At 47.4% G+C, this 144,179-nt stretch overlaps 1 protein-coding gene across 2 annotated transcripts; it reads left to right on the top strand.

Moving 5' to 3' along the window:
* Positions 1-26,574: 26,574 nt before the first annotated feature.
* On the top strand, positions 26,575-98,485 carry EMC2 (ER membrane protein complex subunit 2). 2 transcript variants are annotated; one of them, XM_088450792.1, is made up of 12 exons: positions 26,575-26,673; positions 32,276-32,323; positions 46,251-46,364; positions 54,542-54,606; positions 57,588-57,673; positions 67,291-67,348; positions 78,352-78,437; positions 78,610-78,669; positions 80,982-81,063; positions 89,261-89,371; positions 90,669-90,773; positions 98,153-98,485. In XM_088450792.1, the coding sequence occupies exons 2-12, from the start codon at positions 32,284-32,286 to the stop codon at positions 98,237-98,239; spliced, it is 894 nt and encodes a 297-aa protein (XP_088306918.1). In that variant the 5' UTR covers positions 26,575-26,673; positions 32,276-32,283; the 3' UTR covers positions 98,240-98,485. The 2 variants fall into 2 exon arrangements, with proteins under 2 accessions (XP_088306918.1, XP_088306917.1); XM_088450791.1 differs by having other exon boundaries at positions 26,584-26,705.
* Positions 98,486-144,179: the final 45,694 nt, after the last annotated feature.

Raw genomic sequence — 144,179 nt, 5'->3', positions numbered from 1 at the left:
GCTGGAGGACACTGGCGCTCGGGGAAGGGGCACCTCCAGCCCCCCCTAGTTGCGGTCCTGTTCAAGTATATACACAGTATATATACTCGTATTACACACATTCACACACACAATGTGTGTGTGTGTATATATATATATATATATATACACACACCCACACAGTGTATAAATATATACATACACAGTATTATACATATATATATATATACATACACAGTGTGTGTGTATATATATATATATATATATATATATATACATATAGTGTATATATTAGGGGTGAGCGGGTTCGGTTTTACTCGGTTTTACTCGGTTCTTATCGCCACTTTACCGCAAATTCGGCTCGATTTTATTCGCTATCCAAAACACGTGTTCGGTGATAGCCAATTAAAAGATCCGAGTAAAACCGAGTAAAACCGAACCCGCTCACCCCTAGTATATATACACACACACAATGTGTATATATATATATTATAAATTTGTGTAAGCATACTCAAAATATATATTTAACTCAGCCTGCCCTGCATTGTGTACAATTTGTGCTAATACAAAACAGCAGCCTGGCCAGCAGTACTTACAAGCACCTTACCTCAGGACTGCTCCTGCCAGGCCGCCTTCACAGAGCTGCAGTGCTGAACCTGCCTGTGCTAGAGGAGGAGGACAAAGTCGGGGCCGGCCGCCGGATTACTTCAGGGTGTGGTGGTGGCGGGCGCCGGGCGGCACTTATGTGACATCACACGGAGTGACGTCACATGATGCGAAGGGGGCCATGCCGCCGGGTCACTGGGTATTAGCAGCGCTGGGAGGGCTAGTGAAGCCCTCCATTCACCGCCATCATATTTATGCTTTTGAACCACTGGCGCCGCAGGGAAGGGGGGGGGTGCGCGGACGGGGGGCGCTACTATAGAAGGAAAAAAAATCCTGACTATAGCAGCACACACAGCTGCTTCTGTGGGCCTATTGTGATGGTGGGCCTGGAGCTGTAGCTCCAGCAGCCCCATTATTAATCCGGCCCTGATTGGTTGCTATGGGCAACATCTCTTCTAAAACTCACTTTTAAAAACTCTCACTTAAGTAAATTTTCCCCCAAGTCTCGATAATGTGTTCTTCTAAGTGAGGTGATCGCTATCTGCAGACCATGCATGTGCGGGCAGTCATTGCAGACCTTGTATACATTATGGACTGTAGCCTATAGGCCCCTCATCCACAACTCATTTATTATTTATGTATAACGTGAGTATATTCTGTTGACCTTTAATACTTCCCAGACAAGACATTATGGGCAGTATTTAATTTGGCTGTGAAAAGTCGTTATCGTCACTTTCGCCTATTATAATTATCCCTGTATTCAAATTCAAGGACTTTTCGCCGGTGCAAAAAGTTTCTGTTAAAAAACGGGGATAACTTTTCACCAAGTTTTACATGGCAAAAACAAGTGCAGAATTGGGGCTTAGGGGTGCAGGATTAAAAAAAAAATAGCCTGCACCCCTGGGAATGGCTCCTAAAATTAATGGGTGTCAAAAAAAGTAAAAAAAAATAAAAATCGGGACACCCTAAAAAATTTACTTGAATTTTGGGGTAAAAAAAATAAAATATGGGAGACAAAATCCTAAAGTAGCGAAATAGATTCCACAGGGGTCCCCATGTATGCGGCAGGTGTTTCCTTCATTGCGGGTGGTAGCAGCATTTTTGAAGAATTTTTTAAAACAACTTTAGGGACTTAAAAATATGCTTGCACCTATTTTCTTGGGGAAGCAATCGGGAAGCCGACTGCCTATATAACGGCAGCCGGCTTCCCGACTGGCTTATCCCGGCAAGGGTGAAATGCCGGGCGTCTAGATGTAGACGCCCGCATTTCCCCGACGCCGGCGCCCGGCATCACGAACGTAGTGATGGCGGGCGCCACGAGCGGACAGCCGCGGGGGGGAGGGTTAGGTTTAGGGCTCCCGGGGGGGACTTAGGGTTAGGCACCCCCCGTGAGGGTTAGGCTAGGGGGAGGGAGGGTTAGGCACCCCCGGGGGGGACTTAGGGTTAGGCACCCCCCGGGGGACTTAGGTTTAGGCAGCGGGGAAGGGGGTGGTTAGGTTTAGGCACTTAGAGGGGGGATTAGGGTTAGGCACTTGGGGGGGAAGTTAGGGTTAGGCACCCCTAAGGAGGGTTAGGGGGGTTAGGTTAGTGGATACCTATCCACGATCGGGATTTCCAGCGCTGTCGGGCTTCCACTGCGTCGCACTCTGCTCCTGCTGGGCTGCCGCTGACTTTATATCATACCCATTCCATTTTCTTGTACCCCAAATTTGATGGAAATACTTAAAAAAAAAAAAATCTAAGTGCTATTCTTCACCCCTTCTTCTTAAGCCACATTTATGCACCTGCCGCGACTATTACAAACCCCGACTTCCTTCAGCAGGCAAAAATTGGGGTACCCATAGTGATCCCCCATGTCTAGACATCTTTAGGGGGGTCCCAGAAACAATTCCCGAAAATTCCTGATTTTTTGCGATACTTACCTTTTCGTCGGCTCCCGTTTTCGCTGATTCCTAATTGAATACGGGGATAAAGCGGGCACGCGCCCGATACTTTATCCCCGTCAAACATCCGATGTGGAGCAAAAAGTCCAGCATGGACTTTTTGTTCCAAATTGAATACCCCCCTATATGTATTTACTAATTTCCTGAAAGACTTCACCAGGAATATGCTTCTCCAAAGCTTTTAGGTATGTTTTGCAGGACATTGTAGTGTTGGCTCTTCTAAATCAAATCATTTTCTGATTTACCATTGGAAGCACCTCTCCTACATAAAGACTTTAGAGTCAATCCTGCTGTTGGCGTTTTTCACCCCTCATCATTGGCTGTGAAACGTTATAGTGCGTTCCTGAGTGTGAGGCTGGAATGTGGAGCATTAGATGAGCATTGTGCACTAGCTCTCAGCCACTGCAGTTCTCTGTGGCTGTCTGCGCCGGCTTTGGGTAAAGAAACTGTGGCGAACCTCAAATAAAGAGAACTAATATTTACATCTGACAACATGTGCTTGGAATGAAAAGCGTGAGATATGATCTCTATAAATTGTTTCCAGTAAAAAGAAAAATAATGAGCATTTTAATGCACATTTCAGAAATCCAGAGCGAACTCTGGCAAGGTGGCCAAATAAATACAGCGTTTACATAAAAAATGTACGAACACTTACAGTAAATGGTAACATATACGCATCTGCCAATATTATTATACTTTGCACTTAAAAATTGTTTTAGGCTGTTCGCAAGGCAGCTCGGTTTAACAAGCGTGTTTAATACGTATGTACGTGACAATAAATCTAAGTTCTGCAGTTCCCAGTTTACTCATCCTCAGCTAATGACAGAAGGATATGAATGATGGATGTGCCCTGTAACAATATATTAGAGACCAAGGGGAAAAAGTGATGTTTGGTGAAAGCTGCAAAACCTTCTCTTTGATACAGAAGATGCACCAAGATCAGAGGTTTTGTAGATGTTCATAATTATTCCTATGATTCCCTGCTTTGAAACACATTGAACTGGTATTGTAGTCTAAATGGAACAATAAGAACATTTAGGCAGATCTTTCCAGGGTAATTGCACGTACGTTTGGCTTGTCCGTCTTTTTGATTTTTTGAGAGAACGAGAAAGAGAGAGACCCTTCCTTGTGAATGTAAGTGCTGTGCTAAATGCTGTTTTGTGAGTTGGACACTAGGGCCCTCATTCAGACCCACTTGCAAGCGGGCGCACGTACGTTAGGCGTACGTACAAAATTATTTAAATTCAATGGCTCGCTCGTATTTTCGTTCGCATCTAAAATTCCTCCCTAAACTCAGGCGACCCCTCCTCTAACTAACGAGCGTGCGAAATAGCGAGCGTACATCCCCGAAATGGCTTGAAGGGAACGCACGCACAAGTGAAACCGGAAGTGGCCTTGTCAGATGTCGATTACCTGCTCCTTTATTCTGCCTACCTCCCTCAATCGTATCATGCCAATCAATGTATCAATTAGCTAATTTTTTTTTTTTTTCAACACAATGCAAGAAACTTTACTCTTGTCCGTGTTTGTGTTTACCCGCAGAATACGTACGGATGGAACATTCGCTTTTATTGTTCAAAAAACATGTGAACCACAATTAAACAATTGTTCTATTGCTGTGGATCCCCGCATATTTTCCGGGGTTCATTTCTTTATTTAAATTTGCAAACGCATGTCACTGCATCAAGCCTATCATAACTCTCCAGAGATTTCTGGCCCTGTTGAACACATGACTCATACACTAACCAATAAAATTGCTCCTGTTAATTTCCAAAATACATTAGCCAATCAGAAATTTGGGCCACACTTTATCAAAAATGTTTTGTATGAAAAACTCCATTGCCATCATGAGAGCCTCCGCATACACCAGGCGCGAGCTGCTGGTGCTTACGGAGGTGATGGATAGGCGGATCACCAGCCAGCCTCCACCCATCACCAACCGGCAGAAGCGCTCCGCGTATGCGGAGGCACGGTCCCGCCTGCGCTCGATGGGTTCACGCCGCAACATCGGGCAGCTTGAGCGCAGGTGGTCAGACCTGCAACGGCGAACGCCCCGCTTGCTGGCATGCTTTCGCATGCAGATCCTTGAAAGTAAGTGTTATGTATTGTGGTTTTCATGTTTGTGTTTGTGGGGCAAACTGCGTGTGCATGTTTTCCTGTCTGTCCTATTAATTATTTGTCCTCATATCTGCGTGTGCATGTTTTCCTGTCTGTCCTATTAATTATTTGTCCTCATATCTGCGTGTGCATGTTTTCCCTCTATTTCTGTTTTTTTCATTCTACTCCTTTTTGCATGTTTTTTGTTGCTAGTTTTTTTTTTTTAATTTGGGCCCCGGATTTGCCCAGAAACTAACCTCAATTTGTTTGACATATTTTAGGAGGACAGCCAAGACTACGCCGTCACCGTCCGGCCAGACGGCGTTCCCGGCCACTATCCCCAACCCCCAGCCAACACTCCACCCCAAATATTTCCCCTATACCCCACTCCTCCCCAGCCTTCCCAGCCCCTCTCCCGGAACTGTCGGGCCTCCTTCCCCTCCGTCCCACTTCCCCCTCTCCTCCACCCACCCCTCTTCCAATTACCCCCTCCCCGGAGTCCATCATTACCCCTCCCCGTTCTTTGGGGAATGAAGGCTCCTCCGAGGAGGAACATGGATGGACTTCCGGAGCTCCCGTTTTGGCTCCCGGTATGTTTTTCTTTCTCATTTTTTTTTACCACAAACTGTTTGTATGTAATCATGTGTCGTGCCTTTATTCGTGCTTGTTTGGTTTACTTTTGGTGATTTAGCAGTTTGCCTTTACCTCTTCCTGCTGATTTCAACATACACATATCACACCTGTGTGAATTTGTACATAGGCCTTGTATTTTTGCCAGCACCCCCTTTTTGTTTTGGTTTTTTTTTTTTCGGTTTAGGAGTGATTTCGTTGTGTTTTTGTTTTTTTAATGTGGATTCCCTATTGTTTTATTAATCCACACACTTTTCTCACCCACAGAGGAACAGAGGCGTCGTCAAGAGGTGGAGGATTGTGTTGGCCAGATGCGGCAACATGTAATTGGCCTTCTTGTGGCCCTTGACCGGCTGTCTGGCATCCTTCGCCAGTAGTTTTTTTTTTTTTGATTCATTTTGTAAATAAATTTTGTAGTTCTAATATACGTTCTGGCTCATTCTTTTTTTACTAAAACACAAATAGTTTTCCCTGACATAAGTAGACTGTTCCTGCACGGATTTCCATTTTTTAAAAGTTAGATTGTATTTTGTATTTGTATGTTAAACAGCCACAAGAAACACATAACAGTAACAATGTCATTTCCCTTTTTGGGTGTAGTGTCAATTAGATATTTCGCCAGTTTACAGGTTCCTAGTTGGTGTGCAAGCTGCTTAGGCCAATCTTCAAAATCCAAAGGTTTGGACAGGCTTCCTTTTGGTGTGGGTTGGGAACCTGCAAACATATTTCAGTTTACATCAACTGGTGTCAGTACTGGATTACCCCTTAGTCAATTGTAAGGTGTGTTAACCTGGTTACACTTGCTGTCAACGTCCAAAAAAAGGAAGACCATTTCACTCTCCAAACATTTATTCACAACTTAAATGAGAAATCAAAGTGGTCAGTCCCAAAACCAAAAAACACTGATAATCTCAAATCCAACACATACAAATAAAATATTTAATTTAAAAAAACAATCAAGAACTGGTTGACGAAGGACCATGCCAACATGATTCCACAAACATGGCGTTGCGATATGGGTTCCAGAATATATGGCCAAAATCACCAGATCCAGGTTTGGTAAGGGTAGCAGGAAGTAGTGAGCGTTGGAGTGGCAAAGATTATGTGAACAAACAGAAGATGGTGAAAAAATAAAAATAAATTAGATGTTCGCAAACAAACACAAACACATTTGGTATAAACACTGTAGTTTGGGTCAAACTTACCTAAAAAATCTGGCCACCACATCATCGCGTATGGCCCCCCCACATACTGACCTCCGACCAACCTCGGGGGGGCCATCCTCAGGTAAGGCATCCTCTGGCTGCATTGGGACATCACTCCTTATGGCGATGTTGTGAAATATCCCACACAGGACCACAATTTTCGACACCATATCCGGCAAATACATGAGCTCGCCACCAGAGCGGTGGAGGCATCTGAATCGGCCTTTTAAAAGGCCGATACAGCGCTCCACCACTTGCCTGGTGGCTGTAAGTGCGGAATTATACTCACTTTGTGGGCCTGGTGTGGGAGCCAAATAAGGAGTGAGCAGCCAGGACATGCAAGGGTATCCACTGTCTCCTGTGAAAAATAAGAGACAACATCAGGAACACTGTGTATCAAGCTTAACATTGTTATGTACTAAAGGTCTCCACTTACCCAGAAGCCACGCATCACCAGCTTGTAGGTTGGTTAATTTCTGCCATATCCCTGATTGCCGGATGACGAAGGAGTCATGTGCACTTCCTGGTAACTTAGCATTCAGGGACAGGATCTGGAGGGAGGCATCACATACCACCATTACATTCAGGGAGTGATAGTGTTTCCTGTTTCTAAATATTGCCTCCAGCCGTGCTGGAGGCTGAAGTGGTATGTGAGTACCATCCACAACCCCTATGATGTGTGGGAAGCCAGCTATTTGGTAAAAATTGGCCTTGGCCACACTAAGGGCACCCATATCCAAAGGCATTTGAATAAAATGATGGAGGTGCTTGAAAAGTGCCTCCATCACTGCCCTCAGGATCCGGGAAAAGGAGGATTGGGAGATGCCCGCCACTATTCCAACCGTTGTTTAAAACGATCCTGAGGCACAGAAATGTAACACCGCCATAAATTGCGTCAGTGGTGGTATTGCTGTTGGACTGTCAATTTGCCGCTCAAGATCACTTTCTATTAATGAGAGAGTGTCTATGATGATTTTGGGAGGTAGACGGTAGCGTCTTAAAACCTCATCATCGGGCATTCCAAAAAGGGTGACACGTGTTCGAAATATCTGGGGCCTTGCATGCCTACGATGCCTACGCCTGGGATGAGATTGAGGTTGGTCGGCTTCCGGGAGCATGGCCAGAACAATCCTCCCCAGATCAACCTGAAATTCCAAAATTTTAAAGTAAGGCTTTTGACCCACCACAAAACTATATTAAAACAACTTAGCTTGATGATAGCATCCATTGCTGCTTACATGCCGGGGTATTGTCATGATACGTCCAAACTGAAAATAAACAACAAAATTACTTGACACATTTCACTCTGTGCATTTTTGTGGATACATTTTGTGCTAGACCAAAGTTCAAATATGCCAAACACCCAATTAGCCAAACCGCAAAGCGACATTTAACACAGTACATCAAAACGGGTCGAAATGTTGGCTTAAAAATGCGAAAGCTAAACCATCAAAAAGTTAGAATGATTATTAAGCTGTTTAAAATGCGCTAATTAGTTCGCTAATACAAGTCACAAGAGTAACTACTAAAAATGCGCTAATTAGTTCGCTAATACAAGTCACAAGAGTAACTACTAAAAATGCGCTAATTAGTTCGCTAATACAAGTCACAAGAGTAACTACTAAAAATGTGCTAATTAGTTCGCTAATACAAGTCACAAGAGTAACTACTAAAAATGCGCTAATTAGTTCGCTAATACAAGATAAAAAATGAACTTACCAAGAGCAAATATCTAAGATGCAAAATCAAAAGGTCTTTGGGGTCGAAAAAAAACTAAATCTAAAATAGAATAAATTAGGTATCCAAAAATTACAAAATATACGAAACACAATGAAACAACAATTGAACAAAAGTTAGACTTCACAAAACTTACCAAATCAACAAACGAGGTCCCAAAAATATAAACCAACAAAGATAACGGAAAAAAAAACGCAAATCTAACCAACAAACGATTCTCCAACCTCCAACTCCTTTCTACACAATCAATACACTCCAGCCAAGATAACCTCCAACAATCCAAAAACGCCACCTCGACTTGAGACACACCAAGCCATAAATAGTGTTTCGTTTCCCGCACAAATTAAGGAGGGATCATAGGGCCGCACAATCAATGATGCGGCCGCAAAATAAGGACGCATGTATAAATACGTCACGAAAACACATTCAAATTCTGGTGTATTTCTTGTTTGGACCGCAGACATGGCGACAGACCAGGGAAAAAATGCCCAAGAGTCAGGCGGTAAGTCTTTCATGCATTTTCTATCAACGATTAATTTGAACCATAAGATGAGGCAAGTTGTGATTTTGTGAATTCTGTAAATTTACACAAATAGGTGAGGAGGATGACATGGAAGAGGCTGCTGGGCCCAGTATTCCGGCCAAAGCGGCCAAAAAAAAAAGGCAGCCACATTTCACAAGAAAGGAGATGGAGGTTTTGATCCAGAAGTGTGTGGACATCCTGCCACAGGCAGACAGGAATATGAGTCTAAGCCAGAAGTGGAGAATGTGGGAAGAGGTAGCCGTTGCTGTCAATACGGTGGGTGATTATGTCCGTCTAGCCCGGGATGTCAAACGGCGGTAAGTAAACCCTTGCCCCCCCTAAAAACAAACCCCATTTTAAACCAAAGGATAATGGCTTCCATTTTTCCCCACAGATGGGGCGACTTCAAATATCGCCTAAAGCAAAAACTCGCGGACAGGGCTAGGCATGCAAGGGGGACAGGTGGGGGTCCCACCCCTGTGTCATTGGAGTTGACCGATTTAGAAGAGCTGGCACAGGGGTGTGTGCAGCCTGTGGAGGTGTTTGGCGTGTCCAACATGGATACGGACATGCCAGACTTTGCGGCTCCTCATGTTGGCCCAGGTAAGTATTGTGATGTCACCAACTCTGAAATGCTATTGTGCCAATATGTAGATTCTAATGTGACTCTTTTCTCATTTTTCAAACAGAGACACAGGCGGATGAGTCTGCTCCAGAGGGAAGCCTTGGTCGCAGAATTTCTGCTGGCTCTGCAGGGGAGGAACCAGTACATCCGGCTGAGGACCCTGCAGAAGCCAGTCCAGGGCGTGCCCCCTCGCAGGCAGTGGGCCTCCTCACAGAACTCAATTTCAAATCGGATTTCCATACGGAGATTCTGCAGAGGATGGACGCCAGTCTGCTACGGGTGGCTGAGGCCCTGGAGCAAAATGCTGCGGCCAACGTGACCATTGGTCAGGCCCTGGCGGAAAATACCAGGGCCAACATCCGCATCGCCGATGCCCTGGAGCAGCTCGTTCGCCAGCACATGGTGGAGCCGACCTCCCTTCCTGCCGGAACATCAGGATCCTCCACCTCTGGCACAACATCAGCCAATCCTCCAAATGTGCCTAGCCCTGTGCCTAGTCCAGAGGCCACAACATCTGCCTCTGGACAGGCCAGCCCGATGGCATCCCGGACCCGGTCTGGCGCCCACCCTCCCCCATCCAAACGGGCGAAAAAACGGTGACAGCAATGGCGACTTTTCCCACACTCCTTCTGTGCTTGGCTCATATTCCTTTCTGGTCAAAACTTCCCTCTCCTTTCTTGTGAAATGTTTTTAAGTTATTTTTGTACGTTTATGTTATCAGTTATTGATTATTTTTTTTTGATAAAAAGTATCTTTGGCAGAAAAACTAAAAAAAAATATTATGCCAATTGGTTTGTGTTTAAACAATAAATTTATGAAAAAAATCTGACATTGTATTGTGACATTATTGGACAAATGGGTTACATTTAATCCTGGCCCTAAAGGCAAAAAAGGACACCAAAAACCATTTCATTTGTCTAAAAAAAAGGCCTCTTGAAGGAACGTTTAAAAAAACACATAACGATGCAAATTGCACATTAAAAAAAAAAAGGGGGAGCTAATTAAAACATGATGACATTATTGTTACAATAGGCCATAAACAACAAATTGAGGCCAAAAAAACCCCCCAAAAATGTACGCCAATTGATTGTGTAATCCTGACATTAGCAGGTATGATTTCCACCTGCGTACGGTTTTGTGCTATCCCAATAAACTGCTTTCCAAACACATACCAAGCCGGTTTTCAATACAACACTAATTGCTTTTGTGACCACCCGCGATTAATCGCTGCAACATCGTGGAGTCCCGGGACGGAGGAGAAGGCCATCGCCAATGTGGTCGAGTAATCCAGACCCTAAACTGTGCGAGAATTTTGAAGGGAAAGAGGATGTTCCAGTGACGTATGTGACGGTCCGAACACATTTTACGCTCGCATCTGCTAATGTATGTACGCCCCAAAAACGCCTCGCCACGCCTGCGTTTTTCCATCTCCACCCGCGTCAACACCCAAAAACGCCCTGTTCTGTCAATAACATTTGACATGACACTTCCTGTACGCTATTTTAGGAACGGCAGATAAAAAGCTCGCAATCTGCCGTACGCACATGCGCAGTGTAACACCGACGCATGCGTGGTTAGTCAACATCGGAACGCAACGAGCGTACTGCTGTTTGCGAGTGGCTCTGAATGAGGGCCTAGGTCCTTTCACCTTGAGAGAGGGAATTGTATTTTAGTCAGAGCCTGACAGGCTAGTATTTATTTTTATGTTTTGTTTATTTCGTGCTCTGACATAAATATAGCTGTGGATAGGTCCTGGAGTGGTGTGCTACTAACGGCTGCTCCATGTAAGATACTGCTGTTTACCCAAGAAGTCTTATAATAAGAGCTATGGTAAGAACTTACCCTTGTTATCTCTATTTCTACGAAGTCCATAGGCTTCCACAGGATACCTTGGGGTATAGGCGATGGCGGTAGTCCTCAGGCACCACAGAGTTAAATTTTCAGCCTTCCAGGATGCACTGGGGTCCCTCTCCTACACCCCGCCCCCTAGCCAAGGCAATCAGTTTCGTAACAAGCCATAGGCCGGAGGAGAACAAAGAGAGAGAAGAAAGTCTGGAACACACAAGAATCACATTCTCAACAGAAGGAGACGGAAAAGCCGGTGACCAGATCAAAGCCCATATGCAGAGATAACAAGGGTAAGTTCTTACCATGGCCCTGATTCAGAGCCGGACGCTCTGACCAGAGCGCTCGCTCTGAATCAGGGCCCTCCTCCATTAAAATGGAGCGTCCTCCTGGACGCTCGTATAGCTGTGGGTTACCACCCACAGCATATACGAGCGTCCAACAAGATGGTCGCGATGGTCTTGACCATCGTGACCATCGGACTTGCGAGCGAAACCCTGTGGTCGGGTTTCTCAAGCACAAGCCCTGGAGTGATTTTGGCTCTATCAGAGCCAAAATCACTCCCACTGACATCACTAGTGATGTCAGTGGGGCCGGCTTGAGACGGTAGGCGTTCCCATGGGAACGCCTCCGTCTGGCAGGCACGCCCCCGGCACGCCCACCAAAGGGGGCGTGCTGTCAATCAACATCGACAGCACGCCCCCTTTGGTGCGAGATCCGGAGCGATGGAAAGTCCTTCGCTCGCCGGGTCTCGCGCATGCGCACGACAGAGCTCCCTCCGTCGTGCGCATGCGTAGTGGGGACCATCGACCCACTTGCGAGCGTACTGCTGCTCGCGAGTGGGTCTGAATGACCCCCCATATCTCTTATTTTCTACTTCAGGGACCATAGGGTATCCACAGGATACCTTGGGGATGTCCCAAAGCAGTATCCTTTAAGGGTGGGGACGCTCCTGTGCTGGAAGGAGAATCCACCGCCCGAAGGAAGCATCCTGAGAGGCGAAGTTATCAAATGCATAATACCTCACAAAGGTATGGACAGAAGACCATGTAGCTGCCTTGCAAAGCTGAACAGTAGAGGCACCACGGCAAGCTGCCCACGAAGGACCCACAGACCGAGTAGAGTGAGCTTTAAGAGAGCATGGTACAAGAAGGCCCTCATGAATGTAAGCCTCAAAAATCGCCATGCTAATCCATCCTGCCAAAGTTTGCTTAGTGGCAGGCCAACCCTTCCTATGGAAACCATAGAGGTCAAACAGAGTCCGATTTCCGAAAAGAGCTGGTACGGTCAACATAAATCCTTAGAGCCCGTACCATATCCAAGGAGGCCTGGGGAATTAAAGGCCGGCACTATGAATTCCTCACTGAAGTGGAAACTAGATACCACCTTATGTAGGAACCCAGGGCTAGTGCGAAGCACTGCCCTGTCCCTATGGAAAATCAGGAAGGGAGGGCGACATGAGAGAGCTCCCAAATCTGACACCCTTCTGGCCAAAGCAATGGCCAGAAGAAACACAGCCTTAGCTGTAAGCTGTAAGCCATTTTGAATCAACTGAGCCCAGTGACCTGTTCAAATGGTGGTCCTTGGAGAGCCCTCAGGACCACAGCCAAATCCCAAGGAGCCACTGGCGAAACAAAGGGAAGCTGAATATGAAGTATACCTTGCAAAAAGTTGCGGCCATCAGGAAGGTTAGCAATCCTACAGAAAGGGCTGAAACCTGCACCTTCAAGGAAGCAAGACGAGGACCGTGATCTAAGCCCGCCGGTAGGAAAGCCAAAACCCTGGATATCATAAAGACATGAGGATCATAGCCTCTAGGGCGACACCATCCAAATAAGGTATGCCACACTCGGTGGTAAATTCTTGCAGAAGCCGTCTTCCAAGCTCTGAGCATGGTGTTAACAACAGAGCTGGAAAAAACCCTGGACCTTAAGAGGGCAGTCTCAACAGCCATGCCGTCAAAGACAGATGACCCAGGTCGGGGTGATGGCAAGGACCTTGGTACAACAGGTCCAGATGTAGAGGCAACAGCATTGGATCGTCTACGGAGAGACTCCGAAGATCTGAGTACCAGTGACGTCTGGGCCATGCTGGAGCTATCAGCAGGAGCGTGCCGCCTTCTTGCTTGAATTTGTGAATCACTCGAGGAAGAAGGGAGAATGGAGGGAAGAGGTACGCAAACTGGTAGGTCCACTGGACCGACAGAGCGTCTACCAGAAGTGCCTCTGTCTCTTGTTCTTGACCCGTACACAGGAAGCTTGTTGTTGTGTCGGGAGGCCATGAGGTCTATCTCTGGAAGGCCCCACTTGTTCACCAGTAGCTGAAACACCTCCTGGTGAAGAGACCATTCTCCTGGATGCACGTCTTGACGGCTGAGAAAGTCTGCTTCCCAGTTGAGGACTCCTGGTATGAATACTGGTGAGATGGCAGGGAGATTGCCTTCCGCCCATGCTAGAATGCGGGACACCTGTCAGGGACGCCTGACTGCGGGTTCCTCCTTGGCGGTTTATGTAAGCCACCATGGTGGTGTTGTCCGACTGTACCTGCACGGGTTTTCCTTGGAGGACATGTCTTGCTTCTTGGAGAGCCTTGAATACTGCCTGAAGTTCCAAGATGTTTATTGGAAGCGCAGATTCTGCGGGCGTCCACCTTCCCTGGAAGAAGTGTGGACACGTCACTGCTCCCCAACCTCGTAGACTGGCGTCCGTCATCAGAATGACCCAGTCCGTAATCCAAAAGGGGCGCCCCCTGTTTAGGTGAGTAGTCTGCAGCCACCAGGCCAGAGACAGACGTACCTCTGGTGAAAGCACCATTGTCTGTGTCTTTATCCAGTGGGGCAACCCATTCCATCTGGAGAGGATCAACTTCTGCAGAGGTCTGGAGTGAAACTGGGCGTACTCCACCATGTCGAACATCACCACCATGGATCCCAGTAACTTCATCGCCAAGTGAATAGACACCCGGCGACTCTGCAGGCAACTGCATACTTTTGCCTGCAATGCAGAGATATTTTCCTCCGTCACAAAGATCCTCTGATGTTGGGAGTCCAACAGGGCTCCGAGATGGAGCATCCTCTGTGAGTGAACCAGAGAGGAATTCTTCCAGTTTATCAGCCAGCCGTGAGCCTGCAACACAGAGACTGTCAGTTGCAGATGGTGCTGAAGGATCTCTGGAGACCTTGCCAACAACAGAAGGTCATCCAGATAGGGCAACAAGCGGAGCCCCTGCATCTGCAGGTGGGCTGCCATAACTGCCATGACTTTGGTAAACACTCGAGGCACCGTGGCCAGACCAAAGGGCAGTGCCTGAAATTGGAAGTGTTGGTCGACTACTGCAAACCTGAGGAAACGTTGGTGTGCCGAGACAATGGGGATATGCAGGTAGGCATCCTGAATATCTAGCGACACCATAAAATCCCCAGGCTCCATCGCCAAAATGATGGAACGCAGGGCCTCCATCCTGAACCGAGGAACCCTCAAGAATTTTGTTGAGTGACTTGAGGTTGAGGATGGGTTTCTGTACCAGAAATAGACTGGAGTAATACCCCGACCCCCTCTGGGACAACGGAACCGGCACTATAACTCCAGCCTGGAGCATAGAGTGGATCACCTTCCGGAATTCCAGGGCCTTGTCTTAATCCGACTGAAGGCCTGTGGTGAAAAACCAGCTGGGAGGCCTCCCCCGGAAGGAGAGGTCATACCCCTGAGAGACCACTTCTCTTACCCAAGTGTCCACAGTTATGAGACACCAGCACTGGGTGAACTGAAGAAGCCGGCCTCCCACTTTGGGGTCGCCCAAGGGGAGACCCGTCCCATCAGGCTGAAGGCTTATCATCCGACTTGGGAGTAGGACGTCTTGTACTCCAAGCCTGCTTCTTTTGACGAAGTACCAGATACTGATGGGACTGTATCCGATGGCAGACACGCAGACTTAGCTGCTGCCAGAGTGGCCACAAATTTGTCCAGATCAGGGCCAAACAGGACCTGTCCATTAAAGGGCAAGCATCCCATTCCCTTTTTGGAATCTGCGTCCACTTTCCAAGAACGCAACCATAGGGTGCAGCGAGACGCCACTGCTGCTGAAGAGAGCCTGGAAGTGAGGAGCCCTGTATCCAAGGCTGCCTCTTTAATGTACGTGGCTGAGTCTCTGAGATTACCCACTAACTCCACCTGCTCAGGTGATAAGTCAGGTTCTAGAGACGTCTCCAAGCTACCAGCCCAGCGCACCATGGCTCTGGCCACGAAGCACACGGCCAAAGCCAGTCTGGACGGCCCCCGCAAAGGAATAAATTGATTTCAGGCATGTTTCAACCTTGCGATCCGTAGCATCCTTTAAGGAGGGCATGGGCAATGTAGCACTGCTCACTAGGTATTTGACATGAGAATCCACCTGTGGAGGGGTTCCCCATTTGAAAAAATAATTATCTGCAAAGGGGTGGCCAAGTGTTTTTGAGGTTGGTACTGCTTACCCGGGTTTTTCCACACCTCCTCTAAATGATCCACTAACTGACCAGATAGAGGAAATACAGAGGCATCACCTTTAATATCCTTAAAGAAGGCATATTTGGATTTGGCCACGGAGGTATCGTCATCCTCAATAACCAAGGCTGCACGGACTGCTCGTATAAGGCCTGGTATATATATTTTAGACTTAGACTCCGCCTCCTTAGTAAGGGGGGGATCCTAGTCTGAAAAGTCAAAAATCTCCCCGTCATCAGACGTCATGTCATCCTCATCATACTGAGCCGTCTGAGACACTAAAGGCCGCAATGATGACTCCCCCTGCAAAAAGTCCGTCAGGTGCTGTACCGTACTGGACAGTGAATTCACCCACGCAGGCTCCTGTGAGACCTGGGGGGGTGAAAGCGGAAGACACTGGGGTACCACCAGCATGGGTGATGACACTACCGCCTGCTGCGATAACCCCATTTGGGGAAACACAGGGGGCGTCACCAGCTAGCCAACAAGGGTTGTAAGTGCCTTAGCAAAACAAGCCTAGGGCAGTTCCTGCACAGGCGCAGTGACACAAATCGGGCGTGATAAAAGATAACATGCCCTACATAAATCCTCCGTGTTTCCATCACCCTCCGCTAATGGTACATTACATGTGGTACACTTTAGCTGGAGAGGAAAATCACGTTCACTCTCAGACAGAAGTGAAAGTACAGTGCTAGCATTAAGGACTTCATTCAGAGTCGATCGAAGCGGCCGCACGGTCGTACGGGAAAAGGGGCCGGATAGGCAAATGATTCCCTCGCAAGTTGCGTCCCTATGTTCGGATCGGTAGCTGGCCGACCAAGGGGAGGAAGCGGCCGGAATTAAAAAAAATACGCCCCCTTCTTGTACGCATTGCACGTCATCTCCGGGCATATAAGGATTAATCGAGACCATCGGAACTGGTCGTAGAGCTTAAGGTTGACCATACCCTCTCTTAAGCTCTACGATCATGTCAGTGTAAAAACCTCCCATGTCACATGTGCCATGACGCTACTTTGTTAATTATGCACTCCCATAAACTGTATGCACTCCCATAAAACGCCGTTCGCATAATTAGGCACGCCTGCGTTCAGATCTCCACTCCCCCGTTTTCAAGCACCTACCCCTGTTACCACCCACAAACGCCTCAATCTGTCACTCAAACTACCGACCTGGCTGTGTTCAAGGAGTGAGAAATATTTTATCGGAGCGGCTAGTTTGCGCACGCGCATTGCGAACTTTACGCATGCGCAGCATAGCGAACATCGGTGGCGTACGACCGTGCAGCCGCTTCGACCGACTCTGAATGAGGTCCTAAGTCACATACAATGCAAAAATATATCCCTGCACTATCAGCACTGTGATCAACTGCTCAGACACAGAGCCTGGTAGGAAACAGTGCTGCATACTTCGACCTTATTATGAGGAGAGGTATGCGGGGGGACCCGGACAACTAAGCCACCTGTATCAGCATCCAGCAGCATTTGTCACTTCCATAGAGAGGAGGCGGGCCCAGGGAGGAGCGCTGACACAGCCCGCCAAACCGCTGTGGAGAGGCACAGTGCAGCGGGGGAGGCACCGGCTGTGAACAGGGAAGGCGCGCTCCCCTGGCATGCATTTAACCCCAGGGACGCTGGAGCCTATCCGCTCTGCCGCAGCCTGCTGTCCCTGGGGCTTGTGGAAGTGCAGGTTAATACCTGGCTCCACTCGCAGCCAGTCCCCAGGGAGCCCCCTGCCTGGGGACTCAGGACTGTGTATTCCGGCGGGCACCCTCCACGGGACCCGCCGCTTACCTGTCCCCTTGGATCCGGCCACAGTCCGAGCGGCCCGGGGTCACCGCTAGCTATGACCCCAGACCACCACCAGCATCCCCGGATCGGTACCGGCGTTCTGGTCCGGCGGGGTGAAGGAGCGACAGCAAGGACGTCTGTACAGACTGTCCATGCTGTACTACTCTAGATGTGCAGCCACAGCTGCCCTGTAAAAAATCTTCAGGGGCTGTAAGAGTCCCACTCTGTAACAGGTGAACCGAAAGCCTGTAACATGACAGTTAGGAGCTGATTGGTTGGTACTTTATCGCCGTCCACTTTATCTCTCTCCAAGGCTTAGCACATAGGACCTCATTCAGAGTCGGTCGAAGCAGCCGCACGGTCGTACGGAAAAAGGGGCCGGATATTCAAATGATTCCCTCGCAAGTTGCGTCCCTAAGTTCGGATCGGTAGCTGGCTGACCAAGGGGAAGAAGCGTTCGGAAGACAAAAAAATACGCCCCCTTCTCGTACGCATTGCACGTCATCTCCGGGCATATAAGGATTAATCGAGACCATCAGGAACCATCGGAACTGGTCGTAGAGCTTAAGGTTGACCATACCCTCTCTTAAGCACTACGATCATGTCAGTGTAAAAACCACCCATGTCACATGTGCCATGACACTACTTTGTTAATTATGCACTCCCATAATCCGTATGCACTCCCATAAAACGCCGTTCGCATAATGAGGCACGCCTGCATTCGGATCTCCACTCCCCCGTTTTCAAGCACCTTCCCCTGTTACCACCCACAAACGCCTCAATATGTCACTCAAACTACTGACCTGGCTGTGTTCAAGGAGAGAGAAATTTCTGATCGTAGCGGCTAGTTTGCGCACGCGCATTGCGAACTTTACGCATACGGAGTATAGCGAACATCGGTGGCGTACGACCGTGCAGCCGCTTCGACCGACTCTGAATGAGGTCCTAAGTCACATACAATGCAAAAATATATCCCTGCACTATCAGCACTGTGATCAACTGCTCAGACACAGAGCCTGGTAGGAAACAGTGCTGCATACTTCGACCTTATCATGAGGAGAGGTATGCGGGGGGACCCGGACAACTAAGCCACCTGTATCAGCATCCAGCAGCATTTGTCACTTCCATAGAGAGGAGGCAGGCCCAGGGAGGAGCGCTGACACAGGCCGCCAAACCGCTGTGGAGAGGCACAGTGCAGCGGGGGAGGCACCGGCTGTGAACAGGGAAGGCGCGCTCCCCTGGCATGCATTTAACCCCAGGGACGCTGGAGCCTATCCGCTCTGCCGCAGCCTGCTGTCCCTGGGGCTTGTGGAAGTGCAGGTTAATACCTGGCTCCACTCGCAGCCAGTCCCCAGGGAGCCCCCTGCCTGGGGACTCAGGACTGTGTATTCCGGCGGGCACCCTCCACGGGACCCGCCGCTTACCTGTCCCCTTGGATCCGGCCACAGTCCGAGCGGCCCGGGGTCACCGCTAGCTATGACCCCAGACCACCACCAGCATCCCCGGATCGGTACCGGCGTTCTGGTCCGGCGGGGTGAAGGAGCGACAGCAAGGACGTCTGTACAGACTGTCCATGCTGTACTACTCTAGATGTGCAGCCACAGCTGCCCTGTAAAAAATCTTCAGGGGCTGTAAGAGTCCCACTCTGTAACAGGTGAACCGAAAGCCTGTAACATGACAGTTAGGAGCTGATTGGTTGGTACTTTATCGCCGTCCACTTTATCTCTCTCCAAGGCTTAGCACATAGGACCTCATTCAGAGTCGGTCGAAGCAGCCGCACGGTCGTACGGAAAAAGGGGCCGGATATTCAAATGATTCCCTCGCAAGTTGCGTCCCTAAGTTCGGATCGGTAGCTGGCTGACCAAGGGGAAGAAGCGTTCGGAAGACAAAAAAATACGCCCCCTTCTCGTACGCATTGCACGTCATCTCCGGGCATATAAGGATTAATCGAGACCATCAGGAACCATCGGAACTGGTCGTAGAGCTTAAGGTTGACCATACCCTCTCTTAAGCACTACGATCATGTTAGTGTAAAAACCACCCATGTCACATGTGCCATGACACTACTTTGTTAATTATGCACTCCCATAATCCGTATGCACTCCCATAAAACGCCGTTCGCATAATGAGGCACGCCTGCGTTCGGATCTCCACTCCCCCGTTTTCAAGCACCTTCCCCTGTTACCACCCACAAACGCCTCAATATGTCACTCAAACTACTGACCTGGCTGTGTTCAAGGAGAGAGAAATTTCTGATCGTAGCGGCTAGTTTGCGCACGCGCATTGCGAACTTTACGCATGCGGAGTATAGCGAACATCGGTGGCGTACGACTGTGCGGCCGCAACGACCGACTCTGAATGAAGTCCATAGACCCTTGCGCTCCTTTCTGTAAGGCATAAATGTGGTCCATCTACAGATCTCGTTCTACAGCTGTCACTTACGCACTGTGGCTGGGAACAAGATGGGGAGCAGGGTACCTTAACCACTTGCCTGGCACGGTCGTATCAGATACGACCACACCAGGCTGGGCTTTCCCTGACATGGTCGTATCTGATATGACCAGTCAGAAATGGCCACTAGGCGGCTATGGGAAGCTAATCTTCCCACTGCCGCCTATATCAGAGGGACCTTCTGGTCCCTCTACACCCGCGGCTCCCCCTCCTTTGTGTCCCGATCACTGCTGGCCACAGTGATCGGGCACTATCGCCTCCCGGCGTACTTCAATAGTGAAAGCAGCCAGGGCTCATGTAGCCCCGGCTGCTGCTGTGACCCGATCACTGTGGCCAGCAATGATCGGGCAGCCCGGCCGGCCCCACCCCCTTCAGTGAGAAGCAGCAGCGGCAGCACTGGTAGCCGCCGCTGTGCTATGTGTCTGGGCCGCCAGCGGGACATCCTCCCGCTGCGGCTCCGGCAGTCACTGGCCATGTTCTAGATATCCGGCCACTCCCTCCGGCATCAGCCGCCCCTCCTCTTCATTCCCCATAACACCCATTTTTATAAGGGGCCAGGCAATTTATATATATAAAAATGTATTATGTGTGTATATATATATATATGTATGTGTGTATATAGTATATATATATAATATATAATCCACACGGCAGCACCCCAGAATAAACAAATCACACACGGCTAATTAGGCGCATGTGTATGTGTGTATATATATATATATATATATATATATATATATGTGTTCGATATATATATATATATATATATATATATATACATATATTGATATGGGGTGGCAACCGACCATCGATGGTTTGCAAACCATCGATGGACTGACTGAAAACAAGTAGTTTGCCATTGCTGGTGGGCATCAATGTTGCACCATTGATGGCAACCCTCAATCGATGTTTAGGAAACATCGGCAGTTGTGGTCTACACAGATCTCCTCGACCAATCGCTAAACAATTGATGGCTTCTAACGATGGTTGAACTATCGATGGTACAGATGTCAATGCCCATCACTACAGTATAACATAAAAATCGCTATTTTTATGGTATACCGTGTTTTAAAAAATAAAATAGTGATGGATAAGTTTAAAATTATGTTCTTGACCTAATTCAATAATGAAAGAAACCGACAATTTTGGAGCGGTTTTTGGAAAAATAATTAGTCAGTTAAGTGGTTAATGGAGCTATATCACTGGGGAACAGTGGGCATGATTCAGACCCGGTCGCTCTGACAGAGCGCTCACTCTGAATCAGGGCCGTGTTTTGTTTTTTTTTAGAACGGCCTCCTGGCCGCTCGCATAGCTGTGGGAGAAGGAAGCTCCCCACTTGTCACTGCTGTTGCTTAAGGAACGCCTCCGTTTGTGAAACCACCCCCCCGCCCCGCCTACAAAACGGGGCGAGCTGTCGATCAACATCAACAGCCGGCACTTTTGTAGTGAGCTCCAGAGCGAGAGAGTTTCTCTCTCGCTCCGGGGCTTGCGCACGCACAGTGCAGCCGCTGCGCGTGCACAGGGGATAAACATCAACCCGGTTGCGAGCGCTCAGAGCTAAAGACCGGGTCTGAATGAGGACCTATGTCTCCCTCTTTTCGGCTGAAAGGAATACTCCTGCGGAACAGGAAAATCACACTTACATTATCACGTGGGTACTTTTATACACAGCCATGTTGCAGCCTCACACATTTTACCTCACATCCATGTTACTTGGCGCCTGATTCAGCAAGGAACGCAAGTGAGACAACGCACGCGCCCAGCCACTGAGAAAATATGGTAATCAATGCATCACAAGATGCAGGCGCCCAGCTATATATAATGCCGCCCTTTACTCACAACCGGAGTAGTCAGTAAGATAGCGAAAACATCGGTAACATCAAGAACCATCAAACACATTAGCATAATAGTGGTTGACCTAACCTCACTCAAGATTTTTGCAACTTCCTGCACGCAGGCTGCATAGGACCTTGCAACGGGTAATTTAAGCATGGCCCTGCAATGGCGTTCAAACGCACTGGCACGCCTGCGTTCAGCCAACCACCCCCCGTTACCACCCACAAACGGCACTTCCTGTCAATCGATATCGGAAGGGTCTGCGTACACACTGCGTGTAGTCTGCGTATCCTTATCCAATCGCACTGGCTAGTTTGCGCACGCACAGTGCGATGCATGCACATTGTGAAAATATCAGCCGTGTGCGTGCGTTCTCTCACTTGCATTCCTTGCTGAATCAAGACTGCAAGAGGAGCTGTTATCATCATCCCCACATCCAAGATAAACATTTTCATGCTTTGAACAGGGGATCACTGACCATAGTGATGAAAACCACACATCGATGTTAGACTAGATTTTAGGGCCTGCTATCAAGTAACTAAGGGCCTGATTCAGCAATGAATGCACGGATGCAGACGCACGCAATCGGCTGATTATTTCGCATTGCGCATGCGTTTGCATCGCAGTGCTCGAACCAACAATTGCAATGGGAACTGTGGGCCTGATTCAGAGCCGCTCGTACGCTCCGAGCAATGTTCGCACCACTGTGCATGCGTATGGGTTGTAATACGCATGCGCCAACCAGTCAGTGCAGTCGGAAATTGTGTGCTCGCAAAATAGTGAATGCCTGCTAATTTGAGTGACAGAATGAGGCGTTTGTGGGTGGTAACAGGGGAAGGTGCTTGAAAACGGGGAGTGGAGATCCGAACGCAGGCGTGCTAAACGGTCAAAACGGGCGTTTTAAGGGTGTGCATAATTAATACAGCAGCGTCATAGACCACGTCACTTGGTTGTCTTTTAGCCTGAACTGCTCGCATGATTGCGGTAGGAAAATCCTACCACAAGCACTGCGAGCAGTTCATACGCCTTTCAATGTACTCGATTAATCTAATAAATAGCAGAGATGACGTAGGATGCGAGCGGCCAGGGGGCGTTTTTAAAAAAATAGCGAGCGCATGTTTTGTTCGCTCGTTCAGACATAGAGGTGTCAACATACCGCAAAGAGCGAGCTCTCTATTTAAGCAAATAGCGTCCGGCTCTGAATCAGGCCCTGTATTTGCAGAGGCAACACAGACCCAGAGCGCAGTGATTGACAGGAAGTGCCATTTGTGGGTAGTGACGGAGGGGGGGGGTCGGGCAAATTCCGGCGTGTCTGTGCATTTGGATGGCATTTCAGGGGCATGCATAATTAAGCCCTTGCACCGGCGGATGCAGCCTGAGGTCTAGTTGCACACGGGAAGCCTCGCTATGTCTGCCGGAGGGTCAGGTCAACCACTATTGTGCGTATAGGTCCGATAGTTCTCGATGTTACCGATGTTTCCGCTGTCTTGCCAGGTATAGAGGACACATGTAGAGGGAAGTGGGTGGTATTATGTAGTGCTGGGCATCTGCTTATTCTGCTGCGATTGCCGTGCGTATGCATTCATTAGCATATTCTCGCAGCGGCCGATTGCGTGTGTCCCTTACTGAATCAGGCCCCAAGAGGCATCGTTTGAAAGCGTTCGGCGTATTGTTTAAGAAAAAGATACTTACCGCTGCCATAGAAGTGCCTGTGCCACTGCTTCATATATAAGGAAAGCTGGCCATACACTGCACAATCATACAGCCGACAGGGAAGACGACGGCAGCGACCGCCTGATAATTGGAGCGCCGCCATACACCACACGAAGTACAGAGGCGACCTCCATCCAAAGCTTGAAGTTGGCGGAACCGGACAATTTTTTGAAAACCAAAGCGAATGATCCAGCCGTGTTCCGGCTGAGGCTGTGACCATCAGAAAAACACATGGAAACCAGCCACTTGGTGCTCGTAGCCCTTTTACTGTTATTATTATGTCTGGTTATTTTGTAGTAGAAAATGAAGTATATACAGTAGGTACCCAGGGAGTAAGCCTTGTAGGAGGTGACCACTACCATCCTAAAATCCAATATTAGAAACATTAAAAAGAATCCATCCCAACTAGGGAAGCCAATTTCGGGATCGGAGGGATCCCGGGATTTAGTGTAAAAAAACTCCAGGGTTTAAATCGCAGGATTGGTGCTTCCTATCCCGGGATTTTCAGGATTAGGCTGTGGCATGTTTCTTCAGCGCTGGCAATGCTGAGCACTTGTTCCGTCGGCTCAGACGCTGCCCCCCGGGCCGCCTACAGCTCTGCTGTGTGGCTGCATGTGATGTCATAGGGGTCGCGCAGCGGCACACCAGCCCGTCCCTTATACAGCCGTACCTGCCCGCACTGTGGAGTCTGCTCTAAGCAGTCGGCTATTGCTAGGCAGAGGCTGACGGCTGACACTCTCACTCTGAGCGTGCTCCATTCTTGTTGATTAGTTCAATAACTTACTTTGTTATTGGAGGCTTGTCATTTATAAAGAAGGACTGCTTTCCCGATTCATCTCTATGTGTACATATACTCTACTAGGGGTTAAAGAGGGCTGGAACGGGGCGGAACTGCATTCTGTCACTTCTGTTTGGAGAGGGAACCAGTTCCACCTCCTCCAGCCCATCTCAGCCCCGTGCCACAGGGAGGCTCCATTTGCAGGGTGCCCGGCTCCTTCCCCACATCGACAGCGGCAACCGGAGGCTGGAGTTCACTCCCAAGCTCCGGATTCCGGCTCCCGCAGTGCGCACTATGGGAGAGACGTCATGACGTCTCTCCCATAGTTCCAAGGAGCAGCTCAGCAGCCTGTCGGATGGCAGCGGACGCAAGAGCGGGGCTTAAGGTAAGTATTGTTTTGGGTTTTTTTATGTTTGTGTGCGCTCCACTATTATTGGCGGCATTGCTGCAGGGGGCATTACTACAGGGGGCACTACTTCTAAAGGGGGCATTACTATTGGGGGCATTACCACTGGGGGGGACTACTACAGGTGGAAATACTATTGGTGGCACCACTGTGTGCACTGCATAAGGGCAGGCTTGCCTACCCTTCCGATTTGGTTGGGAGCCTCCCGAATATCGGGTGCGGCTCCCGTCCCCCCGGAAAGGCAGGCAAGACTCCCGGCGGCCGCCGACCCATCCGGCCCCCTCCGCAGTAATAACAGAAATATCCCCACAGCGGGGGGAGGCGGTGACTCGATTTGCATTGAATCGCGTCATCATAGCCCTGCCCTCTGCTTCACAATGTCGTTAATGTTGGCAATGTGAAATACGTTATCATCGCCCGCCCACGCCCCCTGCTGTATGCAGACATTCAGCTCCCCCCCAGAAGGAGGGAGCTGAATGTCGGCAAGTATGCATAAGGGGCACCACTACAGAGGGCATTGCATAAGGGGCATTACTGCTGTATGCATTATGTGTAAAGGGCACTACTGCTGTGGGCATTGTATAAGAAGCACTACTACTGTGGGCAGTATGTGTATAAGGGGCACTACTACTGTGGGCAGTATGTGTATAAGGGGCACTATGTGTATAAGGGGCGCTACTACTGTGGGCAGTATGTGTATAAGGGGCACTACTACTGTGGGCAGTATGTGTATAAGGGGCACTACTACTGTGGGCAGTATGTGTATAAGGGGCACTACTACTGTGGGCAGTATGTGTATTAGGGGCACTATGTGTATAAGGGGCGCTACTACTGTGGGCAGTATATGTATAAGGGGCACTACTACTGTGGGCAGTATGTGTATTAGGGGCACTATGTGTATAAGGGGCGCTACTACTGTGGGCAGTATATGTATAAGGGGCACTACTACTGTGGGCATTGTGTATAAGGGGCACTACTGTGTGTCATAACATGAATAAGGGACACTACTATGTGGTGAAATGTGAATCAGGGACACTATGTGCTGTTTAATGTGAATAAGATTGTGCTACTGTGTGGCGTAATTTGAGACCACAACCCTATTTTCAGCGCGTGCGCCACTGTCCCTGGAGCATCCTGAGGATGCTCCAGGGAGCTGTAAGGGAAGCAGTGTGACCGTCTGACGCGTCCTAAGGACGCTCCAGCCGGCCCTGGAGCATAGATTCTGGCTGCAGGGAGCCATTCTAGGCACCCTTCAAGCCACAAGAGGCTAGCAGAACAAATCTCCGAGGGCCAGTACAAATAATTCCGGGGGCCTTATACGGTCCCCGGGCCTGGTACTTTATCTCCGTTCACTTTATTACCGAAGCGGTTGTTGCTATATCCAAGTTGGAGAAAGGATCTCTGACATCACAACCACGTGACGGATACAGCAGGGCAAGACCGCTACCCGTGTTACTATCCAAGTGGGCAGGGAGGAATATAAACCTGTGGCGAGCAAAGCGTGCCCACCAAGGCTCAGAACCTTGCCCCTCATCCTTTTGTCTAGTGTCACCTGGTTGTGACGTCAGAGATCCTGTATAGACCTAACCATGAGGAAGCCTACCTACCTGGTTACCCCCAATGAGCCCCGCCCTCTCCCACGCCCCACCCTCTCCTTCCCATGCGCTTTACCGCACCTGCCTGTTCTGGCCCCTTCCCCGCTCACTCCGCTCTGCCCCGATCTCCTCTCTGGAGCTCCGCCCCGTTCTCCGCTCTGCCCCGATCTCCTCTCTGCCCCTCCCTCCTCTCTGGAGCTCCGCCCCGTTCTCCGCTCTGCCCCGATCTCCTCTCTGCCCCTCCCTCCTCTCTGGAGCTCCGCCCCGTTCTCCGCTCTGCCCCGATCTCCTCTCTGCCCCTCCCTCCTCTCTAGAACTCCGCCCAGTGTCTGGCAGCCGTGACGCAGAACGCAGACCGCTGCTGGGGGAAACGCCTCTGATGTCACTTCCTGGTTGCCAGCAGCTCTGATCACTGAGTGCCGGGCGGTCATCTGAGCAGGTAACAGCAGCGGCCGGGTGTCCCCCCTCCAGGTAACGGCTCCGTACAGGGTGCTCTGTGCCTGTACTGTGTGTGACCTGCTGTAACCATACACCTATATCATGTGCTATATATACACGGATCAGTCTGCCAGTGTCATGTGCTATATATACATACACATATATGTCCCTGTAGCTGTAATACACATATACCAGTGTCATGTGCTATATATACATACACATATATGTCCCTGCAGCTGTAATACACATACACCTATATCATGTGCTATATATACACACACATATATGTCCCTGCAGCTGTAATACACATACACCTATATCATGTGCTATATATACACGGATCAGTCTGCCAGTGTCATGTGCTATATATACATACACATATATGTCCCTGCAGCTGTGACACATATACCAGTGTCATGTGCTATATATACATACACATAAATGTCCCTGCAGCTGTAATACACATACACCTATATCATGTGCTATATATACATACACATATATGTCCCTGCAGCTGTAACACACATATACCAGTGTCATGTGCTATATATACATACACATGTATGTCCCTGCAGCTGTAATACATATACACCTATATCATGTGCTATATATACATACACATATATGTCCCTGTAGCTGTAATACACATATACCAGTGTCATGTGCTATATATACATACACATGTATGTCCCTGCAGCTGTAATACATATACACCTATATCATGTGCTATATATACACGGATCAATCTGCCAGTGTCATGTGCTATATATACATACACATAAATGTCCCTGCAGCTGTAATACACATACACCTATATCATGTGCTATATATACATACATGTCCCTGTAATACATATGTCGGTGTTATGTGCTATATATACATACATGTCCCTGTAATACATATGTCGGTGTTATGTGCTATATATACATACATGTCCCTGTAATACATATGTCGGTGTTATGTGCTATATATACACATATGTCCCTGTAATACATATGTCGGTGTTATGTGCTATATATACACATATGTCCCTGTAATACATATGTCGGTGTTATGTGCTATATATACATACATGTCCCTGTAATACATATGTCGGTGTTATGTGCTATATATACACATATGTCCCTGTAATACATATGTCGGTGTTATGTGCTATATATACACGTGTCCCTGTAATACACATGTCAGTGTTATGTGCTATATATACATACGTGTCCCTGTAATACGCATGTCCGTATTATTGTGAGTTCCCTGAATCATTGTAAAACGTTGGCTCTTATGGCTGTATGTGTGCGGCTTCCTCATCTGTCTGTCAGTCTTTGCTCTGTGATATAGACATCCGTGTGTAATACAGTGTATCTGTTATATTCCCCCATACTGTGTGTCCTGCTCCCTGTGCACCTGACCTGCTCGTGTAGTATTCTCTCTCATTTGTATGGCACTACATAGTGTCCCCAGCACCATACAGGGAACACACAGAGCAACAGTGACACTTTACATATCAGACGTACAGTCACGTAAGGTGACCTATTTTAGGAGTAATGCAGAGTATTAAACCAACATACTACATACATAAGACATGGCGGTGGGTAGAGCAACTAAGTATCTTGATTGGCAAGTGGAGGTGATTCCTAGGGTGGTGAAGGCAGTTCCCGCTCAATGGGGTTGATTAAATTCTGGTTGATGCATGTAATGTGCTGTTGAAATGCCAGCAATAGAGCACCATATAACCCCTATTTTGCATTGTGTGTTTTTATTTGCAGCCCTATCCCCTATGCTTGGATGTGTATTTCACAACAGCTGGGGGTGCCGCAAGATGAATACCCCTTGCTCGATATTGGGAGGTCCCTCTTGTCACGGGCCGCTCTGGAGGTCCTGGACTTAACCTGTCCAGACACTCTGGTGGGGTCCGTCTGGCGGGGTGTAGGCAGATTCCTGTGAGGCAGCGCTGGGTGCTGGATGTCTTTGGCATCTTGGAGCTGCTGCGGCTGAAAGTCTGTACTAGCGCTGGATGCCGCCATCTTGGATTTGGTCACATGTCATGAAAGAGCCAATCCAGTCTGAGTGCTTCACAATGGGCTCTGACAGCCAATTCAGCTCCTGCCTTGGGTACTTCAGGGCTTTCTCGGAGTTCTCAGGTTGCCAGTGCAACGTCTTACACAGCTAGTCTGTGTGCTAGTTCTCTGTGCTCCTTGTCTCATTTACCCCCAGTGTCCCAGTTGCAGCGCTCAGTTGGTGAATTTGTTTGCTGCCAGCTTCCAGTTCATAGTGCCACTGCCAGTGCTCTGCTCTTCTCAGTTCCGGTAATCTGCCGCTACCTACGCTACGTTACAGAGCCTCCTCCACCAGCATTCCCAGTCAGCACTGGTACCATGTTCCCATACCTCAGCGTCTCCAGAGCCACACTCTGCATAGATGGTGGGTTTAGTTCCCTTTTCCCTGTGATCCCCGTCCTCTGCATCATCCATCAAATGCAGAGACATTCATGAACAAGTAGCCCCTGTGTCTGTCCTTGTACCAATATCAGGAAACAGCTCACAAGGACTTACCTGCACCCAGTATGGGTCCATTTCCCACTTCGGATTTGACACCTCCCATACAGCCAAAACAGCTCTGACCCTTCTAGGCATGGACGTCACAAGACCTGTGAAGATGTCCTGTGGTATCTGGAACCAAGATGTTAGCAGCAGATGCTTGAAGTTCTGGAAGTTGTGATGTGGGGCCTTCATGGCTCAGGCTTGTTGCGCATTCCAAAGATGCTCGATTGGGTTTAGATCTGGGGAATTCAACACCATGAACTATTTGTCATGTTCCTCAATCCATTCCTGAACATTGTTTGCTGTGTGGTTGGTCACATTATCCTGCTGACAGAGGCCACTGTCATCAGGGAACAACGTTGCCATGAAGGGGTGTGCTTGATCTACAACAATGGATATGCAGGTGGTACGTGTCAAAGTAACATCCACATTGCCCAGAGAGTCACACTGCTTCCACCGGCTTGCCTTCTTTCCATAGTGCATCCTGGTACCATCTCTTCCCCCAGATAAACTACGCATCTCTTCCCCAGACGGTCCGTCCACATGGTGCTAAAGAAAACATGATTCATCAGACCAGGCCACCTTCTTCCATTGCTCCATGGCGTAGTTCTGATGCTCATATTGCAACTGTAGGTGCTTTCGGCAGTGGACAGAGGTCAGCATGGGCACTCTGTGGGATCGGACCAGACGGACTAGCCTTCCCTCCCCACACTCATCAATGAGCCTTGGGCACCCATGACCCAGTTGCCGGTTCGCAGGTTGTCCTTCCTTGGCCCATTTTTGGTAGGTACTAACCACTGCAAACCGGGAACACCCCACAAGACCTGCCACTTTGCAGATGCTCAGACCCAGTCGTCTAGCCATCAACGTTTAGCCCTTGTCAAAGTCGCTCAGACCCTTTTCACTTGCTGCCTAATATATGTGGCTAAGTGTATAGATATATTTATTTTTTTAATTACATTTATTCATCATTTGCTAAAAAAAAAAAAAAAAAAGTCTGACACTGTAAATAATCATATAGATGTTTTTTTTAAAAAGAATTGAAATAAAAAAATCTCCACCTGAGATGACCCTTGTATGCTGCCTTCTCAACCGCCCGGCCGTCACTCCGGCTGCTGGGAGGGAATGAGGTCACTGATGTGTTTGTGAGCAATTCCTTTCCTGTTAAATTCATGAAAGGAATTGCTCTGCAAAGAGTGCCCACTATGGCCCATATTCAATTTGGAGCGAAAAGCCGAGATCGTCGAAAAAGTTTCGTCGATGACGTCATTTCGCCATGCGGAAAAGTATCGCCGTTTTCAATTTCAAAGATTTTCCGCCTAGGCGGAAAGTCAATGCAATTAATAGGCGAAAAAGTTTCGCTTATGATAGTAGGCGGAAAAAAGTGCAGAATTGGGGTTTTGGGGTGCAACATTGCGGGAACCCCTGTGCAGCCTTAAGACAGTCCCCCCAAGGGTAAACTGTGTCAAATAAAAAAAAAAAAGACTTTACAAGACCCCAAAAAAGTACTTTCATTTTGGGGGCGTAAAAAATGAAAGTTGGGGGACACTTAAAAACTAGCAAAATAAACTCCAGGGGGGTCGCCAAGTATGCCCCAGGTGTTTTTTTGATTGCAGGTGTTTGTGGCAGGTGGATTTTTCACGTTTTTTTAAACTTCACTTTAGCAACTTTTAAATATGCTATCCCCCATTTTCAGGTACCCAAAATTTGCTGGGGCTAGTTATTTTCACAAAAAAACCTTCTAAATGCTATTCTTCACCACTTATGTAAAGATGCAAAACAGCACCTATTGAGACCATTTAAAAACCCCAAATACCTTCAGCAGGGCAAATCGAACCCCCTTGTCAGTGCATGTTTTGGTATACAATCGGGAAAACGGCTGCCTTAATACCGGCAGCCGGCTTCCTAGCTGTCATATCCCGGCGAGGGTGAAATGCCAGACGCCTGACATTTCCCTGGCGCCCGGCATCCCTTCGATCCGGCGCGGGGCAGGAGGGTTAGGTTTAGAGCTTCCGGGGGGGACTTAGGGTTAGGCACCCCCCCCCCCCCCGGAGGGTTAGGGTTAGGCTAGGGGGAGGGAGGGTTAGGCAACCCTGGGGGGGAACTTAGGGTTAGGCAGCGGGGAAGGGGGGAAGGTTAGGGTTAGGCACCCCTAAGGAGGGTTAGGTTATACTTACCTTAGCGACGATCGGGATTTCCAGCGCTGTCGGGCTTCCGCTGCCGGGCTCTGCTCATCTGTCGGCCAGGCGCTGCCGGGAATCGAACCACCGGCCATGCGGCCAGAGGTATTTCATACCGATTCCCATGTTTTGGGGGGTGTCAGACTGATTTCCCCAAATCTGATAGGACATTCCACCTGTTAAAGTTTCACCGGGACCCGTTTTCGTGTCCTTTCAAATTGAATACGGGGATACGTGGGGACGCGCACGATTCTTTTGCGCCTGCAAAACAGGCGATATAGGCGAAAAGTCCGGGAGGGGCAAAAGTATTGCGGGTGCGAGTGAAATTGAAAACGGGCCTATGTCTCCATAAGCAATGAATGCAATATATACAGGGCCGTAACTAGGGGTGTGCGAGCAGAGCCGTCGCTTAGGACTCAGTGCACTGAGGGCGGCACCGTTGCTGCCAGATGGCACAAGCATGTGGCTTGCAGTGTGCCTGGTACGGCGCCCTTAGCCTGTCATTAGGACCCTCTGGATAGTTCTCTACTTCCTACAGCTGTTGGCCCCGCTCCCTCGGCAGTAGCACAATAAATGTTTGGAAGGGGTGGGGGCAGATGGAGAAGGAGGGTAGTTGTCAGGAGGGCATGTTCTGGTCGCTGGGGTGCATTTGCTAATACTTAGTAACATGCCAGTCGCTGTGTTCCAACCTGGGTCAACATTACATAGCGGACACAGGATATTCTGAGTGCTTCTGTCTAATAAGTATTTCATGTTTCACTGTTACACCGAGAGAGAAACAGGAGGTACTGTACTGTATATATGAATAGTAATAATACACTGAATATAGAGAAACATTTGACCTGTGTTATACAATATGACTAAATATCTGTTTTCTGTCTTGAAGAAAAGAAAATGGCCAAGGTTTCCGACATGTACGATGTGACCTGGGAAGGTAAGTCACATTTACAATGTAATATACCCCAACTAGAACAAGACACTTGCTGTGTTAATACATATGATGTGATATATGGAACCTGCCGTATCCAGCAAATAGTTTCGTTTGTTTATATGATAAAAGGAAATAAAAAGGACAGATATAGAATAGCAATATAACCATTTACTGCATTCGTATCTGCTGGTGTATGGTGCCAATAGCAATCGCACTTTGTGACTAAAACACTTGCGCAGTTTGGGAAATAGAACATTAATAGTATAGTCTGAGAATAACTTTGTTACAGTTTAGTACCACACATACCATTACTGAGAATAATCAGCCACTGTATTAAACTGTGCCCCTCCGTCTTTGCCAGTAATGCATTAGGCATAATTTAAATAATTAAATTTTAGTTAAAAGTTTAAACTAATTAAAACTGCAGGGGTAGGCCACGAGCAGGATTCCAACTGCTATGGAACTACACATCCCAGCAAGTCCTGCCACAGTTTTGGTGTTAGGGTATGCTGGAACCGTGGCAGGGCATGGTGGGATGTCTAGCTCCACATCAGCTAGAATGGCGGACGTTGGCTACTCCTGGTGTCGTCAGAAGTTCCTACAACACCGTGCTGATGTCGTCGTCCAAAGCTAGTAGCTTAATGATGTCACAGGATGTTTATCAGGATCGCACTGAGTATGGTCCTGCCAGTACATGGGCTATTCACATTCTCATAGGTACGCACAAACATTTATAACCGATTAGTAGATGGCTAACTGCTCGCAATTGGTGCTGGATCACTTGAATTTTAATGGGTGCCTCGTGTAGACCAGGGAACCATGCAAAGAAGTAATGGTATCATGTGGCATGCCTATGTTCTGTGTGCGATTGCAAAATGCTACGTTACATTTAAATAGCTGCCGACACTGTAACGTATCATGTGGCATGTCTATGCTCTGTGTGCGACTGCAGAATGCTACGTTAATTTTTATAGCCGCCGACACTGTTACATATCATGTGGCATGCCTCTGTTCTGTGTGCGACTGCAAAATGCTACTTTACATTGTAATAGCTGCTGACACTGTAACGTATCATGTGGCATGCCTGTATTCTGTGTGCAACTGCAAAATGCTATGTTACATTGTAATAGCCGCTGACACTAACATATCATGTGGCATGCCTACGTTCTGTGTGCGACTGCAAAATGCTACGTTACATTGTAATAGCTGCTGACACTGTAACGTATCATGTGGCATGCCTATATTCTGTGTGCGGCTGCAAAATTATACGTTATATTGTAATAGCCGCTGACACTGTAACATATGTGGCATGCCTATATTCTGTGTGCGACTGCAAAATGCTACGTTACATTGTAATAGCTGCTGACACTGTAACGTATCATGTGGCATGCCTATATTCTGTGTGCGACTGCAAAATGCTACGTTACATTGTAATAGCCGCTGACACTGTAACGTATCATGTGGCATGCCTACGTTCTGTGTGCGACTGCCAAATGCTATGCTACATTGTAATAACCGCTGACACTGTAACGTGGCATGCAGATGCTCCCGCATGAAGAAGGAGGTGAACCAGGTGGGACTGAGTTACAGACCCTAATTTGCAGGAGGGGGAGGGATGGTCAGCTGTGTCATTTGCTACTGTAAGTAGAGAAGTACAAGTAGAAATAAGTGGTATTTGGTCTTGGCCATGATGAGATCATAGGTGACTTGGTTAGGGCCGATTTGATGGATTATAGAGAACCTTAGCTGTATTGGAGTGGGTGGGGAGGAAGGAATTGAGGCGGTTGTGCACCACCCACTCAGGGAGCTTGGCAGTGTAGGCGAGCGGTGTATTTGAGTGGTAATTAGAGGAGTTGAGGAAGGGTTTCTTAACAATGAGGGAGACCAGGACATAGACTTGGGGAGACCCAGGGTATAAGTGTATAAAGATTCTAGTATTAGAATTTTTACAGACTAGCAGCATCACAGGAGCGCATGAAGTGCGACTATCACCTGTAGGTTTCTATACATCTACATTCATCTCGTTATTGGGACCATTGTTCACAAGCATATGGCCAGTCTATTCACTAGGAGCTGGCGTCAACTCTGAGGCAAAAGATATTTATTGGATGAATATTGGTTCAGCACATAGTGGCGATATTCACCACTGCTGCGTGCTAGATCTACCTTATGGAACGGGCCTGCTTTTCCTGTGTAGGCCAGAGATCGCCAGCTAAATTCTTAGCAGGTGCGGTCGGTTAGGCATTGTTACCTTCTAGGTTCTTTTAACTTGCTTTTGTAGTTACATGTTTACATAATGGTAAGCAGTATATCGCCTAATTCCCAGCCTGCGCTGCCAGCTCCAGAACCGAGAACTGTAGCATATGAGAGGCTGGGCTTTGCCTAATCCCCTGCCTTATACTGGTTATACTATTGCGGCAAAGCATACGCAGTATAGACGTACCTGCCAACAGTCCGTCATTTCGGCAACATAAAGCAGCATAGCCAACTGGGAAAGGGGTGTGAATTGGAGCAGTGGATCATGGTATGTGCATAGCAGGGTGTGGCTAAGGTGGACCAGATATTACATTAAGCACAGCTTTGCACAATTATTTTTTAAACATAGAGGATGTTATTCAGAGTTGGATGCCTTTTGCAAACATAAAATGCACCTGGATAAAAAAAATATATATTTTTTCAATCTTGCTACCTATAAAGTCCATGTTTTAGAGGTCTGCCTATTCGTTCAGGCTAATCTCTTGAACCACTGGACGGATTTTGATGGGGGTTTAATTTTACTATACCGCATTGGTCAAGGAAGGTTTATGTGTATGAACCATTCATCTGTGACAAAAGGGAGCCGAGCAGTGATGATTTTAGTGAAGCAAAGTCACCAAGTTACTGTATAAGAGCTGGCCAGGGTGCTGAAACAGCAAGAGACAGTGAGAGCCAATCAGAAATATCAATGTGCCCTGTTGCTTAGCAGCAGCCTAGAGAGGGGAGGGAATTGGGGAATGAACAGGGACACGTCTGCGGTAGACAGAGAATGCCTCCAACAAACCCGTGAAGATGCCCTGCTGCAGACACAGTAGCCAGAGGAGGCATAGCTATCAGGAATGAGATGTTATGAGATGCAGGGGATGGGGTGACATGGCTCATGTTATGAGATGCAGGGGACTGGTGACATGGAGTAGGTTGTTATGAGATGCAGGGGGCTGTAGTGAGATGCATGGCGCTGTGGTGACATGGTGTAGATGAGATGCAGGGGGATGTGGTGACATGGTGTAGGTGAGATGCAGGGGGCTGTGGTGACATGGTGTAGGTTGTTATGAGATGCAGGGGACTGTGGTGACATGGTGTAGGTTGTTATGAGATGCAGGGGGCTGTGGTGACATGGTGTAGGTTGCTATGAGATGCAGGGAGCTGTGGTGACATGGTGTAGGTTGTTATGAGATGTAGGGGCCGTGGTGACATGACGTAGGCTTGTTATGAGATGTAGGGGCCGTGGTTACATGACGTAGGCTTGTTATGAGATGCAGGGGACTGTGGTGACATGGTGTAGGTTATTATGAGATGCAGGGGGTGTGGTGACATGGTGTAGGTTATGAGATGCAGGGGACTGTGGTGACATGGTGTAGGTTGTTATGAGATGCAGGGGACTGTGGTGACATGGTGTAGGTTGTTATGAGATGCAGGGGCTGTGGTGACATGGTGTAGGTTGCTATGAGATGCAGGGGGCTGTGGTGACATGGTGTAGGTGGTTATGAGATGCAGGGGCCGTGGTGACATGACGTAGGCTTGTTATGAAATGCAGGGGGGTGTGGTGACATGGTGTAGGTTGTTATGAGATGCAGGGGCTATGGTGACATGGTGTAGGTTGTTATGAGATGCGGGGGGTGTGTGGTGACATGGTGTAGGTTGTTATGAGATGCAGGGGGCTGTGGTGACATGGTGTAGATGAGATGCAGGGGGCTGTGGTGACATGGTGTAGATGAGATGCAGGGGGCTGTGGTGACATGGTGTAGGTGGTTATGAGATGCAGGGGGCTGAGGTGACATGGTGTAGGTTGTTATGAAGTACAGAGGACTGTGGTGACATGGTGTATGTTGCTATGAGATGCAGGGGGCTGTGGTGACATGGCGTAGGTTGTTATGAGATGTAGGGGCCGTGGTGACATGACGTAGGCTTGTTATGAGATGCAGGGGACTGTGGTGACATGGTGTAGGTTATTATGAGATGCAGGGGCTGTGGTGACATGGTGTAGGTTGCTATGAGATGCAGGGGGGTGTGGTGACATGGTGTAGGTTATGAGATGCAGGGGACTGTGGTGACATGGTGTAGGTTGTTATGAGATGCAGGGGACTGTGGTGACATGGTGTAGGTTGTTATGAGATGTAGGGGACTGGTGACATGGTGTAGGTGAGATGCAGGGGACTGTGGTGACATGGCGTAGGTTGCTATGAGATGCAGGGGGCTGTGGTGACATGGTGTAGGTGAGATGCAGGGGGCTGTGGTGACATGGTGTAGGTTGCTATGAGATGCAGGGGACTGTGGTGACATGGTGTATGTTGCTATGAGATGCAGGGGGCTGTGGTGACATGGCGTAGGTTGTTATGAGATGGAGGGGGATGTGGTGACATGGTGTAGGTTGCTATGAGATGCAGGGGGCTGTGGTGACATGGTGTAGGTGAGATGCAGGGGACTGTGGTGACATGGTGTAGGTGAGATGCAGGGGACTGTGGTGACATGGTGTAGGTTGTTATGAGATGCAGGGGGCTGTGGTGACATGGTATAGGTTGTTATGAGATGCAGGGGGATATGATGACATGGCGTAGGTTATGAGATGCAGGGGACTGTGGTGACATGGTGTAGGTTGTTATGAGATGCAGGGGACTGTGGTGACACGGTGTAGGTTGTTATGAGATGCAGGGAGATGTGGTGACATGGTGTAGGATGTTATGAGATGAATGGGGCTGTGGTGATATGGTGTAGGTTGTTATGAGATGCAGTGAACTGTGGTGACATGGCGTAGGTTATGAGATGCAGGGGACTGTGGTAACATGGTGTATGTTGCATGTTGCTATGAGATGCAGGGGACTGGTGACATGGTGTAAGTTGTTATGAGATGCAGGGGGCTGTGGTGACATGGTGTAGGATGTTATGAGATGCAGGGGGATGTTGTGACATGGTGTAGGTTGTTAAAAGATGCAGGGGGCTGTGGTGACATGGTGTAGGTTGCTATGAGATGCAGGGGGCTGTGGTGACATGGTGTAGGTGAGATGCAGGGGATTGTGGTGACATGGTGTAGGTTGTTATGAGATGCAGGGGGATGTGGTGACATGGTGTAGGTTGCTATGAGATGCAGGGGGCTGTGGTGACATGGTGTAGGTGAGATGCAGGGGGCTGTGGTGACATGGTGTAGGTTGTTATGAGATGCAGGGGGCTGTGGTGACATGGTGTAGATGAGATGCAGGGGGCTGTGGTGACATGGTGTAGATGAGATGCAGGGGGCTGTGGTGACATGGTGTAGATGAGATGCAGGGGGCTGTGGTGACATGGTGTAGGTTGCTATCAGATGCAGGTGGCTGTAGTGACATGGTGTAGGTGGTTATGAGATGCAGGGGGCTGTGGTGACATGGCGTAGGTTGTTATGAGATGCAGGGTGCTATGGTAACATGGCGTAGGTTGTTATGAGATGCAGGGAGATGTGGTGACATGGTGTAGGTTGTAATGAGATGCAGGGAGATGTGGTGACATGGTGTAGGATGTTATGAGATGCAGGGGGCTGTGGTGACATGGTGTAGGTTGCTATGAGATGCAGGGGGCTGTGGTGACATGGTGTAGATGAGATGCAGGGGACTGTGGTGACATGACGTAGGCTTGTTATTAGATGCTTGGGACTGTGGTGACATGGCGTAGGTTGTTATGAGATGCAGGGGACTGGTGACATGGTGTAGGTTGTTATGAAATGCAGGGGACTGGGGTGACATGGTGTAGGATGTTATGAGATGCAGGGGGCTGTGGTGACATGGTGTAGGTTGCTATGAGATGCAGAGGACTGTGGTGACATGGTGTATGTTGCTATGAGATGCATGGGGCTGTGGTGACATGGCGTAGGTTGTTATGAGATGCAGGGGGCTGTGGTGACATGGTATAGGATGTTATGAGATGCAGGGGGATGTGGTGACATGGTGTAGGTTGTTATGAGATGCAAGGGGCTGTGGTGACATAGTGTAGGCTGCTATGAGATGCAGGGGGCTGTGGTGACATGGTGTAGGTGAGATGCTGGGGACTGGTGACATGGTGTAGGTTGTTATGAGAAGCAGGGGCTGTGGTGACATGGTGTAGATGAGATGCATGGGGCTGTGGTGACATGGTGTAGGTTATGAGATGCGGGGCACTGCGGTGACATGGTGTAGGTTATGAGATGCAGGGGGCTGTGGTCACATGATGTAGGTTGCTATGAGATGCAGGGGACTGTGGTGACATGGCCTAGGTTATGAGATGCAGGGGGCTGTGGTGACATGGTGTAGGTTGTTATGAGATGCAGGGAGATGTGGTAACATGGTGTAGGATGTTATGAGATGAATGGGGATGTGGTAACATGTTGTATGTTGCTATGAGATGCAGGGGACTGTGGTGACATGGCGTAGGTTGTTATGAGATGCAGGGGAATGTGGTGACTTGGTGTAGGTTGTTATAAGATGCAGGGGGCTGTGGTGACATGGTTTAGGTGAGATGCAGGGGACTGTGGTGACATGGTGTAGGTTGTTATGAGATGTAGGGGGCTGTGGTGACATGGTGTAGATGAGATGCAGGGGGCTGTAGTGACATGGTGTAGGTGGTTATGAGATGCAGGGGGCTATAGTAACATGGCGTAGGTTGTTATGAGATGCAGGGAGATGTGGTGACATGGTGTAGGTTGTTATGAGATGCAGGGAGATGTGGTGACATGGTGTAGGTTGCTATGAGATGCAGGGGGCTGTGGTGACATGGTGTAGATGAGATGCAGGGGACTGGTGACATGGTGTAGATGAGATGCAGGGGACTGGTGACATGGTGTAAGTTGTTATGAATTGCATGGGTCTGGGGTGACATGGTGTAGGATGTTATGAGATGCAGGGGGCTGTGGTGACATGGTGTAGGTTGCTATGAGATGCAGGGGGATGTGGTGACATGGTGTAGGTTATGAGATGCAGGGGGCTGTGGTGATATGGTATAGATTGTTATGAGATGTAGGGGACTGTGGTGACATGGTGTAGGATGTTATGAGATGCAGGGGGATGTGGTGACATGGTGTAGGTGGTTATGAAATGCAGGGGGCTGTGGTGACATGGTGTAGGTTGTTATGAGATGCAGGGGACTGTGGTGACATGGCGTAGGTGAGATGCAGGGGACTGTGGTGACATGGTGTAGGTTGTTATGAGATGCAGGGGACTGTGGTGACATGGTGTAGGTTGTTATGAGATGCAGGGGCTGTGGTGACATGGTGTAGGTTGTTATGAGATGCAGGGGACTGTGGTGACATGGTGTTGGTTGTTATGAGATGCAGGGGGCTGTGGTGACATGGTGTAGGTTGTTATGAAGTACAGAGGACTGTGGTGACATGGTGTATGTTGCTATGAGATGCAGGGGGCTGTGGTGACATGGCGTAGGTTGTTATGAGATGCAGGGGGCTGTGGTGACATGGTACAGGATGTTATGAGATGCAGGGGGATGTGGTGACATGGCGTAGGTTGTTATGAGATGCAGGGGGCTGTGGTGACATGGTGTAGGTGAGATGCAGGGGACTGTGGTGACATGGTGTAGGTTGTTATGAGATGCGGGGGGTGTGTGGTGACATGGTGTAGGTTGTTATGAGATGCAGGGGGCTGTGGTGACATGGTGTAGATGGGCTGTGGTGACATAGTGTAGGTTGTTATGAGATGCAGGGAGATGTGGTGACATGTTGTAGGTTGTTATGAGATGCAGGGGGCTGTGGTGACGTGTAGGTTGTTATGAGATGCAGGGGGCTGTGGTGACATGGTGTAGGTTGTTATGAGATGCAGGGGACTGGTGACATGGTATAGGTTGCTATGATATGTAGGGGGATGTGGTGACATGGCGTAGGTTATGAGATGCAGGGGACTTTGGTGACATGGCGTATGTTATGAGATGCAGGGGGCTGTGGTGACATGGTGTAGGTTGTTATGAGATGCAGGGGACTGTGGTGACATGGCGTAGGTTATGAGATGCAGGGGGCTGTGGTGACTTGATGTAGGTTGCTATGAGATGCAGGGGACTGTGGTGACATGGCCTAGGTTATGAGATGCAGGGGACTGTGGTGACATGGTGTAGGTTGTTATGAGATGCAGGGAGATGTGGTGACATGGTGTAGGATGTTATGAGATGCAGGGGGCTGGGGTGACATGGTGTAGGTTGTCATGAGATGCAGGGGGCCATGATAACATGGTGTAGGATGTTATGAGATACAGGGGACTGTGGTGACATGGCGTAGGTTGTTATGAGATGCAGGGGGCTGTGGTGACATGGTGTAGGATGTTATGAGATGCAGGGGGCTGTGGTGACATGGTGTAGGATGTTATGAGATGCAGGGAGCTGTGGTGACATGGTGTAGGATGTTATGAGATGCAGGGGGATGTGGTGACATGGTGTAGGTTGTTATGAGATGCAGGAGACACTGGTGACATTGCGTAGATTATTATGAGATGCAGGGTACTTTGGTGAAATGCAGGGGACTGACTTTGGTGAGATGAAATTGCTCTCGTATGAAGCTAGCGTGGGTCACTGATGTGCAATAATAAGAAGAGTACCTTGCGTTTATGTACAACCATGAATGAGGTCCAAGGTGTATAGTGGCTTCCATATAGCACATAGTAAAAAAAAATATTTAATCACTAAGTAAAATTAATTGCCAAAAATGTTTGTCTTGACATTGAGCTAACAGAACACTGCTGCCTTTGTATGCCTTCTGACATCTGTTCGGGTATTGTTGAATGGCTCGGCGTCAAGATGCATTCTGGTAACAGGTGATCTGTATTAAGCTGTCACTCTAAACATCGCAACCAATAAAGTTTTATTCGCGGTAGAAGATCCCTCAGCCTTTAATTGCCTCTGAGAAGAGCAGAGAAAAAGGATCCTTCTTTTTCCACAAACGAGGTGGAATATTCATGACCAGATAAAGCAAGCTCTGAGCCAGGTTAAATAGCTGTCATGAAGCTGCAGTGTCCAAAAGGAAGTCTGGGAGCACTAAATATTCTACATGGAACATCATCTCTCTCCCCCCAGTCTTTCCTTCTGAAAGAAAATACGGCCTCAGAAAAGCTTTTTAATACAGTCATAAGTACTGTCTGCAGTTAGCGATGATATCCTTGCCCTCGGGTACCGTGTTATAGTTACAGTTATAGTGCCTCATGCAGTTGTGTCAGTCTTCATGCGAGAACTAACAGCGTCACGATAACACCATAATCCACTCCCCACACCTTACCCCTTAAATACACTGTGGCTTCGGTTACGCCAGCCAGCCCCTCTCTCTTTCCTCCACAAAATGTGCATCTTATTCACATAAACAAAACATCAAGGAGCGACAAAACTGCTCCGCTAGATCGCACCGATCATTTTGTTGTGCAACGTTTGTACATCTGTGTGCGAATGAGTCTGATTCTGTACACAAAGTGCTATGACGAGGCGACCGCAGCTTTTTCTCATGCCAGGTTCCGTTGGGCTGAATCTGCGATTTTGTACATGTTTAAAACAAATTCCTGTGCGGTCAAAGTCACAGCCCAGTGTCTCTAGTACAATGTGAGTGGTGTTTCGCTGCTTATGCAATGCGATTAAGGCGCAAAATTTAAAGTTAACCCTGACAATAGGACTTCAGGACTTAAAGGAGACTGTGTTTTGCTGAAAGCCTCCGTTCTAGAAGGCTATATTAATATAGCTCTAAGTAAATCCAGTGTATACAATAGCAAGCACACAGCCAGAGAAGAGGCTTACCTGGTACTTGTGTTTCTTGGGAGCAGGTATCAGTTCCGTACTGCAGGCTGTATTAGTACCCGGCGAGGCATCAGGCCCAATGTGCTTCCAGGTCCTCCTGCTTTTCCCTTGACTCATCCTTATTACGAGACCTTATTCCTCGAATGTCGGTCATGCTCTGTCCTGCTGCATCAGAGCGTAGCCTTCTCAATTCTTAAAGAAGCCAGACAATCGCATCTCCTACCTCTGCCTTACTCAGCACAAAAAAAACAAGGATTCGGAGGAGTCGCAATCTATACTTTGCAGAGGGTGTCAACATTTTCCCGTCTACTCAACTGACCAGGGTTTCACCTGTATGTCAGAGCTGCCATGGAGTCTGAAGAAGACATTTTTATTTAGCTGACTCTTAAGATCTGTACAGATGAGCTGACATATTGGCGGGAGACAAACCGTCTTTGATCACATCAGTAGAGATCAATGGGCCTGATTCAGCAAGGGCTGCAATTGCAAGGCCGAGCGCTGGTTGTTTATGACACCCCTTGCTGCAAGTGCGATCCCAGCACTGCGGAGGTCGCAGGCTGAGATCGCCATCGTTGCTCGATGGTCGCGATGGTGGACGGCGCATGGCCTCGTGCCAGCTGAGTAAGCCTCAGCTTACTCAGACTGGCCGGCTTGCGAGCCCATGACTCTGCGTTGATCAACGCAGATACTGGGCTGGCCCACTCCTGAAAAACGGGGCGGATTGTGATTGGACACCAGAAGGGAACGAGGGGAGCTGCAGGGTGCAGAGGCTGGAGAGTAGGGGGGGAAAAAAGATGAGTTCTAATGGCCCATTTGAAGGCTGAAAGGCTCGGTGAAATTCAATTGAGTTGTTTTGTCCATAGAAGATGATGTTTGTCCATGAAAGATGATGTTTTGCCTCTTTTTGAGACCCTATTTTTGGAGGGAAAAATCCGAACTCTGCATGCAAACTCTAACCTATCCGAGCCTGCACATCCCTACTAAGTGGGTTGTCAAAGCCTGCTGATCATCAGAGGCTTTGGATGATAATTGTAAATCAGCAATAGAAATTAATACTAAATCGAGCTGGTTATTGATTTATACCTGTTGCCGTTATAAAATTGTCAGTCAAAGGTGCCCGATGATAGCTGGCTTTGGAAACACGCTCCTTAGTAAGTCTAACACCATGACCACAAATGTTCTTGTCTTCTGTACAGCCTGCAGATTTTTTTTCCAGCCCAGCACAGATGTGTTATAAGACAGACACGCATAAAGTAAAGTACACTGCCTCATATAAAGTGTCAGAAGAACATATTTTTCTCCAGCTTGCTCCTTAGAGAAATAAAAAGATTTTTAAATGGCTTTCATTCTAACGGAATTACCAGAATTGCTAATTCCACATTTGGGTGTCAAATGCTAGAAGCGGTCGAGAGCGACCTTATAGCGTAGCCTCTTCCTGCGGTCGTTTATACTGGTGTGGGGAACGCAGAGGACGCCAAGTTATTGGTAGGTTGGGCGCGTTGGCTGTCTGCTATTTTTCTGCGTGTTTGGCCTTCGCTAGATTCCTGATGTATTCATTGCTTGCTGATATTCGTACAGTTTCCAGGGGTCTTCATGCCAGGAAGCACTTGCTCTCTGCCGTCTGTCGGAAATACTACCCAAGGCTGGTTTTGGTCTGATATACAAAAAAACAACAAAAAAAAATTCATGTAAAAAAAAAAAAAAGTGACAGCTTTATGAGAGATCTGAGATTGCTCCTGGCAAGCGGAGTCCTTGTCGGGTTTGTTAGTCTGATGTTATATTGTACAGCGCACATGGAAAATCGCTTTCTCTCTACTCTGTAATATTTTAGTACGGATGGGTTGGCTTCTTGCTAATTTGTCCCTTTTCATTGTGCCGGGTTCTCTGCTCAGAGTTCGGTGTATTAATTCGGGTTTTTAGGTATGTTATTTCTCTGCACATGGTTCTGCTGAATTAACGTGTGAAATGGAATCTGTGATTTGCAGAAGGTGAATGTTCATGTTGAGCCTCGATTCATAGACTCACACGGGGCTCATTAAATAATACCAGCATGCCTGGTTCACACATGAGATTGCCTGTATTGTAAAAAAAAATTGGACCTGAAAAACATCTATTGGTCATTGTTTGCTATCGAACGTAAAAAACACCCTCAATCTTCAATGCGCTTTTTAACCGCCTCCATTTAGCAGAACCATGTGCGTGCCGAGAGTCCCCACCGGAACTTTAACACTTCTTGTTCTGTCTTTGTCAATGGGGACAAGGGATGTTTAAATGGTACGTAGCCAGTTTCTACCAGGGGATTGTGATAGAAACAAGTGTAGCTTTGTGTCACCAGGGGACAGTGTTATTTTTGTGTTCATTTAAACTGCTCTCAGATGTCAACACCAGAACAAACATTTCAACGACGATGATAACGCGGTCTCTTGAATCACGGTTGGCATCGGCTCCCCCATGGGTCTGATAGTTGGTGCATGGGGATGTTTAGTTACAAGAAAAATGTACACTGTGTATTTTAACAGCCCCAAGTAACCATACAACCCCACTATCGGCAAGAACAGGGTTTATGCCCGACAGTGAAGGAAAAATGTCTTCATTCTTCATGAATGGTCCAGAAAAGTAGGATTTGGCTAAATGAGCTGGGTTGCCGCAGTTAAAGTGAATGACCATCATATAGTAGCGTTATTTATAGCACAGATTGTTGATCTGCCATCGAAGAACCTATTAACGTTCAGAAATCTAGATAGGAATATAAATAATTGCTTCCACTGACGATCGGTCATATACACAGATTACAGTCACCAGGTTTCCTCCTACTGTACGGGAACTTTTTCAATTTTTTTAAAAAAGCGCTGAATTTTTTTTCTAATTCACTGTTTTGTGCATCAAAAACCACAGATAAAACCGATCTATATTAGGCTCCAAAATGATATAAAACAGATGTTTATCCCTATTGCAGCTCCCAATTAGTATCCTGGAAATGCTAGCTAACAATCAAAGAAACTCAATATAAGCACAAATAAAGCACTTAGGGAGCACTAATAAGAATCATTGCATATGCATTTAATATAGTATAATTAGACGTACATATAAACACATAACTCTATAATAGAAAAGCCATTTAATCAGGCTAGATAATTAAAACAAATATATAAAATATATATACAGTAGAATATCTTAGTTGCAAGGTAATCTCCACTTTAGCTACTATGCTCGGATACGATCAAGATAATCCTCTTTATATTGAAATATAGATGAATCCCAGGGTTTAGGAACGAATACCAGTATATGCGTCCAAGTACTGGTGTTGAGCTCTGGGTACTTAATAGTAAAGGAGTCTCTTTAGATCGGCTGATAGAGAAAAATTATTTTCCGATAATGGAACAATGTAGCATATACTGGTATTAGTGCCTAAACCCTGGGATTCATCTACACTTCAATATAAAGAGGATTATCTTGATCGTATCCGAGCATAGTAGCTAAAGTGGAGATTACCTTGAAACTAAGATATTCTATATATATTTTATGTGTTTGTTTTAATTATCTAGCCTGATTAAATGGCTTTTCTATTATAGTGTTATATGTTTATATGTACGTCTAATTATACTATATTAAATGAATATGCAATGATTCTTATTAGCGCTCCCTAAGTGCTTTATTTGTGCTTATATTGAGTTTCTTTGTATGTTTTGTGCATGTTGTTTCCGATTGTGGAAGAATATTATTTACAAAATCCCAGCCATACTAGATAATACATCTCATAGCTGTACTAATGTGTGTTTTCTTTAAACTTCATTTATTTTCATTCATTTGGACCTCATTCAATTTTGTCATCAAATAATAACACATGTAATAAAACTTCGTACAACTGTAATGTGTATCGTTTCTGACAATAGGCTTCCAGGCCAAACGAAAGCGGCCCCTGTATAATGTGTATTTTTGGCGTTCCCTTTTTTTGCAGAAATGCGTGACAAAATGAAAACTTGGCGGGAGGAAAACTACAGGAACAGCGAGCAAATCATTGAAGTCGGCGAAGAGTTGCTAAATGAGCACTCATCCAAACTCGGGGACGATAGTAAGTTCCATGGTCATCAGCGCAGCAAGACGCCTGCTGGGGTTATGAACACACCTGTTCTGCCGTAATATCCCACAGGGCTCCCCTATGCTTTCAACCGGTGTCATGAGAAGTTTATATGGAACAGTGGATGTGAGCAGCCCAGGGCTTTACATGCAGTAATAAAAACTGTGTTTCTCATTACGGTCTAAGGCTGCGTATAATTCCAAATGTTTAAAAAAAAAAAAAAAGAATGACGATTCCAATTTTATTTATTTGTTTTTATATTATTATTTTATGTTATCATTTTTTATTTATGAAGTTCGACAAGGTTTCCGCGGCACCGTGCAGCAATAAGCAGCACACTTTACACAAATACATAGGATAACTATGGTGCAACTAAGACTCTCCGCCACGGGTAGTGATGCGTACTACCAAAATTGCGCGATCTGCATATAAAGACGCTGGCAGTGTACCAGGGAGGCTACGTTAGTACTTTTGTCACACAGGTATAGAGTGTGTATAAAGTCGCAGATTAAGCGTAACGATACCTTGCGAGAGGCATGGCGCGGCAGCTCGTATTGGAGCTCTGTCTTTTGCCTTTTGTACCCAGATTTACGACTTAGTGGCACACCAGAAGTATATGTAATGCCAGCCCCAGTAGACCATGTAACCTTGCATTGTACTTTTGTCGCATTAGTGGGGCAACTAAGATGAAGATTTAAGGGATAAGACGGTCGGCATGCTAAGTCGCAAAGTCCATGGTGCGCCAGGTGTGGCTGTTTGGCACGGACTATATAGTCAGAATGGGTGAACGGGTTGGGGGGGAGTAAGGGTAAGGATAGAGCACCTCACTGAAGCTTGCAGAAGCAAGCAATGATTGGGTACACGGGTGGGGGGCTAGCAAAATACAACTCAATGAGCCAGAACCATCCAAGTCGCCGGTGGGTTATTATCGGGAGACAGGTGAACATAGGCGCACTAGTTACAAGGATAGTGCTGGCAGGAGAGACCAATAAAAGGAGTCCCTGCTCATGAGGACTTAGGGCCTGATTCAGAGCTGCTCGTAAGCGGCCGCTCGTTTGTACCGACCGATGTTCGCACAACTGCGCATGCGTACGGATTTTAATACGCATGCGCGAACCAGTCAGTGCGGCCGAAAATCGTGTGCTCGCTAAATAGCGAATGCCTGCTATTTTGAGTGACAGAATGAGGCGTTTGTGGGTGGTAACAGGGGAAGGTGCTTGAAAACGGGGAGTGGAGATCCGAACGCAGGCGTGCCAAAAGGTCAAAACGGGCGTTTTAAGGGTGTGCATAATTAACAAAGCAGCGTCATTGCCCACGTCACTTGGTTGTTTTATAGTTAGAACTGCTCGCATGATTGTTGTAGGAAAAACCAACCACAAGAATAGCGAGCAGTTCATACGCCGTCCGATGTACTCGATTAATCTAATAAATAGCGGACAAGGCGAGCTCAGGGAGGACAAAACCTCCCGTGGAGCAGAAGGGCAAAAGCCCCCTCGCCCCCTCGCGAGCGGCCAGGGGGCGTTTTTTTCAAAATTACGTTCGCATGTTTCGTTCGCTCGTTCAGACATAGAGGCGTGAACAGACCGCAAAGAGCGAACGGTTAATTTAAATAGCCAGCCCCTTTTTCTGGACAAGTGAGCGCAAATAGCGTCCGGCTCTGAAACAGGCCCCTAGAGTCCAGTGGCCGGATTAAGATATCTACGAGAACGGCAAGCGGAAGTAAGCACCGAGCAACAACCCGCGATGCCGCTGGAAGTCGTTTCGGCAGTAGCTTGCGGCTAATTGAATCTATTCCTTAGCGTTCTATAAACTCTGAGACCTAAAGAGCAGTATTTTCTGAAAATCTGCCCATTCACCCCCTTTTTTAATAAAACCCTTTATTTATCAAGCACTCACCCAAGGTGTCGCCCTGTTGGGGAGAGTATTAATGAGAGAGGACGCATGCCTTAAGGAGTCTTCCTTTCACCCACTCACGTTTCCTAGTGTGCAGCTCACGGCTGTAAATTAATACCATGTCAAACTATTTGGGATTGCAAGCACTAGACGTCAAGAGCATGATTTATTTCAGTTGTGATTTATTTTCTTTGCTCTTTGAATATTTTTTAAACCAACAAAGCCCAGAAATGTGTTTTTGTTACAATGTTCCCGCGTGTAGAACATGTGCGGCAGAATGTATACTGTATATATCGCTCGCAGAATCGCCGTGGATTCTCCTCGTATAGACATTTCATGAATATCCCATATACATAGTGGAAATTACGGCTCTCGCTGTGACCGAGGCCCTGGAGGAGCTTTTTGGTGAACTTAATTGTAGTTTGTTTGCTGTGAGAAACCTGCTAAAGATCTCCTTGGCAGAGAAACCAACTTTGTATTGGCCGGCAGCGCTGTCATCACTCAGTGGGCCATCTAAGCAGGCGCTTGCAGCCCTTGTTATGTATCCTGTTCTCTCTCGCCCGGGTACCCCTTGCATTCTGCTGATAATTAGGTCCCCTGTGGGCCGCGGACCTTCCAAGAAAAACATTCCAGGAAACGGTCACCTAACATATAGGAAATCCGACCCACTCTGGCACAGTTCTATTATTTGGTACCTTTAAACAATATTAAACAGAGTTCCAATAGCAAAAGCTCATTTATCTTTCAAAGCTGAGAACTTTGGCAGCGCAAGTGCTCTTCTTAATTCTCCAGCAATTGCGAAGGAAAACACGTTGCGGTGTGTTATGTAGCTGAGGACACGGCCTGCAAATCTTGATTTATAGGTTACAAGGCTTGTCGCCGAGCGCAATTCCTGGATCTTATGTTGTTCTGGTTACTGCAGTACAAATCTATTTTACACACACACTACTGGAATGAAAATAGGGATTATGGTATAAGATGCTGTGATGATCTATCCAAGACCAGAGGGTACATTTAAAAAAAAAAAAAAAAATTACCTTTATTATTCTATTGCGCTTATATTTCTAATGAACTTTTTCAGGTGAGACGTGTACTTCTGTCAGCCGGGCTTTTGACCTAGTACCGTTGTCTGATTTTATAACCGTGTAATGTTAATGTGATGGTGTAGAGATAAAAATGGTGATGATTATTCAATGCTATGTATAAAAACAGAACAGAAATTAGGACAGGGTCAGACGGGGTCTCGGAGCAGAAGTTACCGAATTGCTCTGGTTTGACAGTGTAATGCTGGTCATGCACTAATGCGATTTCAGACCGATTGCCGTATTTTCGACGCGTCGTACGATGAATCGTGTGGAAATTGTGTGGTTTTTAAGGTAGGATACTACGATTCGATGCGCGCTTCCGCAGCTCTTAAAACCTATCGTTTGATCAGATGCGCAGCCCATATTATCTATCGTGATCGTATGCCGATCGTGTCGTGTATTTGCATACGCGATGCATCGTGCTTCCGAGCGGCGTCGTTTGTTAAAAACAAAAAAAGACTGATGCACGCACAAGTGGTGGAGATCCGTGATGCATGCATCTGTCTGTAATATAATCAGCACAGGTGCAGGGATGGTTCAGTGAGCACCATCCGAGCATCTGTGAAAAAGATAAAAAAAAAAAAAAAACAAGGCGTGCCCCCCGCCCCCACACAAAGAGCAACCAGCCTCTGGCTTTTATTGAGCCATTGCTGTTTGTGCAACATACTGGGGACAAACGACGTAAGGGTCCCCCGTATGTAAACACAACTAGCACCGGGCTAGTCAGAACCAGCCCTAGTAGCCAAAATACGGGGGGCAAACGACGTAGGGGTCCCCCGTATTCTGCGCAACCAGCACTGGGCTCTGATTCCGTTCTGGAAATACAGGGGAAAAAATTGTCTAGGGTCCCCCTGTATTATCCAGAACCAGCACCAGAGTTTTTCTAGCTGGGGGGGGGGGGCGGTGGCTGATGCTACAGCCCGGGGAGCCCTTTCATCAGGTCCCCATGCTGAAGCATCAACCCTGACTGCTAGTCAGTCCAGGCCGTGAATCCCAATAAAGGAGTCCCCCCTCCAGGGCATCTCAGGCTGATAGCCCGGGGCTATCCTCGGCACCGCTGGGGCTGTGGGTGCCAGATTGATAGTGTATAAGTGTAGTGTAAAAAAAGAAGTGAAACGTTTCAGAACACTGTACTTGGGTTCTTTCGTAAAGTGTTCTGAAACGTTGACTTCAGTTGCGGGGTCTAGTGTATTTTCTTAAGAAGCCAGAGTGCCGACTGTTTAGGAGTTCCTATATTGGATTTTCCGTACTTCCACAGGGCTGGTAATCGAGGAGGGCAGCGGTGCATCTTCAGCAAGGAGCATATGAGTGCCGGCTATTTTCTGTTTTTATATACATATATAGCGCCTTGCAAAAGTATTCACCCCCCCCCTTTGCATTTTTCATGTTTTGTTACCTCACAACCTGGAATTAAAATTGATTCTTTGAAGGTGTGCATCATTTCATTCACAGAACATGCCTACAACTGTGAAGTTGTTTTTTTATTTTTATATTGTGAATCAAACAACATTTAGGACAACATAACAGAAAACTTCAGCGTGCATAACTATTCACCCCCCTAAAGTTAGTACTTTGTCGAGCCACCTTTTGCGGCAATTACAGCTGCAAGTCACTTTGGATAAGTCTCTATGAGCTTGCCACATCTTGCCCCTGGGATTTTTGCCCATTCCTCAAGGCAAAACTTCTCCAGTTCCTTCATGTTGGATGGTTTCCGCTTGTGAACAGCAATCTTCAAGTCTGACCACAGATTCTCAATTGGATTGAGATCTGGGCTTTGACTAGGCAATTCCAACACATTTAAGTGTTTCCTCTTAAACCACTTGAGTGTTGTTTTAACAGTATGCTTCGGGTCATTGTCCTGCTGGAAGGTGAACCTCCGTCCCAGTCTCAAATCACAAGCAGACTGAAACAGGTTTTGCTCAAAAATATCCCTGTATTTAGCACCATCCATCTTTCCCTCGACTCGAATCAGTTTCCCAGTCCCTGCTGCTGAAAAACATCCCCACAGCATGATGCTGCCACCACCATGTTTCACTGTGGGAATGTTGCTCTTGGGGTGATGGGATGTGTTGGGTTTGCACCAGACATACCGTTTTCCTTGGTGGCCGAAAAGTAAAATTTTAGTCTCATCTGACCAGAGCACCTTCCTCCATACATTTGGGGAGTCGCCCACATGCCATTTGGCAAACTCAAATCGTGTTTTCTTATTTTTATCACTAAGTAATGGCTTTTTACTGGCCACTCTTCCATAAAGCCCAGCTCTATGGAGTGTACGGCTTATTGTGGTCACATGCACAGATACACCAGTCTCTGCTGTGGAACACTGCAGCTCCTCCAGGGTTACGTTTGGTCTCTGTGCTGCCTCTCTGATTAATGCCCTCCTTGCCCGTTCTGTGAGTTTTGGTGGGCGGCCCTCTCTTGGCAGGTTTGTTGTGGTACCATGTTCTTTCCATTTGATGATGATGGATTTGATGATGAAAGGAGGATTATCAAAGATTTGGATATTTTTTTTATAACCCAACCCAGAATTGTACTTCTCAACAACTTTGTCCCTGACTTGTTTGGAGAGTTCCTTGGTCTTCATGGTGTGATGCCTCTTGCTTAGTAGTGTTGCAGCCTCTGGGGCCTTTCAGAAAAGGTGTGTTTATACTGACAGATCATGTGACACTTACATTTCACACAGCCAAAGGGGGTGAACACTTAGGTTAGCGTTGTGAATTCAACGTAAAAGTTCCTTCGTCAGGAACAGCATTACTGTTCCCGATGAAAGAGCTACTAAAACGTTGAATTCACAATGCTATGTGTGGTTATTTATTTAACTGGAGTGCCTCCATTCTTTGTTACATTACTCACGGCTCGGCTGTGTGTAGGAAGGGCACCCAAGCAGTACACTTATTGGAGACTATATGAGTGCCGGATAATGGATTTTTATATATATAATCTACCTATTTGCATGTGTTTTTGTAGAGCAATTTAAAACGTTGGCACAAGTGGGACAATAAGGTCTGACCTGTGCCTACCATCCGGAAAGCATCTCAAGTGCTGCGTGTGGGCAACATTTGGGGCGATCAGTCTATAGGACATGAGTTGAACTCCTTTCTCCAACCTAGCACTACTTCAGTCCTGTTTACATTTTTGGATGTGACTTTGGCTCTTTGAAGTGGACAGGTGGCGTACACCAGCGCACTTCCCCAGTCTGCAATAGAATGTCGATATAATGCTGTAACACCCGACAGATCCATTGCCTTTGGTTCCGCTAAAAGTATATGTCCAGTTTGGTCACCCAACTGGGTGTTGCACAAGTCTTGATGGGAATAGGGTCAGCCCTGATTCGGTTCAGCACGACCAGCTTCTCCGTCTCCATTGCTGTAGCCTGAGTGCGTTTCCTCACAAACTCACCTCTTGGAGATCACCCTAGTTGTGCGTCTTGTAGGTTGGAATTCCAACCCCCTCCCCACCTCCCTCCATCTCTATACCCCAAAACTAAAACAACATTGTTAAAAGTATGAGTCGGTCGGGAACCAATATTATGAATTACAAACCTTGCTCGCTACATCTGTTGTCGCAAATGAAGGAGCGTGTGAGGGCTTGTGCTGGTTGCTGTAGACGTAAAACCTGATCACTGATCTTTCATCTAACAAGGAATGAAAACACCGCTCGTCTTTTTGAAGGCAGCTTGGATCTGAATCTCCTTCGGTTTTGTCGAACATTGTAGTCATTCCTGAGTGTGTACCTCGATGTGAACGATAGATAAGGAGCCTCTCGCTCGCCTCAACTGCATATTTTCCCTACTCACTCTAATACCATAGATCCCACTTTTATCCCGGACTTGATCTACTCTTTGCCTAGTCCTTATTGTTTCTTTGTGACTTTCCAACGTTTAGGTCCTTTTTTATTAATTTCTTTCCTTTTACCGTTACTTCTCAGTGCATTTACTTCATGTTCTTGCTATCTATCTTTTGTTCTCCTCCTGACGCTATGTATTTATTACCAGTTATTTTTATGGCGCACACATTTTCCGCAGCGCTTATTCTAATCGACATTTGTAGTCTATCTGCTATTTTATGTTTTTACAGAGTTTTTGAATTCTCAACGTATTGAATGTTAAAAAAAAAAAAGTATTCTAAAACACAGTTAAACTTCAGAATTTCGAAAAGGAAAACATTCCGGGTGTGAAAGACAGTAACTGGTGTCGGTCGGGCTGTTCTGACATTACTGGCAAATTCGCCAGTTAAAGTTTTCAGCAGAGCAAGTCTACAAGCTTGTCAGCCCCACTCAGAGCTGCACACCTCTCACATAATGGCAATAGGCAAGAGCCTGATAGGCTTATACAGGTTGAGTCTCCAATATACAAAATGCTTGGGACCAGGGGTATTTTGGATTTCGGAATATTCCGTATTTTGGAATAATTGCATACCATACTGAAATGTCTTAGGAATATGGCCCAAATCTAAACACAGAATGCATTTATGATTCATATATACCTTATACACACAGCCTGAAAGTCATTTTATACAGTTTTTTCAATAATTTTGTGGTTCAAACAAAGTTTGTGTACATATACATACATGAAATTAATTTGTTTCATATACATATTATACACAAAGCCTATAGGCCATTTTATACTGTTTTTTTTTTTTGTAATAATTTTGTGTCTTAAACAAAGTTTATGTATATTTGACCATCAAAAAGCAAAGGTGTAACTATCTCAGTCATGCTGAAAATATTCCGTATTTCGGAATACTTGGATATGGGAGACTCAACCTGTATATAGTTTGTTATACACTTTAAGATATGTGATTCACTTCCGCAAGGCACAGAGGATAATGCTGGTGAAATAAGTGACTGTACTTGCTCAGAGAACTGCAAGAAATCGTTTCTCTTTTTCTCGCAAAACGCAATTCGTTCTTCTAAGCAATTTATTTGTAATTACCAGATGTACTCAGTTGCCTTGTTGTAACCATAAATAAGGGGTATTTAACATGCAGCCCTCCAGCTGCTGTGGAACTACATAATCCAGCCACAGTTTTGCTTTTAGGGCATGCTGGGATGTGTAGTTCCACAGCAGCTTGAAGGACCGCAATGTCGAATACCCCTGCCATAAAGGTTTATTGGCACAAATGTATCAGGATTATTTATTTGGGTGCATTCATTCATTTTCTTGCATGCTTTTATGCTAATGTCTTTGTACAGTATGGATTATCTATGAGCAGGTGATGATTGCAGCTCTAGACTGTGGACGTGATGACATAGCGATAGTAAGTAACATTATTTATCAATTATTTTAATCCTTGTTACGTTTTGCTCTTCCCAGTTGTTGTTTTTTTTTTTTTCCCAGTGTAAATTTACTGAAAAATCCTAATATACGTGTTAATTGTCGCCATTATCGAACCGTTTTAAATAGACATAATGCACCACACCCCCTATTTTCTATGGAAGAGTTATCAGATATGTTGTCCGCACTAATATTTTATACCGAATTGCTTAATAAGAATTAACGCTGTACACTCTTTGTCTCATTATTGGTATTTTTGATATATAGTCAGTTTTTAAACTATTAAACCTGTCCATTGAGATTTTTCTTACCCCACTATAAAATAATATAAATGTTATACAGGTTGAGTCTCCCATATCCAAAATGCTTGGGACCAGGGGTATTTTGGATAACGGAATATTCCGTATTTTGGAATATTTGCATTTAATGATGAGATATATTGGGAATAGGACCCAAATATACACACAGAATGCATTTAAGTATTATATACACCTTATACACACAGCATGCAGGTCATTTTATACAATATTTTCAATCATTTTGTGGCTCAAACAAAGTTTGTGTACAGAAATGAAATTAATTTGTTTCATATACACCTTATACACACAGCCTGTAGGTCATTTTATACATTATATTTAATAATTTGTGCCTTAGACAAAGTTTGTGTACATTGAACCATCAAAAATCAAAAGTTTAATTATCTCAGTCATGCCAAAAAAATTCGGAATATTCCGTATTTCGGAATATTTGGATACGGGAGACTCAACCTGTAATTAATTTAGCCACATATAGGTGATTTCTTTTTTTTCCATGTCATGTGTTGTGTAGAGACACGAGAAACAGCCTAGACATACCAGTGACGCTCTTATCTGCCGTGGTACCATTTAAGGTACCTATGAATTGGGGTTAGGCAGTTTATGGCTCTCCAACCGCTACGACACTACAAGTCCCAGCTGACCCTGTCAGCCAGATTAGGACCGGCTGTTACCAGCACGCAGTTGGAGAGCTGCAGGACATCTATTTGTGTTCCTGTATAGTTCCACTTACGACCGTGTATTTATGGGGTGAGTGATTTTTTTTCTTTAATGCACAGAATGTTTACAATTGGACAGCAGCTGAGATTGTTACTGCGCTTCAGTCTCTCACTAAGACATTGCTCCAAATGCTCTCGGACATATTCTCTGGTACGCTAGCGTATGCTGCACAGTCCTTATATACGTGTGCGTCTGCTGCTGCCGCAATAAAAGCGGGGGATCCGGTCAAAATCCCTACAAGACAGTATTCCGGCGCTGGCTTCCCAGGGGGGAGGAGAGTGTCAGGTTTAGGGTGCGGTGTGTTTTAGGTTTGCACTAGGGGGGGGACGGTTAGGATACTGACCGATATCATAACCCTGTCAGGATGTCGGCGTATGTATTCTGACCGCTGTTATCCCGAGCACCGGCATCTCTTACCCAACTTAGGCCCGTATTCAATTTGAGCCGAGCCGCGATACTTTTTCGACCGACATCGCATGTTTTGAAAAGTATCGCGCGCGTGCCTGCGTCGCCGTATTCAATTTGAAAGTAGGCGTAAACGGGAACCGGCGAAACTTAAACAAGCGGAAAGTACTGTCAGATTTGGGGAAATCAGCCTGACACCCCCCCAAAAGATGCTCTGACATGGGGGTTCCCTATGGTACTTGGCTTGCTGAAGGTATTTGGTGTTTTTAAACGGGCTCAATAGCTGCTAAATAGCGTTTTTGTATAAGTGATGCAGAATAGTATTCAAGAGTATTTTTTGCAGAATATAACTTATCCCAGCAAATTTGGGGTACTTGAAAATGGGGGTCAGCATATTTTAAAGTTGCTAAAGTGAAGTTGAAAAAAATCGTGAAAAATCCACCTGCCGCAAGCCCCTGCAATGTAAAAAACACTTGGGGCATACTTGGGGACCCCCCAGAGTCAAGTTCGCTAGTTTTTATTTTTGTCCCCCAACATTTTTTCCAATCAGTGATTTTTTGGGGTGTCCTTAAGTGCGTTTTTTTTAAATTTTGACACAGTTTACCTTTGGGGGACTGTCTGAAGGTGGCGGGGGGCTTCCCGCAACGTTGCACCCCAAAATCCCAATTCTGCACTTTTTTCTGCCTCCCGTTCATAGGCGAAACTTTTTCGCCTATTACATTGCATCAAATTGAATACGGAGTAAAATCAAAACAGGTGAAAATGACGTCTTCGGCGAAAAGTTTTCGCCAAAAACACGCGAAAACTGCCTTTCGCTCCAAATTGAATACGGCCCTTAAAAGCAGAAGCGGCTTCCCAGTGGAAGCGATGTCTGCTAATCACAGTCTGGACTGGCCAGTTACTAGAGGAGAAAACACCTCGCCCTGGGGCTGCCTGTCTAACGTGATTACCAGAAAGTGCTTCCAAAGGGATGTCATTGCTAATTCACATAATGGGGGACTGAGGGCTCACAGGGGCTGGGCGGATTGTACTGGGGGGGTGGGGGGTCTATCAAAAACCAATATTTTGGAGGATATTCTGCAAATATTCCTCAATAAGTATGCCCCTAAATGTTAATTCCAAATGGTTAAATTCTATGTGGTCAATCCAATTAGGTGTGAAGAGGCAAATTGCCATTGGAACGGCATAGAAACGCCAGCAACAGCGCAACAAGTCACCCGCCTCGTGACCCAATCTCACCCCGCACTCGCACGTTTTTTTCTCTCATCCCTATAGTGTTACAAACAGAAATGTGCGTGTCTGGTGATACTGTAACTGGCATATAGCCGCACTTACTCGCGGGTGCGAAGAACGCGCACCTAATTGGATCGAGCCCTATGTATGGATCTGTATGGTGAAGATAAAACTGTACAATACATTCTTCATTATATGTTACAGCTTTTAGTTTCCGCCCTGTGAGGAGCAGCCCCGTGTGTTTGTAATGTTGGTCATTAATCTGTGCCCACTTCTCTTTTTTGTTTTGAAGTCTTGTCTACAAGAATTACGAAGGCAGTTTCCCGGCAGCCACAGGGTGAAGAAACTTACTGGCATGCGGTTCGAGGCTATGGAGAGGTAACCTAACCGATGACATGCATGTTGCAGATGTTGGTTAGCAAAATCTTAGTTTTTTTTCCTAATTAGATTTTTTTGGGGTCTCTTCTTCCATTGCTTGATTGGATGCTGCTGTAACCTGTTCTGCGATAGAGAGTTGCGCAAAAGCAGAGTAAACGCCGCAATATGTTTAAGATAAATAGTTAGCAATGTTGAACACTTGCTCCAGTCGCTAACGGCCAGATGCTTATTTTGTTATTTGCTTAGAGCAGACTCCGTTTATAGCCATAGATTGTGTGTGTGAATAATAACAGGGGTATTCAATATGGGTGCGATAACAACATCGTTTTTGCGTTAATATCGGAGGTATGACGTCATTATTGCAGGTTTGACTTTTACACCGTATTCAATTTCAAAGACTTATCGCAGTTTCGAAAAGTCTTTGATAAAAAAAACGGGGATAACTTTTCACCATTGAATAGGTGTGGAAAAAAAGTGCAGAATTGGGGTTTAGGGGTGCAGGCTTAGAAAAAAATAGCCTGCACCCCTGGGAATGACATTTAAAAAAGAACTGTGTCAAAAAAAAAGTAAAAAAAAAAAAAAAAAAAAATTGGAACACCCCAAAAAATTAATTTAAAAATTGGGGTAAAAAAAAAAAAAAGGGAAAAAATTGTTTAACAATAGGGAAATAGGTTCTGGGCTATTCTGCATGTATGCGGCAGGTGTATTCTAGAATAGAATTATAGCGGCAGGTGCACAAATGCAGAATTTAAAAAAAATTACTTTAGGGACTTAAAAATATGCTAGTACCCATTTTCATGTACCCCAAATTTGATGGGACCACTTAAAAAAAACTTAAAAAATAACCTAAGTGCTCTTCTGCATCACTTCTTCAATGTCGGGAAAAAAGCACCTGCTGCGGCTATTTAAATCCCCGACTTTCAATTAAAGGCTAAAACGGGGGTACCCATAGTGTTCCCCCATGTTTTTACAACTTTAGGGGGGTCTTACAATTATTTTAAGGAAAAATTCGTAACTTTACGCAAATCCAACTTCTGAGTTTCCCGTTTTCGTTAATTTTATATTGAATACGGGGATAAGCGGGAGCGCGCACCATACCTTAACGCAGAAAAAAACTCCGATATGAAACGTTAACTTCGACAGTGAAATTAACGTTTCATATGGAATACCCCTCTGTCTTTTGTGTCCTCGGAATATTACTCTTTAAAAGTAAAAAAATAATACATCTTCCGCACACCTTAGTAAATTTAACTGCAATTAGGATTTTAGTACTGTTTGATTTTTCAGCATTTCCATATTTTGTCACTGTCTGAAAATCAACTGCAAACAACTCTTAACAAAATAGAAATCACGATTTTTGTGGATTCATAGGAGAATTTATTCTGGAATCCTATCATTACCGGTTTTATTGCTGTTATCTGCCATTTTGTTGGAGCAGCACAGTAACACGGTGGTCAGCACTGCTGCCTCACAGCACTCATGAGTTCATTTCTCTGACCAGGGCACTATCTGTGTGAAGTTTCTATGTTCTCCACATGTTTACGTGTGTTTCCTCCGGTGTTTGCTTTGGGTTCTCCCAGACTCCACGTGGAGCTTTATAAAAAAAAAAAAAAAATGATTATAATCTAGATTGGATATATGTTCCAAAGGCTGTTAACCTGGAGCTCTTTAACTGTACAGGACATTCACTTTTAGACCTCTGAGACCGTCAGTCCCTTGGGAGAGAATAGGGATCCATTGCAAAGCGAGATCCACTACCCACCCAGCCCTCTTCCAGTGATACGGATAGCGGTGGCGAGCTGAGATTCTGGATCCTGGTCTCAGATGTAACAACATGAGGGGAACAAATTCACGTCCATTACGTTTTATCGCAGAACAAAAAGGGAATTATTTTTGAGCAGACAGACCCTAACCCTACTCTGCAGCTAAATGTGTTTCCGTATTCTGTTCACAAACGAATGATAGCTGCCATGTTTAACCTTGATTTCCCATTCCAAGTACAGGGATCCACAGATGTTTCTAGTGGACTTAGGGCCTGATTCAGAGCCGTTCGCACGATGTGTATGCAAATTGCGTAGGCTGTGCTATCACACAGCAATGCATTAGCACGCCCAGTATTTCTTAAAGAGCGATCACATAATGTATGCAGACACCCACCAGCCTGTCTTAAGACGCCGACTTGTGCACGTCATGTCCAGGAAGTGTATGCAACCATCGGTACATCGGATGCTATCGCAACGCTTGAGGATGACCATACCCTGCCGTAAGCACTACCGAACACTTCAGTGTAAAAACAAGCCAGGTGACGTGTACTATGATGCTGTCTTATAATTACACACACCTCTAACACGTCGTTGAGATGCTCGGGCACGCCTGCGTTTGCACCTCCACTCCCCCATTTATAATGGTCAGCCCCTGTTGCCACTTACAAACGGCTTCCCTGTCACTCACTCTGCTGGGCTGTCTATGCGCAGCGAGCGAATGCATTGTGAACTTCGCTAAGGTATGCGCATGCGCGCTGCGATGTATACGTACAATGCATACACACTGCACACCAGCAGCAAGAGTATGCATCTTAGCGAGCGGGTCTGAATGAGCTCCCTAATCCTCACTTACCATCCAGGTTAGTTTTTACCTATGCTTCATCTATGTCGCATACTGTACCCCATGCATACCATTGTACACGAGTTCCAAATGGCCACTAATGTGGCGGTTTCGACACAAACACTTGGCAGGGCGGCCCAGGCACTTGCAGTTCTACGGAAACAGCGAATGTTTTTATCAGGACGACAATCCCACCTGTCATGTTTCCAGGGCGACGCTGGACTGGTTTACAGACATTCAGTAACCCGGATGGACTGGCCAGCTCAGAGTCCAGATTGTAACCCCGCTGAGAACCTCTGGGAGGAATTAGAGTGACTGGTGCGTTCTAGGCTGACTCCTTCTTCACTGTCACATTCGGTCACTGTACATAAGGCGGAATGACAACACATAGCCCCTGCTGCAGTCCAGGAACTTGTGGACTGCTTGCCAAGAAGGGTGTCTGCAGTAATGACTGCGCGTGATGGACCTACAAAGTACTGACGTTAATAACATCTTGCTGATCTATTTGCTGTCAGTATCCAATCACTTTTGCTTATTTACTGTAGGAGTGACTGCGGCACTGAAGCAACTGTGCAAACTGACCAGATGGGCAGGTTATGAGGTTTCCTAAGTTGTTGGAAATTATTCATTAGAACCAATTATTTCTGCCTTCACATGGAGAACTGCTCTGCAACAGATCCTGTCCGTCCTAACATTTAATAAAGAATAACGGGGTATTTCTTCTTCAGGATCCATAGGGATCCACAGGGATACCATGGGGATAATGTGCTTGGAGTGATCCTGGCACCAAACAGTTAAGCTTTCAGCTCCACAGGATGCCTCTGGTCCTCCTCCACATATACCCCGCACCTGGCCACAGGCATTCTGTTGTTCGTTTGGTTCGGCAGGATTCAGGCGCACCTTTGTAGCAGTCCCAAGCTTTTGATTTTATTTTCTATGTCTTTGACTAAGCAGTGCTGAGCATCTGTATTAAGTCGCATGCACTGCGACTCCGTCTACTTCTGCCGGGCCGCAACACCATTAACATCTCTGGTGATTTTGGCGGGTCATGGCAGAGCTTGCTCGCTGCGATGCTGGGGCCCGGACTGCAACCGGATGCAAGGAGATGTCAGGTAAGGCGATTCCTTGATTACGAGGAATCGCGTGTGACACTACTTGCTTCCGGCGCTAGAGACTAACCGGAAGCCGCTGCAGTGAAGGCCCGCTGTGTCAGCTCCCTCACTAGACTACTGGGACCTTATCGTCTGACATCGGAGATTGGCAGCAGACGCTTATGCTGCCATGAGACTAGCGTACCCGGTCAGTTGATGCAGGTTAGGGGAGGCAGCTCCTCCCCCGACCCAGACAAAGATCCATCAAAGGTTTTCGCGCGTCTGGGTTGCTCCTCCTACCCTCCTTGTGTAAATGAGACGCTCACAGTCCACTATCGGTGCTCTGCTGAAGCGATTTAGTCTCAGGAGGTTTTAGGTCAGTCTCCCTGTATACCTCTCCCTCGGGTCAGGTATATGGTGCTCTATATCCTTCCAAACCTTGAGGGGGGAAGGCTGTGGGTAGGGTTATGCGTGGGCAGAAAGGATTAAGGTCAGGCTGCGGGAGGGAAGGGTTAGGCTGTGGGAGGGGAGTGTTAGGGTTAGGCAGCAGGAGGGAAAGGTTAGGCTGTGGGATGGGAATGTTAGGGTTAGGCAGCAGGAGGGAAGGGCTAGCATGTTGGAGGGGAGGGTTAGGGTGCAGGAGAGAAGGGCTAGGCTGTGGCAGGGGAGGGTTGGGGTGCAGGAGAGAAGGGCTAGGCTGTGGCAGGGGAGGGTTGGGGTGCAGGAGAGAAGGGCTAGGCTGTGGGAGTGGAAGGTTAGGGTTAGGCTGAAGGAAGGGAGTGTTATGGTTAGGCAGCAGGAAGGAAAGGCTAGGCCGTGGGAGGGGAGTGTTAGGCTGCAGGAGGGAAGTGCTAGGCTGTGGGAGGGGAGTGTTAGGCTGCAGGAGGGAAGGTCTAGGCTGTGGGAGGGGAGGGTTCGGGTGCAGGAGGGAAGTGCTAGGCTGTGGGAGGGGAGTGTTAGGCTGCAGGAGGGAAGGTCTAGGCTGTGGGAGGGGAGGGTTCGGGTGCAGGAGGGAAGGGCTGGGCTGTGGGAGGGGAGTATTAGGGTTATGCAGCAGGAAGGAAGGGCTAGGCTGTGGGAGGGGAGTGTTAGGGTGCAGGAGGGAAGGGCTAGGCTGTGGGAGGGGAGTGTTAGGGTTAGGCAGCAGGAGGGAAGGGCTAGGCTGTGGGAGGGGAGTGTTAGGGTGCAGGAGGGAAGGGCTAGGCTGTGGGAGGGGAGTGTTAGGGTTAGGCAGCAGGAGGGAAGGGCTAGGCCGTGGGAGGGGAGTGTTAGGCTGCAGGAGGGAAGTGCTAGGCTGTGGGAGGGGAGTGTTAGGCTGCAGGAGGGAAGGTCTAGGCTGTGGGAGGGGAGGGTTCGGGTGCAGGAGGGAAGTGCTAGGCTGTGGGAGGGGAGTGTTAGGCTGCAGGAGGGAAGGTCTAGGCTGTGGGAGGGGAGGGTTCGGGTGCAGGAGGGAAGGGCTGGGCTGTGGGAGGGGAGTATTAGGGTTATGCAGCACTAAGGAAGGGCTAGGCTGTGGGAGGGGAGTGTTAGGGTGCAGGAGGGAAGGGCTAGGCTGTGGGAGGGGAGTGTTAGGGTTAGGCAGCAGGAGGGAAAGGTTAGGCTGTGGGATGGGAATGTTAGGGTTAGGCAGCAGGAGGGAAGGGCTAGCATGTTGGAGGGGAGGGTTAGGGTGCAGGAGAGAAGGGCTAGGCTGTGGCAGGGGAGGGTTGGGGTGCAGGAGAGAAGGGCTAGGCTGTGGCAGGGGAGGGTTGGGGTGCAGGAGAGAAGGGCTAGGCTGTGGGAGTGGAAGGTTAGGGTTAGGCTGCAGGAAGGGAGTGTTATGGTTAGGCAGCAGGAAGGAAAGGCTAGGCCGTGGGAGGGGAGTGTTAGGCTGCAGGAGGGAAGTGCTAGGCTGTGGGAGGGGAGTGTTAGGCTGCAGGAGGGAAGGTCTAGGCTGTGGGAGGGGAGGGTTCGGGTGCAGGAGGGAAGTGCTAGGCTGTGGGAGGGGAGTGTTAGGCTGCAGGAGGGAAGGTCTAGGCTGTGGGAGGGGAGGGTTCGGGTGCAGGAGGGAAGGGCTGGGCTGTGGGAGGGGAGTATTAGGGTTATGCAGCAGGAAGGAAGGGCTAGGCTGTGGGAGGGGAGTGTTAGGGTGCAGGAGGGAAGGGCTAGGCTGTGGGAGGGGAGTGTTAGGGTTAGGCAGCAGGAGGGAAGGGCTAGGCTGTGGGAGGGGAGTGTTAGGGTGCAGGAGGGAAGGGCTAGGCTGTGGGAGGGGAGTGTTAGGGTTAGGCAGCAGGAGGGAAGGGCTAGGCCGTGGGAGGGGAGTGTTAGGCTGCAGGAGGGAAGTGCTAGGCTGTGGGAGGGGAGTGTTAGGCTGCAGGAGGGAAGGTCTAGGCTGTGGGAGGGGAGGGTTCGGGTGCAGGAGGGAAGTGCTAGGCTGTGGGAGGGGAGTGTTAGGCTGCAGGAGGGAAGGTCTAGGCTGTGGGAGGGGAGGGTTCGGGTGCAGGAGGGAAGGGCTGGGCTGTGGGAGGGGAGTATTAGGGTTATACAGCAGGAAGGAAGGGCTAGGCTGTGGGAGGGGAGTGTTAGGGTGCAGGAGGGAAGGGCTAGGCTGTGGGAGGGGAGTGTTAGGGTTAGGCAGCAGGAGGGAAGGGCTAGGCTGTGGGAGGGGAGTGTTAGGGTGCAGGAGGGAAGGGCTAGGCTGTGGGAGGGGAGTGTTAGGGTTAGGCAGCAGGAGGGAAGGGCTAGGCTGTGGGAGGGGAGTGCTAGGTAGCAAGATGGAAGTGCAAGGCTGTGGGAGGGGAGTGTTAGGGTTGGGCTGTGGGAGGGTTAGGGTTAGGCTGTGGGAGGGGAGGGTTAGGGTTAGCCTGTGGGAGGGGAGGGTTAGGGTTAGGCTGTGGGAGGGGAGGGTTAAAAAAATAGATGTATACAAAAATATAATTGGGTTAAAATTGTAGAAACCAGAGGAAAGGTCTAAAAGTTACATCCATGGCCACTCCATATTCTGCAGTACATACCTGTCCTCCCCATGAACACTACATTCCTGCCCTACTGCATTAACACCTCTACATCACTGCACTACCTCCCCACACTACATCACTGTACTAAATCATTGTACTATATCTCATAACTAAAGCAATGTACTACCTTCCTACAGTACATCACTGTACTAAATCATTGTACTATATCTCATAACTACAGCAATGTACTACCTTCCTACACTACATCACTTTACTACATCATTGTACTATATCCAATAACTACAGCACTGTACTATCTTCCTACTCTACAGAGCTGTACTACATCATTGTACTATATCCCCTGACTACAGCACTGTACTACCTCCCTACACTACAGCACTGTACTACCTCCCTACACTACAGCACTGTACTACCTCCCTACACTACAGCACTGTACTACCTCCCTACACTACAGCACTGTACTACCTCCCTACACTACAGCACTGTACTACCTCCCTACACTACAGCACTGTACTACCTCCCTACACTACAGCACTGTACTACCTCCCTACACTACAGCACTGTACTACCTCCCTACACTACAGCACTGTACTACCTCCCTACACTACAGCACTGTACTACCTCCCTACACTACAGCACTGTACTACCTCCCTACACTACAGCACTGTACTACCTCCCTACACTACAGCACTGTACTACCTCCCTACACTACAGCACTGTACTACCTCCCTACACTACAGCACTGTACTACCTCCCTACACTACAGCACTGTACTACCTCCCTACACTACAGCACTGTACTACCTCCCTACACTACAGCACTGTACTACCTCCCTACACTACAGCACTGTACTACCTCCCTACACTACAGCACTGTACTACCTCCCTACACTACAGCACTGTACTACCTCCCTACACTACAGCACTGTACTACCTCACTGTACTACCTTCCTACACTACAGCACTGTACTACCTCCCTACACTACAGCACTGTACTACCTCCCTACACTACAGCACTGTACTACCTCCCTACACTACAGCACTGTACTACCTCCCTACACTACAGCACTGTACTACCTCCCTACACTACAGCACTGTACTACATCACTGTACTACCTTCCTACACTACATCACTTTACTACATCATTGTACTATATCCCATAACTACATCATTGTACTATATCCCATAACTACAGCACTGTACTATATCCCATAACTACAGCACTGTACTATATCCCATAACTACAGCACTGTACTATATCCCATAACTACAGCACTGTACTATATCCCATAACTACAGCACTGTACTATATCCCATAACTACAGCACTGTACTATATCCCATAACTACAGCACTGTACTATATCCCATAACTACAGCACTGTACTATATCCCATAACTACAGCACTGTACTATATCCCTACACTACAGCACTGTACTATATCCCTACACTACAGCACTGTACTATATCCCTACACTACAGCACTGTACTATATCCCTACACTACAGCACTGTACTACATCCCTACACTACAGCACTGTACTATATCCCTACACTACAGCACTGTACTACCTCCCTACACTACATCACTGGTACTACATCATTGTACTATATCTCATAACTACAGCACTGTACTACATCATTGTACTGTATATCATAACTACATCACTGGTACTACATCATTGTACTATATCTCATAACTACAGCACTGTACTACATCATTGTACTATATCTCATAACTACAGCACTGTACTACATCATTGTACTATATCTCATAACTACAGCACTGTACTACATCATTGTACTATATCTCATAACTACAGCACTGTACTACATCATTGTACTATATCTCATAACTACAGCACTGTACTACCTCCCCACACTACAGAACTGTACTACATCATTGTACTATATCCCATAACTACAACACTGTACTACCTCCCCACACTACATCATTGAGGTCTGTGCCCACTGATGTTCGACTCTGCATAAGCGCTTTTTTAAAGACTTTTCTACAGGGTAGAGGTCGCTCCCCCTTTAAATCCCTTCCCCCTATCTATTCCACTACACCACACTAATCCCCACACAGTACACTTTTATCACTTTTAATCTTAATTTGAAAGGGTTGAGAACCCTGATGAGAATGGATAGCAGAGAGACATCCCCATCATACTTGATAAATAATAGTTATCCTTATAAGGCCCTTTGTATCATATTTAATAAGTTTCTATGGGGGCAATTCAAATGTTTTTTTGGCACCTAAACGCAACGGGCGGCAGACTGAGCGATTCAAGTGCCATGCATCATGTGCGCGCCCAAAATCTCAGGGTTTAACCGCGTATAGCAGCGAACACCATCTTAAATCCTGTTTTCGGTGGACAAACTACCGTTCGGGGCACCGAAACAGCCGATCACACATTTCTGCTCGCCACCCGGGAGGCAGCGAGCAGAAATGTGTGCTGCCGCGCAATACGTGCCCAAATGGAGTAACAATTGAATTGCTCCATCGGGCGCCCAAAAGAAATAGCTACGGCTAAAACAACTGAATCGCCCCCTATGACTTTCATGCGTCGCGCTTTACATATGCTTTGTACAACGGTAATTGACTAAAGCACCTGTCCAGGAAATCCTCTTTCTAAAACATACAAAATTGTTTTACTGAATGCGTACGAAAATTAATTTCAAATTTGAACCCTATTTTGAAACAGTTTTTTTTTTTTCCCTCTGTCCCTGTACCAAGGAACTTGCAAACCGTATAATTAGAAGCGTTGTATATTGTACCGTGTTCTGTGTGTCATAATGTCAGCATGAAAGGTTTATAAATCTCTCTTTCTGGCAAATTGAATCTTTTTTTTTTTTTTCTTTTTTTTTTTTACTTGTGCTGAATCGTCGGGTTTGTTTAGCTCTTATGTATATTTTCTGGAACTAATTTTCCATAAGTGGTTTTCACTTTCCTTTTTGGAACAGGTACGATGATGCTCTCCAGATATATGACAGGATATTACAAGAAGATCCAACTAACACAGTAAGTCAAATATTGTGACTGTAATAGGTAATTTGAGAGTAGCCCTCTGAGAGTTTACTCTTGGCTATCAAAATATTGCTTCAAATCATTCTCGCTCTCCCACAGGGAAATGTATTTCTTTTAATTATTATATAGAAGTCTATATAGTTTGTGTTTATTTTAGGATCTTGGACATATTACTTTGCTTTGCACTGTAAACGCAGCGGAAGAGTACAAAAAAAAACTAGTAATATTACAACTTTGTTTCCAGAAAGAGAGATTTCAGGGTTTCAAAGAGTTTTTTTTTTTTTATGTAAACTGCTGTTACTTGTGCTATTAATACACCGTTGTGCGCAATTGTTAGGGATACAAAGTGCACTTTTGTGTTGACTCTTTTTGAAAAATATCATTAGATTCAGGGTTGCATAAAATTGGATATAACAAAATAAATAAATCAAAAACTGATTTATTTGATTTAAAAAGGTTTTATTTTTACATTTTTTTTTTTAAATAAACGTTTAGGAATTTAAAATGTTTACTTAAAATTAATTTTCATAAAAAATCCTATTTAATTCCCAAAAAACTGATTTAAATCAAATCAGTTTTTGATTTTTATATATTTTTTTTAAATCCAATTTTATGCAACCCTGATAGATTATAAAGTATTTTCATTTCTTACTTTTATTCAAAGCCTTGAAGAAATGCACATGTACTCCTGTCTATTAGCTTTCACGTTTTGCTAAAATAGGTCCTAGATGCCTTTGTGCGATAGTCACACACTTCATTAATTTTCGGAATAATTGGACCTCTGGCTTGCACAGCTTTATTACTGTGTATGTTCCATCCAAGCACTGTGGCAACTGGTTATAACGGTTAGTTTATATTAAGAAACCATTAGCCGCAGTTGCACTAGCAGGCTCGTTGTTCGTAGTAATCAAAGCGAAGGGCTAATGATTTCCTCAAGTTAGGTCATTTCCCGATCATAGATGCAGAGATGGACAGAGACTGGAATTGGATCAACACCAAGTCACGTTATTCTCTTTTATGCATGCCATTATTTTATTATCTTCATTCAGTGGATGGGAAATCCGGAGACCACTGTAATTCCATGGGCGCCCCTGATAGTGACATTTATTGTAAATATTTTGCAGTTACGCTCTTTGCAGCTTAGATGCAATTTTGCAATTACAAATGTAAAATTATCCTGCCAGGGGTAATGCTAGTTTTATTATTTTGCCGTCATTACCTGTTTGAGGATCGATTTTTATTTTTTTTTTCCCTTCGTAAATAACACAAATGGAAAACAAAACCTGCATAAAAATTTGCAGCAGCTTGTACATGTCTCACCCGTGGAAAGTTGTAAATCCCTTTTTTTGGGTTTGAAAGTTTTTCTTGCGAAAGCTAAATAGAATCGTTTTGATAAATTGTCAGGTATTAGGATTGTTTACATATCCCCTACCTACTGAACATTGCCATATGTACATGCGGCTGCTGTTAGGGTAGGGGGGCCGTGTGTGTGGGGGGGGGGAGGGGGGGGCTACTCTTGATTCTAAGCACAGCCTTTGCCGAGTTTATTTTGGCAGTCAAAACAGACGATGACTTTTTCTTGTGTGTGCGCTGACACATGGAGTTGCTTAGATTATAGTATAAAGCAGGAATACAGGGACTTTTAAGCCCGCCAAACGGCCCCCTCTTGGCTTACTCGTTTTAACACTTCCTATTTTGAATGTAATTTTATCGGCTCCTTCGGGACAGGCTTCGCCTTTACGGTGTCGCTGCCCTGAACACACCCATACATAAAGCAGGTGATATCTCAGGCTGCTCCAGTATTTATGGAAGTCCTAGCATGCTGACACTTGTAGTGCAGAGTAACTAGAGATCCACCGATTTTAGTTTATATGTCCAATGAAGTTTTTATGTATTAGAGAAGTTTTTAAGTTTTATGCTGTAATGACGGAAGTTTTTTTTTTTTTTACCAATACTTGATTTTGATGTAAAAAGTTAGTTTAGTAATCATTGCTAAAACTTCCCATGCTGCATACACACGTAAAGATTTTCTGTCCAACCATCAAACTAGTTGATTGGTTGGAATGAAAATCTGGTAAGGTATGGGAGTAACTGATGATCAGCAATTTGCTCCCAAACGCCAGAAAATGGACAATAATTGTTGTTTGAACAAATTGTTTAGATCAAACATTTAGCAAACTTGTCTGACGACCATTTTTATCTGTTTTCTGGTATTTAGGAGCAAATTGCTGATCATCAGTTACTCCCATACCTTACCAGATTTTCACTCCAACCAATCAACTAGTTGGATGGTTGGACAGAAAATCTTTACGTGTGTACCCAGTTTTACAGTATTTAAAGTAAACTTTTGTCCCTTAGCACTTTTAAGCATGAAGGTAAATGTTCAGCCCTTCAGCTGCAGAAGACCATGCTGGAAACCTACCGCAGCACCAGCTGTAGAAAATACGGTCTCGTCTTACTGGGCCCTTCAGCAAAACAGGCTGGTAGTGAAGGCTCCTCAACCAACCCAGTAACTCACCCGAGATCCTGATACATTATTGTTAAAGTCTTTTAACCACACAGTGGATGAGAACCGTACAGCACAAAAAGCTCCAGACAGCTAATTTGTTGGCTTTTACACACCTTCCTGCAACTTTTACAAAAATACATGGCTTTAATAGTGTTCATTCTAGCACCCTGCACCTGTCACAGCCTGCGAAGTTCCTCTTTCCTGCCTGGGGTGTCGTTCTTCGCTCTGGTGCTTCTAGCACACTCTGGTCTGTGTCTCGGCAGTTTGTTGCATGAGCTGAGTGTGCTAGAAGCACCAGAGCGGAGAGCGACGCCCCAAGTCAGGAAAGAGGAACCGCACGGGGTAGTGACAGGTGCAGGGTGCCAGAATGAACATTAGCTTTAGCATTTTTTGTCATCCGTCAGTGACTTTTCATCTAGGTCTTTATATTGGATAGGGGCGGCGGGGGCTTGTTTATTTACTTGACCCTGTGTTGTAGCACAGTCCTGCTGTCTGGGTACAATTGTGCCCAATGTGGAAGCACACAGTAGAACGGTGATGTAGTCCAGAGTAGCAAACATAGGCCCAATGGTGGAGATGCTTGAATGAAAAGCACAGAATACAGCTAAAAGCATAGAGCAATGAATTTAGTAGAAGTTACATGAGGGCACATACAAGCCAGCTAATCAAGGTTGTCTGAAGGTTGAATTATTTACTTTACTTTTATTTCTTGAAGTATTTGCTTAAGTTACCGTTTCCCTAATGCGACAGACACAGTAAGAGCCATCTGCAGTTGTTTCATTTGTAAATGAGAACGGCTGGAACGTTACAACTGTGATTTGTTGTTGCGCTAGAGCTTGAGGGTTTCATTATGTTTTAGAGAGGTTGTTTATATGTAGATGGCACCGTTATTTCTTGATAGAAAATTTGACATTTTAGCGGACCATTGGCGTGATGCCACTCCTGTGATTTCTACGAGAGCTTCCAAGAGAAACCACCCTAGACTCCATTTATATGACCTCATCTATAAGGGGATTTGGTTAATGTACTTGTACGGAATTGACTGCCCTTTAAGTTAAAACAAAAACAATTTTAAAATCTTGGGTAGCACTTTATGGATTATATTAGCATAGGAAAATATTATCTCCCTTAAAATATTGGAACACATGCAGGGAGGATTAATAAACATTTATAGAAATAAAGAGGCACTTGGTGGGGATTAACGGACCTAAAGGCACGTTTGCTAAATGTTTAAGTACATAACGCGGAGTTTGGTGTGAGTTTGCAGAGAGAACGCTCGGGCTGGTGAGTGTTTGACACCAAACGGGTGATGGTGAGAAGGTCAACACTGGGACTGACACAAAGTTTTGTAGGTTGGAAGGAGGAATTATTGTATACATACAGAACTGTCAAAAATCATGGGATAGATGCCTAGTATGGTGTAGGACCCCCTCTAGCCCGGCAACTCAACGTGTCATTGATAGCTTTCCCCATCTAACCATTTTTTGTAGGTGCAGGATCTTGTTTGCAAATGGACCTCTCCTCCACCACCAATAAATTCTCGATATGGGTTTATGTTGGGCGAACCTGGAGGGTCACCATTCGTCTGAAATCTCCAGAATGCTCAACAAATCTGGACAACTCGGGATTGATGACACGGTGCGTTATTCTGCTGGAATATTCCATCGTATTCCATGAAGGGCTGCAAATGGTCATCAACCAATGCAGCATAGCGGTTATCGGTCAATGACTTGTTCAAGCAGAACAGTGGACCCGACCCATGCCATATGAACACACCCCACACCATTATGGAAAAACCACCAGCCAGCACATTGCCTTGTTAACAACTTGGGTCCATGGCATCATAGGGGTTGTGCCACACCTGAACCCTACCAAACAAGCAGAACCGTGACTCATCGGACCGCACTACATGTTGGCAGTCCTCTAGGATCCAATTAGCAACGTCACAAGCCCAGGTGAGGAACTGTGCCCGGTGTCGTAGTGTTACCAGGGGCATTCTGGTGGGTTTTCTGTTCCCATATCCCATGGAAGCTGAAGAACTCTGCACTGATCTGCTGAGTATGCGTCTACTACAGATGTATCCTTGTACATCTAGCCTCAATACGCCAGGCAGCAGATATACAAGTGTCACATATCAAATTAATCAGCACATTCTGCTGGTGCGTCCTAGTCGCATCGCATTGTGACTATTTTTGAAAGAAAATACGACCGAAGCTAGAAGAGTCTCACGGAACCTGGAGCACCGAGAGGGTTTTCTTTAGCGCGATTGCAGCATAGATGTGTAAGGGCAAATCTGTACCTCCTGCAATGAATGTGGATGTGATTGGAGCCAGTGTTGGTTTTGTCTGTTACCACGGACAATTCTGGCCAGACACTGGTGGTCACAATCATTAAGCACCCGTGGTTGGACACTGTACTGTACATGGTGGGTGGTAAAGACTTCCATGAGCGATTCCCGGTACACATGTGACACACGTAGATCATGGGTGGGCAATAAGCGTCACTCCAGCTGTTGATGAGCTACAAACCCCAGCTTGTCTTGCAACCGTTTTAACATGGCCGAATAGCAAAACTGTGGCAGGGCATGCTGGTATGTGTAGTTCTACAACAACTGGGGGGGGACACTTATTGCCCACCACTACCGTAGATCAAGGAACATTAAATGTCCGCGCACCTTTGGAAATGGAATGTCCCGTCTGTCAGGCACACACTATAATGCCCCACTCGAACTCGATAATTCACGTCGCCTTTCCATGAGCAGCCTAGCCGGTGTTCAAACTAACTCACGAGTTGTCAGATTACAACTGATGCGGGTCTGGGTATTTCCAAGATATCACAATACGGTAACGCTACCTACCATTACGGTCACCTACTGCTATCCCATGACTTTTGGCATTTCGGTGTATATACAAATGCGTCCTCCCTCGTTGTTGCTCAGGCCCCATTATACAGGAGCTTTAGTTCCTCAACAGGGATTGAACCCGAGGCTGAGGCCATGCTAAGCAGTCAACATACTGTACTAGTTTGCCACATAAGCCAACTACTGTATTCAGGCGCTGCCCACATCCCTTTCTGATGGGCCTGATTAATCTCACGGTTATTGCATAGGAGCTTGTGCATTGTGAGACGTTCGCGCTTTGAATACTTTTGCTAAATTATTGCAAGCAATAAGATATTGTACAGTTTGCTGTAAGCATTTGACTAGCGTTAATCTCATAATGAGAACTTTTCATTCTATTATAGACTGTGCGCGCGACATATTCGCTGTCTGTCTTGCGACTTTTACGCAGGATAACTTTCCTGTGCACTGGTGTGTGCAGTACTTTACATCTGCAAATTTACAGCGTACAGCGTCTTCTTCCACGAGCAGCGGATCTGTTGGCACTATACAGTACAGTAGGTAAGGGGTCAGTCTGTCAGTGCTTTATACTGCAGTGATTTCATGCATGCGCAATGACCATTAGCAAAAGCGACATCTGGTGGACAGAAACCAGTATTACACACTCTGGCGTCTTAGGACCTGATTCAGCGTTGGGAATAGAGTAAGATATAGCAAGTAACTGAGCATCTTGGTGAAACCATCATGCACTTCAGCTGGGGCAGATATAAAATTGCAGAGAGATTTAAATTGTGAGTGAGGTGTCCAAACTGACATCTAAATTGCAGTGTAAGAATAAAGCTGTGCAGTATTTGTGGGCTACATGCAAAAGCAGCCAGTATTTACCCTACATGCAATTTTTTTTTTTTATGTATTTGCACATGGTTTGTCAAGGTGCACAGTTACTTGCTTTATCTTACTCTATTCCCAAAGCTGAATCAGCCCGAAAAGGGAGTTTGCACCCAGCGACGGGACCAAGCGTCATCCCGTACACACTGCACAATGTGTGTACCCAGTGACGGGTCCAAGCGTCATCCTGTACACACTGCACGATGTATGTACCCAGTGACGGGACCAAGCGTCATCCCGTACACACTGCATGATGTGTGTACCCAGTGACGGGTCCAAGCGTCATCCTGTACACACTGCACAATGTGTGTACCCAGCGACGGGACCAAGTGTCATCCCGTACACACTGCACGATGTATGTACCCAGCGACGGGACCAAGCGTCATCCCGTACACACTGCACGATGCTTGGTCCCGTCGTTGGGTACACACGTCATCCCCGTACACACTGCACAATGTGTGTGCCCAGCGACGGGACCAAGCGTCATCCCCGTACACACTGCACGATGCTGTGTGCGATGGCACTTGGTTGCTTTGCATTGTTGCTTATCTGGGTGTTATGGTCGTGAATGTAGCATTGTATATTATCCATGTCCTGAAATGTATTGTACTGTAAGTCACTGTAAATCAATCTATTTGTTTATGTACTTTGTAAGGCGCTGCGGAACACTTGTGGCGCCATATAAACGATAATAATAATAATAAACCATGTGGCATGCGTACCTCTCTGAATCAGGCCCTTTATCAGACGCAAGTTGGATCCTCTCAGAGCGAGATAACTATCCAGTGAAGTTCCTGGAAGGAAGGTAATACAATGTCACTAATACAAGTACCGTGCTGGGAGATCGTTATTAGTTAGTGGTCTGTAAGGCGAGTATAATAGGTAGTTCATAATAGAATGTAACATAAGGGTCACACAGAAACCAAGTTAACGCTCTCTCCCGATGTTCTCCGCATACGGATGGTTCTGCTTAGAACACTCTTCCAGCGTTGCTATGGGATGGTAGCCGCGCCGTTGTGGTGCATACAGTGTATTACCTTCCTTCCAGGAACTTCACTGGATAGTTATCTCGCTCTGAGAGGATCCAACTTGCGTCTGATAAAGGGCCTGATTCAGAGAGGTACGCATGCCACATGGTTTATTATTATTATTATCGTTTATATGGCGCCACAAGTGTTCCGCAGCGCCTTACAAAGTACATAAACAAATAGATTGATTTACAGTGACTTACAGTACAATACATTTCAGGACATGGATAATATACAATGCTACATTCACGACCATAACACCCAGATAAGCAACAATGCAAAGCAACCAAGTGTTAGGTGCCCTGGTAGAGAGTAAGAAGTAGATGAAGGTAGAGTAAGGAGATGCACAAGAGGGTAGAGGGCCCTGCTCATAGGAGCTTACATTCTAAGGGGGAGGAACAGACAAACAGGAGTGACACAGATGGGGTAGATGGGGAGGAAGGAGCATATAGCAGCAAGTTAGGATGATAGCTGGAAGGCTTTGATGAAGTAGTGGGTCTTGAGAGCCCGTTTGAAGGATTGTAGAGAGATGGAGCGTCTGATGGGAAGCGGGAGAGAGTTCCAAAGGTGTGGGAGCAGCGCGGGCAAAATCTTGGCGGCGGGAGTGGGAGGAAGTAATCAATTGGCATGAGAGGCGGCGTGCATTTGTTGAACGAAGAGGGCGGACAGGAGAGTGGAGGGAGATGAGATCAGAGATGTAAGTGGGAGAGGAATGGCTGAGGGCTTTGTGAGTGTGAGAACCTTAAATTGGGTTCTAAAGGGGAAGGGGAGCCAGTGGAGGGCTTGTAGGAGAGGGGAGGCAGATGCAGAGCTTTTTGAGAGGAAGATGAGCCGAGCAGCAGCATTGAGGACAGACTGGAGAGGGGAGAGAAGGGATTTGTGTACATGTCTGATGGTGTTGGGTCTGAGCAGTTTCCACAGGCATGTCAATTATGCTGCATCCATTTGGGGTTGAGGACGGGGTGGCCCTGCCTGTCTTCCTCCCTGTCTTCTGTGAGTGCTGAGGCCACTGGCTTTCGGGACAGGAGTTGGTCATTTTGAGTAAGCTTACCCAGGTGGCCGGAGCTGAAAACATTGTGGCCGACGCAGTCATGGCACCTGAGATGCCAGCACAAGATGTCTTTACCCTTCAGACGCCTCCTGCAGGCATTAGCATATATTTGCAAAGCAGGAGGCCTGCAGGAGGCGTCTAAAGGCGTCAAATCATATCACTCTGAATCGGGCCCTAAGTGCTGAGTCATTGCTACTCCTTGGGGCCCTAAGTGCTGAGTCATTGCTCCTCCTAAGGGGCACTAAGTGCTGAGTCAGTGCTGCTCCTAGGGGCACTAAGTGCTGAGTCAGTGCTGCTCCTAAGGGGCCCTAAGTGCTGAGTCATTGCTACTCCTTGGGGCCCTAAGTGCTGAGTCATTGCTCCTCCTAAGGGGCACTAAGTACTGAGTCAGTGCTGCTCCTAAGGGGCACTAAGTGCTGAGTCATTGCTACTCCTTGGGGCCCTAAGTGCTGAGTCATTGCTACTCCTTGGGGCCCTAAGTGCTGAGTCATTGCTACTCCTTGGGGCCCTAAGTGCTGAGTCATTGCTACTCCTTGGGGCCCTAAGTGCTGAGTCATTGCTACTCCTTGGGGCCCTAAGTGCTGAGTCATTGCTACTCCTTGAGGCACTAAGTGCTGAGTCAGTGCTGCTCCTAAGGGGCACTAAGTGCTGAGTCAGTGCTGCTCCTAAGGGGCACTAAGTGCTGAGTCATTGCTACTCCTTGGGGCCCTAAGTGCTGAGTCATTGCTCCTCCTAAGGGGCACTAAGTACTGAGTCAGTGCTGCTCCTAAGGGGCACTAAGTGCTGAGTCAGTGCTGCTCCTAAGGGGCACTAAGTGCTGAGTCATTGCTACTCCTTGGGGCCCTAAGTGCTGAGTCATTGCTCCTCCTAAGGGGCACTAAGTACTGAGTCAGTGCTGCTCCTAGGGGGCACTAAGTGCTGAGTCAGTGCTGCTCCTAGGGGGCACTAAGTGCTGAGTCAGTGCTACTCCTTGGGGCACTAAGTGCTGAGTCAGTGCTGCTCCTAAGGGGCACTAAGTGCTGAGTCAGTGCTGCTCCTGAGGGGCACTAAGTGCTGAGTCAGTGCTGCTCCTGAGGGGCACTAAGTGCTGAGTCAGTGCTGCTCCTGAGGGGCACTAAGTGCTGAGTCAGTGCTGCTCCTGAGGGGCACTAAGTGCTGAGTCAGTGCTGCTCCTGAGGGGCACTAAGTGCTGAGTCAGTGCTGCTCCTGAGGGGCACTAAGTGCTGAGTCAGTGCTGCTCCTGAGGGGCACTAAGTGCTGAGTCAGTGCTGCTCCTGAGGGGCACTAAGTGCTGAGTCAGTGCTGCTCCTGAGGGGCACTAAGTGCTGAGTCAGTGCTGCTCCTAGGGGGCACTAAGTGCTGAGTCAGTGCTGCTCCTAGGGGGCACTAAGTGCTGAGTCAGTGCTGCTCCTAGGGGGCACTAAGTGCTGAGTCAGTGCTGCTCCTAGGGGGCACTAAGTGCTGAGTCAGTGCTGCTCCTAGGGGGCACTATGTGCTGAGTCAGTGCTGCTCCTAAGGGGCACGAAGTGCTGAGATGGAGCAAGCCAACGCGTTTCATCCACAGAGTGCATTTTCCCATAGCAATTTCACAGCTTCCATTATTTATTGTTTACTGTTTTTTTTAAGGTGGCAAATTACCTAGTCTTTTAGCCGCTGCTGGGGGGGGGGGGGGGGTGCTCTTTTTTGGATGCCTTTTGATTAAGTGCTAAGATGTCCATATATTTTTTCTTCTGCCCTTTTTTAAAAGTACTAGAGCGTTTAGATTAGGGGTGGGCTCTCCAGCTGCTGTTGAATTACACATTCCAGCATGCCCTGCAACAGTTTTACCATGGCCAGATAGCAAAACTTTAGCACAGCATGCTGGGAGGTGTAGTTCTACAACAGCTTATTGCCCACCCCTGGTTTAGATGCCCAGGTTTCTGCGTTATCAGAGATCTGACTGTGTCCAGACTCCCATCCCTTACATCGAGGATGGGGCTTTTGTAAGCGTGCAATTATAATGATGACCGCTACTTTAACGAGCGTATTCATACAGGCAGTTCGGCTGCATAGGTGCGTCCAACTTTGCAAGCATGTAATATCGGCGCACGTTCCTTATGTGCACCTGTCGTTTTCGGGGCTGCAGTAGACTGGAATATAGCGTTTCGTCCATAGTATGTAATTCAGTATAGTCAGTAAGGGTTTTGAACAGAACACTTTTTTGCCCCTTCATGGTTTGCAATTAAGGGTACCCAATTTATAATAAGATATAGAAGTAGAAAATGTTTTCACAATATAGCCTACAGAGAGATGCACTCCTAGTAATTTCCGCCTCGGGGGTGAGCCGTTCCCACCTTGAGGCACATGCAGAGATTATGGCAGTGACAGGAAGGGGAGATACCCCTCTGAATGGGACATCAGGATTAGCCCTCCCTGCTGATTTGTAATTACTACATTCTGACGGGACGCTGCTGAGGGTGAGACCGTGCACACACTGGCTGTATCAATAGCCGGGCATTCGTAATGTGATTGTTGAAAGAGCTTTGCATTGTGTCGGTGGGACAACATAGGGTGTGTTTATACACTGCAGCCCAAAACAGGGGCTCATGTGGCCGAAATTCCTCTGGCATTGAGATAATCATTTGCACAGTGAAATGATCTTCTTTACGGAGACCCTAATCCTCTCTTAATGTCACTCTATAGGCGACTAGAAAGAGAAAGATTGCCATTCGGAAGGCCCAGGGGAGGAACGCAGAGGCAATCCGAGAGCTGAATGAGTATCTGGAACAGTGAGTGTCCTACAAGCGGATTTTTTTTTTTGTCTTGCACGTCTGCTGTATATTTTTTAATTAAAATGGAATTTGCATTTGATTTAGCCCCTCTTGCTCCCAAGCTGTCCTTTTCCCAATCTATTTCCCACCCCACCCTTGTTCCTCAAGCATCTGACCCCTCTCGTTGCAGATTTGTGGGCGATCAAGAAGCTTGGCACGAACTGGCAGAACTTTACATCCATGAACTGGAGTAAGTTTCCCCAAACAAGACCTCAGATACTTGCGGTGAAAACTTTTTATCCCTTTTTAAACTTTCTTTGAATCTAAATAAAATTAGTTTGTTTGCTTAAACTTTTACATTTACATGTCCGCAGGGGATATATATTATAATATACATATATTTGTAATGAAAATTCAGTTGTATAGGTGAAAAACAAAACAAAGGACAACTTTTTGTTTCCTAGAAAAAGGCCATGTTATACAGACAATGCCCTGTAACCAAGGTAGGAAGTATGGGACAATCAGGAATTCTGCGCGCAGCCCGAACCTGCTTATTGGATGTGTAATGGTTTTTGTTAGGCGTTTTATTGCTGCAGAGACAGGAGGAAATAACTTGCGTGAAAGGATTAGCCAGCGGCTTAGTGAGCATTTCCAAATATCACCGTATGACTTCTATCCCCCCCCCCCGAAGGCAAATGCATTGTGTGATCTGCTTTGTTTGTTCTAAGTGGCTCTGCCATTCCTTCTCCTCTTTCTAGTCGTTCCTTTCCACTTATTCTGCATTCAGATTGGTCAATTAAATTTTTAAAAAAATTTCTAGTGTTTTTTTTTTGTTATGTATTAGAAATTTTCGAATATCAGTTGATGAAATGAATGTGAGATTAAACTGTTATTAACCATATGTTTTGATGGTTCCTCTTCTGCTAACTTTTGGCTGCCTAAATGATACGTAGGAGTCAATTCAAGTAGGTGCGAATTTGCAAGTAGCGAGTTTGTTTCATGAAACTTGCAGAGTTCGCACTAATGCGCGCTCCCGAGAGTTCTTTAATCCAGTTAAAAATGCCCATTCGTGGTACTCGGAGGATTGAGAATTGATTGAAAAAATGAGATGTGAGAGAAGTGCATGAAAAAGTAGGGAGACCATCCTGGACCCCCCAAAATTGATCATTTCGTTAGCAGGAACGTATAGGAGGCTGTTTGTGGGCATAAGGAAAGTACTGAAGGTTTTTAAATGGTGTCAAATGCCTGATTTGGGTTTTTGGAAAAAAAAATTAAAATGCAAAAAAAGATAAAAGCTGACTTTTTTTTTTGTTTAATCTCAAACGAAGTAAATGAAAAATGCAAAAAAGTTGGAAAAAGGGTGATTTTGGGGTACTTTGAGGGCACTTTGAAAAATGTAAAATAATTATATTAAAAAATATTTTTCAGTTACAAAGAGATTCTAATTAAATTTTGGGTGCATAAACTAATGAAAAAGTTGGTTTTGGGGTATTTTGAGGATTTTTTTTTTTTTTTTACTCCCAAAAATGTCATGTAACTATTGGACTAATTAAGCTAATTAGAAACTTCCAATTTCCTAATTAGTCATTAGGGGGGGATGTCCAAGATTTTCCTTTCAAATAATGTGAATTCACTCTGACTGGTTCAGTGCGAGTTACTAATCATATTGCAAAATTAATTCGCCATGCAAATTCGAAGAGAAAATAGCAACTTGCACCTCGCCATTGGCACTAATTGGATTGACCCTTTAGACTTTCATGTGTGTATGGGGTGGTTGGTAAATTGTTAGTAGTGGGAGTGCTATGGGCTTAGCATCAGGAAAGTAGGGGTTGTGGAGAATTGAGACCAGGGGAGATTAATTCGTGTTTGTCCTGTACCTGGCGCGCAATTGCACATACGACAATCCACCTATCCGCCAATCTCCTGTGCGCCTTCTTTTCTGTATAGTCACAACGTGTACTTGTGTACGGCAGAACTCTTGGTTACTTTCTTGTAATACACTGACGGGTGTGGTATAATTTCTCAACAATCATAATGTCGACATGTGTCAACATTGACCACGTTGACATTCGTCATGTCGACCCATCGATGAAATGTCAACATGATTAGAATATCGACAAAACATCCTTGGTGGTTTAGTGGTGACTCGCCTGGAACGGTAGGTCGGTGTCCTCCGGGTTCGGCACTCAGCTGGTGATTGCTTTCAGTGGGAGCCAGATAGTTTGGATCACTTTATAAACTCAAAGAAAATTGATGCAAAAGAGTTTATATAGTCTCTCCTTTTTGTGTGGGTTCTCTCTGGGTGCTTCAGTTTCCTCCCACAATCCAAGAACATATATAGGGAACTTAGGAGCTTAGTAGGGCACTTAGATAGTAAGCTCCAACGGGCCAGGGACTGATATGCATTATTAATAATAATATTATTAGCATCCTTTATATGGCACTACAAGGGCTCCACAGCAGTGAAAGTAACTAATAACTCAGCATTATCTGGCTTTTCATTGACAAATAAGCAATGTTTGATGTGTCTGTTTCTGGTTGTCTTTCCCCCTCACCTCTTAGCTATGGGAAAGCTGCCTTTTGTCTGGAGGAACTGCTATTGACCAACCCGCACAATCACTTCTACTACCAGCAGTTTGCAGAAGTGAGTATCTGCAGAAAACATGTTGCTGCGTTCATTAGTCCTGTTGTGGTTATGTTACTTGGTCCCTAATAATTGCGCCCATTTATTGGCATTGCTGCCTATCTTTCACGTGCCAGTCTGATGCAATCTGTAGGGCTACAGCTGTCCCAGCGTATACTGCCATCCTCTTCATGGTGGAATATTGGTTTCAAGCATGCAGGGACTTGTAGTTCAGCAACAGATTGCCTACTTTTTCCCGACCGCTCGTAATACACTTTCCCGTATCGCACAATATACAGACGTGCCTGTACCCTGACAGCTCATTGAGACAATGCTTCATTCCTCCTGAGAAGTGATGAAAATAAAAGCTATTGTCTCGCGTATACCTGCGCACGTCTTTCCTGTGTCATAGAATAAAGGAAACAAACTGAATAGAAATTATTGCTTATTCTCAAAACATATTCTAAAATGGCCTGGACAGATTTGTTGGCGCCCCTTAGAAAAGACAATTGGGTTGGGTGTGAAATCCCGGCTGTTGCGATGCCGCTGGTCAGAATCGCGACAGCCGGAATCCCGACACCCATAGGAACTAACGGTATGTGTTTTCCTAACTCCTGCCCTAACCCCAAACGGTGCCTTACCCTAACCCCACCCCAGTGCCTCAGCCTAACCTCTATCCCCTCCCCGCACCCTAATCCTATCACTCTTTCCCCAGTGCCTAATCCTAACCCTGCACCCTAACCTCCCCCTAACACACCAATACTTAACTTCGGGATGCCGACGGTCGGCATACTGGTGCCGGGATCCCGACCTGACGGGCTTTCGGCTCTGGTAGGAAGACCGTCGGCACCCCGCAAGCAGACTACATCCCCAATAATTGGATTCCAGCGATGATTCAAGCCTTCTTGAGTTAGCATCACACACGTCTTCAATCTTTTAATCAGTCATTCAGCCAATTTGTATGGAGAAAAGTGGTCACTCTGCTGTTTTGGATCATCGTGTGCACGGGGGACTGTAGCCGTCCTTCCTGGATGCTGCCGCAAGAGGACAATTGACCCCAGATTTCTACTTCAGGGTCCATAGGGGGTCCACAGGGTTGACCTTGGGGTTATAGCTGGAACAGGATCCATGGGCACCACACAGTTAAGCTTTTAGCTCCCAGGATGCACTTGGGTCCTCCTCTATACCCCGCCCCCGAGCCACAGGCACCTCAGTGTAAGCTGGTGCCCGGCCGGACTCGGTCACCGTGCAGGGGGGCTGCAGGAGCAGCCCCCAGAAGCTTTTTATTTTTCTAATAGATTTTATTTCTTTTAGTTTCTCTTTTTACTACAGACGGCAGCGAAGGGCTGGTTGTACAGACGCCCACGCTGCCGCTCTGATCTCCGACTGGCGCCGCGACGCCAGTACTGATCTGGGGATCGCGGCGGGAGAACAGAGTCCGTACTAGCCGGACTCTGTCTACCTCCCAGGACTGGTGCCGGAGTCGCCGGGGATTCAGGTAAGCCGCGCGTCGCTGGCTAGCAGCGGCGCGCGGAATACCTTAAATGCAGTCCTTTAGCCTCCGGTCCTGGGGACAGACCGGAGGCTGCTGGCAGTGGCGGCGGGCCCCCCCCATAACCTGTGGGACCACTAGACCACCAGGGATAACCGGCAAGCGGGAAGCCAGCATCCCTGGGGTTAATGGCCAGCCAGGGGAGGAAGCCTTCCCTGTTCAGCGGCTCCTCCCCTCAGCTCAGCGCGCTTTTCAGCCTGCATGTCTAGCGTTCCTGAGCTGCAGTTCACTCGGCCACTCCTCCTCTGAGGTCTCCAGCGGCCATTTTCCCAGTGGCAGCGCAGATCTCAGGGAGCACGCGGACCGGTCCCCCTGTGTACCTCTCCCCTGATTAAGGACAGCGTACACAGCACTATAGCCCTCCCAGACACTGAATCTGGGCAGGTTGATTGTAGTGTAAAGGTGCAGTGAGTATATCTTCCTGCATGGTATGTGACTTTTGCTAGTGCTGCCTGTCTGTGCTTATTTTCCGCTTACTGTCAGCTTATACCTATCCCTTTACTTCTCCTACGGGCCCTACAGGTGTGTGGGGGAGGGGCGTTTCTACTGACCTCACTTATATAGATCACGTATTTGTGAGGTCCGTCACATACAGTTGTGTGCTACTCAGTGCCATATTGTGGGCTGTTGTTCAGCACACCGGTGAGTGCGTTTTACTTCTACCCTGGTGCCAGATATATAATATATTCTGTCATGTCAGACGAGGAGGTTGATCGCTCAGTGGCTCCGGTGTTGGCCTCCTGCGGACGCTGTTCTGCATGAGTAGATAGGGAGGATTTGTCACAGGATGGCCTGTGTAGTCGATGCCAGGTGGCTCCTGGCCCATCCAGACCTTCTCTGGCGCAGGAACCACCGTGGGCGATGTTTTCTCAAGTGCTGGTGTCTATTGCGGACCGTCTGTCGGTCCCGACTGCTCTCCCTACTAGGGCGGTGCCCCAGCCGACCATCCCCCATTCCCCGGGTGTCCCGCAGTTATTGCGGAGTCCTCCTGGGTCTCAATCAGTTGGTCCCTATGCGGGGTTGCCTATGTATATACAGGCTTCCCCTGTGCCGCAGCAGCCTGTGGTACCTTTTCAGGCCCCTATGGCGACGCCTCCACCATGGGTGGATGTGCTCTCCAACTCCGTGCAAAATTTGGCGGCCGCTTCCTCGGCTTTTCAGTCAATGTTGCAGACTGACATGCCTTCTAGGATTTCTAAACGCCCACTCATGACACGGGCTGATCAGGTATCGGACTCAGAGGGTTCCTCAGATGATGGGGAGGTCCCTGATGACACTGACTCGGTCCAGGAAATGGATACCAAGTCGTCCATTAATGTGCGAGCACTAGTTAGGGCGGTGCGAGCTATTCTTCTTATAGAGGATGAGGCACCGGTTCCTAAGTCGAAGTTTCCTAGTTTCAAAAAGACTAAGGTGGCTTCTGCGGTGTTTCCCCTGTCGGATCAGTTGACGGATCATATGGCGGTAGCTTGGCAGGCGCCCAGGAAGAGATTCCTTCCTCAGAAGCGGTTGGCTTCTAATTACCCCTTCCCTGAGGCACATTGTAAAAAATGGGAAACTCCACCGGCGGTGGATTCCCATGTCACCCGTTTAACTCGGGGCGCCACCTTACCATTACCGTCGATATCCTCGCTGAAGGATCCCACGGACAGGAAAGTTGAGACTTGCTTAAAGTCTATTTACTCCCTCTCCGGGGCGGTGGCCCGACCGTCCATGGCCATCTCCTGGGTGGCCAAGGCCATTGAGGGGTGGGCCAATGCATTGGAAGATACCTTCCCAGACGACGCTCCGGATGTCCAGCGGGCGTTGTTGGGACAAATGAGGGACGCTGCTTCTTACATTGGTGAAGCTTCTTTAGATGCTAGTCTGCTGACCTCGCGGGTATCGGCTGCAGCGGTGTCTTGCCGCCGATCCTTGTGGTTGCGGTCCTGGAGAGCGGACTCTGATTCAAAGAAGGGTCTGGAGGCCTTACCTTTCAATGGTGAATTACTATTTGGTCCGGACTTGGACAAAATAGTGGACACCCTGGCTAAATCCAAGTCGGCCTTCCTCCCTTCGGCGGCACTGCCAGCTAAGGTTCGGAGTTCGGCTTTTCGTTCCTTTCGGGTTCAGGGTAAGGCGATAGGTCAGTCCTTCCCGAGACAGTCTGCGAGTAAGACTGCCTCTAAACCCAAGAAGCAAGTCTGGAGTGCTCGGCGCCCTTCTTCCAAGCAGGAAGATAAACCTGCGGCCTGATGGGACGGGCCTCCCTCTGGGGGACCTCAGAGTGGGAGGCCGACTTCTTCTATTTGCCCAGTGCTGGCACAATACCACCACGGATGCCTGGGTTCGAGAAGTGGTCTCCCAGGGGTACGCCCTGTCTTTTCGGCACAGACCACCCCACCAGTTTTTCTGCACAAGTCCTTCTCAGGACAGGACCAAGGCGTTACAGGTTCAGGAGGCTATAGAGTCCTTGCTGAAAGCAGGGGTCATTGTTCCCGTTCCTCTATCACAACGAGGGACGGGGTATTATTAGTCTCTGTTTCTGGTGCAGAAACCCAATGGTTCTCATCGCCCTATCCTCAACTTGAAGTCTCTGAACAGATTCCTCAGAGTTCCCAAGTTCAGGATGGAAACGTTACGTCCATCATTCTGGCGATGGAACCGGGGGATTACATGGTGTCCCTGGACATCCAGGACGCCTACCTCCATGTTCCGATAGCATCTTCACACCAGCGGTATCTGAGGTTCGCTATCCTTCAACACCACTATCAGTTCCGGGCGCTACCCTTTGGTCTCTCCACGGCACCGAGGGTGTTCACGAAGATTATGGCGGTCATGGCCGCACATCTTCGGAACCAGAATGTACGGCTGCTGCCGTATCTGGACGACCTCCTGTTGCTGGCGAGCTCCCCAGAGGTACTGCTTCAACATCTCCACCTGATGATCGCTTGCCTGCAAGCACACGGGTGGTTGATAAATTGGAAAAAGTCCACCCTGATTCCATCTCAGCGGATGGTTCATTTGGGAGCCCTGCTGGATTCGCGTCAGCAAAGGATCTTCCTGACTCCGGAGAAGGTCGCCTCCCTACAGCTGCGGATACACAGTTGCCTGAGCCGTTGCCGCCTGTCGGTCCATTCGGCTATGAGAGTTCTGGGGTCCATGGTGTCGACATTCGACATGGTGGAATTTGCCCAGTTCCATTCCCGGCCCCTGCAGGGGCTGATTCTCTCAGAATGGAACGCGTTACCTCACCGGATCCGCTCTCAGATGCTGGTGTTGTCTCCGGACGTTCGGCAATCTTTGGCTTGGTGGCTTCAGACAGCTCATCTGGTCGAGGGGCGCCCATTTTGGATCCCGGACTGGGTCCTGCTCACGACGGATGCCAGTCTCCGGGGTTGGGGGGCAGTGACCGGCTCTTTGTCGCTTCAGGGTCGTTGGTCAGCGGAAGAAGCACTTCTCCCCATCAACATCCTGGAACTGCGGGCAGTATACAGGGCCCTGCAGTCGTCCGGCCCCGCTCTTCACGGAAGGGCGGTACAGGTGCAGTCCGACAACGCCACCACGGTGGCGTATATCAACCACCGAGGCGGAACTCGCAGTCAGGCAGCGATGTCGGAGGTGTCTCGTATCCTGACTTTGGCGGAGGGTCACATTCCGGCGATCTCGGCGGTCTTCATCCCCGGAGTCCTCAATTGGGAGGCGGACTTCCTCAGCCGTCACGACGTGCATCCCGGACAATGGTCGCTTCACCCAGAGGTGTTTCAGCTACTCGTGGACAGGTGGGGACTGCCGGAGCTGGACTTGATGGCCTCCCGTCACAATCACAAGTTGCCCGTTTACGGGTCAAGGACAAGAGACGCAGGCGCAAGTCTGGTGGACGCGCTGTCGGTGAAATGGACGTTTCACCTGGCGTATCTGTTTCCTCCGCTATCCCTGCTTCCTCGGGTTCTGCGGAAATTCAAGCAGGACGGCGGCATGCTCGTGCTGGTAGCTCCGGCGTGGCCCAGACGTCATTGGTACTCCGATCTCAGGAGCCTCTCCATCGACGCTCCGTACCTTCTTCCTCAGCGTCGGGACCTGTTGTCTCAGGGGCCCTGCCTTTACCCGGATCTGGGTCGGCTGTCTTTGACGGCGTGGCTCTTGAGACAGCCGTCTTGAGGTCTCGGGGCTTCTCCGGTTCGGTTATTGGTACCATGCTCCGGGCACGCAAGCCTGCTTCAGCACGGATTTATCACAGAGTGTGGCACACTTACTTTCAGTGGTGTGAGTCCAGACATTATGATCCTCAGGTGTTCCGAGTTTCTAGGATCTTGGAATTTCTTCAGTCAGGATTGGATCTCGGCTTACGCCTTGCATCTCTGAAGGTTCATGTGTCCGCCTTGTCCGTGTGGTTTCAACGGCGGATTGCAATACTACCAGACGTTCACACCTTTTTCCAGGGTGTTCTCAGGATCCAGCCTCCCTTTTTGCCTCCTGTGGCTCCTTGGGACTTGGCGGTGGTGATACGGGTCCTGCAGGGTCCTCCGTTTGAGCCTCTTGAGGCGGTGGAGCTCAAGTGGCTGACATTTAAAACGGTTTTTCTCCTGGCAATTGCTTCGGCCAGGAGGGTGTCTGAATTGGGGGCGCTTTCCTGTCGCCCTCCTTTCCTGATTTTTCTCCAGGACAGAGCGGTGCTCCGCACTCGTCCTGAGTTTTTGCCCAAAGTGGTCTCGAAGTTCCACATTAATCAGGAACTTGTTGTGCCAGCTTTTCAGTCCCCTGGTCTTTCAGCTGGTGAGACTTCCTTAGATGTGGTCCGGGCGCTTAGAATTTATGTAGACCGGACGGCTTCGGTTAGGAAGTCTGATTCCTTGTTTATCCTCTTTGGTTTTCACAAGAGGGGTTGGCCTGCCAACAAACAAACATTAGCCCGTTGGCTTCGTTCCGTTATTTGTGAGGCTTATGCACAAGAGGGTTTACCTGTGCCAGCCTCTGTTAAGGCTCATTCCACTCGTTCTGTGGGTCCCTCTTGGGCTGCTAGACGTGGCGCTTCTGCTGTTCAGCTGTGTAAGGCGGCCACTTGGTCTTCTATTCAAACGTTTTTGAGGTTCTATGCGTTTGACACCTTCGCCTCTCAGGATGCTTCCTTTGGGCGACGGGTGCTCCTTTCAGCACAGGAGCGTCCCCGCCCTTAGTTGAACTGCTTTGGGACATCCCCAAGGTCAACCCTGTGGACCCCCTATGGACCCTGAAGTAGAAAACAAGAGATATGGTAAGAACTTACCTTTGTTATCTCTGTTTCTACGAAGTCCATAGGGTCCACAGGGCGCCCGCCCTGACGCACCTGGCTTCAAATGGGCTGTGTGGCTGGTCACCGGTTTTCCGTCTCCTATTGCTGTGAGTATGGTTTCTTGTGTGTTCCAGTCTTCCTTCTCTCTGTTCCATATTCTCCTCCGGCCTAGGCTGCTTACCAACTGAGGTGCCTGTGGCTCGGGGGCGGGGTATAGAGGAGGACCCAAGTGCATCCTGGGAGCTAAAAGCTTAACTGTGTGGTGCCCATGGATCCTGTTCCAGCTATAACCCCAAGGTCAACCCTGTGGACCCTATGGACTTCGTAGAAACAGAGATAACAAAGGTAAGTTCTTACCATATCTCTTGTTTTAACAGTCACGGTACAAAAAGAGCCAGGTAAACTTCCAAAGAGATTCAAGCTGGTCTCCAAAGTCATGGTACATCAGTCCTTGATCGCACCATCCGGAGCTGTTTGGGCTCCATGGAGGAGGGGACACACAAAAAGCAGACTGTAATTTGCTAATATTCATATTGACAAGACACAGTGCTTGTAGGAGAATGTCCTTTTGGACAGGTGAGTCAAAACAGGATCTTTTTGGCAAGTCACATAAGTTCAATATTCACAGATGAACAAAATGGAAACTTGGAAAGAAAAGAGCACCATATCTACTGTGACACATGGAGGAGGCTCGGTTATGTTTTGGGCTGGCATGGGGCTCTTTGAATCTGCAGGGCACAATGGAATATCAAGGCATTCTGGAGCGAAACATACAGTCCTGTGTCATATAGCCACAGGTCATGAGTCCTCCAATAGGACAATCACCCAAAACACACAATGGACAAGAACGAAACTTTGGACTATTCTGAAGTGGCCTCCTATGAGCCCTGATCAGTATCCTAATGAATATCTATGGAAAGAGCTGAAAAACGCAGTTTGCGCAGGAAGAGGTGAGGCCAAACTACCTGTTGACATCTGCAGAAATCGCTGGATTGCAGTGACTGCCTCTCGGGGCTGTGCAGCCAAATATTATGTGAAGGGTCTCTTCATGTCTGTCCATGCCAATTTCATTGTTTTTATTATTTTAAAATATTCTGTTGAATCAAAAATCAAATGCAAAAATCTGATTTCTATTAAATGTAGAATACACAATGATGGATGCCAATTACTTGTGTCACGTTCAATTTATTTCAAGAGAAAACGATGGATCCTTCTCTCTTTTCCATGGATGGGTACCAACACATTTGCCCATGTCTGTATATAGGGTTAAGGCTTTTGAATAAAGAAATATGTTATAGCTGCTTACTTCAACTAAAATCTGTGGAGAGTTTGTATGTGCACTAATACAGATCACAACCCCTAGCAGATGTATCACAACTGCGATCTCTGTTATTATCATCTCTTTTTATGAACAGGTGAAATACACACAGGGGGGACTGGAAAACCTTGAGCTGTCGAGAAAATATTTCTCCCAGGCGCTGAGGCTGAACAACCACAACATGAGAGCTCTGTTCGGTCTCTATATAGTAAGTTATCCGAGTGTGCACATTAGCACCGTCCTACACAAGCGACAGCTGACGGGTCACATGTGGAAACCATCAGAAGCTATTTGTCAGGAGCAGTACGCATTTGCACCCCGTCACGAAAATCCCAGGCAACGCTAACAGGGTGTAGGGGTTGTCCGTAATGATCAAGCTGTAATATTCACCTTTTCCATACAATGTGTCATATTTAGTAATACATAGCAGATATCTGCAGCAGAGCTTACAGATCACCACACCAATAATAGGGACATAATAACTAAGCACTCTGGCAAATGCTGATCTTTCATTTTCACGCACATATTGAGCGCTGCGTGATTGTAGAGTTAGACTGTCCGTCCGTCTAGTTTCATTTTTGATGCTGCAGCTGGCAACTAATACGAGTCCAACCCACCTGTATCGATTCTAGACATTTTTACGGCGTTCCCAACCCTTGATCTACAGGGTTCCGATCTATATTTCACTTTAGACAATTGTTCTGTGACATGAACCAAAGTTTCAGGATCATTCACTTCCTTTTACTTTCCAGCAACTTAAAAAAAAAAAATATATATATATATATCTATATCTTTTTACTGAAGCATCACATCACACGCATCCAATATATAATCGAAGATTTAAACAATAAAAGTAGAATAACAATTCAATGTCTGCAGTTGCTTGGGGTAACATATTTTCTAGCCATTTTAATTCTCGTTTGTTATTGAGCATTTTTGGCGCCCATCGACTACACTTTCCTGTTGATCTTTTAAGATTGGACACTATTAAATTGTTTTACTTGTTTACAGTATCACCAGAAGACGTATGGAAGGGGAAGGGGGTCAGCATACATTTATAGAGAACTATAATTTATTTTTATTTAGAAGGTTTGATAAATCTCCCCCTAAAGGGGCACATCCACTAGACGATCTACTCCCTGTCCAATCTCTAAACGATTTTCCCTTGATTTTTTTTTCCCTTGAAATTTTATCTTTCAGTCTGAGCGATTTGCAAACGATCTTTTAATAGATCAAGTGAAATTGACCTGCATGTTCAGTCGACTGACGAGACGGTCAAACGACCAGCGGTAGCGTAGACCAAACACTGCACGATTTATAAACGATTGAACGATAACGACGTAGTTATCGGTCAATCGCCTGCTAAAATCGTGTAGTGGATGCCCTCTTAAGATGTTGAACTGATTGTGGTTTTCATGGAAATCATAAAAAAATGCATGTGTGTTCTATTTACTAATGTGTCTTTCATTTCTTTTTTTTCTTTTTTTTATTTAATTTTATTTCAGTCATCGATCCATATTGCGTCCAATCCCAAAGCCAGCGCCAAGATGAAGAAGGATAATGTAAAGTTTGCGACTTGGGCTGCTAATCAGATCAAAAGAGCGTACCAGGTAGGTTACATGCCCGCCTCTGTGCTGTAGCGCGGCCAGGACCTACCGGATGTCCTCTGCCCTAGCTCCCTGCACTAATGACTGTCTTTAATTTTGACTTCACAATGGGGGTAACCAGAACCCATAGATTCTGAATTACATATAATCCCATCTATGATGTCCTCGTTGTAGTATACGGATGTGTCCTTATACATTACTGCAGCAGTCGCACCAAACGGAGTTTTTTCGGAGCGCCAGGTCCCATGAGAATCGGCTAGCTTCAAGCATCTGTTTCGCCCGAGAGTGTGTCCTAGTCGCAATGCGATGTGACAAAACCGCTTCACGAGACTGCACTGATTACTGTGATATGAGACACTTGTGTTTATCTGTGCGACTGAGTCTGAATCTCTGTACGAAGGGCCTACGGTGCGGCGTCTGCGAGTATTTACCACGCCATGTTCTATTGTGCTCCTTATACAGATTCAGACTCGGGCGCACGCTTGGAATGGGATTGTAAAGCTGGCGGCTGTTCAGCTTTACTATCCCATGGTTCAGCCGCCGGTTCAAATCCCGACAACATGAGGCCGAAAGGAGGAAATCCCGACAGCGGTGGTAAGTACCGCTAACCCTCCCCTCTCCTCCCCACCCCCTTTCTCCTAACCATCCTTTAGAGGTGCCTAACCCCACCCTCCCTGCTCCCTAAACTTAACCCTCCTGGGGGGTGCCTAACCCTAGCCCCCTCTTCCCCTAGCCTTACCCTAACCCTCCCGGTGGGTGCCTAACCCTTAGTCCTCCCGGGAGCCCCCTAACGCAACCCCCACCTTCCCACGCGCGGCTAAGAGGACGGGCGCTCGGTCTTTCCTGGATTCCGGCATCGGGATTGTGCCGCCGGTCACTTAACTACAACCCCGCACGTTTGTCCCTCCTTGGATCACTTTTGGTAGGTGCTAACCACTGCATACCGGGAACATCCCACAAGACCTGCCGTTTTGGGGGATGCTCTCACCTTGCCGTCTAGCCATCGCAGTTTGACCCTTGTCAAAGTGGCTCAGATCCTTACTCTTGCCCATGTTCTACTGCATTTAGGTGTATAAAATCCGGACATATGTTATATATTGCCTACCTATATATGTCAGTAACAACTTTCAAAATAAATTCCAGTTCTAGCATCATTTAGTTTGGTATATTAATTTGGTGGCAGTTAATTTGACTCTCTCATGATACATAGCGCACATTTCAAATGTCATCATTTTACAAAGTACAGTAATAACAAAGTACTTGTTGCCTTCACTTTGGGGTAATTGGTTTAGCATGTCTTAAGAGCAGGGGAATTTTGGCAGAGAGAGACAAATTACATTAATGCTTAGGCAGTGCATTAACGTGATCCTTCTCGCTTCTATTTTCCAGTAAAATACGTTTTTTGGACAGGTTATTGAATTTTAATCTGACCAATGTTTGACTGCAGACGTGGTGAAGCCGCAAACATTTTGGAATATTTCATGTCGTAAAGGATGTTGCTTGTGATTAATGTGGACAAAATAATTGCTCATCAGAGAAAATTGCCTCCATCAGCTTGCCATTGCCTAGCGATCAGAATTCGTTTTGACAGCCGTATTTATAATAACATCAGTCAGATATACAGATAGATGGTCCGATGGCAGTGCGCTCATCTTATAAACTATCACTGGTATTTCAGGAGACGTTCTGTTTTATAATACAAATGCACTAAAGTTAGACAATCAGGAATGCTGTCTTGTACAATTAATAAAGTCCAGACACATGTTGTCTTGTAAAAAAATATTATTATTCTTCATACTGACGTTAATGAATTTCAGTATATTAACAATCCAGCACCTGAAGTCAATTTGTTCAATTCTAAAAAGATTAGATGATTAATACCTATTTGTGTATATAGTAATATGCTAATAAACACTACAGTAAATTTGACCTCTAAATGTTTCTACCATCTGTAAAAACCCTACTCCTCCTCCCCTCCTTGTCCTACTCCTCCTCCCCTCCTTGTCCTACTCCTCCTCCCCTCCTTGTCCTACTCCTCCTCCCCTCCTTGTCCTACTCCTCCTCCCCTCCTTGTCCTACTCCTCCTCCCCTCCTTGTCCTACTCCTCCTCCCCTCCTTGTCCTACTCCTCCTCCCCTCCTTGTCCTACTCCTCCTCCCCTCCTTGTCCTACTCCTCCTCCCCTCCTTGTCCTACTCCTCCTCCCCTCCTTGTCCTACTCCTCCTCCCCTCCTTGTCCTACTCCTCCTCCCCTCCTTGTCCTACTCCTCCTCCCCTCCTTGTCCTACTCCTCCTCCCCTCCTTGTCCTACTCCTCCTCCCCTCCTTGTCCTACTCCTCCTCCCCTCCTTGTCCTACTCCTCCTCCCCTCCTTGTCCTACTCCTCCTCCCCTCCTTGTCCTACTCCTCCTCCCCTCCTTGTCCTACTCCTCCTCCCCTCCTTGTCCTACTCCCTCTCCCCTCCCTGTTTTACTCCTCCTCCTCCCCTCCTTGTCCTCCTCCTCCTCCCCTCCTTGTCCTCCCCTCCCTGTCCTACTCCTCCCCTCCCTGTCCTACTCCTCCTCCCCTCCCTGTCCTACTCCTCCTCCCCTCCCTGTCCTACTCCTCCTCCCCTCCCTGTCCTACTCCTCCTCCCCTCCCTGTCCTACTCCTCCTCCCCTCCCTGTCCTACTCCTCCTCCCCTCCCTGTCCTACTCCTCCTCCCCTCCTCCTCCCCTCCTTGTCCTACTCCTCCTCCCCTCCTCCTCCCCTCCCTGTCCTACTCCTCCTCCCCTCCTTGTCCTCCTCCTCCTCCTCCCCTCCTTGTCCTCCTCCTCCTCCCCTCCCTGTCCTACTTGTCCTCCTCCTCCTCCCCTCCCTGTCCTTCTCCTCCTCCCCTCCCTGTCCTCCTCCTCCTCCCCTCCTTGTCCTCCTCCTCCTCCCCTCCTTGTCCTACTCCTCCCCTCCTTGTCCTACTCCTCCTCCCCTCCTTGTCCTACTCCTCCTCCCCTCCTTGTCCTACTCCTCCTCCCCTCCTTGTCCTACTCCTCCTCCCCTCCTTGTCCTACTCCTCCTCCCCTCCTTGTCCTACTCCTCCTCCCCTCCTTGTCCTACTCCTCCTCCCCTCCTTGTCCTACTCCTCCTCCCCTCCTTGTCCTACTCCTCCTCCCCTCCTTGTCCTACTCCTCCTCCCCTCCTTGTCCTACTCCTCCTCCCCTCCTTGTCCTACTCCTCCTCCCCTCCTTGTCCTACTCCTCCTCCCCTCCTTGTCCTACTCCTCCTCCCCTCCTTGTCCTACTCCTCCTCCCCTCCTTGTCCTACTCCCTCTCCATTCCTTGTCCTACTCCTCCTCCCCTCCCTGTTTTACTCCTCCTCCTCCCCTCCTTGTCCTCCTCCTCCTCCCCTCCTTGTCCTCCCCTCCCTGTCCTACTCCTCCTCCCCTCCCTGTCCTACTCCTCCTCCCCTCCCTGTCCTACTCCTCCTCCCCTCCCTGTCCTACTCCTCCTCCCCTCCCTGTCCTACTCCTCCTCCCCTCCCTGTCCTCCTCCTCCTCCCCTCCCTGTCCTACTCCTCCTCCCCTCCCTGTCCTACTCCTCCTCCCCTCCCTGTCCTACTCCTCCTCCCCTCCCTGTCCTCCTCCTCCTCCCCTCCCTGTCCTACTTGTCCTCCTCCTCCTCCCCTCCTTGTCCTCTCCTCCCTGTCCTACTCCTCCTCTCCTCCCTGTCCTACTCCTCCTCCCCTCCCTGTCCTACTCCTCCTCCCCTCCCTGTCCTCCTCCTCCTCCCCTCCCTGTCCTCCTCCTCCCCTCCCTGTCCTACTCCTCCTCCCCTCCCTGTCCTCCTCCTCCTCCCCTCCCTGTCCTCCTCCTCCTCCCCTCCCTGTCCTCCTCCTCCTCCCCTCCTTGTCCTCCTCCTCCTCCCCCTCCTTGTCCTCCTCCTCCTCCCCTCCTTGTCCTCCCCTCCTTGTCCTACTCCTCCTCCCCTCCTCCTCCCCTCCTTGTCCTACTCCTCCTCCCCTCCTCCTCCCCTCCCTGTCCTACTCCTCCTCCCCTCCTTGTCCTCCTCCTCCCCTCCTTGTCCTCCTCCTCCCCTCCTTGTCCTCCTCCTCCTCCCCTCCCTGTCCTACTCCTCCTCCCCTCCCTGTCCTACTCCTCCTCCCCTCCCTGTCCTACTCCTCCTCCCCTCCCTGTCCTACTCCTCCTCCCCTCCCTGTCCTACTCCTCCTCCCCTCCCTGTCCTACTCCTCCTCCCCTCCCTGTCCTACTCCTCCTCCCCTCCCTGTCCTCCTCCCCTCCCTGTCCTACTCCTCCTCCCCTCCCTGTCCTACTCCTCCTCCCCTCCCTGTCCTACTCCTCCTCCCCTCTCTGTCCTACTCCTCCTCCCCTCCCTGTCCTACTCCTCCTCCCCTCTCTGTCCTACTCCTCCTCCCCTCCCTGTCCTACTCCTCCTCCCCTCCCTGTCCTCCTCCTCCTCCCCTCCCTGTCCTCCTCCTCCTCCCCTCCCTGTCCTCCTCCTCCTCCCCTCCCTGTCCTCCTCCTCCTCCCCTCCCTGTCCTCCTCCTCCTCCCCTCCCTGTCCTCCTCCTCCTCCCCTCCCTGTCCTCCTCCTCCTCCCCTCCCTGTCCTCCTCCTCCTCCCCCTCCTCCCCTCCCTGTCCTACTCGTCCTCCTCCTCCTCCCCTCCCTGTCCTACTTGTCCTCCTCCTCCTCCCCTCCCTGTCCTACTCGTCCTCCTCCTCCTCCCCTCCCTGTCCTACTCGTCCTCCTCCTCCTCCCCTCCCTGTCCTACTCGTCCTCCTCCCTCTCCCCTCCCTGTCCTACTCCCTCTCCCCTCCCTGTCCTACTCCCTCTCCCCTCCCTGTCCTACTCCCTCTCCCCTCCTTGTCCTACTCCCTCTCCCCTCCTTGGCCTACTCCCTCTCCCCTCCTTGGCCTACTCCCTCTCCCCTCCTTGGCCTACTCCCCCTCCCTTCCTTGGCCTACTCCCCCTCCCTTCCTTGGCCTACTCCCCCTCCCTTCCTTGGCCTACTCCCCCTCCCTTCCTTGGCCTACTCCCCCTCCCCTTCTTCTTTCCCCCATCCTCCTCTACTCCTATTCCTCCTTCATCCCTTCTTCCAAGTGCCCTGGATCCGCAAGAGAACCGGAGTACGTACAGTACAATGCTGTAAGGTGGATGTCTTTATCCTAGTACTTTTCATTTTGCGCATATTGAACGCTGCATGGATGTCCAGCTACATTTTCTGTCCAACCACCTACTGTAGATGTGGTTGAGAGATCACTAGGCTAGGTGCCATTATGCAATGATATCTCGGCAACTTCCGGTTTCACTCGCCAACATGCCAATGATCCGTGTTATGGGGCTAAATTATGGCAGCCTGAGGGGGGTCAGCATTGCAACCGATGCTACGATACAGCAGCATGTGTGACGTGGCCAAAATTCAGACAGAAATCTGCAACAGCATTGCCAGATCTCCGTGTGGCACAATAATTCCGGACATGTGGTACCGCAGTGTTCAATCGAACGCCTGTAGTGCAATAACAAAAGTAGTACAGTGTAGCCAGGAGTCATGTTATGCAATAAAGAATTGTGTAATACCAAAGAAAAGAAAAAACAATCCTGTACTACAATGAAGAATCACGTAATTTAATAAAGGAAGGTATTTGTTGTAGCCAAAACCTGTAGTATAATAAAGTGCGATATGTGGTTGTGGCCAAGATATAGCTTCTAGCACATGCTATTCTGCAAGTTTGTCCCATTTTTCATTCTTAAATTACACTGGATACATCACCAGTACTTACCGTATCAAACCGTGAGCGTCTAATAAAGAGAAAAGCTCTTCCCAGTAAGCGATTGATCAGGTCGCTCAGTTACAGGTCAGAAGCAGGTTAACGGCACTCCGAGCTCCTTGCCGGGGCTGTTTCTTGAGCCCATAATCCTTCCACACACATCATACCAGACTTACTAAATGAATTTACCTCTGGAGAAGGCTCATAAATCTGAGACCTAATATGCAGAATTGCAGAAAATAAAAACCATTATATTGAGAATTTATTAAGTGTTTAAATGCTCACATTAGACGAAGAAAATATTTCCCTGACCAAAAGCAAATTACAGAAGTGTTCTCCAGAGAAAATCGCCGTTTACGGCCGGTTCCTTTCACGCAACAAAAGCCCCCGTCCGTTTACCTGCTTAATATGTTTAGCGTAATCAGGCTGATGAGTGATGGAGGCTGTCAGTGCTGTTAGAAAACTCATTTTAAAACCAGCATGAAGTACTCAACAGCTCCCCAGCTCAAAGGGCTTCGGTCAACTAATAGAGCTGCCTGGGAGTATAATTGTAGGAAGATATAATTGGCCGGGCTTAATTTCTTCCTGAGTAAATACTGGAGAGTGGAAATTAAACCTTAGTTTAATGGCGTACACGACTGTTAATCTTTCCCAGCGCTGCTGTGCTACGGAACCTAAGCAACGCCAGGTCTTCAGGCCGTTATGGTTTTGCCTAGAAATCTTGCCTCTTGCACGGCATCGGTAACACCAAGCGTCTTTTCGTGCAACTTTTTCCCTTAAAATAAGTCTTATTTGCAAAGCGAATAGGACGCACCGGCAGCTTCTGCTGATTAAAATGATATGCGACATGTCTATAATTCCGTGTGCGACTGCGGGTGCATCTGTATGCGAAACGCTACGTTACAGTGTCGCAGCAGCTGACACTACAACGTAGCATGTGGCGCGAAGGTATAACCGCAGCCGCACACAGAATATAGGCATGCCGCGTATCATTTTAATCGGCATAAGGTCAAAAGGCGCTTGCGCGTTTTGCGTGACGCAGCTTGTGGCGCACGGAGGATAGATGTATATGGACGCATCTCTATTGTTTTGTTCTGTGTAATTGTTACTGTAAATCGTCCATCTTTTGTGTAAAGGGCAGATTGGGTTAAACATTGGAGATACAGGTACATAGGGTGTTTTAGTCAGTAACTTTCATACTGTTTTACGGTATAATATAAAGTTACATGTTTACACTACCTCTATTGAAGTTGGATTTTATTTAACTTTTATTCAGTTACCACCATAAGATCACTATTGACCGTTATCGATTGCATCTGAGAGGCAGGAGACCTATATAATGTCCATTAATCGTGCACGATTCATGCACGATTAATGGACGACTGAACGGTAACGTTATCGTTCAGTCGACCATTAATATCTGCTAGTGGATGTGCGCCTTAAGTTAGTACTAAAAGCTTCAAAGCAGAAACTGCTTGGAAAAAGTAGAGCTTCCCCTGGTGGAAATCCCGTCCTTTATCCTAATTTCTCCACCTGAAGTCCAGTCTGTGATTGGTGAATGGTTTGTCGCTGAATTGTCTGTGTAATGCGAACCAAGTAATAATAATCACTCTCTTCCTTTTAGCTTGCAGGTCGCACCATGCCCGATACCCAGTCCTCTCTGAAGGCAGTAGAGAACATGTTGGAAACCTTACAGATCACTCAGTCGTAACCTCTCCAAGCCGTAACCTGCCGACTTTGTTCATGTGAACTAATAGTTAACCTACATCGACCGACCTTTAGTTTAAACCTAGACACGGTGGAGGTGGCGATTAGGTGGGCTGAGCCAATTCCTAAAGATGCAGTCTTAATTCACCAGGATCCAGTGATGTTATGGAGACGTCAAGATGATCTTCATTCATTTTCTTTACTTTATAAATTATTATTTTGTTTTCTTAAATTAAAACACTGAAATAGCTCCTTTGTTTATTGATTTAAATACCGTTTTAGAGGTTTATGCAAGACGTTGCCGTGTTTGCCTCTTGCTAAGGCTGTAACTCATAAAAGCAGTTGTATTAAGGAAGTGGCACCATCGACTTAATATTTTATTAATATGTTGTGTAATATCGTATATAATGTTTGCAATTCACTTACCCGTAATGCGTGATTTTCTTTATATTTATAATGCTCTTAAGTATGTTTGTGTTGCAGCAATTTATTGTAATCTGTAGATGTCACATTTGCATATTCGGTTGTTAGAACTTTGCCAGGTTGTTCGTGTTTGAACCATGTGTCACATGGCTATGCTAAGGATGTTTTAAAGATTGGTCCGGCGCTATTTACAAAGTAATGTGGCTGACGCGTTTCGTTGCCACAATGAAACGTGTACTGGACCTATCTTTACAACATCCTCAGCTTACACACGAGATGAGTAGTAGCGTTATTATTTAATAAGTCTACAAGTGGGCTCACATTTTTGGAAAGACCACATGGGTCCATGATGATGGGGCGAGAATTTTTGGGGGAACATGGCTGGCCCGCCACCAGTTTTGAAATGATTTTTTTTTTTTTTCCTTATAATTTTATATGTAGCCAGAGTGGGGTGTGTTTGGTCACACCTAGGGCATGCCATGTTTTCTGGTCTTTCCAGGATAGTCCATATTTTTGAATATTTTAACTAGAAATATTGAGACTTCTTATGACACTATGGTAACGGATTAGTGGGACTAAGTGTTTATAGCAAATTTACTGCATTTGACACAAAAAAAGACCATGCTTCATTTTTTTTGAACTGAAAGAACTTTGCCACATAGTACAGTTGCTTTTATTTTTTGACCACCTACCCGCCACCATAAAGAATTCATGATCCTATTTCTGGTAGTAAACATTTATTACTGTGATGTAGTACAGAAGGACTACAGAGCCATGACAGGGAAGAGCTAGTGTTAGAGTAAAGGTAGCCTGCAGGGCAAATATTGTGTGCAAAACGCATTATAAAGCCGCTGTGTAGTCATATTGTTACTCTGAATATGCATGGAATGGTTATATCTGTAACAAAACCATGACGAATGGGGTATTTAGGGGGAGATGTATCAAAGCTTGGAGAGGGGTAAAGTACCAACCAATCAGCTTCTAACTGCCATGTTACAGGCTGGGTTTGAAAAAAATGACAGGAGCTGATTGGTTCCTTAGCTCTATCAACGTCATCCCTCTCAAAGGTGTTTGATACATCTCCCACTTAGGGCGGTATTCAATTAGTTTTGCTTCAGCTAAAATTTTACGCCAGCCCGACTCTTCGCCTACATCTCGTGTTTTCGACGCAAAAACTGTGCGTCCCCGCTTTTCACCTTATCCAATTACTAACCAGGCGAAAACGGCAAGCAGCGAATGCAGGACAGGCGGAAAGTACTGTCAGACTAGGGGAGATCACTGTGTACCCCCCAAAAAGATGCATTAACATAGTGGATCAATGTAGAAGTGTTCCAATAGCCCTAATAAAACTATTTGGGGTACTGAAGTTGATTAAAATCTTTGTTATTAGTGTCCTTGTAAAAGAGGTTTAGAATGGCATTAAGCAGCATTTTCTGGTGAAAAGAAGTAGTCCTGGCAAATTTGGGGTACATGAAAATGGGTGCTAGCAGTGTTTTATGTCTCTAAAGTGAACTTTAAAAAAAATGTGAAAAACCACCATCATACATGCACCTGCAATCCCAAAAACACTCGGTCCCTCCTTACAGCACCCCAAGAAGTCTAATTTGCTAGTTTTTGTACTTTTTCGCCCCCCAAATGAAAGTGTTTTTCCGGAGTGTTATGTTTTTCTCCCGGGATTTTTTTCTACACTGTTGTCCTTTGGGGGGGGGCTGCCCCAGTGGCTCTGAGTGGTTTCCCCGCGTTTGCACCCCAAAATAAAAATTTTGCACCACTTTTCTCTTTCTATTAGGCGAATCTTTCTCGCCTATTACATTGCATTGACTTTATGCGTAGGCGAAAACCGGCTGGAATTGAATAAGGAGATACGTTTCGACCACGCGAGAAGCAGCGATCAGCCATACTTTCCCGTGGAAAACTGCTTTTCACTTCTAATTGAATGCGGCCCCGAAGGGGGGCATCCACTACGCGATTTTAGCAGGCGATTGAATGATAATGACTTCGTTATAGATCAATCGTTTAAAAATTGTTTATAAATCGTGCAGTGTTTGGTCGGTAACGATCAACGATGCGCGCTCCCGCTGGTCGTTTGATGATCTCAGTCGACCGAACATGCCGGTCAATTTCACTTGATCTATTAAAGATCGTTTGCAAATCGCTCAGACTGAAAGATAAAATTGCAAGGGAAAATTGTTTAGAGAATGGACAGGGAGTAGATGGTCTAGTGGATGTGCCCCTTTAGTCTGTACACCTAACGTGTCACCGCGCTCTTTCCCTTGTTTCCTTGTTGAGATTCGGAGAATGATGGCGGCCGCTTGTCATATTCTCATTCTTTTTGTTATAGAGTATGAACCGGGCGCTGAGAGAGTTTTATAGTCTTACCTTTTTTTTCTTCTTTTCTCTCATTGTCCACCTACATTCTACTACTTTCTGTTACTGCTCTGTATCCATGGCAGCCTTGTGCTTGTGCTGCAGCCAGAATAAAGCCTTGTGCTGCAGCCAGAATAAAGCCTTGTGCTGCAGCCAGAATAAAGCCTTGTGCTTGTGCTGCAGCCAGAATAAAGCCTTGTGCTTGTGCTGCAGCCAGAATAAAGCCTTGTGCTTGTGCTGCAGCCAGAATAAAGCCTTGTGCTTGTGCTGCAGCCAGAATAAAGCCTTGTGCTTCCTTCTTGTGTAATGGAGGGTGGAGTATTTTTTTTATTTATTTTAAATGTAAAGATTGTGTAAGGTTGTAAAATGCATATTTTAAAACCTTACAAAATCTTTATGCAAAAATCTTATATATTTATTTATTTTTAAAAATATAATCTCCTTAGCCCGGGATGTAGTCATCATCCTGACGTACGGGATGCCAATGGGCGAAATACTGGTGCGAAATGCAGACAGGGGAATCCCGACCGCCGACATCCCGATGGAAAGTATTGGGCGTTAGGGGGTGTGTTAGGGTGCTGGGGGTAGGCATTAGGGGGAGTGTTAAGTTTAGGCACTGACGGGGAGGTTTGGGGTTAAGTTTAGGCACTGTGGGGGGGGGGGGCTGATTAGGGTTAGGCACCTTGAGAGGAAGAGTTAGGGGTAAGGGTTAAGTTTAGGCACTAGCGGGGAGGTTTACGGGGCGGGGATGTTAGGTTTAGGCACTGGGGGGGAGGGGGGTGGTTAGGGTTAGGCACCTTGGGAGGAAGGGTTAGGTTTAGGCACTGACGTGGAGGTTTGGGGTTAAGTTTAGGCACTGGGGGGGGGGGTGATTAGGGTTAGGTACCTTGAGAGGAAGAGTTAGGGGTAAGGGTTAAGTTTAGGCACTAGCGGGGAGGTGTAGGGGGCGGGGATGTTAGGTTTAGGCACTGTGGGGGGGGGGGGGGCTGATTAGGGTTAGGCACCTTGAGAGGAAGAGTTAGGGGTAAGGGTTAAGTTTAGGCACTAGCGGGGATGTTAGGTTTAGGCACTGGGGGGGAGGGGGGTGGTTAGGGTTAGGCACCTTGGGAGGAAGGGTTAGGTTTAGGCACTAGCGGGGAGGTTAGGGTTAGGCACCTTGGGAGGAAGGGTTAGGGGTAAAGGTTAGACTGCCATGGGTGTCGAGATTCTGCTTTCGCTAAGTGAGAACTGTCAATCACCAAAAACAACTATCAGAAACTTTGGGTTGCTGCGCTATTTAACCTAGTGGAAATAATTTTGCTTCCCCTTCAATTATATTGTTCACAAATATATATTTTACATAACTGGAATGCAATACATTAATATGTATAAGGCACACAAACAAGACAATAACCAGTAGTTTGTGACTAGAGGCCAATTTCATAAATAAAATGTATTCTCTCAGTGTTAGTAAGGTAGGAGGTTTCTCTTGTTATTTTCAAGAGGAGGAATGGGCAACACAGTGAAATATTTTTCTTTCTCAACAATAAACTAACCAATATAATGAAATGACTGTGACAGATGGTAAAACTCGCACTGATGTAAAGATAAAGGGCCTGATTCAGAAAGGAACGCAGTTGCTAATACGCACGCAGTCGGCCAATTGTTGTGTTCTGCGCATGTGCAGTATTGCGCGAACCAGCAACTGCGATCGGAACGGTGATCGCAGTGACTACGCAGACCCATTGACATGAAGTGCTGTTTGGGGGTGGTCGGTGAAACGCAGGGTGCTAGTGCGTTTCAATGCTGTTGCAGGGGTGTGCATAAATTAGCCATTGAGATGACATACACAGCCTGAGGTCTCATAGCGGGATCGGTATGAGAATAACCGCTGCCCGGCGGTTCAAATCCCAAAAGCAGAAGAATGGCAGGCATCTAATCCCGATCAGTAAGTGCACTGGCTAACCCTAATCTTCTCAACCCTCCTAGGGGTGCCTAACCTCCCCCCCCCCCCCTCCGTCCCTGCAGCCTAAACCTAGGTCTCCAGGCCCCCATATACGGTAAGATTTTACACGATATCAATTGCGCATACTGTGCCTCACATTGGCATCGTAGATCTCCGCCTTCATACATTGGCATCGTAGATCTTATGGAAAAACCATAAGATCTGCGCTGTCATGCTGTCAAATAGTTAAACGAAGCATCTTGTAAGATGCATCGTTTACCATCCACAGCAGCATGCGATGCATTGGGCTGAATTTGAAAACGTACCGAGGTGTCGTACGTTTTCAAATCTCCCCGTGTATGGCCGGCATCACCCTAACCTCCCCCTGGGGGTGCCTAACCCTCCCCCCCGCACCTGCCGCCCAGCTCACCTTTGTTCTGTATTTCGGTGTAGGAATAATGATAGAAGGTGGGATTTGGATGCCTATCATTAGTCCCCAGTCAGGATTAAACAGTCGGGAAGCCAGCAGTCGGCATTTCGACCGTCCGCTTCCTGACTGCATCCCCTCATAGCGTATGATGAGGATAGCAATTCCTGAGTATGGTCTGACCTTGTGCAAGTGTGCGTGGGGCTGCGATGGTACTAGATTGTAACGATGGTTTTGCAGTCTTGCGGAACATGGATGTGTGTAAGGTATGGTGGGTGTCTTCATGTAGTGCTGCTACAGCATAGCGATCGCAATGGATTAGCATACTATCGCAGTTGAACGAACTGCGCGCATAATCGCTATTGCTTTCGCATGTTGCAATCCATAGTGAATCAGGCCCAAAACACACTCACGTGCCAGAAAAACTGACGTCTGTTTAGTAATGCGTTGGTACTCCTTTCGATTGGATTACAGCAGCAGCATGACAGGACTTGCGGTCTCTGAAGTACTGTGCACATTGTTTGCGCCATCCCTCCAGAATATTGGTCCACCATTCCCTAAAATCCTTCATTTGTCATGAGCTATGTTTAAGACAGATCAGTGCGTTAGTTCTACTTGCTGCATTCTCTATTAATACTTACAAATATGTCCTTTGTGGCTTGTGCGGCAAATGGCGCCACGCGTGGAGCGAGTTGCGCACCTGGAAATGAATGCAAGTGCTGGGGTCGTACCCGTGACTTTATAGGATTTCATGGTGCGGACCCAGTGCTTGGCATGGAGTATATTTACTAAGGTGAGGGTTTTTAGAAGTGGAGATGTTGCCCATAGCAACCAATCAAAATCTACATAACATTGATCTAGTGCCTTCCAGAAGCTAGAATCTGATTGGTTGCTGTGGGCAACATTTCCACTTCTATAAACCCGCACTTTAGTAAATATACCACATGGTTTTCTCAAACTGTATAAAAAAAAAAAGACATTTTATTTCAAAATACACAATTGGATACAATTTTTCTAAATAAAATGATAAATCACCCTGATTAGCTGCTAATGAAAACTATAACACGTTATCTTGGAAATTCTGAAAGCAAGAAAACAAAGTTCTCCTATTTACTAAGCTTACTTTAAAATTTGCAGACACCCTTAAAAATTAGACGACTACAGGGCACCCTCCTCCTTTATAACCTAAGGTACTCGCGTGATCAAGCTAGTTTATAATCACCGGCAGTATTCCAGCCAAAGAGAGAATGGAAATATATAGCTTTCTCCTCATACACTGGGCGCCATTAGGCTATATGGTGCGAGATGCTCGACCCGACTGGAGGAGTAGAGTACTGTATTCTTTACATTTAGCGCCTTAGCCGCGTTGCACCGACCAAGCTGCTCACGGTATACTAGAAACGCTGGACTGCGACGTTAACCGCACAGGAATTGGTTTTATACATGTACAAATTCGCAGACGAAGCACAACAGACCTTTGGCGTAAGGAAAACCCGCAGCTGCTTGCATCGGAGAACTTTTTACACAGATTCGGACTTTGTCGCATACCACAATGATCGGTGTACGCTCGCAATGCAGTTCTTTCGCTCCCAGTTTTATTTATGCAAATAAAAAGCACATTTTGAGCGAAAAAGTAGCTCGGTGCTAACAAGTGACACGTGGCCTGGCGCACCGAGAGGGGCTGTTTGGCGCGACCGAAGCCACAAAAAAGTCAACATCTATAGAAGCTGATCCCCCTAAAGGTCTGCGAGAGGCTGTAGGTTGTTTTTAGCTTTAACACAATATCCACTAAACTTTTTGGTAGCTAGAAATGAATGAATACAAAAAAAATAAAACCTCTTGATATAAATACAATAACTGTGTGCAATGACTAAGAAATGATACAAATATTAGACAGGTGCTTCACTAAAAAAAATATTACCGCTAAAAGTGATGCAGAAAAGCATTAGGATACAAGCTGGGAGCATGAGAAAATGCTCGAAACAGTCAGATTTTGTTGCAGATAATGAGGCATTTGCCACAGTCTGTATCATCATCGAGATTGTGGCGATTTAGCAGCTATTTAAGTGGCTATATTTGTAAAAAATGGCAAAACAAAATAGTTTTTTTCCTTTTAAAAGAATAATAAAAAAGCTGGTTTAAATATAGCAGTTACTGTAAATCGTCAAAATCTTGCGGACACCTGCATCTCGCCGTACATATATCCCTATGTTTCTTCGCTCAAGCATCAACAAGCGGGAGAACAGTTGTGCCGTAAGCTTTAATGAGGGCCTGATTCAGCTTGGATCGCAGTTGCTAATACGCACGCAATCGTCCGATTGTTGCGCACTGCGCATGCAGTACGCAAGCTGGCCACTGCATTCGGGACTGCGGTCGCAGTGACTACGCAGACCCATCGCAGAGTGATCGATAGGCAGTGCAGTTTGTGGGTGGTGATGGAGGGGTGGCCGGCTGTTGCAGGGGCGTGCATAAATTAGCCACTGCGATGCCCTACATAGCCTGAAGTCTCCTAGCGTGCGCTGAAGTTAGGAATTCCTGAGTAAGGTCTGACCTTGTGCAAGTGTGCGTGAGGCTGCGATTATACTCGATGTTACCAATGTTTTCGCAGTCTTGCTAAACATTACGGATGTGTGTAACGTAAAGTGGGCGTCCTTATGTGGTGCTACGGCAGCATAGTAATCGCAATGGATTAGCATACTACGTCAGTTGAACTGCGTGCATAATCGCTTTTGCATTCGCAGTTGTGATCAGTAGTGAATCAGGCCCTGAGACCATTTCAGGAGACTCAAAACATGGAGAATCAACTAGATGAGTGTACAGTATCACAATCAAGAGAAACTGCAAAGCGATAGCTTAAGATACACCGCCATCTACTGTCCCTTCAATATAGTGACTCAAGTCATACTTGGTGCTAAATTTAATAACCTGCCATTTACGGCGAGTGCTGAGATTTGGAGCAGCAAGTTGGTTTTGCTTTAAAAAACAAAAACTGATGCTTAAAATCTTGTCACTTGCTGCAAATCTCAGGCTATTGCATGTGGCCCTTAGCCTGTGTGTTGTTCTGCTCCTAAACTTTTGGACAGGCAAATGCTGTATAAAAATACTATTATTAGTACTGTTTATTCTGGTCTCCAGGAGACAAACCAGCATTGCATTAGTGTATTCAGGAGGTGATGATTTACCTATGGCCTGGAGATTATTTTTAGCAGTTGTGTAGAAAAAAAATGTTGCTAAATATAAAACTGAACATTTGATTAATTACTGCTTAAACGAATATAATTATGAAGCATTTGTTATATTATTTTTATTTCCATATTGGCAGCATTTCATCTAACTTTACCTCACTGTAATGGTGAAAATAGTGACGTTCACAATGACGACATGTAGATAATGCTGACAGTCCATGTTAGTGTTAGGCTGCGGTTAGGGTTCGGGTAGGGTTAGGGCTCACATGTTAGTGTTAGGCAGGGCCGTAGCTAGGGTAGTGCGGCCGGTGCCATGGCACAGGGCACCACAGGTCAGGGGGCGCTGTTTGGGGCTGTCAAATTTCTGTTTATTATCATTCTTGCTTGTAGCTTCCTCTTATTTCATCCCCAGCATCTACTGGCCTCTCCTATCTCTTTTCTGGCCCTTCCATATGTAGCCATGGCCCTTTTTTGGGTCCATTATGTCCCTTTGAAAAATGAGGGGGGCGCCAATGCTCTTTCTGGCACAGAGCACCAAAAAGTCTAGTTACGGCTCTGGTGTTAGGGTTCGGGTAGGGTTAAGGCTCACATGTTAGGGTTTTGGTAGGGTTAGGGCTCACATGTTAGGGTTTGGGTAGGGTTAGGGCTCACGTGTTATGGTTCAGGTAGGGTTAGGGCTCACGTGTTAGGGTTCGGGTAGGGTTAGGGCTCACATGTTAGGGTTTTGGTAGGGTTAGGGCTCACATGTTAGGGTTCGGGTAGGGTTAGGGCTCACATGTTAGGGTTCAGGTAGGGTTAGGGCTCATGTGTTAGGGTTCGGGTAGGGTTAAGGCTCACATGTTAAGGTTTGGGTAGGGTTAAGGCTCACATGTTAGGGTTCGAGTAGGGTTAGGGCTCACGTGGTAGGGTTCGGGTAGGGTTAGGGGTCACATGTTAGGGTTTGGGTAGGGTTAGGGCTCACATGTTAGGGTTCAGGTAGGGTTAGGGCTCATGTGTTAGGGTTCGGGTAGGGTTAAGGCTCACATGTTAAGGTTTGGGTAGGGTTAGGGCTCACATGTTAGGGTTCGAGTAGGGTTAGGGCTCACGTGGTAGGGTTCGGGTAGGGTTAGGGGTCACATGTTAGGGTTTGGGTAGGGTTAGGGCTCACATGTTATCGTTCGGGTAGGGTTAGGGCTCACATGTTATCGTTCGGGTAGGGTTAGGGCTCACATGTTAGAGTTCGGCTAGGGTTAGGGGTCACATGTTAGTGTTAGGCTGCGGTTAGGGTTCGGGTAGGGGTAGGGCTCAAATGTTAGGGTTGGGTTAAGGCTCACATGTTAGGGTTCGGGTAGGGTTAGGGCTCACATGTTAGTGTTAGGCTGCGGTTAGGGTTCAGGTAGGGTTAGGGCTCACATGTTAGGGTCGGGTAGGGTTAGGGCTCATATGTTAGGGTTCGGGTAGGGTTAAGGCTCACATCTTAGGGTTAGGGCTCACATGTTATGGTTCAGGTAGGTTTAGGGCTCACATGTTAGGGTTCAGGTATGTTTAGGGCTCACATGTTAGGGTTCAGGTAGGGTTAGGGCTCACATATTAGAGTTCAGGTATGTTTAGGGCTCACATGTTAGGGTTCGAGTAGGGTTAGGGCTCACGTGTTAGGGTTCGGGTAGGGTTAGGGATCACATGTTAGGGTTTGGGTAGGGTTAGGGCTCACATGTTATCGTTCGGGTAGGGTTAGGGCTCACATGCTAGGGTTAGGGGTCACATGTTGGGGTTTGGGTAGGGCTCACATGTTAGTGTTAGGCTGCGGTTAGGGTTCGGGTAGGGGTAGGGCTCAAATGTTAGGGTTGGGTTAAGGCTCACATGTTAGGGTTCGGGTAGGGTTAGGGCTCACATGTTAGTGTTAGGCTGCGGTTAGGGTTCAGGTAGGGTTAGGACTCACATGTTAGGGTCGGGTAGGGTTAGGGCTCACATGTTATGGTTCAGGTAGGTTTAGGGCTCACATGTTAGGGTTCAGGTAGGGTTAGGGCTCACATGTTAGGGTTCAGGTAGGTTTAGGGCTCACATGTTAGGGTTCAGGTATGTTTAGGGCTCACATGTTAGGGTTCGAGTAGGGTTAGGGCTCACGTGTTAGGGTTTGGGTATGGTTAGGGGTCACATGTTAGGGTTTGGGCTCACATGTTAGGGTTCGGGTAGGGTTAGGGCTCACATGTTAGTGTTAGGGTTCGGGCTCAAATGCCCTAAAAACACTATGTTGACATAATGTGACTGTCAACATTCTATACCACTTCCATATTAGCAGCATAAACAAACCCAGATATAGGATGGGATGTACTAAGCATGGTACATCCCGCCACTTATCGGATACATAACGGCGTTAATTACACTGATACATACTTAGAAATGCAATTAAAATTGCAAAGGGCAGCTCTCATGATCAGGGCCGTAGAGAGGTGGCCGGCGCCCGCTGGGAATGGGGTGTGGCCTAATCTCAGGAGACATGGCCACACCCCCTTAGGAGAAAAAAACAAAAAAGCTTCCTGCTGCAGCACTGGGGACGGGGGTGCTGTTAGCCCCCCCAGCCCAGCTCAAATCCAGGGGGGACTCCTGCTGCTCAGCACCAGTGAGCAGTCTCCCACTTCAGTCCAGCACATAGCAGCGTGTGCGGGCTGCTGAGAGGTAGAAAGAGAGGGGGTGTTGTCAGACCTCGCCAGGCCCCTCCAGCAAGCCCAGTTCTGGTTAATTAGTATCCCCTTCCAGCTGTCTCTCGCCGTTCTCTGCAACAGCTAGATGCTAGAGGGACTTGCGGGTTTATTACCCAGGAGTCCCTCAGTGCAGAATAGGGCGCGCCGCGGCAGGGGACACTGGGATTGAATCCCTCTCTTAAGAAACCTGATGATAAGCCCATAGGCTGACCCACCTTAAGCAAAGATGGTGTTACCCACCGGGACGTAGTTTCGGAGCTTGGTCCATATGAAAACTTCGAAAATGGCTTTTTCTGCGTTTAGGCCGCATATTCATGCTTGGTACATCCTGCCCCTGGCCTGAGACACAGCTGTTTCAATTTCAATCTCCTCGGTGCAAAATATGGACATATCCTTGTTTGAACTTTTATAAGGACCCCAAATAGATGCGAAGAGGACATGTTCAAGAGTTTGGAATTATAAAAATTAAACTTGAATTAATCAATATCATGAATAATTTAAAATATTTATTTTTTATATGTTTACACGTTTTGTGTTGTGTTTTTTTTTCATTACTAGCACTTCAATGCTGCCTGTTCTCGTTCTGCAAATAAATGTAAACATCTGTTGCAGCCCCGGAAAAAGATCCATCCATGCTGATAGTGCTTCTAAATCTTCTATAGAGAGATACATTTATTACACAGTAAAGCTCTGTAATGTCTGCACTGTATGACTGCAAACAGAACAATGCTGGCGTACGTCATAGCTAGGCTTGTGCTAGGCGAGCTCAGCTGCCTCTCCAGCGCTGAAACACTTCTCCGGGGAGCTGTTCCTTCCATAGTGACTTTAAAAGGGTCTTTATGTGAAAGACAAGGGGCTCAGTGCTGCGGATCAGGTTTCATTATGCGTCTGCCCTTTCCACCGTTTCATTGAACCTGCAAAAAGGACATTTTAATATCCCACTTGATGCAATGTGATTGGAGAGGTAATAAGAGGGCAGTAAATTGTCTTTAAGTGGACGAGAAATTCTGCGGTTTATTTTCCCTTTGAAGCCTATTAAACATACCTTTACACCTTGGGTAGAATATAAGTGTGTTTCAAGATAGCAAATGTTTTAGCAGATGTTTCTAATACTCTAGATGCCTGATGGTAAAAGCTGACTTGGAAACTATTCTATGTAACTGCTGTAACATCTGGACTTGACCTTAGATTTAGCTGTTCTGTATTTGTTGTAGGGTGAGTCTTACAACACAATATACTAGTTGTGGATTTTTTTTTTTTTAGAGTGCATGTTCGTTACACATACAACTTCTCAGTATCTGCAAAAGAGAAAAATAATAGCAATCTACAAAGTGCTAAAACAAAAACATATATCGTTTATTGTTAAATATCTGTCTCTCTTGGTCAATACTGACTAAAAACTGCCTCTGGCAACTATTACTGTTATCTTTTTTGGATGAGTCAGTAATAATTCGAGAGGTCAATCCCAGGATGGTTTTTTTTTTTCAATCCCTGGATTCAGGATTGTAAAACGCTCAAGATTGAGTCGATGGTGGCACTGGCCGGCAGCAGCAGGACTCCGTCCTCCTCCCCTCCCTCAGTCCTTATCTCTCCTCCCCATCTGTCCCTCAGTCCTTATCCCCCACCCCCTGTCCTTATATCTCTTGCCTCCTTCCCCCATCCCAGTACCGGCCTCCACTTGTGTGCTCCTCTCTCTGAGGCTGCCTGGGCTGGCTCCCTCTGTGATGATACCCACGGTGGACAGTAGGAACAGGGAATGGGGACAGGGACATTACATTACATTCTGAGTTTAAGAAATCTTTTTGCACTATTTGTGTATTGGACTATAAAACAGTCACTTTTAGGGCAATTATACTTTTTTTTGCAGGTTTCTTCATGCACAAATGAATGCATTGAAGTGGCCGGGGCACTTCCACAAACCACATAGACTCACACAGAATATCCACAGAGCATGAACTGTTGGAGGTAAGGGAGAGGAGGAATTACAGATAATTGTCAGAGGATTTTTTTTTTATTACCTTAATAGTATCCTCAATACCTCCCAGTACAGGCCACAATTTTCTGAATCGTTCCCAGCCGAAATAATCAAATTACCATGGACAGTAAGAGCCAGATGTAATAGGGTGAGAGTTTAGAAAATGTCAGCGTTCTCTCACACTTTTTAAATCCGGCCAATGTAACAGAGTCCGAGAACAAAGCAACAGAGCAAACTCCCATGTTTTTCAGACTCAAAAAACTCTCACAATTTAAAATCTCATCCAGATGTTTTCCCATTTTGAAGATACAACTCAACCAATAGGAGTGACTCAATTCAACGCGAATTGAATAGCGCCGGGAGCGAGCTCCCGGAGCTATTGAATTCAGTGCGCTGTGTGGTCAGAGAATGCCGGTTATCGCGCCTTGACAAGGGTGTTAAGGCGCGTTAACCGGCATTCTCTGACCAAAGTGCCTGGCACGCGGCTGTTAGCGCCGCGCTAAGCAGAAAAATAGCTGCGCGCCAGGCACTTTGGTCGGATTTCTGAAAAGAAATCCTTAGCGCGCCCAAACAGCGCGGTGTATTGAATAGCTGCGGGAGCTCCCTCCTGTGGCTATTCAACATCGCGTTGAATTGAATTCCCCCCATGAGAGTTTACTGCTAAACACTCATATTTTCTAAACTCTCACCCTATTACATTTGGCCCTAAGTATCATTACTTTCAAAATGACCTATTTGAGCCGTTATGCAATGATTCATAATTAGCCTGGGCTGATTTCAATGTTTGATGTTAAATCGCTATTGTTGAAAGACTAAGGGGTCTATTTACTAAGCAGTGTTAGGAGACAGAGTGAAAAGTGATAAGGTGCCAGACAATCAGCTCCTAACTGTCATTTTTCAAACACAGCCTGTGAGATCACAGTTAAGAGCTGATTGGCTGGCACCTTATCACTTTTCACTCTGTCTCCTAACACTTCTTAGTAAATAGACCCCTCATAATTTAAAACATGACCCCTAATGGACACTTGAGGAAAGTGTTGAGATCATTTGCAGTTGGACATCTGTATGGACTTTGGGCCTCATTCAGACCCACTCACAAGCGGCTGTCCGCTCGCAAGTGGGTCGATGGTGTGCACTGCGCATGCGCACGACGGAGGGAGCTCCATCGTGCGCATGCGCCAGACGCGACGAGCGAAGGACTTTCCTTCGCTCGTTGTGTCTGATCAAAGGGGGCGTGCTGTCGATGTTGATTGACAGCACGCCCCCTTTGGTGGGCGTGCCGGGGGCGTGCCCGCCAGACGTAGGCATTCCCAAGGGAACGCCTACCGTCTGAAGCCGGCCCCACTGACATCACTAGTGATGTCAGTGGGAGTGATTTTGGCTCTGATAGAGCCAAAATCACTCCAGGGCTTGTGGTCGAAAACCCCGACCACAGGCTTCTGGTCGCACTGGCGATGGTCGCGATGGTCAAGACCATCGCGACCATCATCCTGCACGCTCGTATGTGCTATGGGTGGTGACCCACAGCTATACGAGCGTCCAGGAGGACACTCCATTTTTATGGAGGACGGCCCTCATTCAGAGCGAGCGCTCTGCTCAGAGCGTCCGGCTCTGAATGAGGGCCTTTGTGGGTTACAGCAACATTGAAAAAAAAAGCATTTTATTTTATCTATGTTAAATTAAAAAGACCACTCATCAAACTTTCATTTTGTTCCAAAATGTTGTGGTTCTTTATTTTTTTATAAAAACTTTTTGGGGTACTTTTTGGAGTAATAGGAGTTAGGGTCTGGGGCATATTGTGAAGGGGTTAGGGTAATATATATATATATATATATATATATATATATATATATATATGTCTCCAGATGTAGTCCATAATATGCTGGAGTGTCTACCCAAATAGGGAAAAAACATGTCCTTTCAAAGTAGAAAAATAAATCCAGGGGTTATATATAACTAGCTGGAGTACCCGGCGTTGCCCAGGATTTTTGGAATGTTTGTTTACACATCATCCTCCAACAAACCTCTCCTGAGGCAGGCCTCACGAAAAGTGTGACAAACTTCCCCATCCACAGTCCTAAGGTCTTAGAAGGAAGTAGGACCTGTAACGGTGTAAAGCAAACTTCGGAGATAGCATTCAAAGTTTGTCGGATGTACAGTGTAAACACGGCCAAGAGCTTCTGTTGCTCTGATACCAGGATGACTGTGTACTTCCTGGTTGCTGGATCGCACTATGAAATGCACAGCAACTACTACCAGTTCCTTGTGCAGCTGTTTCCGGCATTCAGGGTCTCCACGGTGTATAAGATTCATCCAATCGGTTTAACCCTTCAGAGGCTGACAAAGGAATGAACTGGAAGTAGCCTCTGTGCGTTCCATAGTGCGGTCCAGCAACCAAGGAGGTAGACAAAAAAGTTTGGTCGCCACTGTTGACACCATCTAGTTGTGTAAGCTGATGTATGAGCAAGTATAACAAAAAATTTGTGCTGCAGAGCTGCGTTTTTGCATCCCAGTATAGTTGCCATCTTTATGGGCCTGACTGTAAATCAGATGGATCTCTCCTCATGGATGCAGATATCAATTTTTACCATATTCAGACTCCTAATAAGCCTGGCTTAATATCAATAGTGGTTCCTCAGTACAGGTTTGCTGACTGTGTCGGCAGTGTAGGTGTGTTCTCAATGCAGGGTGCCGGCGGTGTCCTGACTGTGTCCTCAGTGCAGGGTGCCGGCGGTGTCCTCAGTGCATGTGTGCTGACAGTGTCGGCAGTGCAGTGGTGCTGGTGGTGTCCTCAGTGTGGGAGTGCCGGCAGTGTGGGGGTCTCTAAGGGTTTCCTGAGTATGTGGGGCAGCATTGCAGGGGTGCTTGCAGTGTCGGCAGCGGGGGATACTTCCAGTGGAGGTGCCGGCAGTGTCGGCAACGGGGGGTGTCGGGGGTGTCAGGCAGCCAGGGATAGCGGGCGCCATCTTCTTTTGCTTCCTGTGTGCATATTAAATGGGCTTAACGCTGATTGGCTGAGAGCCGTGACAGATGGCTCTCTCAGCCAATCAGCGTTAAGCCTGCTCAATACAAAACCTCGCGACCCGACAGCGGCATCGCAAGGTTTTGCCTCGGGTGAGGGATCTGGGGCAAGCAGGGAGTTCCGAGCTTGGCGGAGATTGCCGTGGATCCCCAAAATTCGGGTGGGTTGGGTTCTCTGAGAACCGAACCCGCTCATCCCTAATAAAGTCATACAGCATTTAAAAGGTACTGTAAACTGCTTGCGATAGCCATAGTAAATGATGTTCAGAGACTTAGATTATATGCTACAGAATAAAATTCCATAATTCCTTAGTATGTAGCAAAATGCATGTTATAAAATCAAATTATGAAATGAAACAAAAATTTAATTTTTATATTTTTATTATTGACCTTGCAGATGGCCCAAGAAGAATGGTGTCCAAATCTGCATCTAACAATAAACCAAACAGGACAATGCCTTTATTCTTCTTTGGAGTTTTAGGTGTAGAACCATGAGAGATCTTGGCTTGTAAACTGTGGGCTTGATTCAGAGCCAGACGCTATTTTCGCTCGCTCGTTCAGAAAAAGGGGCCGGCTATTTAAATTGAGCGCTCGCTCTTTGCGGTCTGTTGACGCCTCTATGACTGAGCAAGCGAATGAAACATGCGCTCGCTATTTTGTAAAGACGCCCTCTGGCCACTCGCATCCTACGTCATCTCCGCTATTTATTTGATTAATCGAGTACATCGAAAGGCATCTGAACTGCTCGCAGTGCTTGTGGTAGGTTTATCCTACCGCAATCATGCGAACAGTTCAAGCTAAGAAACAACCAAGTGACGTGGTCGATGACGCTGCTTTGTTAATTATGCACACCCTTAAAATGCCCGGTTTGACCGTTTAGCATGCCTGCGTTCGGATCACCACTCCCCGTTTTCAAGCACCTTCCCCTGTTACCACCCACAAACCCCTCATCCTGTCACTCAAATTAGCAGGCACTCGCTATTTTGAGAGCGCTCGATTTCCGACCGCAATGACTGGTTGGCGCATGCGCATTACGACCCATACGCATGCGCAGATGTGCGAACATCGCTCGGAGCGAACGAGCGGCCGCTTACGAGTGGCTCTGAATCAGGCCCTAAATCCTTTTCTAATTCCGGACCTGACCTGTAGAGGGCGAATGCTATGCAAAAATTGTGTTTTTTAATTATTTAAAAATTAACAGTAATTAATTTCGATTTCAAATTTTTTTTAGTTGCCTCTGCTGTGTTTTAATACTCCCGTATGTAAAATTTCACGATCTTGGCTTGGAAACTGTGGATTTGTATAGAAAGACAGAAGGACAAATTTTCATTTTTATATAGTAGATAATATACCTTTCGTCCCTGTTGACTTATTGCCTTTCAAATGCTGGGTACACACCAGACTATGTCTAGTGTGTACGACATCGGCAGCGGCGGGACCCGGCAGGGGTGTAGACATAGGGAAGTGCATATACATTTGCCAATGCCGGCAGTGATGGAACGACGGCGGGGGTCATGTTGCATTCGGCAGCGTGGCCCTCGCTAAGATTATCGCCCACCGTACCTGCATGCAGCTCCGACAGAGGAGGTCTCTGATGAGCGTGCATCCTCAGCAACCTATGTGCCCGATATGTCACTCCGATCCAACGGATAAGACAACATATCGTCTAGTGAGTACCCATCATTCCATCTGGATTCTATCTAGACACTGTTGACCTTTTAACTATCCATCTATAGTCCGGAACCCAAATAATTTCTAACGGCATTATTCATGGAGGAATTAATTCACAACCACCTAAACCTCTATGCCTTTCCTTTCTTCCATTGTATAACCGTCACTGTTGGTCTATGTATTGTTGGCATTCAAACTACTGTGTCTCTTGATTTTTTACAGCATAGGCACAGAAGTTTGGATCTGAATTTTTTACACAGTATGAAATATAGGGAACGCTAATGAAAAAGGTGTCAACCGTGGCAGCTTTGGATCAACGAGGGTATGTACAGTCTATAGTTTGTTATATATTGGAAAAACAGAGGCTGATACTGTTTTTGTGGTTGAGTGGACATTGCCATACCTCAACGCACTGGGGACATGGGGCAATTGGAATTTTGCATATGTGCGGTCACTGGAGACTGTTATATTGTATGTTGGAGGAACCAAGGCTGGTCTGTAAAGTCACCAGTGATCTTCTCTCTGCCAAGTCAAAGGGCCACGTCTACCTGCTCATCCTCCTAGACTTCTTTGCCACTTACAACAATGTGGACCACCTTATCGTTCTCTACACCATTCACTCCATTGGCCTTTGTGACACCACCCTCTCATGCAATGGCATGTCTATAATGGATGCCGGGTTGAATATACTTACAGTGCACTTCAGTAATCACTGGGAAAATGGCACCAGCATGATTTTCCCAAAGCTATGTGCATGCCCAGTAGAGAAATCACCAGGAAAATACATCCAATGCCATTTTCCTTGAGACGTTTTCTACCATTCCAAAATCATCTTTCTCTTTTTCTACTTATGACCACTCTTTCCACAATGGTCCGTCTTTTCTCATTATAAACCTCCCTCCGTTGATTAAGTCATCAAATTGTTTGGTCTCCGGTACTGTCTTTATGCCGACTATACCCAAATCTTCCATGCCTGACCTCTCCCATTCCATCTTCTCTCACATGTCCAGCTCATCTCTCTGACTTCCCCTCATGGATATCACAATGATCTCTAAGGCTCAACATGTGAAAAACCAAACTCATCGTTTTCCTTACTTTCCCACGGCTCTGTGGCCATGGATGTTTGTCAAGCTGCTGCTGCTGATGATGATGATGACATAATACATACCATATGGCATTGCCAACCAATCCTTCAAAATATAAACTTCTTTAACTTTAACCTTCTTTATGTGCATATGAAACTCTGTATATAAATGACTTAACTAAGGTTAGGTGAGATTTATCAGTGATTGGGCAGGTTGTATGACCCTATTGTCATTTTGCCTGGGTTTAGTGAGCCTGACCAAAAACTGAAACTCAAAATGGGAGACCAGCTTCAAAAAGTTGAGACCTATGGTGTAAAGATTCTTTTTGTAGAAACACCACTTTCAGAAAGGACATCCCATAATACCTTAATTTCACTCCAGAATACTGTTGTCTTTTATATTTTGGGGTATATACAGTGTATATGTGTAGAAGAAAAAAAGTCAGATTTTAATTTAAAAAGTATCTTTTACTAATTCACGCTACTTTTGCCGACATTTTTGAGGACAAGTTTCAAAAATGATTGGAATCTTTAAAAGCACTCGGTGTAGACAAACATAACTTTTGCAGTGATTCTTGTTTAATACAGATCTCATAACATCCAGAAACAATATTCACCCCTGCAAGGAAGCAAAGTTATATCCAGTGAGCATCTTGGAACATTGTTTTGTATGTGTCTGCCACCTAGAGTACAAAATAAGAAATGCAAAATAGACATCTTCATTTTTATTCACTAAAGACGATTATAAATGTGTATCCTTCAAAAGATGTTCACGCAGTAAAATTAAGATATTTTATAACAGCCTTAACATAATAATTATTTTAAACACTTTTTTGTGTGGTCAAAACAAAAGTGATTAAAAAGCACTCCTCTAGGATTCTATCTATCTATCTATCTATCTATCTATCTATCTATCTATCTATCTATCTATCTATCTATCTATCTATCTATCTATCATATCTTATCTATCTCTCTATCTCTCTATCTATCTCATATCTATCTATCTCTCTATCTATCTCATATCTATCTATCTATCTATCTATCTATCTATCTATCTATCTATCATATCTTATCTATCTCTCTATCTATCTCATATCTATCTATCTATCTATCTATCTAAATAGGATTGAAATTCCGGTGGCTGCTGTGAAGATCCTGACTGGGGCAGGTAAGTACCCTACCCTCTCCTGTCCCCCCTAACCCTCCCTTACTGGTGCCTAACCCTAACCTCCACCCCTAGTACCTAACCCTAACCCCCTCTTACCGCTCCTAAACCTAACCCACCCAGGGGGGTGTCTGACCCAAATCTCTCTCCCTCGGGGTACCTAACCCTAATTTCCCCCCCAAAACCTAACCCTAACCCCACTAGACTTTGTAATCCTAACCCGCCACCCTGGCTAATGCTAAGGGTGCCCTGGATTTACCTTAGTTCGGGCTGGCGTTCCGGCATCGGGATTAAGATAGGCGTCGGTATTTCGACGCCTTTCTTGAATCCTTTTCCGGGATTCCGATGTCGGGATTGAGACTGCCGGCCTCATAACTCTATTTATCTATCTATCTATCTATCTATCTATCTATCTATCTATCTATCTATCTATCTATCTATCTGTCTGTCTGTCTGTCTGTCTGTCTGTCTGTCTGTCTGTCTATCTCATATCTATCTATCTCATATCTATCTATCTATCTATCTATCTATCTATCTATCTATCTATCTATCTGTCTGTCTGTCTGTCTGTCTGTCTGTCTGTCTGTCTGTCTGTCTGTCTGTCTATCTCATATCTCTATCTATCTCACATCTATCTATCTATCTATCTATCTATCTATCTATCTATCTATCTATCTCATATCTATCTATCTCATATCTATCTATCTATCTATCTATCTATCTATCTATCTATCTATCTCACCTCTTGGGTTGCTGTTCAGATCTCAAATGATGAAGAAATATTGGCCAACAGAACACTGCAACATAATGCAATAACAACATAACTAAATGAAAAGCAGCATTATTACATAAGCCAATGTTCCAGGGTTTTCTCCTTTCTGGATGTAAATATAAAGCTATGGAGGTGATTAGTGAGGCAGTTGGGGCACGGCCAGCACAGCACGTACACTATACTTTCTCCCTCGCTAGCTCTGGAGCTCCGTGATCGCTGCGAGTAAACACAACTGTCCACTTTGGATGTTAAGTTTAGTGTTTCTCATATTTTTCTCTTACTAGTGGAAATGATTTTTGTCAATGTATGGTTTCCACTTGGCAGGCAGCTTATTTGTGATGGCACCCAAGCCTGCTTTTCACTGCATTTTGTGCGAGCTCTGACTTTTGCAAGCTGTGGAATGGAAAGAAAGCTAATTACGCCTGACTTGTTGGCAAATAGGTAGTAGCTTCTTGTTACTTACACTTGCGTGTTCCAAGAATACCAGGAAGACCTGTTCAGTTTGTCTGAGGATACAGCACCAAAACTCTACTGAACTCCACATATATCCCTGTATAGCAAAGTATTACTGTTGCTATCAATGTTTATGGGCACAAAATTCGACAGCGCTTTACGGGGCAGAAGTACAAACAGGGTACAGTATATGTAATTCCTATATATCACAGGTTTCCAATGTCACAACTCACGGGTGGATAATGGATGCAGCCCGTATTTGGGGATTGGTGAGACCTATTTCTGAGGTACGGATTCTATTGGTATTCTCTTCAGGGACCCTCTCCAGAAGGTATGGACTTGGCTGCGTCTGACACACAGGTCACGGCCCTCAGGATAGGTTCCCCTATACAGGTGCTGATGAACTCTGGATGGAGCGATAAATACTTTTCAATGTTGTTGACAGGCCGGGTGAAAACCAAATGGACAGGACGGTACCAGCAAGCAAACGTATGCAGGTCACGGAGGATAGCCACGGTCAAAACCAGATATTCAATGCAGTGCCAGGGGTCTGACAAAATTGTAGTCACAAACAAACCAAGGTCAAGAACAAGTAACGAGAAATACACAGGAACGGCTGGAGTAAGGTAATGGAGCCTATACTCACTGGAGTGCTCCCAGGAACTTCCTTATGTAGGTCAGGGTTCAACCCAGCTCCAATCAGCTATTCCCTATCCTGCACCTGCCTTTTTAAATCTTTAACAGAGCGGCGTGCGCGTTCCAATGGGAGCCGCGGCTGCCTGCACACAGAGCCGCCGGAGGATAGAGAGCAGCTGACAGCGGGCGCCGGGGATTTCCCGCCTGCTTTCCTTCGCCAGCCTGGGCCCCAGTGCTGCCAGACCCAGTAAGTGAGCATAGGGTTCGGCTGCACTGTGACATTACCCACTTTCTAGGGGTGGGCACCGAACACCCCACAAATGGCTTGCCAGGAAACTTCTGATGAAACCTTCGAAGGAGTTGAGGTGCATGAATATCCAAGTCCTTAACCCAGCAACGTTCTTCCGGACCATATCCTTTCTAATCCACCAGGAATTGTACTGAACCTCGAGACATTCTGGAGCCAAAATCTGTTTAACTTCATACTCCTCTTGGTGATCCACTATAATCGTAGAGGGGTGGTTGTAATGTCTTGAGTATCGATTGAACACCATTGGTTTGACGAGAGAGATATGAAACACATTGGGAATCCTGAGAGTACCAGGAAGTTTTAAGCAAACAGCCACCGGATTGATTACCTGAAGGATCTGGAAGGGACCGATGAATCTGGGAGCAAACTTCATGGTGGGATCTTTCAATCGCAAGTGTTTAGTAGATAACCAGACTTTATCGCCGGGGTTCAGCACAGGACCCTTCCTTCTCTTCTTGTCCGCCACCCGTTTATACCTGGAAGAGGTTTTACATAGTTTCTTCTTTACCTCCCTCCAAATCTTGAGGAACCGACTCACTGTGCCACAAACAGCTGAAAGAGATACTGACTGAAGAGCTGGCAATTCTGGTATCGCAGGATGTAGAATGTAGAATTAGGGATGTGCACCGGCCACTTTTCGTGTTTTGTGTTTTGGATCTTTCTTTGTGTTTTGGATCTGGATTGGTTTTGCCAAAACCACCCTTCCGTGTTTTGGGTTCTGGGTTTTGTGTTTTGGATCTGTATTTTTTTGAAAAAAAGCATAAAAACAGCTAAAATCACAGAATTTGTAGGTTTTTCTGCTCCTATGCTATTATTAACCTCAATAACCTTAATTTCCACTCATTTCCAGTCTATTCTGAACACCTCACACCTCACAATAGTGTTTTTATGTCCAAAAGGTTGCACCGAGGTAGCTGGATGACTATGCTAAGCGACACGAGTGGGCGGCACAAACACGTGACCCATCTAGGCGTGATACTGCAGTGGCAGACAGGATGGCAGTTTGAAAAACTAGGCCCCAAACTGTACATAATGCAAAGAAAAAAAGAGGTGCAAGATGGAATTGTCCTTGGGCCCTTCCACCCACCCTTATGTTGTATAAACAGGACATGCACACTTTAACAAACCAATCATTTCAGCGCCAGGGTCTGCCACACGACTGTGGCTGAAATGATTGGTTCATTTGGGCCCCCACAAAACAAGCTGGCAATTAATGTGTCCCTGCACAAACTGGCTCTATGGAGGCAAGATGTCATCCTCATCCTCCTCATCCACCGATTCCTCACCCTCTTCAGTGTGTACATCCTCATCCTCACAAAGTATTAACTCGTCCCCACTTGAATCCACCACCACAGGTCCCTCTGTACGTTCTGGAGGCTGGTCTCCATTCTGTGGAAGCAACCTCCTACGCCTTTTGCTGACAAGGTTCCCGGCTGCACTAAACACTCTTTCGGAGTACACACTGGAGGGGGGGCAACTCAGGTAAAATAGAGCCAGTTTGTACAGGGGCCTCCAAATTGCCTCTTTTTCCTGCCAGTACAGGTATGGACTGTCTGACATGCCTACTTGGATGCTGTCACCGATGTAATCCTCCACCATTCTGTCAATGGTGACAATATCATATGCAGTGACAGTAGACATGTCAGAAATTGTTGCCAGGTCCTTCAGTCCGGACCATATGTCCAAACTTGGTCCTGCCTGCCCTGCATCACCGCCAGCGGGTTGCTTAGGATACCTAAGTTTTTTCCTGGCAGCCCCAGTTGCGGGAGAAAATGAAGAAGGAGCTATTGACGTGTCACGTTCCGCTTCAGCTGACAGTGTGTTCACCAGCAGGTCTTTGCACCTCTGCAGGCTTGTGTCGGCCGGAAAGAGAGACACCACATAGGCTTTAAACCTAGGATCAAGCACGGTGGCCAAAATGTAGTGGTCTGATTTCAACAGATTGACCACCCTGGAATCCTGGCAAAGCGAATGAAGGGCTTCATCCACAAGTCCCACATGCCGAGCGGAAACGCTCTGTCTTAGCTCCTCCTTCACTTTCTCCAGCTGCTTCTGCAAAAGCCTGATGAGGGGAATGACCTGACTCAAGCTGGCAGTGTCTGAACTGACTTCACGTGTGGCAAGTTCGAAGGGCTGGAGAACCTTGCACAACACGGAAATCATTCTCCACTGCGCTTGAGTCAGGTGCATACCCCCTCCTTTGCCTATGTCATAGGTGGATGTATAGGCTTGAATGGCCTTTTGCTGCTCCTCCATCCTCTGAAGCATATAGAGGGTTGAGTTCCACCGCGTCACAACCTCTTGCTTCAGGTGATGGCGGGGCAGGTTCAAGAGTGTTTGCTGGCGCTCCAGTCTTCGGCACGCAGTCGCTGAATGGCGAAAGTGGGCAGAAATTTTTCGGGCCACCCAAAGCGTCTCCTGCACGCCCCTGTCGCTTTTCAGAAAATTCTGCACCACCAAGTTTATTGTGTGAGCAAAACATGGGACGTGCTGGAATTTGCCCAGATGTAATGCCCGCACAATATTGGTGGCGTTGTCAGATATCACAAATCCCCAGGAGAGTCTAAGTGGGGTAAGCCACTGGGCGATGATTTCCCTCAGTTTCTCTAAGAGGTTGTCGGCGGTGTGCCTCTTACTGAAACCGGTGATACACAGCGTAGCCTGCCTTGGAACGAGCTGGCGTTTCTGAGATGCTGCGACTGGTGACGCTGCTGCTGTTGCTGCGTAAGGTGATACATCTACCCAGTGGGCTGTCACAGTCATATAGTCCTTAGTCTGCCCTGGTCCACATGTCCGTGGTTAAGTGGACATTGGGTACAATGGCATTTTTCAGGACACCGAGGACACTTTTTCTGACGTTTCTGTACAGTCTCGGTATCGCCTGCCTAGTGAAGTGGAATCTAGACGGGATTTGGAACCGGGGACACACTACCTCCATCAATTGTCTAAATCCCACTGCACTAATGGCGGATACCGGACGCACGTCTAACACCAACATAGCAGTCAAGGCCTCAGTTATACGTTTTGCTTCAGGATGACTGCTGTCGTACTTCATCCTCCTCGCTAAGGACTGTTGGAGGGTCAATTGTTTAGTAAAAGTAGTGGTGTTCCTACTTCCTCTCTGGGATGATGAACGACTCCCAGCAGCAGCAACAGCAGCAGCGGCAGCAGGAGGCGTAGCAATGCAGGATCCTCCGGAGGAATCCGGGATAGGAGAGTCAGTCATGCCAGTGACATGGCCTGCAGGACTACTTCCGATCCTGACTAAGGAGGAAATTGACGAGGAGGGAGTTGACGGTGTGGTTTGCAGGCGCTTGGATACAACAGGACAACGGGATTTAGGTGTCCCTGGACTGCTTACGGTCTTAGCCAAAGTTTCTGAACTTGACAGTAACTTATTATGAATGCGCTGCAGGTGCCGTATAAGGGAGGATGTTCCTAGGTGGTTAAAGTCCCTACCCCTACTTATTCCACCTTTACATTAGGTACATATGGCAAGACAGTTGTTGTCCGGATTTGGATAGAAATATTGCCAGACCAAAGAGGTGGAATGTTTGGTCTTCTGCCCAGGCATGACCGTGATGGGCTTTTTCATCTCACGGACAACAACTGTCTCCCCCGGAGCCTGATTTAAACAAACCACATCACCATCAGAATCCTCCTCGCCAACTTCCTCCTCAGCGCCAGCTACACCAGTATCCTCATCCTGTTGTACTTCAACAGTGACATCTTCAATTTGCATATCAGCAAGTGGACTGTGGGTGCTCCTTTCAGCACTTGCAGAAGGCGTGCAAATGGTGGAAAGAGCCACCTCTTCCCGTCCAGTGCTGGGAAGGTCAGGCATCAACCACCACCACACTTGGACTCTCCTTGGGGATTTGTGATATCTTCTTAGAAAGCACAGTTCTTCGCTGTGCTTTTGCCAGCTTAACTCTTTTGATTTTTTTAGTGGGAGGAGGGCTTCCATCGTCATGTGAAGCTGAACCACTAGTCATGAACATACTAGGGATCGACCTTAGCCGTTCCTTGCCACTCCGTGTCGTAAATGGCATATTGGCAAGCTTACGTTTCTCTTCAGCTGATTTAAATGTTTTTTTCAAGGTCATTTTCCTGAACTTTGTCATTTGGGATTGTATGTGCCCTCTATTATGACATTGGGCATCGGCCTTGGCAGAAGACGTTGATGGCATGTTATCGTCTATGTCATGACTAGTGGCAGCAGCTTCAGCACTAGGAGGAAGTGGTTCTTGATCTTTCTCTATTTTATTTTTATTGGAGAAAGTTTGGTCCTCCATTTATGTTATATCGATTTGATATATACGTGCGGCTAAACACAGAAAATATTTTTTTATTTTTGCTGGAGAGTAGTGCACTTTGTGGGTTACACCAGCCTTTAAGAAATGAGCCAGCCGGCCCTTTACTTATGGGACACAGGCGCACGCGTGGCGCTGCTCCTTTGTTGATGCAGAAAATATATATTTTTTTGGTTTGGAGTGTACTTTGGGGGTTACAGCACCCTTTAACGGTCAAGCCAGCCGGCCCTTTACTTATGACACAGGCGCACGTTTGGCACTACTTTGTTGATGCACGTGCGGCTACTGCGCACACAATTCACAAACACAGAAAATATTTTTTTTTTTGGTTTGGACTGGAGTGTACTTTGGGGGTTACAGCACCCTTTAACTGTCAAGCCAGCCGGCCCTTTACTTATGACACAGGCGCACGCTTGGCACTACTTTGTTGATGCACGAGCGGCTACTGCGCACACAATTCACAAACACAGAAAATAATTTTTTTTTGGTTTGGACTGGAGTGTACTTTGGGGGTTACAGCACCCTTTAACAGTCAAGCCAGCCGGCCCTTTACTTATGACACAGGCGCACGCTTGGCACTACTTTGTTGATGCACGTGCGGCTACTGCGCACACAATTCACAAACACAGAAAATATATATTTTTTTGGTTTGGAGTGTACTTTGGGGGTTACAGCACCCTTTAACGGTCAAGCCAGCCGGCCCTTTACTTATGACACAGGCGCACGCTTGGCACTACTTTGTTGATGCACGTGCGGCTACTGCGCACACAATTCACAAACACAGAAAATATTTTTTTTTTTTGGTTTGGAGTGTACTTTGGGGGTTACAGCACCCTTTAACGGTCAAGCCAGCCGGCCCTTTACTTATGACACAGGCGCACGCTTGGCACTACTTTGTTGATGCACGTGCGGCTACTGCGCACACAATTCACAAACACAGAAAATATTTTTTTTTTTGGTTTGGACTGGAGTGTACTTTGGGAGTTACAGCACCCTTTAAGGGTCAAGCCAGCCAGCCCTTTACTTATGACACAGGCGCACGCTTGGCACTACTTTGTTGATGTACGTGCGGCTACTGCGCACACAATTCACAAACACAGAAAAAATATTTTGTTATTTGGTTTGGAGTGTACTTTGGTGGTTACAGCACCCTTTAACGGTCAAGCCAGCCGGCCCTTTACTTATGACACAGGCGCACGCTTGGCACTACTTTGTTGATGCACGTGCGGCTACTGCGCACACAATTCACAAACACAGAAAATATATTTTTTTTGGTTTGGAGTGTACTTTGGGGGTTACAGCACCCTTTAACGGTCAAGCCAGCCAGCCCTTTACTTATGACACAGGCGCACGCTTGGCACTACTTTGTTGATGCACGTGCGGCTACTGCGCACACAATTCACAAACACAGAAAATATATATTTTTTTGGTTTGGAGTGTACTTTGGGGGTTACAGCACCCTTTAACGGTCAAGCCAGCCGGCCCTTTACTTATGACACAGGCGCACGCTTGGCACTACTTTGTTGATGCACGTGCGGCTACTGCACACACAATTCACAAACACAGAAAATATTTTTTTTTTGGTTTGGACTGGAGTGTACTTTGGGGGTTACAGCACCCTTTAACGGTCAAGCCAGCTGGCCCTTTACTTATGACACAGGCGCACGCTTGGCACTACTTTGTTGATGCACGTGCGGCTACTGCGCACACAATTCACAAACACAGAAAATAATTAAATAATTTTTTTTTTGGTTTGGACTGGAGTGTACTTTGGGGGTTACAGCACCCTTTAACGGTCAAGCCAGCCGGCCCTTTACTTATGACACAGGCGCACGCTTGGCACTACTTTGTTGATGCACGTGCGGCTACTGCGCACACAATTCACAAACACAGAAAATATTTTTTTTTTTGGTTTGGACTGGAGTGTACTTTGGGGGTTACAGCACCCTTTAACGGTCAAGCCAGCCGGCCCTTTACTTATGACACAAGCGCACGCTGGGCACTACTTTGTTGATGCACGTGCGGCTACTGCGCACACAATTCACAAACAGAGAAAATAATTTTTTTTTTGTTTGGACTGGAGTGTACTTTGGGGGTTACAGCACCCTTTAACGGTCAAGCCAGCCGGCCCTTTACTTATGACACAGGCGCACGCTTGGCACTACTTTGTTGATGCACGTGCGGCTACTGCGCACACAATTCACAAACACACAAAAAATATTATTTTTTTAGCACTTGGGGGGAGCACCCCTGATGGACAGAGCACCCCCTGGACAACACTACAGCACCCCTTTAGGACTGGGACACTGCACAGGACTTTGGAGTGGACACAGCCCCTATGGAGAACTGACTGCACAACACAGTCCAGCCAGCCCCTATGGATTTTGAAGTAGTGGACACAGCCCCTATTAACAACAGCAGCACAGCACAGCACAGCCAGCCCCTATGGACTTTGAAGTAGTGGACAACAGCAGCACAGCGCAGCACAGCACAGCACAGCACAACTCTACTCTGCGCTACACTACACTACACTACACAGCCCAGCCAGCCCTAACTCCCACCCTCCCTCTTCACTGTCCACAGCCGAGTGAGAAAATGGCGCCGACGCGGGTACCTTATATAGGATCCAAAACCCGCGAGACTCGGAAGGCGGGATGATGATGTTTGCCTTGATTTCAGATCCGAGTCAGGCGGGAAAAGTCGAGCCTGACTCGGATCTGCCTCGGATCGGGGGGACTCGGGGGGGTTCGGATTTCAGAAATCCGAACCCGCTCACCCCTACAAAGAATACACCTGCACCAGCCGGTGACTTGGATTCTCTGATAAACCCGCATTCAAGATTCTCCTTGACATAGACATTTACCGTCTGGGTTTCTGGAAGTGACAGAGGAAACTCTCTTCCAAGGGGTGGCACCTTCCCTGGTAATAATTCTATAGCGCAATCCCACTCCCAATGAGCTGGAAGTATCTCCGCAGCGGTTGAATACGTCCCTGAAGGACTGGTGCTGAGCGGGTAGAGGATCATTTGAAATCATGGACGTACTCTGGATGACCCGATGTGGAGGTCTGATTGATGGTAAACATCTCTGATAACACTGGGATGCCTATTACGAAATTTGGGGCTCACTCCAGTCTAATGTAGGAGCATGCTTGCATTACCACGGAAGACCCAGGATAATTGGACTGTCTGCCGATGGAATTATGTAAAAAGAAATTAACTCTTTGTGGAGAGTGCCTACCTGCAAGGTGATCTCTGGAGTCCTGGAGCAGATGGTGGCCATATGAAGTTTATCCCCATCCTGAGGATCAACCAGCTCTGGACTGAAAGCCCAGGGCTCTTCCCTGCATCCCTGGAGGTGGTGGATGCAGGGATATTGGTTTAAACAAAGAAATAATATTGTTCTTTACAGTGGAACTACATATTCCAGCAAACCTGCCCTGTGGCAGTAGTAGAACCACAAGTGCCAACAGGCCACTGGCACCTGTACCCCCACTGTAGATAATATATCTAAAAAAAGAAAAAAACACACACACCGTATGATTTAGTCCTTTATTACACATTCACTTACTCACACTCACTTTACATAAGTACCTTCTCTTTGGAGGAGGTCGGTCCCCTTCTCCAGGCAGAGGTCAAAGGTCTTCTGAAAAGGAGAAATGCGATCCCAAGTGGACAGAACGCTGTAAGCAGTAGTGGATTTAGGGGGCGGGGGCACCGAGGCACGTGCCCCTCCTGTTGTTTAGGAGTTGTTGTTTTTTACTTGTATTGCAGCTGCATGGCTGCCACGAGGAAGAGGCGCCGCTGAAGAGAGGAGAGGACAGAGGAGCCGCAGCTGCTTGCCTTGAGCAGCAAGGTAAGAAGGGGTGCACAGAAGAGGGCCTTATGGGGAGTGGGGACATAGAAGGATGCTGGCTAGGGAGTAGGGACATAGAAAGAGGGCTGCTTAGGAGTGGGGACATAAAAGGCTGGGGCTGGCTGGGCAGTAGGGATGTAGAAGGGGGCTGCTGAGGAGTGGGACATAGAAAGGGGCTGCTGGGAATTGTGTACATAAAAGCTGGGGCTGGCTGGGGAGTGGGGACATAGGAGGGGGCTGCTGGGACTGGTTGAGGATTGGGGACATAGGAGGGCTGCTGGGGATTGTGGACATAAAGGCTGGGGCTGGCTCATGAGTGGGGACATAGAAGGAGGCTGCTGGGGCTGGCTGGGGTGTGGGGACATAGAAGGAGGCTGCTGGGGAGTGGTGACATAGGAGGGGGCTGCTGGGGCTGGCTGGGGAGTGGGGACATAGGAGGGGGCTGCTGGTGCTAGCTGAAGATTGGGGACATAGGAGAGCTGCTGGGGATTGTGGGCATAAAGGCTGGGGAGTGGGGACATAGAAGGGGCTGTTGGGGCTGGCTGATTATTGGACACATAGGAGGGCTGATGGGAGTGGGGACATAAAAGGAGGCTGCTGTGGAGTGAGGGACATAGGAGGCTACTGGGGATGGTTGGGGAGAGGGGACATAGAAGGAGGCTGCTGGGGCGTGGGACCATAAAAAGAGGCTGCTGGGGAGTGGGGACATAGAAGGAGGCTGCTGGAGAGTGGGGACATAGGAGGCTACTGGGGATGGCTGGGGAGTGGGGACATAGTAGGAAGCTGCTGTAGAGTGGGGACATAGAAGGAGGCTGCTGGGGATGGCTGGGGAGTGGGGGCATAGAAGGAGGCTGCTGGGGAGTGGGGACATAGAAGGAGGCTGCTGGGGAGTGGGGACATAGGAAGCTGCTGGGGATGGCTGGGGAGTGGGGACATAGAAGGAGGCTGCTGGGGAGTGGGGACATAGAAGGAGGCTGCTGGGGATGGCTGAGGAGTGTGGACATAGAAGGAGGCTGTTGGGACTGGCTGGGCAGTGGGGCCATAAAAGACTGGGCTTGCTGGGGAGTGAGGACATAGAAGGGGGCTGGCTGGGGAGTGGGGGCATGGAAGGGGGTCTGCTGAGGAGTGGGGACAGAAGGTTGGGGATTGGGGACATAGAAGGGGGCTGCTGGGGATTGGGGACATAAAAGGCTGGAGCTGGCAGGGGAGTGGGGATATAGAAGGGGGCTGCTGAGGAGAGGGGAAAAAAGGTTGGGGAGTGAGGACATAGAATTGGGCTGATTGAGGACATAGAAGGAGGGTTGCTGGGGATTCTGGACATAAAAGACTAGGGTTGGCTGGGGAGTGGTGACATAGAAGGGGGGCTGCTGGGGAATCATGACATAGAAGGGGCGCTGCTGGGGCTGGCTCTGGATACAGAGGGGGGTTGTTGGGGCTGGGGACAAAGAAGTAGGACTACTGGGGCTATAGAAGTGGGGAGGCTGGGGACATAGAAGGGGTTCTACTGGGGCTGGGGACACGGGGGCTGCTGGGGACACAGAAGGGGGGCTGCTGGACATGGCTACAGACTTAAAAGGGTTGCTTCTGGGGACACAGGAAGGGGGCGACTGGGGACACAAAAGTGGGGTTGCTGGGACAAGGGGGACTGCTGGGGCTGGGGACGCAGAAAGGGGCCTACTGCGACTGCCTTGGGACACAGAAAGGGGGCTGACTGGGGACACAGAAAGGGGGCAGGAGACTGGCTAGGGACACAGAAGGGGCTGCTGGTGCTGGCTCTGGACACAGAAGGGGGGCTGCTGGGTGTGGAAACAGAAAGGGGGCTGCTGGAGCTCAGGTCACAGATGGGGGGCTGCCTGAGGACACAGAAAGGGGGCAGGGGGATGGCTGGGGATACAGAAGGTGGCTGCTGGTGCTGGCTCTAGACACAGAAGGGGGGCTGCTGGGTGTGGAAACAGAAGGGGGGCTGCTGGGTGTGGACACAGAAGGGGGCTGCCTTGGGACACAGAAGGGGGACTGCTAGCGATAGGGACACAGTAGGGGAACTGCTGGGGATGGAGACACAGAAGTAGGGCTGCTGGAGCTGGGTACAGAGAAGGGGATCTGGCTGCGGGACTGGAGTGCAGAACACTGCGGGGGGGCACTGCCCTGCATTTATTACACTTATAACACAATCGGAGCAGCCAAGCAGCTCCGCTTCCCTCTTCCTCAGCAATGTCATGTCAGAGCAGGCTGATGTGAGCGATACTGCAGGGGCGTTAGTTTGAAGGTATGCAATTTGCTGGTGCTGCCCGTGGCAATGTGAGGTGAATATTGAGGGAAGGGTTAGGGTGCTATGATGTGGGGAATAATGAAGGAAGGTGGGGTTTGTGTGCTGTGAGATGATGAAGGGGGAGAGTGCATTGAAGTAGGGAAGTGCTGTGAGAGGAGAACATTGAAGGGAAGGGATGCTGTGTCCAGACCTGCCTACTGACTTTCACCCCGTCACCCACATCATCTGCCCCACATACCCTATCACCTACCAGACCTGTCCTCGCACACTCAACCTGTTGCTTACCATACCCGACTCCGCATACTCACCCTGTCATCCACCAGACCTGTATCCAAAGACTCTCTGACCCTGCCAAACACCAGACCGGTGCCGTCCACGGTTTCTGCTACTGACATGTTAGGTTAGTCATCTGTGAGGGGGCAGGGGTGTATTATTTTTTTCCCTGTGTCTTTTATTCTTGAGGGGCCAATTTTTTTATCCTGTAGGGGCAAATGTGTTTTATTTATTCCAGTGAGGAGCAATGTTTTTTTTTTCCAAGTAGAAGCCAATGTTGTGTGTTTTTAATATTAAAAATAGTAAAAGTATTAATTATGGATATTGGGCCTGATTCAGAATCGCTCGTAAGGGGCCGCTCGTTCGCTCCGAGCGATGTTTGCCCAACTGCGCATGCGTACGGATCGTTATACGCATGCGCGAACCAGTCAGTGAGGTCGAAATTCATGTGCTCGCAAAATAGCGAATGACAGAATGAGGCGTATGTGGGTGGTAACAGGGGAAGGTGCTTGAAAACGGGGAGTAGAGATCCGAACGCAGGCGTGCTTAAAGGTCAAAACGGGCGTTTTATGGGTGTGCATAATTAATACAGCAGCGTCATTGACCACGTCACTGGGTTATTTTATAGCCAGAACTGCTCGCAAAATTGTGGTAGCAAAAACCAACCACAAGAATTGCGAGCAGTTCATACCCAGGTCGATGTACTCGATTAATCTAATAAATAGCGGACATGACGTAGGATGCGAGCGGCCAGGGGGCGTAGTTTTCCAAAAAACGACCGCATGTTTGGTTCGCTCGTTCAGACCTAGAGGCATGAACAGACTGCAAAGAGCGAACGGTTCATTTGAATAGCCACCCCTATTTTCTGGACGAGCGAGCGCTAATTGCGTCAGGCTCTGAATCAAGCCCATAGTTGGATGGAGGCGCTCAAAAATGTCTCACACAGGGTGCAGTGCTAGTGAGTGGGGAGTCCAGTATCCACCACTGGATGGTCCAAGTGAGTGCTGTGAGGGTGTTTGCTAAAGGGGCTGGGGGGTGCTGTGTGGTGGGGAGGGGAGTGCTGTGCTGCTTAGTGGACAATGAAAGGGACAGTGAGTGCTCTGAGGTGGACATGGGTGCTGTTAAGGGAGCAGTAAGGCAATCAAAGAGTGAGCTGTGAGAGGTGAGTGTTATTTGAAAGGAACTGGTAGTGAGACAGCTATGAAAGGGGCAATCAGGGAGATATGCAAGGGTAGTCAGACCACAATGGAGGGGGCAATCTGAATGATATGAGGGGGCGATGAGACGGCTATGGAGGGGGCAGTGATATAGATATGGGCAGGGAGAGGCCAATGTGAGAGATCCATGCATTTTAATGCTTTAGGTTGGCAGTTGCAGATTCAGGGGGAGGAATCTAAATTATTTGACACTTTTAAATGCAGGTATTTAGTCCCCATCTACTTTCCAGACAGGTTTGAAACTTTCCAAGATTTAGACAACTACCAATGGAGCTTAGACCACCAGCTGGCAGGTGGCCTTGGTTATTGTATGTATCCCATGCCCTCAGCGTGCTGAAAACGAGGACGTGGCTCATGGGCATGGCATTCCCTGTGACGCCACGACCCTTGCTTAGAGGGCACACCCACTTTCCCGGGAACTTGCGCGCCTACGACGCTCACAAAAACCGCTCGCCCCCACCTTCCCCTAACGTGGTGCCCCCCCTGTCAGTTTTTTCTGGAACCGCCCCTGGCTGTAAGTACATACTGTACTCACAGTGCGTCCCTGGGGAAAAAGAGGTCTCCCACTTGGGTTCCTGCACTCTAGCCATGATTGGCTAGAGTCTGACCACTCATAGGGGGCTTGTCAGGCATGGTGAAAAAAGGATGCAGGTCCTAGGACAACTCATGAGAGGCTGGCCAGTCATGCAGAACAACTTGAGAAAATATGCAGCAGAGACTTTCTTTCAGAGTAGCATCATGGCTAGTTTTACCTCAATGCATACTTGACTACTTTTGAAAAAGCATTTCAGGGAGATTTTGTGAAATCAGCACCTATGAGCGTGGTGGTAAAGTGGGCGTGTCCTGCTACATCTGAGAAGCGTGTCATACATGTGATGGGCGTGTACTGCTACATCTGAGAAGCGTGTCATACATGTGATGGGCGTGTACTGCTACATCTGAGAGGCGTGTCATACATCTGAGGGGCGTGTACTGCTACATCTGAGAGGTGTGTCACACATCTGAGGGGCGTGTACTGCTACATTGAGAGGTAAGATCTACTTGTTGAAGAAAACACTGATACTTTTCAGGGCTCGCTCATGTATATTACATGTGGTTCCATATAAGTGGCCAAGAGAAACCTTATATGACAATGCATGTATCATTGTGCCTTATAACCAATGCAGGAAAATGGCACTGATTATACCATTTGAATGTACAGTATTTTGTATATAACAGCTACATAATGGGGGTAAGGTGCAATCAAGGAGAGTTGGCAAGTATGGCTCCATGACAACTAAATCATCATCACAGAAGAGGGTTTTGTCAGGGTTCAGCCTAGGATCAGCCATCTCTTACCTCCGCGCCGGCTTCCTCTGACTTCTCATTCGGTCAGACGACTGGTGCAGTGATGGGCGCGGTGCTGAGCATTCTGCCTTAGGTGCTTGCAGACTTCCATGGTTGGCTGTGTGTCGGGGAATCGGAGTTCCCAGCATGGGTGCCACCATGATAGCTCCTATCATGTGAAAGTATCCCAACCAATGGTAGCATGGTCTAGGTCAGCTGACACTGTGCTCCAATCATCTGCTACCCCTGGGTATATATCTGGCTCCAGAACTCCAGGATGTTGCCTGATCAACAATTGTTACTCCTAGTGTGCTAGTAGAGTCCTTGTTCCCTTGGTTATCTCGTTTTCCAGTGTTTCCTCGAGCTACAGTGCGACCAGCATCCCTGTCTGTGTAATATTATCAGTGTCTCCTGAAGCAGCAGTGCTAATATCATCTTTGCCTGAGTACTTCACTTCCAGTGACAGTGCTATTACATCTCTGCCTGTGTGTGTGTTATATGTGCCATTCCTTGGTGCAAAAGTGCATCCACATGCCATTACCTGTGATTCCCTCGAGTGCCACCCCATGGTGCATAAGTGAACTGCACACCTTTACCTGTGATTTCCGCGAGTGCTACTCCATGGTGCAAAAGTGCTTCCACACGCCACTACCTATGCATCCCTCGAGTGCCAACCCATGGTGCAAAAGTGCACTGCACGCCTTTACCTGTGATTTCCTCGAGGGCCATCCCATGGTGCAAAAGTGCGTCCACAAGCCATTACCTGTGAATCCCTCGAGTGCCACCTCATGGTGAAAAAGTGTGTCTGCACACCGTTACCTGTGATCCCCTAGAGTGCCACCCCTATTGTGCAAAGGTGCGTCCGCACGCTATTTCCAGTATCTCTCTCAAGTGCCAATTCCAAAGTGCCTCTCAAGTACCATCTTCAGGTGAAACTCTTTGTGCAATAGTGCATTTGTTAGGCACTTCCCCTGGGCCACTGATATTTGAATCTCTATTCCCACAGGGCTTGGATACCTGGTCAAAGGACCACGACCTGCCTGCAGGGTGCAGATAAGCCCATATCCCGCTTGGAGGGGTCACTGGCGAACACCTCCCTGCAGGTTAGACTCCGCACCTTTGACTAGGTCTCGTCAACATCCAAGATCTGTGGATGAGGAGTTCTGATATCCAGGTCTGTCACCCCAAATTCTTCCAAAACCAAGATCACAACCCCTCTCTAAGGGATTCCAGAACGTCAAACCTGACAGGTATCAGCCACCTGGAGCTCACATCTCCTTTTATAAATGACATCCAGATAATAGCGCTGCAATTGCAATATCAGGTGCTGGATCCTGGCAGAGGCAATGTGGACAGGCTTGCAGAGATGCCAACAGTTCTTTTTCTATATGTGCATACCAGGACTTAGGGGTTTATGTATCAAGCAATGAAAAGTGTGGAGATGTGAACCAGTGGAGAAGTTGCCCATAGCAAGCAATCAGCTTTGAAGTAGCATTTATCAAGTATAGTCTATAAAATAATAGATAGTAGCTGATTGGTTGCTATGGGCAACTTCTCCACTGGTCCACTTCTCCACACTTTTCACTGCTTGATAGATAAACCCCTTATTGTCAGTGACACTCTGTGAGCAAATGGAACCCCAGTAACCCGGAAACGGCACTTGTCATGTTTAGGCTTCATGTTTATGGAGCAAATTCACTCAGGCACCTTGGAAAGATGTTGGTATTTTCTTCCATGGTTGAACCCCACACCAGTATATAAGCTTCGATGACTTCACACAGCTGGCCTTCAAACAAATTTCCCATGCAATGCTGATGCCATAATGCACTCTCGGGAACACATATCTCCCAACTGATTGTGGGGAGAATTTGAGTCCTTGTCCAGAGGTATCTGCCAGACACCAGACTTGACATCCAGGGTTGTGAATATCCCAACATTAGACATGTCTGCAATAATTTGCTCCACCGCATTGGGGGAGTTGTGTGGCCTCATGAAGGCTTTGGTCAGGTGCAGTGGGGCAACCCATCTTTCTTTACAGCAGACACCATGGCAGACACCCACTGGGTAGCTTCGTCTATAGGGGCAATGACATTGCAGTCATTCGGTTAAGTTGAGTAATCACCTTGACTTTCATAGCCAGGGGAATCCTCCAGGGTGCAATCACAGTAGGTGGATTTGGTTCATCTCAGCGCATGTTATATCTAACAGATAACTTCCCAATGGCACTGTTATTAAACAAATCAGCATAATCCCTGAGCTCTGGAGTGTATTTATGGATTACGGGGACATCAGCACCCAAAGTGATAAAACCCAATCTCACGCCGTCCGGGAGACCAAGGAGGGGCTTGATGTCACAGTCAACTAAGTGGAATTGCAATAGGGCACTAGTGGAGTTAACAGTGGCCACACCCATAGTCTTGATCACTTGATCCCGATTTTTAGACGTGTGTGGTGGAAGAGTCAATTGAAATTACATTTCATTTGGCGCCAGTGTGAATTTTAATGTTGATGGTGTTTTGGGCCTCTATCACTGATGGTGGTAAATATTTCACCCATTTTATTCCTAAATTTTAACACTGTCGTAATGAAACCCAGTGGTTGATGCAACTTTTAGCGTGGACTCAGTAGGTTACCTGTGGTGGCACCAGAGGCGGGGCTGCAGCGCTGTCCTGAATTCAAATAGGGGAGCCACACCAACTGCCACCTCAAATGCTGCCAAATATTGCTGGCCAGGTCTCACTGGTAGTTGGTTTGGCTCCCCTGGTTTTTACCATGTGTAGTGGGCTGTCTGGCTACGGTGCATTAAACTGCATTAAGTGGCGTTACCCACAGCATCCAATGCATTCCGGGGCTTGGTGCATATGAGACTCTATTTTCAGGGGTTTGACTGCATTTCTGGTTTTAGTGCAGCTCGCCAACGGACTCTGAAGAGCAGCTACTACTGTAATTATACATTTATTTGGAAATCTAGAAAAAAATAAATATCTAGTACTATGCATTATAAACTGTGTTCCAGTAATAAAATCAGATAAGAGAGAGAGAGCAAGAACGAGAACGTATTATGGCGGTAGGTAAGATTAATCCCGTATTATTTTGGAACATCCCAGGGTAAGCTCTAGGTGAGGCTTGAAGATATTTACAGAATATTATCTCTAAAAGGTGTCTCCTCCCTAGTACCATTAGTGGCCCCAGTAATCCCAGGTAAACAAAGAAGATCTGTTGATAGCTCAACCACCAAACTCTCCTCCAGAGTCCTCAATATTAGAAATTTAGATTTTTCTAATGCTAATGCTAACCCTCCCCTCCTGCAGCCTAACCCTAACCTTGCCCTCCTGCAGCTGCCTGACCCTCCTGTCTCGCAACCAAATGCTAACCCCCTCCTTCTGCAGCCTAACCCTCCCCTCCTGCAGCCTAACCCTCCTATCCTGCAACCTAACGCTATCCCTCCCCTCCTGCAGCCTAACCCTCCTATCCCGCAACCTAACGCTAACCCTCCCCTCCTGCAGCCTAACCCTCCTGCAGACTAACCCTCCTGTCCCACAACCTAACGCTAACCCTCCCCTCCTGCAGCCTAACCCTAACCCTCCTGCAGCCTAACCCTCCTGTCCCACAACCTAACGCTAATCCTCCCCTCCTGCAGCCTAACCCTAACCCTCCCCTCCTGCAGCCTAACCCTCCTGTCCTGCAACCTAACACTAACCCTCCCCTCCTGCAGCCTACCCCTCCCCTCCTGCAGCCTAACCCTCCTGTCCTGCAACCTAACACTAACCCTCCCCTCCTGCAGCCTAACCCTCCCCTCCTGCAGCCTAACCCTCCTGTCTTGCAAACCTAATGCTAACCCTCCCCTCCTGCAGCCAAACCCTCCTGTCTTGCAAACCTAATGCTAACCCTCTCCTCCTGCAGCCTAACCCTCCCCTCCTGCAGCCTAACCCTCCTGTCTCGCAAACCTAATGCTAACGCTCCCCTCCTGCAGCCTAACCCTAAACTTCCCCTCCTGCAGCTGCCTAACCCTCCTGCAGCCTAACCCTCCCCTCCTGCAGCCTAACTCTCCCCTCCTGCAGCCTAACCCTAACCCTCCCCTCCTGTAGCCTAACCCTAACCCTTCCCTCCAGCAGCCTAACCCTCCTGTCCCACAACCGAATGCTAACCTTCCCCTCCTGCAGCATAACCCTAACCTTCCCCTCCTGCAGCTGCCTGACCCTCCTGTCTCGCAACCAAATGCTAACCCCCTCCTTCTGCAGCCTAACCCTCCCCTCCTGCAGCCTAACCCTCCTATCCCGCAACCTAACGCTATCCCTCCCCTCCTGCAGCCTAACCCTCCTATCCCGCAACCTAACGCTAACCCTCCCCTCCTGCAGCCTAACCCTCCTGCAGACTAACCTTCCTGTCCCACAAACTAACGCTAACCCTCCCCTCCTGCAGCCTAACCCTAACCCTCCTGCAGCCTAACCCTCCTGTCCCACAACCTAACGCTAATCCTCCCCTCCTGCAGCCTAACCCTAACCCTCCCCTCCTGCAGCCTAACCCTCCTGTCCTGCAACCTAACACTAACCCTCCCCTCCTGCAGCCTACCCCTCCCCTCCTGCAGCCTAACCCTCCTGTCCTGCAACCTAACACTAACCCTCCCCTCCTGCAGCCTAACCCTCCCCTCCTGCAGCCTAACCCTCCTGTCTTGCAAACCTAATGCTAACCCTCCCCTCCTGCAGCCAAACCCTCCTGTCTTGCAAACCTAATGCTAACCCTCTCCTCCTGCAGCCTAACCCTCCCCTCCTGCAGCCTAACCCTCCTGTCTCGCAAACCTAATGCTAACCCTCCCCTCCTGCAGCCTAACCCTAAACTTCCCCTCCTGCAGCTGCCTAACCCTCCTGCAGCCTAACCCTCCCCTCCTGCAGCCTAACTCTCCCCTCCTGCAGCCAAACCCTAACCCTCCCCTCCTGTAGCCTAACCCTAACCCTTCCCTCCAGCAGCCTAACCCTCCTGTCCCACAACCGAACGCTAACCTTCCCCTCCTGCAGCATAACCCTAACCCTCCCCTCCTGCAGCCGATCCCTAACCCTCGCCTCCAACAGCCTAACCCTAACCATCCCTTAGTGCCTAACCCTAACCCTCCCCTCCTGCAGCCTAACCCTAACCCTCCCCTCTAGCAGCCTAACCATCCCTTAGTGCCTAACCCTAACCCTCCCCTCCTGCAGCCGAACCCAAACCATCCCCTAGTGCCTAACCCTAACCCTCCCCTCCTGCAGCCGAGCCCTTCTCCTCCTTCTAATGCCTTACCATAAACCTTCCCTAACCCTAACTCTAGGTCTCTCTCTGACCCTAAAACTTATCTTTGCAATCTGTCGGCATCCTGACTGTCGGGATGCTGACTATATCCCCTGTAGATGATGTATCTTTATATCAGTGTCCGAGAAATGTAGCATCTCCTGACCATACTTCCAAGTGAGTTCCTTTTACAAACCATTCTGGGAAAAACCTGTTTAGACATTTTATAGTTTTAACGAAACTTGTTATTATTATAACCCTACAAGAAAGATTATATACTGTATACACCAATGCCTTATCCCCAGAGGTAACCCTTCTTAATACCTTTTTAAATAACCCACTCCCGTACCTCTTTTCCCCCCTTAATACTTTTATTTCAGCCCCCTTATATCTTTTATACAGTATTAAAAGCAAAAACCTAACCTAGACGAAAGATATTGGGAATGCATTATATTATTATTATTATAATTATTATTATTATTATTATTATTATTATTATTAAAGGGAACCTGGAATGTGCCGGGTCACCACAGTGTCTAGTGACTGCTCTGCCCCTGCTCTATCAGGCTCCGTCTCCCCTCTGTCCCCCTCCACCCCTGCTTTATCCTGAATCACTGCTAAGTCCCAAGCCCCCCACCACCCACCCCCACTTAGGGCCTCATTCAGAGGCGGACGGAGGATGCAAGCGGTCGCTCAGAAACTGGGAGGCCACTTGCATCCTGACCGCCCGCCTCTGTTGCGGTTGTTAGGCTGTGGGTTAACACTCACAGCTCTAACGACCGCTCGGGTGATGGTCGCGATGGTCAGAGACCATCGCGACCATCGGGGCTTACAACGAGACCCTAGGGTAGGGTCTCACTTGTCGTAAGCCCCGGAGAGCTTCTGGCTCTGTCAGAGCCGGAAGCTCTCCACTGACATCACTAGTGATGTCAGTGGGGCCTCCCCCAAACGGTAGGCGTTCCCATGGGCTGCCACCCCCCCCCGGCCCACCTTCCAAACGGGGCGAGCTGTCAATCAACATTGACAGCTCGCCCCCTTTGGAAAGAGACCCGCTACGACCAGCGCTGTCGGTCGTAGCGGGTCTCACGCATGCGCACGAAGGAGCCGGCTCCCTCGTGTGCATGCGCACTAGACAAACATCGAGGCGGCCGTGCGGTCGTAGACCGTACGGCCGCCTCTGAATACAGCCCTTAGTCCTGTGCAACCCTGTACTGTCCTGCCCGCCCCTATACTTAATATTCCCAGTGGCGCATTACTCCTCTCTTGGCTCCTGCCTGGGTAAGGTCTGTACTGTTTTGCGCACATGTTAGAGACAAAACAGACGGTACACAATTATAGTTATATATTATTATTGTTGTTATTATTATTACTCCTATTAATAAACATCAATATTTGTTGTTGATATGTTATGCATTGTTTTGTTTTGTTGTTTATAAAAGACTTTACCATGTACAGTAGTTCTTTCAAGTGCAATTTATTAGCAAACACTGTACACAACTATCAATACCACATACAGTGTATCAAGGTACAGATGGGAAACGCCATTATAAGTGTGGGAGCCAAACAAACACTCTTAGAAGCCAATGGAATAGTTTTATTAATGCGTATTACTGTATAAAAGCCGAAATGACCACTCAAGATTTGCCAGATCGCTTTGTTCATCTCTGGTTACTAAGAAACCATAAATTAGTTTCAAAATATGAGCAGAAATTATTGATGCACAATGTTTTTCTAGACACCCAATACTTTCCCCCAAACAGTCAGAGACAGGAGTGTGCTGCTGGTCAGCCTGATCCAGGCGACGTGACACTCCAGGAAATGGGTGTTACCACCGGCTGCTCGGTTCTCAGCCCACAGGATCCACCTGGCAATGGGCAAGAACCACGGTGACCTTATGCTGCAGGTATGCAACAGAACCACATCTTTTATTTTTTTTCTGTTACATGTGTTTATGTCCCTAAATCATATTATCTGCGTTTTCATTTAATACAAATGACTAAATGTAATGGTGGTTACAGTGGGGCACCTGCCATCTGCTTTTGGTTTTTTTTATGTGTGTGTTTTTGTATTGTCAGCATATGAACATGTAGCATATTTCATGGGGGGTGGGCTATCTATAAACTAGAGCTGGAAATAGGCACGCGGTGTAAAGGCCGAATAAGTCCTGGTTTAGTTGGTTGACTGAGGTCCAGCTAAGTGAGTACCAGATGCTACATCTGTCATGTTATTCCTCCAAGTTCCATTTGTCCTGTCCAATAGCAGGCTACCGGCAACCTTATTTACACATCGACACTTTCATGTAAGAATTATAAACATCAAACGTTGGCTGAACATATAGAAATATGTGAATAAATGATGTATTCATTGCATAATCTAAAGATGTAATCACCTATAGGTTACTGTATCGCTGGAGAGGGATCTGAAGATCCAACCCCCGCAGCTTGAAATGTGCCTATGTGCAATCTAACAGTGTTCATGCATGTGCAGTACAAGACAGGGCCAAATTAAGCCTTCAGGGGGCCTGGCGCACTTAAGACATGGGGCCCGGCGCACTTAAGACAGGGGGCCCGGCGCACTTAAGACATGGGGCCCGGCGCACTTAAGACAGGAGGCCCGGAGCACTTAAGACAGGGGGCCCGGGGCACTTAAGACATGGGGCCCGGGGCACTTAAGACATGGGGCCCGGGGCACTTAAGACATGGGGCCCGGGACACTTAAGACATGGGGCCCGGCGCACTTAAGACAGGGGACCCGGCGCACTTAAGACATGGGGCCCGTCCTCACTCCACCTGCCAGACTCCTCTTGTCAGGACCACCCCCACTCATCAACCGACCGGTCGCCCTTGTCATCTGGCCTGCCCACACTGGCTCAGCTGCAGAGCCGGGCACAGAACACAGCTGAGCAAAGGATGGGAGCTGCCCACCCCAACTCGTCACGCGGCCTGCCCCCAGTACGGGACTGCACAGTGCATGCAGCAGTGTGCTTCGGCCAGTGGGGGCTGGCCCGGATAGACGGAGACCCAGGGCACCGTGCCCCACCCACTTAATCTGGCTCTGGTACAAGTGCCTCCTTTGCTGCTTGCGGTGAAGCAGGCAGCCTCCTACTGGATGCGCTATCTCAGCAGGACTTCAATGGAAAAAATGCCCAGCTATAACGTTTTCAGGTGCCCCTTCATAAATAGGCTCCTGTCTACTATTGCAACTACTTGTGCCGAATTCATTGATTGACGAGAAAGGTCTTTTTTTTTTAACATCAATTAATTAGTGACTGCAATCATAATTAAGTGAGGCGCTTGGGAGTAGAACATTGTGGGGGAGATGCACCAAACCTTGGAGAGAGTTAAATTGGAGACATTCCCCATAGCAACTGATCTGCTTCTAGCCATAATTTCTCTAGGACAGTCTATAACATGCCAGTTAGAAGCTGATTGGTTGCTCTGGTCAACTTATCTCTCTCCAAGATTTGATACACCTCCCCCAGTACACCAAGATGAAAGGGTTGTGGGTTCTATATTGTACGCCCATACTACAAGTGAATATTATTTCTCCTACTGCAGAGAACACAATAGGACACAGAGGCCTCTGTGAATATCCCACTCTGGTGCCTTATAGCATTAGTCACATATATCCCTTCATGCCTATAGGGGGTAAGTGACAGTTTACCAACTGTTTCATTTGGACCTCGCGCTGGGAAGCGATACCTTAAACCAAGTTAATGGGGTGCTCGTGAATTAGAATAACACGTAAAGTCAGCAATGGAACGGGTCCAGCAAGTGGAATGTACCAAAAATAACAACAGCTTTCTGGACCTGACGTCTCATTAATTGCATCTGACAAAGCAAAGCATCTGACTGGCTGGCTGAAGCATTTTCGTCCAGGAGGTATTTAGAGTCAGATTGGTATCTCCTCTCTTGGTGATATTATGAGTCTGTGCTCATTCTCATTCAGGGGGAGAACACATTTCAGTTACACGTCCAAACCGCACAGCTCTGACTAACATCTGTGCTCGTTGTAGACCATCATTTCTCAATTATAAAATAAACTTTAAAACACAGCAAAACCACTGTGTGTCTAACATCCTTAGTGTACACTTCTGGGACCATGCATCAAAAGCTGCAAATATGATTCCCCGGCTAGAAGCAAGAAGAAACAGGTTGTTTAGTTCTCAGGCTCCATCCATGAAACTGCAAAAATAAACAAGTTGAGTTCCAGCAGAATACGGGCCCCATGTACTAAGGAAGATCTATAGGAAGACACACAAACACACTAGGGTTCATTTAAACGCACGCCGATTCACCTTTCAGTGTGGGCTGGGAGCGTGGGAGGAAGGCGGAATACCTGCAAGCAACCACACAAACACGGGAAGAACATACAAACTGCAGACAGATAGGACCCTGGCTGGAACTGGAGCCACGACCCCTAAGACAGTGCGGACCAACCCAATATTAGAAAATCTTCTCTGAAACAATCTGCAGCCAATTCCTTCCTCCAAAATGAATGTAACCGAAAAAAATTGGGCAGACCTGGACCTAGTGCATCGTGACTTTCAAAAACCAAGAGAGTGTGTGGGCACGGTGCAGGGGGAACTTGATAGGGGAAATAAATTGAGATAAATTTTATAGGTCACATGTCCCTCCTATGGACTTTTTTCGACAAACTAATGCGCTATATAGTCATACTATGCTAAGGTTGACCAAAGCAATAGGACCCTTCCAATTTGCGATCTGTGGGTGAATGTACAACAGAGAGATCACAATTTAAACAACTCTGAGAACTACAAGTGTTGTTGTACCTGGTCAGGTTGCAGGTGGTGACCAATGACAGGTCTCACTTTTTTGACTGCCTAATGCAGTAGTTCCTAAACGCTGTACTCAAGGCACCCTAACAGATCAGGTTTTAAGGATATTCATAATTGGCCACCGGTGACTTAATTAGTACTTCCGTCAATTTGTTTTAGGCACCTGTGCTTAATCATCGATTTCGCTAAAACCTGAACTGTTGGCGTGCCTTGAGAACCGCGTTTGGGAACCTCTAATCTAATGTGAAGCCGTGGTGTGACTTGATAGAAGACCTCTGTAACATGAGCAGAATGCTCTAGATTTAAGGGCAACATTGATTGGTCTTACATATAAGGGAAATAAAAATTAAAAATCAATATGCAGCACAAACAAAAGGCACCAGCAGCCTAGAATATGACAACACCAAGTCCCATCCAACTTGTAACAAATATATTAAAAAAACAAGATCTGCTTTTGAGAAAGACCAAAGAGAAAGAAACGCGTTGGGTTACCTTTGTATACAGCCATCACCGTGGCAACCTATGGACGCGGACAGTC

The sequence above is a fragment of the Taudactylus pleione genome, unplaced genomic scaffold, assembly GCF_031769625.1.
Source record: "Taudactylus pleione unplaced genomic scaffold, aTauple2 ptg000524l, whole genome shotgun sequence".
NCBI classification, from domain to species: Eukaryota; Metazoa; Chordata; class Amphibia; order Anura; family Myobatrachidae; genus Taudactylus; species Taudactylus pleione.
Note: the sequence above shows the minus strand (reverse complement) of the source record. Positions and strands in the feature narration are given on the sequence as shown.

Excerpts from the sequence above, each read along its gene's own strand:
- EMC2 (XM_088450792.1), top strand. The coding sequence starts at position 32,284 with ATGGCCAAGGTTTCCGACATGTACGATGTGACCTGGGAAG. Across the intron at positions 67,349-78,351 it reads AAGAAGATCCAACTAACACA|GCGACTAGAAAGAGAAAGAT; the intron begins GTAAGTCAAATA and ends GTCACTCTATAG. Across the intron at positions 90,774-98,152 it reads AGATCAAAAGAGCGTACCAG|CTTGCAGGTCGCACCATGCC; the intron begins GTAGGTTACATG and ends TCTTCCTTTTAG.